This window comes from Psammomys obesus, unplaced genomic scaffold (assembly GCF_907164565.1).
Source record: "Psammomys obesus unplaced genomic scaffold, mPsaObe1.curated_primary_1811, whole genome shotgun sequence".
Classification (NCBI taxonomy): Eukaryota; Metazoa; Chordata; class Mammalia; order Rodentia; family Muridae; genus Psammomys; species Psammomys obesus.
This window is the reverse complement of record NW_026591711.1, coordinates 5981006-6125184: the sequence shown is the minus strand read 5'-3', so window position 1 is coordinate 6125184 and position 144179 is coordinate 5981006. Positions and strand designations below refer to the sequence as shown.

At 45.8% G+C, this 144179-nt stretch overlaps 2 protein-coding genes and 1 pseudogene across 3 annotated transcripts; 2 read left to right on the top strand and 1 right to left on the bottom strand.

Moving 5' to 3' along the window:
* The first annotated feature begins 15746 nt into the window (after window positions 1-15746).
* Window positions 15747-15845, top strand: LOC129680302 (small nucleolar RNA U13; annotated as a pseudogene).
* Window positions 15846-42331: 26486 nt separating this feature from the next.
* Window positions 42332-71526, top strand: Crhr2 (corticotropin releasing hormone receptor 2). Of its 2 annotated transcripts, XM_055611806.1 has the most exons (12): window positions 42332-42579; window positions 42707-42829; window positions 56285-56370; window positions 57870-57976; window positions 58263-58380; window positions 60457-60610; window positions 61095-61155; window positions 62191-62263; window positions 68141-68226; window positions 68429-68564; window positions 68954-68995; window positions 70089-71526. In XM_055611806.1, the coding sequence occupies exons 1-12, from the start codon at window positions 42354-42356 to the stop codon at window positions 70227-70229; spliced, it is 1353 nt and encodes a 450-aa protein (XP_055467781.1). In that variant the 5' UTR covers window positions 42332-42353; the 3' UTR covers window positions 70230-71526. The 2 variants fall into 2 exon arrangements, with proteins under 2 accessions (XP_055467781.1, XP_055467782.1); XM_055611807.1 differs by lacking the exons at window positions 42332-42579; window positions 42707-42829; window positions 57870-57976 and having other exon boundaries at window positions 56288-56370.
* A 6788-nt stretch (window positions 71527-78314) lies between these two features.
* Gars1 (glycyl-tRNA synthetase 1) lies at window positions 78315-120049 on the bottom strand. The gene is made up of 17 exons (XM_055611876.1): window positions 119803-120049; window positions 112082-112183; window positions 110229-110331; window positions 108258-108399; window positions 107046-107134; window positions 106591-106667; window positions 104027-104172; window positions 98038-98187; window positions 95354-95516; window positions 92851-93015; window positions 90155-90262; window positions 88798-88943; window positions 85142-85227; window positions 83042-83151; window positions 80629-80722; window positions 79830-80020; window positions 78315-78590 (listed from the first exon to the last, which is right to left on the bottom strand). Exons 1-17 carry the CDS (start codon window positions 119992-119994, stop codon window positions 78465-78467), a joined length of 2190 nt encoding a protein of 729 aa, XP_055467851.1. The 5' UTR covers window positions 119995-120049; the 3' UTR covers window positions 78315-78464.
* Window positions 120050-144179: the final 24130 nt, after the last annotated feature.

The window sequence follows — 144179 nt, the reverse complement described above, 5'->3', positions numbered from 1 at the left end:
CAGTCTCATGGGGACAGTTTTCAATCAAGGTTCCTTTTTTCTCAGGTGAGTCTGGTGTTTGTCAGGTTGACAAACACTAGGCAGCACACAGGCACTGAGCTCCAACTTGGTGAGGAAGCACAGGCTCAGATCATGTGTGCCACTGCAGAGTTTGAGCAAAGGGAAGGGGGTAAGAGGAAAGGTGCACCTAGAACCCTTCCCTAGGTGGCTGTAAAGGCCAGACCACCTGCCAGCAGCTTTCTCACCAGTAGCCACTCCCTGACCAAAGCCAGTATCAGGTTTCTGAGGAACATAGGGTCCCAGGCTCAAGGACCATTTCTGGACAGGGTGGTGAGGGCTGGGTGCAAGGAAGGACAGTACTAACTGAAACCTTCAATCGCAAGGATGCCTCTGGAGGCTGGGGAAGGTTGTGTCCTAAAGAGAACACCCCTTCCATTACCATGAAATATGCAATCAGAAGATGAGCCACTTCCTGCCTGGATGAAGATGATAGTTCCTGCAGTCCAGCCCTCAGTGGAAACTGGCCCAAAGATCACTCTGGGCCTCTCTGAGGTCTAAAGTTCAGGATCCCTATATCGGGAAGGTGGCTGTAATGGTGTGGTGGTGGGCTGCCCCTGGAAAAAAGGAAAAGGAACCCACCCACTGCAAGAATCTAGGAGAGTTCTACTGGCTGGTGGGAGATGGGATCAAATGCCACCAGCTAAGCAAGGTGTTGAAGGCTGGGAGAAGGCTTGTTAGCCCTGTCAGGGCCCTGAAGTCAAAGGTAGGAGGGGTGGGTAGAACTGCCATGCACTGACCCTCCAGCTTCAAGGGATGTCAGCTGAGACTGGGCACAGTGTGGAGGAAGTAGAGTTGGATGAAGTGGAAACTGGCCCACTGCCTGGGACCCTTATGCCCCTTAGAGGGTGGCTAGGACAGATCTAGACATCAAGGCAGGTAAGGCATCTTTCTGCAGGGTACCCTAATGGGAAGAAGAAATATTTTTAGGCATCAGGGATGCAAGCCTGGGTAGGCAGATAAGAGTGTAGTCCCTAAGACTTGTGGGGGGCCTCCTAGTGTGAACAGCACCTGGAAAAACTTGTGATGGCTCCCGCTGCCATTATTAGCCCACTGAGACTGCCTTTGCTGTGGCACTGCAGACAGAGCAAGCCCCTCCTGTTACGAAGTGAGAACTCTATTTTCCCCGCCGTGGTTAGACTGGGAACTGACTTCCCTGTGTGTTAGAAAGAAGGCTGTACCTTTTGGTTTGCAATAAGTTTGGGATTGGAGAGAGATGTGAGCAGCTGATTCTGCTGGCAGCCAAGCAATGAGCCTTTAGCCTCAACCCGAGAACTACTGTGTCTTTGTAGGTTACAGAAAACATGACAGATAAGTCAAGCAGCAAGGACAGAGAAAGCACTTTCTGAGGGATGTTAGAGAGCCCAGCCATTTTGGCTCCCAAGCAGCCAAATGAACCCACAACACAGATCCATGGAAAGGCGGGCAGGTGTTCAGGGAATCCAGATGTCTTGGGAGGAGTGGGTTAGGAACAGAGCCCACTCTACTCAGCTGTGCCTGGAGCATGCCGCAGAGTCCAATACAGGGGTGGTAAAGGGCTGATCGGCAGCCAAGGTTCTAGAACCTGACTCAGCAGCTGAGACATCCGAGGTGGTTCTACATGCCAGCCTTAGATGTGTGGTAAAGAGCAGGCATTAGGCTTTCTTTTTCCTATCCCAGGCTCTTGCCTCAAGCTGCTCTTCTGTATCCAAGGGTGTGTCTTGACTTTCATTTCAAGGTTCTGGGTGGTAAAGGACAGGCATCTGGGGCACGAACCACTGGGGACACAGAGCTTCAGCACAATGGTAAGTTGGGAAACCTCAGCTTCCGAAGCCCTATCAAGGAAAGAAAATAGCAGGCAGCTAGAAAAGTGCATCAGAAACAAACTGCAGGAAGAGGCAGGACGCCACCTCCGAGCTGTGCAGCTTCTTGCCGGTGTCACTTTGTGTCTTCTGGCAGCTGAGTCTCTGCTTCTTTACTTGACCCTAAACCTCTCTGTTTGCTTTCACAATATAGATTCACTGTACATTTTACTAAGTTATATAAAGCATTTTCACACAAGCATATTATACATTGAGCATATTCCCTATTCTTTCCCTTCCGTTCTCATTAGTTTCCTTTGTTCTCCTAAACAGTTTCATTTCTACCTTCATGCATAATTTTACATTCCAGTATAAAATCTAGACACCACCTATGTCTTAGTTAAGTTTCTGTAATCATGATAAACATTCTGACCAAAAGCAACTTGGTGAAGAAAGGCTTCGTTCGGCTTACACCTTCTGATCTCAAGCAGTCACAGAGGGAAGTCAGAACAGGGACTCTGGCAGGAGCAGAGGCAGGAACGTGGAGGAAAGCTGCTTCCTGGCTCATATTCAGCTACCTTCCTATTACAGCCTAGGTCAGCCTGCCTACGTATGGCATACTGCCTATGGCAAATGCCCACAACCTAATTCAGAGCCACAACAATGTTCCACAGGTGTTCACTGGCCAATCTAATGGAGGCTCTTCCTCAAGTGAGGTTTTCTTTTCTAGGTAACTCTAGTTTGTTTCAGGCTAACAGAAACTCATCAGCATTGCATATCAGCAGAAGGCATGATATTTTGTCTTTGTGAGACTGGGTATAATTTACTTAATATTATTATGTCTAGTTACACTATTTTCTACAAACAACCATACCACATTCTCTGTATCCATTCCTCTCTTGTTGATAGTTTCCCCACTATTCATGGGACAGGTTTGCAAAAGAGAAGCCATCGAGGTCCCCCTGAAGGCCATGCACTTCAGAAAACAGGCATAGGGCAGGGATTAGCTGCTTGGGAGGCTTGAGCAAGGCCTCCATGAGTGTAAGATTGTCACTGTATGAGGTTGTGCCCCTAAAGCCAAACACAGAGTCCGGCACATACTAGGTCTACAGTAAATAATTACAGAGTAATTAAAATAATCTCCTGTATTAATCAGGGTTCTCTAGAGGAAAAGAACTTACAGAATGATTATTATGTTTTAGTCACTGTTCTGTTGCTGTGAAGAGACACCATGACTAAGACAACACTTACAAAAGAAAGCATTTAATTAGGGGCTTGCTTATAGTTTCAGAGGGTAGTCCATAACCATCATAGCACGGAACACGGCAGCACACATGATACTGGAACATGTGAGAGCTTTACATCTTGATTCAAAGACAGCAGGCAAAAGAGGAACACTGGACCTGCTACGGGCTTTTGAAACCTCAAAGTCCATGCTCAGTGATACACTTCCTCCAACAAGGACACACCTCCTAATCCTTCTAAACCTTTCAAACCACTCCACTTCCTGACTAAATATATGAACTTATGTGGGTCATTCTCACTCAAACCACCATGCTTTCTCTCTAAAGAGAGAGAGAGAGAGAGAGAGAGAGAGAGAGACTATATAGACTATATATACACTATACTATATATACATACACACACATATATATATGTGTGAGGATTTATTTTTCGGTTTCTCTGTGTAACCCTGGCTGTTCTGGAGCTCCCTGTATAAATCAGGCTGTTCTTGAACTCAGAGATCTACCTGCTTCTGCCTCCCAAGTGCTGGGATTAAAAGCATGCCCCACCAAGCCACCAGAGGATTTTTTTTAGTGTCTCATAGACTGTGGTCTGGCTTGTCCAACAACAGTGGTCACCCAATGGAAAGGTGAAACATTCAGTAGTTGTTACTGTTCGTGAGGTTGGCTGTGTCAGCTAGTCTTCGGTCTACATTGAAATCCCAAAGATGTAGGTTCTAATACCAGTAAAGGAATTCCTTAGCAGCAGGCTAGATAACCTTTTCAGTAACTGAGAGCAAGCAGGCAAAAAGCAAAAGCTTCATTTTTTCGTGTCCTTTATGTGGGCCACCACCAGAAAGTGTGCCCAGATTCAGGATGGGTTTTCCCACCTCAAATAATCCAATAAAGAAAACACCTCACAGGCATGCCCAGTTGCTTGGATTTTAATCAATTTCAGATGTAGTAAACAAAATTAGCTACCAAAATTAGCTACCACACCCTCTATTTTGCAGATACATAGACTGAGGCTCAGAGAACTTAAAAGACCAGCCTTAAAAAGGTAAATAAGGGATAGCCTGGGTTTCCATCCCATCTGTGTCTGGCTGCCAAGTGAGAAAGATGATGAAATTAGGTTCCCCATGTGTTCTGTGCCCAGAGCAGAGAGGCCAGCAAGGTGGATCCCAGGATCTGCATAATCTTCATCAACAGAAGGACTCACTGACTGGAACCCTGGCTCTGCTTCATGGAAACCAGCATGGAGCCTCAAGTCCACATCTCTAGTGATGAGCAGAGGAGAGCTCCTGAGACTGGGATGTATTTAGCACAAGTTTCTTCTGTGAAGTGTGTGGCCTGGCACAGGGTCCTCAGTGTGGAAAGTGGCTTCTTTCCTGGGCCTATCGGAATCGGGTCTTCCCTCCCTTCTAGGAAAATGCCCTCCTGCTTTGGAAAACTTCTGCTGTTGTTGCCACCAGCAGCCTGGCAGCGACCATTTTGAAAATTGTCCTGTATGTTTGCAGCATGAAGAACTTGCCGTAGAATGGCTCTGACCACCCCAGGAAAGAAGCCACCTGCCCCACCAAGGGCTCTGTGCTAGGCCATACACTTCCTGGAAGAAGTCTGTTCCCAGGGAAGCTCTTCCTCTGTTCACCACAAGAGGTGCATACTCCAGGCCCCATACTGATATGCATGAGACAGAGCCAGGGTTCATGTCAGTCTGTCCTTCCATTGATGAAAATGTGCAGACCCTGGGATCCATCTTTCTGACCTCTCTGCCCTGGGAGCAAAAACTTGCTCCATAAATAGTTAATGATGAGTCACAAAACAAACGTTACCTGTAGAAGAACTACTGTTGCAGGCATTAAGCATCAGGAACAAACGAGGTGAAATTCCCGTGTTGGAAGAAACAAAATCGAAGGTATAGTTGAGAGGTCTTTCCAGAGGTGTTAAGTTGGAAACAGTAAGACAGAGGGTAGAGCGAGGGGTATGGAACAGGCTGGTGTTGTGGTTGCAAGTCCTGTGTGTTTGTCAGTTCCTGCAAGCAGAGCCTGAAGTGAGAATTTGAGAGAAGCCCCTAGAACAGGCAAAGGAGTGGGAGGAACCATCTTTATCCAGCCTGGTCTCAGGAGCTCGGGGCATTGAGTGCGTACACATTCTGCCCAGTTTCACTTTAAGGATGATTTTTCTCCAAGAACGCCTCTTCCCCTTTAATGGGATGAGAGCCAGGCCAGGCAAAGACTGTTTCTAAGTGAGCTGGCTTATTGCACTGAACACAAAACCAGAAAAAGGAAAAATAAAGCAGGAGGAAGAGCTGAAAATGCCAGTCAAAATAGGCAGTAAGAAATCACCTTAGAGCAGAGCACTAGTAAGGAAATGAACAGTTTGTGCCCACAGAGGAAACTGCCAAAATAGCCAGAGAGATCACCCTTCAAGGTGACACTCATGCGGTCAAGTGCTATTATCATGCCAAGGATGTAGAGGAAGGATTTCACAAGGGTAGGGCCTCAGGTCACAGTGGACACTCAGTTTGAAGGCGCTTATATTTATAGTCATAGAAAATATTATCTGAGCTCTTGGATGTCCATTTTGGAGGGAAGGCCCAGGTACCAACAATGTCATTTACATATTAATGCACAGTTGTCAATGTGGCTGTCAGCCAGCCATTTGGCTCAGTTAGAGCTTTTGTTAGAAGTTCAAGATAGAGTTGGTGCTGTCAAAGCACAATCTCATTAATCATAATTAGAATATTAAATACCAATTTACTCAGAGTCGCAAGAACCACTTCATGGCAAAGGACATATCTCAAGGCTTCTACAGCCCTGTGCCAGTCAGCTGCTGGCTATGGACTCTCAGATTTGGAACAAGAATAAAGAGGACTCTCCTAGCAAAGGAGCTGTCCTTCCACGAAAACTATGTGTAGGAGTAGACAGGAGCAGGTGTGGAGAGTCCCCAGTAGGGCTGGGGAGTGTCTCTATGAAGAGATCTTCGAATAAGAAAAGGAAAAAGTAAGCTGAGGAAGTATCTTTGGGAGAGAGGCCAGTGCAAAGGCCCTGAGGTGAACTGGCACCTGGCTGAGTAAGTCCTGGAAGTAGAATGGAGGTGAGAGGGAGGACAGTAGGCTGTGTCCATGCGCAGCCTGTGTATCCACGCAAGGTCCATCATCTTACTCTGGGAACGCTGGGAGCCACTGAAGGCACAGCTGAAGGATGACATGGTCGTCATATCCAGTCAATGGGATGACTAGAAAGCTCTTTCCCCCCCTGGGGGGTTGTTGCTCCTCCATGGGCAACTGGCTGTCCGGCCTTTCACCCTCAACTTTCATCCAACCTAAGCCTGCAGGCAGAGGGGCCCACCAGCTCTTTTATCTGAGGCAAGAAGAGCAGGTACAAATGGGAAGGGGAACAGTAAAAAGGAGCCACAGGGGCTCAGCCTGGCCCTTGGGTGGTTTATGGACACGTGATGGTGAAGGAATCCGGGCACTCACTGGAGAGGCAGAAACATCCTCTGGTCCCAGCCTCAGCTCAAAGGGCTTTAGAAATAATACCCTGAATAATTAAAAAGAGACTTGCTCTCCTACCTCCATCCTCGGGAGAGGGATATTCATCAGCAAATAAATTAAAACCAAATCTAACAATTTGCATGACTCAAGCTAAAGGCCAGGAGAGCTGCCAGAACCTGGCAGAGGAAACTGTGGAGGCTGTGGTTATGCTCAGGCGGCACAACCCTGCCCTGGCATCCTCCATGTACTGAGATTCCCTGCTCCTCTCCGAGCCCAGCTTCAGCTCAGCCATGTGGTAGAGGCAAAAGGCATTAGCCAGGAATTAGGCCCAGAGCAGGCATCCATGGTTGAGAGAGACAAGCTACAGGGAGCTTGTTTTTCAAGCCCTCCTGACCTGCTGATATACCTCTCAGAGTCTCAGCTTACCATTTGGGAAATTGGAAGATGACTTTGGTAGATTTGCATTGCAGCAAAATGTACTGGCATTGAACGGGTTGAAATGCCAGGCTTCAAAAAGAAAAAAAAAAAAAGGCTATGCAAATTCAAGGTAGAGCTACATTATACAACCTAAAAATATCCACAGATTCCAGCAAGCCCTGCTTCCGGGCAGCAGGGAAACTGTAATCCAAGACTCATTTATTGTCCTTTGCTAATATTTTCCTTAGGAGCTGTTTTGGTGAGATGCTTTTGGTAAGGGCTGTTAGAGGCCTTGGATGGCATGTCCGCTCTGCTCCTGGCCCACTCATCAACAGCATACTGCCACCACCACTTTATGTGTAAAAGGAGTCAGGGGGTATGTTGGGGCCTTGCAGGGCATGGGTGCAGCACCCTGGTCTCACCTGCCTGTGTGTTAACTAGTAGGGACAGAGTGCCTTATAATATTCTTTCTCTTGGGGGTGTTCTTGGGACAGGATTTCTCTGTGTAGGCCTGGCTGTCCTGAAACTCATTCTGTAGACCAGGCTATCCTTGAACTCACAGGATCCACCAGCCTCTGCCTCCTAAGTGCTGGGATAAAGGTGTGAGCCACTACTGCGTGGCTCAGCCTTATAATATTCCTGCTCAGTCCAGTCACAAGGAAGTACCAGACTTCTCCAAATGGTGGGAGTTTCTCCAGAATAATGCTGTTTTCTTTTTGTTTTTTGTTTTGCTGTGCAAAAACATTGGTCATGACAGATTAGAGAATGCCAAGTACTGACGGCCCTGATTAAAATGGCACGGCCACTAAATGCAAACACACAGCCTTGGATCTAATCACAGACAAGAAAAGAGCTGACCAAAAAAAGAAAAAAAAAAAAACAGCACTCTTGGGACAACTGGCAAAACTTGAATATGGCACATACAGATGAGACAAGGGTAAGATGGCATTGCAGTTGTATTACTGGCTTCAGTCACTGCCATGGATAGCCTTGCCAAGCCTGTTAGCATAAACCTTGCAATCGTAGCACTCCAAGACAGGCAGAGGCAGGAGTATGGAGAATTCAAGGCCAACTGGATTACATAGCAACACCTGTCTAAAAAGGGAAGGGGCACACACACACACACACACACACACACACACATCTCCATCTTCTAAGGGCTCTGTAAGCTCTGTAAGCAGCACTGCCCACTGGGATCCAAGTAGTCACATGCCTGAGTCTGTGGAGGACATTTTTTTTAACTCAAATCACCACAATTACTTTATAGTTAAGTAAACTTACAAAAGTTACCAAACTTCCCTGACTCTGAATTTCCTACTGAGGATAATGTACCAGCTCAAGAGGTGGCTATAGGATTACAAGTGCTTAACACAGTGCTTAGTAGTCAGAAAGAACTAAAATGACTAGAAATAACTTCATTTCACGGTTGCTTACCACACAGGATTTTTATTGTTGTTGTTGTTAATAATAGTATTATAAGAATAAGTAGCCACATCTCAATGTAAAAACCAGTGCTCTTACAATGACCTTCAGGGCCTCATTTCTTTATTGCCCCACCTTCAGCCTTCTCTTCTCTCTTCTCTCTCTCTCTTGTTCTCTCTCTCTCTATGTGTCTAAATATGCCATATATAGTTCTGAGCCAGGCCATTGGGGCCCACTTCCTGACAGGCTTCTCTCCAGAGAACCTCATTTGGGGAAGGGGTTCAAGGCAAGGCTCCTCCGTGTAGCCCTGGCTGTTCTGGAACTCCCTCTGTAGACCAGGCTGGCCTTGAACTCACAGAGATCCGCCTGCTTCTGCCTCCTGAGTGCTGCAATCAAAGGCGTGTGCCACCATATCCCAGCAAGAACCTAAGTTTCACACCTCACCTCCTATAAATCTTTGCTTGAATGTCTGCTTCAAGGAAAAGATCTTCTTCCCCTCTGGGATTGCACAATCCCATATGTAATAGTTAGCTTTAATTGCCAAATCAACACAGTCTGTAATTACCTGAGAAATTAGTCTTAATAAGGTCTACATTGAGTTTACATGTGGGGTATTGTCTTGATTAAGTTGATTGATATGAGAAGCCCCAGCCCACCAGGGGCAGCACCATTCCCTTGGCAAGGGCTCCTGAACTGTGTAAGAATAGAGAAATTTTGCTGAGCACAAACAAGCAAGCGAGTGAGCATGTATGAGCTCATTTCTCTCTGCTCTTGACTACGGAAGTGAGGTGATTAGCTGCTGAAAGCTCCTAACGCTAACTTCCCTGTAATGATGTCATGGAATTATAAAATAAAATAAATCATTTCTCCCTTAAGTTGCTTTTTGTCAGGATGTTTTATCACAACATCCTCATACGCTAATCTCCCTTCCTTGCATCCATTCACCCCACAGCACCTACCTTTACATGACTCATCATGTGCTCGACTTACTCATCTTGTTTATGGCCTGCCTCCCACAGCAAAGCCTCAGTCTAGGACAGCAGTGGGCTTCATAGCTTTTGTTCCCTGTGCTCTGCAGCATCTGAACAGAGAAGACCCTCCACAAAGAGTCTCTGGATGAATAAATAGTGCACCATATGATATGCTGGACCTTGCTACCTGGCTCTAAAACTCCAGTGATGAAAGCTGGAAGGAGACTAGGCATCCAACTGGAGGTAGAACCTGTTCTTTGGCCAGGCCTCTAAAATGGTGTCATGCAAACATGAGCCCTACAAAGTGAGGATATTCTAGTTATAAGTGAGTGAAGAGGAATCTCAAAACTATAGCTGACATTATGCAAGGCCCTTCTAGATGAGAAAAGGTGTTGGGCCTGTACAGTGGTCCCATGGGTAGGGAGCACAGAGTGTAAAGCATCCGGCCATGCAGCATAGTCCAGTCAAGAGTAGCTGGCCTCATTAGAGCCACAGCAAGACCGATATCTCATACCTTAAAGGCACAGAAGCAATTCTCCCAGGCTACTTGGTTCCACATTAGGCCTCAAAAACTCGTTTTCCACCCTATGTTGCAACTAGAGTTTAGCTCTAAGGCAGAAAGGCATCTGGTATCACTGAAGCCCTTGACTTTAGCCAAATTATCTTCCTAGGCAGGCCCACAACTCTGCAGGTAAGATGCTACTACTTCACCCAGCAGGGGTTAGAAGAAGCTATTTCTCAGGAGGCGATATCTACAGATCTTCACTGGATAACAGCTGAGGAAGAAAGACAGAGCCTGTCATTGCTCATTGCTCAAGAGAAGCCTAAAGAGAAAGTTGGCTCTGGAGTCTAATGGGCACCTGAGCTCAGGACTGAGTTCTCATCCTTAGCTGTATTGCACAACACCTTCAGCATCTCTGAGCTTCTGTTTCTTAACTAGGGCAACAACTGGTCCAGACATAGGCTCATCAGGAGTTTGAATTTATAGATTCAGAAAAAAACTTCCAATGGTTGAGAACTTGAGAGCTAAATGCTTCTCTGAAACTACCTCACTGAGTTCTTAGAAAAGCAAACCATGCCATTGGGATGCAGCAGAACCGCTAAGACAGATGGGGGAGCATTCTGGGTCTTTGGAGTGTTCTGTTTTGTTTTCCTAGGTGCTCCTGTTGTCAAGCATGGAGAAAAGAAGGAAGGCCAGGAGAGGCCAGTGATATTCAAACTGGATTACTGATGGATCTTCCTATTCCAGACCTTTGTAAGGTTTCATTGCCTGGCCTGACGTTCTCTAAGACACCTGTATTCTTATAACATATACTTCTCCTTTTGCTCTGTTGGTTGCAGAGGGATTTCCACTGTATGTAGACTGAGGTTCCATCTCTCACAGGCTTTTGTAAAGGTGCCTCCCAACCTCTTCCCCTGAGAAATGGAATCCACCCACCCCCACTGGTCCTAAGACTGACTTAACCAGTGAAATGAGGCATTGTGGGATTTCTGAGATATCCAAGCCTGGGCATTAAGAAGACCTAATACATTCCCACTTTATGTCCTGAGGCAGCTGAGCTGTCATGTGGAGAGGCTCCTAGAGCCATCCATCCAGGCCTCAGCTGGCCCAGCCACCCCAGACCAGGCTCCAAACATGTGCAATTGTACTCTTTCTTGAATATCTCAGCCCTGGAAGACAGCTCACAGAGTTGTCCTTTGGCAGTTAGACTGCCCCCACTGAGCCCTCCCTAAACTTCACACACACCAAGGAATGGGGAACTGTTGTTGTGCTTGCCACTATGTCTTGGATGAGTTTTTAGGCAGCAGTAGAAAACTGAAACAAATTGAACCAAAGGAGTAGCAACCCTCTCTATGTACAACCACTGGGTTCTACGATAGTGATGGAAATGAGCTAGGTGCAAGGCCCAACCCAGTCTCTCTTACTGGGTATTTGACTCTGCATCATTCCATACATTATAAACAACTCTCTTAACTGCACCCCTTGTACCCACAGGCTAGGTCAGTGCTGCAACTTCATGGAACAAGCTGCACAGAAACATGCTCCTCTTCTCCACTTATCAATACTTTACCAAGCAACTAATGTCCCATGAACATTTCTATGAATGGCTAATAGCCGTGAAAATACATTCCATTTGCAAAAATACAAATTAGAGCAAGGATCAAATTCACCTTCCTGCTTATCATTTCAGAAGGTGAAGATGGATAACAACTGAATAGACAAGAGTAGGATACACTGGGGTCTCAAGACAGAAACCAAGCAATTTGAAAGGAAGATTAGCCGTGTCTATGAAAATATGCAATGTGTGTATCCTTCTACTTCTGAGTTCATGCCCTCATGAACTCAGGAAATATTAGGACATGCTACTTACACAAAAAGATGTATGCAAAAACATTCTCTACAACAGTGAAGCTCACAGAGTCTTTCCCGGCTCCCCAGCAACAGTAATCAGGCCAGACATGGTGGCATATGACTTAATCCCCTTTCCTTGGGGGCTGACCTAGGAAATCCCAAATTTGAGATCAACGTGAACTACATAGACTGTTCAGGAGCGTCCTGGGCTACATAGCAAGAACCCGTCTTAATAAATCAATCACACATAAATACCTGAATGGGCAGTACATCCCTGCTCTGCTGTGCAAGACAGCTAATAGGATGACCAGCATCTTACACTTTACTAATTCAGGACATACATGTGTACACACATGACACACATAACAGAAGAGAAAGGTCTCTAAGATGTGCTGCTAAGTGGAAACGCACATTTTATGGTGGTTAAGAAAAAAACAAACCTCCGAACACTGATAAATAGTATACCGTTGGGCTTCGGGGAGTGTCCTCTGGTAGGCCAGCAGTGTTTGGAGGACTGAGGAAAACATTTATTACTTTTATTTTGACTTCATAGTAATAACAATGTATGTGTGTATTTCTTGTGCTGTTAAAAATAATTTTACAAAAAGCCTTGTGAGTGTCCAAGTTGGTGGGGACAGAGGAATAGAGTCCAGGCTGGGGGAACATGGGAACAATACAGGAGTGGGCTGCATGGTAAGGGCTCAAGTCTTCGGAGGAGGTAGCGTGGAAGAGGGGTCAGTCCTCTCTCCTAAGACCTGTGGGATACACACACACACACACACACACACACACACACACACACACACACACCCTTCCACTTTCTCTGCCACACAAAAAGACTTCATATCCATCTTAATGCCCCTTCATTGACTACTCTGTGCATTCAATGTCTTCAGGACAGCCACCCATTTCTCCCCTCCCATCCATCTATTATATTCATCCAATAACAATTTAAGCTCCCTAGGTGCCTCAGCCTTAGCCACCAGCCCTTCTTTGGAAGTCTATGTCACTATGGCTAGAAGGCTCAAAAAAAAAAAAAAAAAAAAAAACAAAAAAAACCCTCATCTAATTTAATCTTTGCCCATTGTGTAGAAAAGAACAGAGACATGACTTATTCTGGAGTCCCGGCAGGAGGCAGAGCCATGGGTGAAATGTGGCAGATGCTAATTAGCCACTCACATAAGCAGGACTATTTCTCCTTATCTGCACATTCTGTTCATCTATGTGCTTCTGGTTCAACTAATAACACAAAACTGAATGGATGAGCAATGAATGGGGGAAAACCTTCAGACTCTAAAGTTTAACGGTTTTTGTGGATTTCTCACCATAGGGAAAGAAGGGAGAAGCTGGGGATGGAAGGGGTGAGTCTCTGTAGTGCAAGCTCAGTTGCCTGGATTGGGGAGGGAGGACGCAAAGGGCAGAGAGTTTGAGCAATTGGACGGCTGTCTGTGCTCTACATGCTCACTGGATTGACCGATAGGGCCAGGCCACCAGTGCTGGGTGAGAAACAGGACTTATGGGACTTGACCTAGGGCAAGAGTTCCCAAACCTGAACACTTATCACACGACTTTAGGGACATTTAAAGTGTCACTCCATCCTAGAGTTTCTGACTAGAGACTCTGAAGTGGGCCAGAGTGTGTGCATGCTGCTAGTCCCCGGGCTCTTAGGACCTGACAGCCTGGAGGCCACTCAGTGTTGGAGGATGCCCATATCCAAATCTCAACAGATGGCACCTAGGAGCTGAGCATCTCAAAACTCATCCAGGGTGAGGCACCAGTTTTTGCTTATCTGATTTTCTTTCTGTTTGTCTGTGTGTTTGTTTTTACAGTGCTGGGGATGAAACTTGGAGCCTCATACAGGGTAGGCAAGTGCCTTGCCACTGAGCGATGACCCTGATCCTCTATTAATCTCCATTGCTAATCGACTGTCAGTGTTTCTGGGAGATACATAAAAAAAGATTTATAGAAGAAAAAGGAAAGAATTCATAGATCTACACAATATAAGTTCCTACTTGTTAGATTCCTTGGGTTTGCTTTCAACCTCTGTACTTTTTTTTTACAGAGTAGTAACCAAAAGTGTGTGCACTAGCAGCATCCTCAGACATCCTCCTCAAGTGGTCCCAGGCTAGAGCCTCTGCTCTACCCTCAGGCCTAGCACAAGGCCAACAAGGACACCCCTGTCCCCACAGCAGTGAGCCGTCTCCCTCCCTTCCCTATCCACAGCCCTCAGATCGAGATGAACCTTAGACCCTGTCCTACATCTGTGGCGTCTGTCTTGACAAGGGCCAGTGTTGGAGCATTTTCTGAAACGTTTTTGAAGTAGTGCTCTTCTCAGAGGGTTGATACCAGAGACACTGTTTCCTTGTGGTCACATTCCTGGCTGGAGAGTCAGCGATGCTGGGTCTCCTTTTAGATCTACATCTAACTAGCCAAGAGGCAAATACTTCTCTGGAAGCTGCTCTCTCTCTCTCTCTCTCTCTCTCTCTCTCTCTTTCTCTCTCTCTCTCCCTCTCCCTCTCTCAGAAGAGGGCAGAAAGGCACTCTCATTCCCACAGTGTTGTCATTGCTATTATAAAGATCTTAAAATGGCAAAAGACCTTGGAGCCAGGTACTAATGGATGGGTCAGGAGCCATAGTGAGAACTTGAGATTCCAGGGTAGGCAGGCATGACTCAGAGGCCTCCTTGGTATATTAATGGCTGCCATCTCTCCCTCACAAGGCACCCTGGGGCCACTGAGTCAAGCTTGCCTTTTCCCAGGAGCCGTTATGGAGTCCATGACCTTCAGACCCATGCCAGGGTCACAGCCTTGCAGAAAGAGATTAATCAGACGCAGCAGTGCATCTGCCCCGCCAAACAGAAGTAAACCGGGCTAGCAAGATGGTTCAGCAGGGGAAGGTTTTCACTACCAAGCCTGGTGGTCTGAGTTTGATCCCCAGGACCCTCATGTTGGAAGGAGAGAACTGACCCCCAGAAGTTGTCCTCTGATTTCCACGTGCACCTACCAGTACTTCGCCCCGTATCGCTAGGCTCTCATTACTTGTGTAAACATCAAAGAAAGACCAATGTCATTTCTAGCTCAGCCCATCAGGAGCAGCTTGCCAGTGTGACCTCCTTTCTCCCAGGCCTTCCCTCTCATTTTCCCACTAGCAGCAACAGACTTAGAGATTACACCTGGGCCAGGCAACAATCTGATCACTGAGCCTGAGTTGCCGCACAAAATCCTCAGTGCCAGTCAACAAAGAACATACAGCTGCTCCCCAACTGTGGATATCTCTGTTTGTCCTGAAGATTCTTAGTGGTACAAAAGCCCCACACATGTAATAGACATCAGGCTATGACTTTTGAGGGAGGCTCTTTGCCAGCCCAGCTATTTAACAGTATGATGCTGCCTTGGGACAATGGGCAGTAGCAGGAACTGCAGTTGCTGGCCATCCCCGAAGTCACAGGGGAAACTAGCCATTCCACAGGCAGTCCACATTGCTAAGCTAGGTCTACTAGGTCAGGCCTGGTCATGCATTTTGACTTGCACTGGGTATATCAAGACATTATCACATAGGGAACTGAAAGTGTCTGTTTTGTGATAGACAATATTACCAGCTCCAGTTTCCATGCTGGGGTTTGGAGGGATGTGACCCAGAGAACTGAAGTCATCCACTTGAGACTGAGGTAGAAAGCAGACAGAATGCTCATAGGCAACTTGGCTCCAATAAGTTTCTATTGAGACCTACTGCGTGTGACAAAAATCACCACACAGACTCAATATCTGGGAACATGTGTGATGGTATTTATGCTATGTTCAAAAACCAATTTCCCCATTTTTCTCTGAAGCTGTTGAGGGGTGGGGGATAACACAGAACTATTTGAATCTCCTTTGTCAATATTCTTTATACCTGCCAAAAAGAACATTCTGGGATCATACAAGGAGAAGCTGTTCTCGGCACAATACCTCCTATTATCGCTGAATCAACAGCTCCAGGCTTGGGGCAAGAGCATTGTGTCTTTTTTAAGGAAAGAAAAAAAGCTAGATCCTTTGAGGTTCCTAAGCATGCTGACTGGGTTTTCATTGTATTGTGAAGTGTGTTTTCTCCTGCCCAATTACAACCCTGCACATTACCCAGCTGATGTGGAAAAGAAAGACAAAGCAGTGCTGTTGGGTGGGGTTCTGATTCTCCTTTCACAAAGAACCTTCCACGGGAGCAGTGGGAGGGGCAGGTCAGCAGGAGAGCTGTGCAGGGAGGGCTGACACTCCTGTTTCACCCACATTTCATAACAAGCCCTGGGAAGGAAGACTGCAGTTTCTAAGGGCACCGAAGCACAGTGTTTTAGAGCACAGATTCCTGGCCAGAACTTGTAAGGTTCAACTCCTAAGGTCACCACACATGGACTCTGTGGCCTTAGGTTCATCGCCTAATCTCTCTGTGCTTTCTTCCCTGGGTTGTGTGAGCAATGTCAAAGTTCACACAGTCCAGTCAATCCTCCTGGGCCAAAGGATTCCAGCACCTGGATTCAATCTATCCAGGACCTCCATGAATACCAAATTCCAGAGGAGCTCAGATGCCTTATATAAAACGGCATAGTATTTACATATAATCCATGTACACCATGCTGCATGCTTCACATCGTCTTTGGGTTGTTTATAAAATTACTCTGCATGTTCTGTAAATAGCTGATATACTGTTCTGGGGGGGGATAATGACGAGAATAGAAGTCAGTGCACATTCAGGACAGACGCAGTTTTTATCACGTTGTTTCTGTGGTGCTAGGGCTCCCTTTGTGAATATTACTGACCTGAGGCTGGTTGAGCCCCTGGATGTCAGACCCACAGACACGGGTGCCTTCTTGGCTACAGGGACTGGCATCATGCCCAGCAAGAGCCAAGGCCTTGTATACAGCAGCCATCACTACTCCAACTTCAAAATAACTCATAGAGCCCACTGTTCAGAAAGGCAGAAGTCATGAAGCTGTGTGGGACTTCATTTCCCCACTAAACATAACCACTTTCTAAAAATAGCACTATGGTGGCCTTCTGGGACGCAAGGCAGCAAGCCAATGCTCCCTTCTCTCGTCCCAATCACATCCATCCTTCGGATCCCCTGGGATCCATGGCTGACATTTCCAGGATCATAACCTCCACCGCCCAGCCCAGCTGTTCTCTCATGACAGGGAAGCCAGCCTCTCCTTTTGCTTCTACCCCTATCCCAGCATATTTTTGTCTATGGCCCTTTCTTTTCCTGAGCTCAGCTGGGTCCAGGGGTCCACACACTTGGGTGCATATGGCTAAGGCTCACCCCCATAGCAGCTCCTAGGCTCTGCCTCCACCATCTCAGCTACCTGCCAGCCCTGGCAGCGTCCTGCAGAAGCATAGTTATGGTGTGACTGTGCTCTGACTCTGCCCTGCCAGCATCCCCTCTCCCACCAGGCAGGGGACCTGTGAGAAGCCAGGTACTCCTTACTCCAAGTTCAGAATTAACACACTAGCCTCACTTTCCCTGGAAACCCTCACCTTGCTTGTTTCCAGCTGGGATGAGGAACCCCTCAACGTATGGCTCAGGAGGCCTCTGGGCCTCTCCCTAATAGCTATCACCAAATGTCTTGCCAAGCCCCTCCCCCTGGGGCTGAGGAAAAACTGTAAGAGGATAAGCCCTAGCCAATCTCCCCCTCTAAATGTTTTTTTTTTCCTTTTGACAACTTTGAACAGAATAATCTATATTAAAATGTGTAATATGTGCCATTAAAATTTGAGGCAAAAAAAAAAAAACCCTCAAAAGCACAATAAAAAAAAGTCATTGATAGTATTAGCTGCTTCTTTCATCACTGTAACGAACCAACTAATGAACAAGAAATTTAATCATGGTCCAGGGGGTACAGCATGATGGGTGGGCGTGGCCCGGTGAGTGGTGGGGCAAACTTGCAGGGAAAGTTTATTCACATCGTGGAAAATCAGGAAACAAAATGCTTAGCCGAAAGCAGAGAGTTCAGGGTGGAAGCGGGGCTGGAAACTGGGCTAGGCTATCCCCCTCAAAGTCCAGCCCCACTGGCCCACCCCTGCCTGTCACACTCTATACCCAAGAGGGTCCACAACCTCTCAAAACAAAATCTTCAGCTATGGACCAAGTGTGCAAACCCTAGAACTTGTGAGGGCGCTTCAGAACATGACAGGAGTGTTCCACAGTCCAGAGGTAACCCATAGACACATGAGCTTCAGCTACACTCCCTGAAATTAGCTCTTCATTCCCATCTACAGCTGGGGAAAGTAAGTGCAGAGTCTTGACTTGTAATTCAGATACGTAGGTCTACATAGAGGACAGGCGTAGAACCCAGTCACGGGAAACATTATGGATCAACTGGGCAAGGCTGTGGTGCCCACTTGTTTGTCCAAATCCCCGATGAGATGCCGTAGTGAGGGTATTACCTGAACGTGACTTAGCATCTTAGTCTCTTGTAGTAAAGCCGATTACCCCCCTTAATGTGAACGGACCTCATGCAATCAGTTAAAAGGGTTTAAGAGCAAAGACTGAGGTTTTCCCAAAGAGGGAAGAACTAGGTCTCAAGACTTCCACATGGAGGTCCCGCCTGTTCACTGGCTCTTCTGCACATCATCCTACTTGGGTGCTAGCTCCCTTATGCTTGAGCTCTTCTGTCTATCAACCCATCGCTTCATCATCAGTGCCTGTATTACCAGCCCTGCACACACGTTAGACTTCTTGGCCTGTCTGGCCTGTTCTGAAAATTGCAGACTCGTGATTGCAACCACAACTCTTACTTGAATTCTGCCCTGTCCCAGAGTTTAGAATTGCCAAATTCTACAACAGCATGAGTTAATTCTTTGAAACATCCGCTCATCTACCTACCCACCTATCTACCTACCCACATAACTACCTACCTATCTCTATCTGCCTGTCTATCTATCTGTCTGTCTGCCTGTCATCCATCTCTCTGTCTATGTATCCATCTGTCTATATATTTATTTATTTATTTGCCTGTCTGTCTTTCTATCTATCTACCTACCTACATACCTACCTATCTCTATCAGATATCTGTCTATCTATATCTATCTCTCTACCTTCATGCCTACCTATCTCTATCAGCTATCCTATATTATCCATCTTTCTGTCTTTCTATCATCTATCTGTCAGTCTATTCATCTGTCTGCCTGCCTATGTACTATGTATTATCTATCTATCTATCTATCTATCTATCTATCTATCTATCTAGCCTCTATCTTGCTCATTCTATTTTTCTGGAAAACTCTAAATCTCTGAAAAACAAAACGGATCTGGGGACTGCTCTGAGATCCTTTGAGGAAATTACAGCAGGCCAGAGGTCAAAAGAAAAGAAAGAATGGCCACAGTGCCACAGTTGCTCTGATCATTTTGGGGAGGTCTTTTGTATTGCAATATCTGTCTCACCAAACACATCCTGTAACACTCTCCTAACAGGAAATCACATTGTAGAGCCCTCTGTGGCCTGCACAGTGGACCACATGCTGGCCCGAGATCATCTGTTTCCCAGCCAGAGCAAATGAACCCTGTGCCTGGCAGAGGCAAAGACATCGATAGCAGAGTCAGGAACAGCCTGTGAGGAGAAACGAGGCATGGAGCCAACAGGAAGAGGACAGTCTTGTGGCTAAGTTTTCTCACATCAGGAGTGGCTGCAGTCTGTTTGCAGCTGAGCAGTTGTGAGGAGTTGTAGGGGCTCCATGCATAGCCTTATGTAAGCCAGGGAGAAGAAGTACATATGGGACCAAGAAGCTAGAACTCTCCTCAGAAGTGGCCATAAGAACACGAGCTTCCTGGAATATACAATGGTCTAACCCTCCCTCAGGAGGCAAGATAGGCAAGATAGCATGCTCGCAGCAACTTGAGTTAAATCCCAAAGGACAGCTGCCACCATGCTCTAAGAGATACAAGTGGAAGAAGCTAAGAGAAAAGAAATTTCACAAAGCAAGAACACAACAGTCCCCTTGCATGAGCCATATCGTGGAAGGCTGGATGCAGTGTAGGCAGAGTACTCTGTCTGCTCAGACTTTTCTTTGAGCTCTGGCCACTTCCTGGTCCCTGGATTACTTCTAGCCTTTAGGATTGCTGGTGCCTTTGTCTGACTTGGGAAGGAAGGCAAGGTGAGTCAGGATACATTAGCTATACCCCTCATAGCCTCCCTGTCCTTTAAATGTACTTTTTAGGACTTCGTCTGATTTCAGGAATTCTAAGGGATATGGGAAGAGGGAAGCAGAGTTCAAGAAAGGATACTCCAGGGCTGGAGAGATGGCTCAGACATTAAGAACACTGCTTGCTCCTCCCGAGTTCCTGAGTTCAATTCTCAGCAACCATATGGTAGCTCACAACCATCTATAGAGATCTTGTGCCTTCTTCTGGGGTTCAGCTGTACTTGCAGACAGAACATTGTATACATAATAAATCTTTAAAAAAAAAAAAAAAAGAAAAAGAAAGGATACTCCACTTTTTTTCACTGGCAGGTGGCTCAGGTCAAGGGAATGAAGTACAGCTTCCACCGGTCAGTGGACCATGGAGATGCTCTGTGTATCTAAGAGGCCATCAGCCTCCAGCCAGAAAGAGCATAGCCAAGAGGAGAGCAGAGGGACACTGTGAAGGGAGAGCAGAGCCTCAAGAACCCCAAATTCTTCTGCCTTTTCCAGGACCCACAACACTACAAGATGGGCATTGACTAGATGAGAAACTTCAGGCCCTGAGTGTGGAGCTACTTTCCAAGGGCTCCCAGGAAATAAGCTTTTCCAAGAACTGGAATCCTCCGTTTCTGTCCATGCTCTAGGCCAAGTGGAATAGGGGACAAACCTTCCAGGCTGCTGGCCTTATGGTCACAACCCTACTTAGTCTTGCTGGCTAGCTACCAGTCCAGCACACTAATGTGGTATGATAGCTCGTATTGTTTCAACACCAGGCTGGGCAATTTATGATGATCACAGGCCAGACATTTCTTGGCTCTGGTAACTGGAAAGTCCAAGGTTGAGGGATTTTCTCTAGTGTTCATATGCAGAGGGCATTGCGTGGGAGAAAGTGAAGGAGCTTGTAAGCTTAGTTCTCCCTTCTTCTCATAAAGCCTCCAGTCCCAACATGGAGGCCCATCCTCATGATGTCATCTAACTCTAACGACCTCCCAAAGGCTGCCCTCCAAATACAATCAACACATAACTGGGTATTGACTTAGCTAGGATTTCTGTTGTTGTGATAGAATACTATGACCAAAAGCACCTTGGGGAGGAAAGGGTTTATTTCATCTTACAGCTAGTAAGCCCCTCATCCAGAGAAGTCAATGTAAGAACCTGTGGGCAGAAACTGATTCAAGAGGCCTTGAAGAATACTACTTCTATTCTATTGTAAAAAAAAAAAAAAAAAAAAAAAAAACAAAAACAAAAACAAAAACAAAAAAAACAAAAACAAAACAAAACAAAACAAACAAGCTACTTACTGGCTTGTTCCTCATGGCTTCCTCAGTCTGCTTTCATACAGTACCCAGACCCACTTGCGAAGGGCTGCTCAGTGAGCTGAGCCCTCACACATCAATCACCAATCAAGAAAATACCCTACAGACTTGCCTGTAGGACAACCCTATGAAGTCATTTTTCCCAGTTAAGATTTCTTCCTCCTAGCTTATGTCAGGCTGACATGAAAACTAGCCAGCATGATTAAGTTTCCAATACATGAACTTTGGGGTCACAGTCCAAGCACAACATGGTGCTTGACTTGATTTCTTCTGACTCTCTCCTTTGTCTTCCCACAGTCTAGGGAGAGTGTAGCTTTCTCACTACAGGCAACACCATTAGAAAGGGAAGCCCCTCCCTTGGCGGTCTAATCCCACCTTTAACCAACATCTTTCAGAAGTGTTTCCAAGCCACCGGGCCTTGCATTTGCCCAGTGAAGATCAAACTGAGGACCTGCCAGCCACATGGGACTCTCATTTCTGCTAACCTTATGTCTCAGGTTCCTGTCCCATAGAGATCCCAAGTCTTCTTCACATTTCTTAGCAGAAGTATCCACTCAGGTTCCATCCTGCTCCTCGCAGTACCCTCTTTACTTTATAGGTGGAGGAACTAAGGTAGAAAAGGTGGAAGAAACAAGCTGTGCATCACAGGGCAGAGGCCATCCCCACAGAGAGGATCCTGAAGGCCCTGAACAGGCCACCTCCTCCCAGGGGCCCAGAGTAACCCATCCTGCGCTGCACTTGGGATCCCTTCCACGAGCTTCTGAAGGTCCTGCCTTTGGGCCCTGCTCCGGAGAGGAGACTGCACTTGAGACAAGGAAACAGCTGTGAAACCACAAACACGACAACTGGAGTCAGTCATGAGTGTCACTCTGGGACCAGAGTGCAAACCAGTCCGGAACATACAAGCCCTGCAGCGGTTCCCACGTATGAGATCTTCTTCGTGAACCGGTGAAACCTCTGCTGAGGCTAACACTATTGCTGCTAACCAAAGACAGCGACTGTTTGTACCTTAAAGACAGATGTTGGCAGAATTACATCAGAACACATGTTTAGACCCAGTGTTCTTGAACCAGAGTTTGGGGAAAGGGAAGGGAATGTTTCATGGAAACCCTGGAAGGGGGGGGGGGAGAACAAAATTAAAAATGAGCAAAATCAGTGCCCATTCTCTCATCAATGCTATAGAATTACGTCTGCAATTTCACAGCAGCGCGCCTGCATCTGTGGTTAAATTCGTGTGACTCCACCCAGCATAACCACTCCACACGGCTGGCTGTGCGCGCCGCATGGCAGCAGGCAGGGTGAGGGGGCCTCCCGCACGGCCCTCTCATTATCTTCTCTACTCCCCTCTGTGTGGAGACTCATACTTAGCGACACCACCACTGATTCTATGTCAGAGGGGATAGGAAGTTCCAAGGCTGGTCCTCATCTGGCAATTTCAGATCAGCTGTCCATTCCCCTACTAACCAATTGTGTGTGGTAGAAAGGCCATTCTCATTGGCTCCAGCCAGTCAGTGCAGTGAGGGAACCACAGCAAGCCTCCTGCCGGTAAGATGACATGACTGGAGAAGAACATGCATTTCCAAGGAGGAGCACAGGTTCTTGGGAGGTGGGACACATATGTACAGGAGGCATAGATCCAGACCACACATGCTCCTCAGTTGATGCCTCAGTCTCTGTAAGCTCCCATGGGTCTGGGTTACCTGTCTCTGTTGGTCTTCTTGTGGGGGTTCTGTCCCCTCCCAGGATGGAATATAATTTAAAACCAAAACATGAGTATGTAACTTCAGCCATTTAATAGTTGACTGAGATGCCAAAAACATATGCTGGGGAAAAGAAACCATTTTTAACAAATAGTGCTGGAAAAACTGGATATCAACATACTAAATAATAAAATTAGACCTCTATTTATCACCTTGCACAGAAACTAACTCTAAATGGATCAAAGACAGAAACCTGAAACCTGAAACAATGCAACTGCTATAAGAAAACATAAGCAGCACCCTAATGATAGAGGTATAGGAAAGGATTTTCGGAATAGGACTCATTTCACAAAAATTAACAAGGACAAAAATTGAGAAGTGGGACTTTATAAAACTAAAAAGTTTCTGCAACACTAAAGAAACAATCAACCAGGTGAAGAGGAAGGCCACAGATTAGGAATCTTATCTTTGCCAGCTATATATCTGACAAAGAATTAATACTCAGAATATATAAAAACCCAAGAAACAAAGAGTGGACAAAACAAATGGCCTATTTAAAAAGTGGACCTGGAACCGGAATATACAGATAGTTCTCAGGAGAATAACAACAACAATAAAGAACAACAACAAGAAAAATGAGAAAAAATATCTCAAAAACACTCATCATCATGAGAAGTTAGAAAAATGAAAACCAAAGCACCTTTAATATTTCATCTCACCCTAGTCAGAATGACAAATATCAACAAAACAACTCATAACAGACACTGGAGAGGATGTGGAGAAAGGGGAAACCCCCATTTACTCCAGGTGGCATTGTAAACTGAAACAGCCACTATGGATATCAGTGTAGAGAATGCTCAAAAAGCTAAAAATAAATTTTCTGTATGATCAAGATGTACCAATCTTTGACATATGCTCAAAGGACTCAACATCCTACTCCACAGATACCTGCTCAGTCACGTTCATTGCTGCACTGTTCACAATGGTAGGAAATGGAAGCAACATAAATGCCCTTTAGCCAATGAATAGATAATGAAAATGTGGTACATACACATGACAGAATACTATTCAGCTAAAAAGAAAAAAATGAAATCATGAACCTTGCAAGTAAATGGATGGAATGAGAAAGGATTATATTGAGTGAAATAGCCCAGACCCATACATACAAATGTTGCACATTCTATTTCATCTGAGGATTCTAGCTTCAAATCTTCAGATGTGAGTACATATCCTGCAGTAATTGTGGAAACCAGAAAAATAAAAAGAGAGCATTTCTAGAATGGGGGTGGGGATCAATAGAAGAAAGGACTAACAGGGTACAAGTTATCTGATTGAGGGAAAAAAAATGAGTGAGCTCTTATTAGGGAGAGGGAAACAGATAAATACAGAAGGATAAAGGAGAGGAAAATAACTGTAAGAATATCTGAAAAAGTCAGAAGAAATCATACTATTAACTATCTACTTTAAAATACCTGTTAATACCCGTTAAGTCAGTATATAAACATACAAATATAGTTTGAATTAAAATTTCCCATCTGAGCTGACAATACTTCCTCTAAGAGCCAATGAACATCTAACAAAATCCTAATATCAAGCATGAGAAGTTTCTTTTGAACTGATGGTCAGGGTTGTATAAGAAACTCCCAAAACATCACATGTTATTACTGTTGCCTGTGGTTGCCTTTCAGGGGTGGAAGGTACACTACTATTGCTGAAGACATGATGGACTTGAGACACAGGGCCCAGAGGTCCCTGACCTAGAACTGACCTAAAAGCCTCCTCTTTGAGGACTATATTTTGTGGTACTTGAAGGTATCATGAAAGCTTCCATAAGCATCCAACAGCCCACTCAGTTGTGACCCTTGGGAACCACAGCGCCCACATCACCAGCAAGCATGGCATAATAGCCGTAACGATGCAATAGTGGCACATGTATTTGGTGGTAACCACATCTCTCTAATTAGATTTAAGCTCTGCCCAACAAGAGGGAAAACATGCCTTGTACTGGAAACCTGGCCAACCACCCGGCTAAAGAAGTAATGGGCCTTGAATGTGAACCTACAGCCACCACTTTATATCCACAGATAAAGGTAGTCTTCAACCCTCATCAAGGAAACTTCTCTTTGCAACAGACAAAGATCATAACAGAAAACCACAACCAATCCAAACACAGAATTTTGGAGCCTAGTCCCAACACATCTATTCAGGGAACATTGTGGGCTAGGGCACCAAAAGATTGTAAGATCCAGAAGATAAAAGAGTTTTCTGTGAGACTACGTCTCCTATTAGTGTCAAAAGTTATACTCATAAAATCCCACCAACATGACTGCCTAAACATGAGCTGAACAAGGATAACAACAAAAGACATGCTTAAGTGGATTAGGGAAAGACCCAGAGGCTTCAACTCTACACAAAGAACTACAGGCAACTAAGGAATACTGAGAGTAGAAAAAACTGTCTCCCCCAAGGAAAAGCACACCAATTGGTTATCCAATATCAAATGGTTATCCAATATCAAATGGTTAGGCCTGAAAATATACATAAAAAATAACATTCTACAGATTGTGCTTAAGTGGTTAAGAATATATATGTTCATACATATATGTATGTAACAACAACTAATGGAAAAGAGGCCATGATTTTGAAAGAGACCAAAATGGGGTATGTGGTAGGGTTTGGAGGGAGGAAAGGGAAAGAAGAAAGTATGCAATTGCTTTATAACCTTAAAAAAGAACAGAAAAAAAGAAGCAATTAAAAAAAGAGAGAAGGAATGAGCAAGAGAACCAACAGAAAGATCGTAGGCAGAGCTCCAGCCTGGTTCCTTAGGGAGATCCTGGAAAGCAATGATACCTCTAGGCCAAGGGGCTCTTGTTGGGGATGTTAGGGCTGCCGTTGAAAGAAGACTAGCTGCTAGATACTTGGGAATTCTAACTGTTTTTTTAAAAAATGCAAATTTAGTTTTCTGAAGGCAGTTCTTCAAACATGGCTTCAGGCTGGCTGTGGACATGTATTTGGAACTGCTAGAAAGCCAAGACAGAGACACTGCTAAAGGCTGAATGTGTATATCCCTCCCTCTGTATTCATGGACTGGCCCTACTCCAGATGTCTTTGAGAGGTTTTTGAGTCAGATGACATTGTAAGAATGTAGGTTCCAAGAGAGGACTCTTTCTCTTAGAAGATGAGAAGACCATGAGGAGACACAAGAAGGCAGCCATCTACAAATCAAGAAGACCCTCACTGGGACTTACAACAACGGCAGCTACATCTCAGACTCCCTAGCCCTCAGAACCACCCTGTATGTGGCATTGTATCATAGCAGCTAAGTGACCAAGGCAAACTTGTGTTGCGTATCACACCACCAGCCTGTCTCCCACTCTCTGGGACCACACCATCTCCACCTCAGCTAAACTCTGGCCATGCTCTAGCCATCCCTCCCTGGCCCAACTCCTCCCTACTGCTCACCTTGATTCCTCCAAGTGACTTGCAGTCTCCCCTTTTTCATTGTCTTAAGCCCTTCAAAGTGTGCCAAAAACACCTGTCCCAGGAAGTCCCAAATTCACCCCATGAACTGCCCAGAGTTCCTACAGTCCCTTCCCTTCATTTCCCTTACTTTTCTCCCTTGCCCCTTTTCTACACACCACTCCTCTCTTTTCCCTCCCCTTCCTTCCCCTTCTATTCCTTTCTTCTTCCCTGCCCTTACCCTGCAGGCTGTGGTGTTTGTCCTGAAGGCAGCCTCTTTGATCTTGGCACCTACTCTGAAATAGGCCCCATGCGTACCCCACCAAGTAGGCTCAAAAAAACTACATACTCTCCTGATGGCCTTGTCAACTAACTCAGAGCCTATCACCTTAAGTTCTGTTGAGTCCTTACTTCTGACAGGAACCCTCTCTGAACAGAGTCATTTGCCTGAGTCCTACAAAGCCACTTCCTATCTAGGCCTTGGGAAAGAAGTTCCTTCCTCCCTCATCCCCTGTCATTTCCAAAATGAACAAGAAATCTGGTCCATTTTTCCTCAGCTTTTCCCATGAAGATTCCCTTGCACCCACCATGGGGCCAAGTTTTGTACCAAAAAGAGAGAAGGGGGAAGAGGAGACAGGAGGGGAAGGCTACAGGCAGAGAAATCAAAGAAAATCCCAACTGGTGAGTGGTGGAAGTTCCCACTGAGGCCCTGAGATTGCAGAGAGGGAGCTGGGGTCCTGGGGGACCAGGGGAAAAAGCTGCTCAGAGAAATGGCGAAGAGGCCCTGGATGGATAGATGTATTATTCTGGACAGAAAGACCAAGTGAAACACAGAGCTTCTGAGTATCTTGAACTTGGGCTGAGTTCGCCACAGCCTCTACTGGACGGCTGCACCTCCAGGAAAAGCCTGTACATCTTAATCACATTCCTAGCATGCCTTCCCTCAAAGCCAGGGGACAACCACTGCTTAAGCTTTTAACCCCTGCACAAAAGGCCCACAGGTCGGAGCATTGCCTGTGCTCCCAAGATCTGCACCTGTCACCTCTGAGAGCAGGGATGGTCATCCCCACCTGGTTCTGGATTCTGGATCTGTATCCCAGCCTCTGGGGTACAAATCCCTGGGAGCTCCCCTCCCCGACATGTTCTTGCTTTTTTGGTTTTGGCATAATTTCGAAAGCACAGAAAAGTTGTGCTGTGACTGAATCACACCCATGAGCCCTTTGTCCAGACCTTTCCCGTGCTCCTCTAGGCTTGTGGGGCCAGTTTGAAGCTACCTGGGTTATCGGGACCTCTCAAACAAGTGGAGAGTGCTGATCCAGGTGTTGTCAGGCAGCCCCCCTAAATCCTCAGGTCCATAGTCTTTCTGTTGGAGGCTCCTGGCTCTGACGAGCTACAGCCCAGCAATGCTGGCTTGAAGACCCGGCACATTAAACCCTGCTCTGAGAAAGAGAGTAAGTCCCCAGACTGCCTGCAGTGGTTGCTGCCCAGAGCCAGCTATAAATAACCTGGAGGCGGCTGGCTGTGGGGTGGTGTTGCTGCTACCCTGGGGGAGGCGGATAAATGCCCTAGTGCCCAGGGCTTTACCTAGGCCTGTAGGTCGGACAGAGCAGGATAGGCCCGGGGGAGGGGCCCGGACAGACCTCCTTCCAAAGCAGCCTCTTCTGGTCCCCATCCCCTAGCGGCAGTGCCTGGTGTCCCATGGGGATCTCAGGCTCCTTTCCCAGTGCACAGCTCCTCCTCTGCCTGTTTTGCCTGCTCCCCCTGCTCCAGGTAAGTGATTGAGCTGGCCGGGAGGGTGTGCTGGGGGCTTTAGAATGGGCGTTCCCAGCTCTTTGACAGAGGTTACGAGGTGAGTCTCAGGACTTGGTGGCTGGGTATCACTGGGAATCTATGTCTCTGAAAATGAGATAGAGTCTCTTACCCCGAGTGGACAGGGAAAAAAAAAAAAAGAGAGAGAGAGAGAGACTAACACAAGTTAGGATAAGAGAGGAAGTCCAGTGCAGACGAGCGTGCAGTCTGAGGCGACATCAATGTGTACAGGACCTGTCCTTTATGGTCAGCAATTCTCTTATCTGCTACCCAGGCCTCTCCCCACCCCTCTTCAAATGATCCCCAGCTTTCTTCTCCACCCTTTGTCCTGCAGATCACTAGAGAGCTTCCCCCACCCACCACTGCCTATACCCACCTCTGCCCATGGATCAAATGAGCCAGGAGAAAGCTTGCCTCTCTCTGCTGGTCCTCACCCAGAGCCAATGTCTGTCTGAGGAGTTGGTGTGAAGAATGGTGGGCAGTTAAATAGAAAGAGCTGAGGAAGAGGGCTGGCTCCCAGAAGCAGGCGTGGAAGCAATCCACCTCCAACTGTCTTCTTATTTTGTATCTGGAGAAACCGGAAACTGAGGCTCAGATAGCAAGATTACCTTCCTGAGGCCACACTTCTCATTAAAAACAGAAACAAAACCCACCCTATATTCAAATCATACAGAGAGCCCTGGAGTAGCTTCAATGACAGTATCTTGGACCCCAATATCCCCAGATATGCCAGGACTAATTCTCCTCAAACTTACACAGCCTCAGTTTCCTCATCAGGAAAGTGATGACAGTCCCTCAATAGCCTCATCCTGAGGAACAACTGAGAAGATATAAGTTGAGCCTTGAGGTCCTGTGCATTCGTGAAGAAATTGGGTATCAGGTGGGAGGACATCAAGGCCCTGTGCTCCCTGAGGCATGGCCAGGGCTGGGAAGTGGGCGCCAGACTGAGCTATGGGCCGTGAGTTTTAACATCCCTCAGAAACCACCCAAGGCCCTTCTCTACCTTCTCTACCCAGACTGAGACAGAAATTAGTACCTTACCCAAGGTTACTCAGCATATTAGCAACTGGAGAGTACATACACCTTAGTCTTTCTGACCCTCAAACTTCCTCGCTCTGGACCTTCTTAGCAATAAGTAGATTTCTGGGTCCTTGGCCAACTGTTCTAAGATTTCAGCCCCAGGGAAATAAGACCTTGAGAGCCAGGCCATAGTGCAGAGGAAAAGCAGCAGGAAGAATGTAGCCGGAGGCACTCTCATCTATCCAATCTGTACTTAACAATACCCACAGAGTAAGGATACAGCTGTGGAAACCCACCCTCGGCTTCTGCCCTGGTGGATTCACAGCCAGAAAGGGCCTCAGTAGGAAAAATAGCAAAGAAATAGTGTGTATTTATAACCTTTGTAAATTGGGTCTGTAGAAAGAGAGAAAAAGGTGTGAGAGACCCTGGCAGGAAGAGGAGGAGTCTGGTGGGGAGAAGGCAGGTGAGCAGGCTGCAGTGCATATGAGAGGAGAGCTCTGGTGAGGCCATCAGGTGCTGGGCCTAGGGGCCTTGCCAGAAGAGATCTGTATCACAGGTGCATGGGAAAAACTCTAAACAGGTGCGGGGCTGAGGCTGGCTTACAGGTCAGGATAGAAGGGAGACTATCCCTTCTCCATCCCACTCTTCAGAGCCTGGAGAACACAGCCAATCTTTGAAATAGGGCTTCCATTGAGGGCCTCTGGGGACCTCAGAGAAACAGTGCATCCTGCATGCCAGGTTGTTCATGGCTTCCCAGACTGGGGGTTCAGACAGGATGAGCACACTAAATGACATGCCCCCAATCCCTAACTTTTTAAGCAAATTGTCCATTTCGAATTTCAAATTATGGCCTTACAGATGTTCACGTCACTTCAACCAGTGAAGTCCCATATAAATATTCCAAATTCTAGGGAAGCTCCCAAATCTGAAACACCTGTAGTCCTGAAAGCCAGGATATCAGGTGAAAACACTCGAGCTTGTCATTCATCTAGTCACCTGCAAAGGCTGCAACAGCTCAGTCCCTCCCAGCCAGTTCCAGCCCCTCACCTTGGAATAGGAACACTTTCTCCTGAGGCCTCATGACAACCTCCTACAGCCCCTTTCCCCTGGCCCTGATGTTTGTCCAGAAAAGGCCCAGCAAAGAAAGGAGATGTAGAGAAGTCTGGCTGTGTTTGGAAAGCCGTAGAAAACTGGACTTCACATTATTTACTCCATTCTCTCCTAAAACTGAGTCCCTGGCCTGTCATACCCACCCTTCTCCATCCTTCTACACATACATACACTACCCATTGCCAAGAATGCAGAAAACCCAAGGCCATTTCCCAGAAGCTCTGTCATCTAATGACTTTCCACCAAAAATTTAACTCCCTTCTGAGTGTCTTCTAACCTAATCAGCTAATTTAGCCTCTTTGGCTTTGCCCTTTTGCCAGCATTTAAGTATTTTTTTTTCCCAAACCAATTTGTCTGTGGGGCACTGCCTGATGAGTTCTGCAGAACTTGGAAGTCCTGAAATTGCCGCTCTAGAATTATGGCACAGCTCAGCATCCTCTTCATTTGCTTCATCTGAATGGATATCAGTATATCTAGTGTGACTATTCTGAATTCTAACTTCTGACAATGGCATCTTAAATCTATGGCGGGGGTCGGGGGTTGGCCTGCTCAGCATCCTGACTTTCCTTGTTTCTCTGTGTAGCTGGCCTGGGCAGAATATGTGGGGATCCAGCTAGCTGCCATTTGCTTCCCTGCTTCAAGCTTCAAGACAGCACAGGGAACCCAGACCTGAAACCCTCTTACCTCTATCTGTCAGGAGGAGAAGGGAGGTCAGGGCTCAAGGTCACATCTCTGGTGAAGGGCAAAGCCAGAACTTGAACTGAGCAGTTGACTCTGTTGCCTTAACAAAACCTTGATTTTAATGTCAGGTTAATTTTAGGACATTCAGACAGAAGCTGTCAGTCAGAAGGATGACTACCACAGTGATGTGTGGACACAGGAATGAGTTGATAAAAGAAGAATGCTTTTTAGACCAAGGGATCCGGGCCAGAGCCTCTTGCTGGCCAGCTCCTTCCTCCTGCTGGCCAGTCCCTCCTTCCTCCTGCTGGTGTGCTACCTCCAACTCCTCCCTCCCACCACCACTTCAGGTCCTGGGAAAGAAAGAGTGACAGGATGAAAGAAAAAAAAAAAACCTCACCAGCTGTCAGAGAGAAGGACAGAGTGAGGAGGCCAGAGTCCATCCTTGACCCACCCCCAGGGTCTGGGGAGCTGGATTTGGGACTTTAAGGGAGACATCAAGGCATCTTAGGAAGGCATGCCTACCAAGGGGCCACTGGAGCAGAACTTCAGGAGTGACAAGACTGCCAGAGGTCTCTGGTGTTTGGGGGTCCTCACTTGAGGTTCCACATTCTAGAAGTTATATTTAAGAGTTGAGAGTCTCACATTAAGATTTCTGGACCTGCTCTAGAAAGCAGTGGCCTCTCCATGATCGGTTCAGTTTCACAATCATCTTCATGAGCTATGGCTCCACACATTCCCAACCCTAGATTCAGCCTTCTCTTCTGGTCCCCTTCCCATTCTCTTCTCCCCACTTCTTCTCTTTATCTTCCTCTTTGTCCTCCTCCCCAGCCTCCTTCTCACTTATTCCCTACCCTGTCTTCACCCCTGCTTCCTATTATCCCCTTCCTTCCCCTTCCTCCCCATTCTGCCCTTCTATCCTCCCTATCCCCTCTCTTTCTCCTTCCTCCTTTTTCTTTCTTTTCTTCCCTGACCACCTCCCTGAGCATAGTTTAATGGACGCACTAATGGAGCAGATAGTGGGAGGAGTTCCCCCTTCCTGGTTTCTTCGCTGACCTTGGGCAGCAGAGAGAAGAGGCAGGGAGGGGCTGGTTCCCTGTCCAGCATGCACAAGGATTAAATCTGCCAGGCTTAGGCAGAGGCCTAAATTTAGAGGGAACTTGTCACCAGACCCAGGAGGAGGAATAGGTCCAGCCAGACCCCCTGGCTCCTGTGAGGTAGCACCTATCTGCTTGTGTGGCCCCTAGGGCACAGGCTCTGCTTGGATAGGAGAAGGAAGGACAGCTGGAGTCTTGGCTTGGGCCTCCTACCTCCTTTCCTGCCAGGACCTCCTCTACCATCTTTAATGAGGTCACATTCTAGGGGCTAGAGACAGGAAATGGGTCCCACACAGGCTAACCTTTGGCAGAACATGAAAACAAAGGCAATTTGAGGGACAGCAAAAGCTCAGAGCTGGAGTTCCCAGAAGTGTGGGTGGCATCCATCTATCCATCCATCCATCCAATCACTCAATCAGTAAACATTTGCTGAACACTTGCTCAGGAGCTTGGGACAGAGATATGGACCTTGTCCTACAGTGGGACTCCAGTATTAGGGGTGAGGGCAAAGACAGCTCTCTGGTCCCAGGCTATCCAAGTGTAGTGTAGGAGCCAAAGCTGGCCAGTCAGAAGAGAGGATGATGGCCAAAGAAAACAATGGCTGTTCTCTGCACACCATGCAGGTCTCTACCTGGGCTCTACTGGGCTTCTGCAATTCCATTCTTCCCTGACACTGCCTCTATGGGGGTAGCACAGACCCCTCACCAAGGGCTTAGCTTGGCCTCTCGGGTAACAGTTGCATAGACTCAGGCTCCCAGGCTTCAGCCTGTGGGTAACCTGCTCCTATGTCCCTTCTTTGAGTCTACTACTGGATTAGAAGAGCTCAAGGCCTCAAAGAAACGTCTGGTCCAGATACTAGTTGATGTGGAAGAAGGGAGAAGGCAGTTGCTGAGTTAGGCGAGGTGGGTTGTAGTAAGGATGCCAGCTTCACAGCCAAATTACTGTCCTGTCCCTCAGTGTGTCATGGAGACTTCATTCCACAGACAAGCCGAACCATTAGCACAGGAGTTACTAATGCAGTCTGTCTTAGTGTTCTGTAGCTGTGAAGAGACACCCATAAACCAAGGACACTCTTATAAAAGAAAGCATTTCTTTAGGGGCTTGCTTACAGTTTCACAGGGTTAGTCCATGATCATCATGGCAGGAAGCATGGCAGCACGCATGGCAACATGATGATCTGCAGGATGACAGCAAGAGAGCTGAGCCTGGCATGGGCTCCTGAAACCTCAGAGCCCACCCCCAGTGAGCTTACAAGGGCCACTCCCATTTACATCAGCACACCCACTTCTACATGGGAACATGGCTGCAAGTCCCAGGCACCTCATCATGACTCGGTCTCTGATGACCGCCATATCCAGGAACTCTCAGAACTGCCTCACAGAAAATCACAAGGACTTCAGGAGCTCAGTGTCACAGTGGATCAGGGACAAAAGCCAGATAGAGGCTTTTTTCTATATCCCAACATCACAAATGTAAAGTTCTCATCTTCCTGCTTGGAACTCTGACCTTCTGGCTGCATCCACTTCCTGTAACCCAGATCTCTGTGAAGTCTCCCCACCTTCCGCTCTGCTCTTACGTGGCCAATGAGGGGCCTCTTACTTATGGGACAACTGAGTGCTGCATTTGGGCTATTGGCCTCTGTAGATCTCACCCTTATATCCTTATCTAGGGCTACGCCTTAGATGCTTTGCAAGATCAGTCATACATAGCTCATCAGGTTGTCTGGGCTGGAATCTTGCCCCGGGCTCTTACCTGCTGTGTGGCCTTGGCTTCTGTGAAGTGGGGTTATTCACAGCTCCCTCAGAAGCCGTGGCAAGGAGCAAATGAGCTGTCTTCTGGTTTCAGTTTAGAGCTGTGTGCAGCACACAGAACGCACCGCACAGGGAAGTGTCTCCCTTCCACTGCCTCCCACCTTCTCAACAGCCCTCCAAACCAGGTTCTGCTGGCCTATGTCCTCCTCTCAGCAACACTCTCCCATCCTCCAACAGTGTCCCTAAACAAGGTTCTGCTGGCTGCCTGAGCCTTCATTCATTTGCTACATGGGGTTGTTCCTCTTCTTACTGTTCACCCTGATACTTCCCTTTGGATTCATCTTTCAGTCCAGGCTTTCCAGAACCTTGAAAGTCTTGGCAGGACAAGACAGCCATTTACTATGTACTGCTGAAGGCCAAGCCTGGTGATGGGGGTGGCCTTCATGTCTTCAGGAGCCCAGTGTCCACTGAAGAGATGAGAAGACTGCAGCTAAGAGAGGTTCAGTAGCTCTGCCACACCACACAGAAACAACATCCCCTAGAAGGATGAATGCGGGGATGTCTGAAGTTCCGCTCATATTACCCACAGCGCTGCCCTTTCCCTACCTACCCACTATCTCAACTGCCACCCGGGGTTCGGCTCAAAATAGACACTGACAAGGTGTGCTGTGGGCTTGAACTGAGTCAAATGTAACCTGGTAGACCCTGGGGGCAGGAGGTGGGTGTAGAGAAAAGAAAGATTCTTGGCTAGGCAAACTTTTAGAACCATGGAAAGAGAAGTTAGGAGAGACAGAGCCAGGCTGTGGGAAGATTCCAAAGCCTGCTCTGACCAGCTCTTCTAGCCCAAGGTAAAGCAATGTGCCTCTATACTGATTATAGTGCCTCTGTGCCCACCCACAGTAATGGGCTTAGTTCAGTGAGAGATGGTGCAGCATGGGGCCAGGCACCTGAGACAAGGTTAGCCCGCACTACCTGAGTCCTGAGAACATCGCCCTCAACCACTCTGTGAGCCCAGAGCAGGTGGCAGGCAAGTCACCAAGGCCAAGGAGGAGACACCACGAATATTGTGGTGAGGTCTCTGAGAAATGGGGCTGGTGCTTGAGATACACGGCCTGGCTAGCCATGGCACAAGCCTCTGGACTTCCACTGCCTCTGTAGTCTGGGGCTCTCTGGAAGCCTGCCCCTCCAGGAAGTCTCTGTCTGACTTTGTCTCTCTGTGTGTGTCTCTCTCTCTTCCCCCCCCACCCTCGCCCTTTCCCCTGCCACTGCCCCAAATTTCCCTGAACACCCAAGGCTGTAAGAGGTTCTGGTAAGCCATTTGGACACACGCTCGCTGCCTGAGTGATGGTGTTACTAATCAGCAACTTTAAGCCAACATGGTAAGACCAAGTGTTGGGCCTCCAGCTCAAGCCCAGGAAGTAGACTAATGTGATGTTCAAGGGCTTCAGCTTGTGGGGACCTCCTGGGGCAAACATGGGCCCAGCTGTCCAGGAAAAAACCCTGACAAGCAAGAGAAAGACAGCTGCCTGCTAAGGGAACAACGCCTTCTGCAGCCTCTGAATCAAAAGTGACAGGGCTGAGAGCAATCCAAAAGTGCACACACACACACACACACACAAACACACACAGGAGCATGAACATTCGTGCTAGTTGCAGAGTAAGAGAAGCATGGTCTTGGGAGCTGCTGGAGGCAACAGTTCGAATTTTAGAGGACTTCATTCCAACCCAGCCTTATGCCATTTTTTTTTCTACTTTTATGCCTTTGCATAAGTTGTGCTCTCCAGTTAGGCAGGGGTCCTTATCATCTAAGCAAACTCCTACTCACAGTTCAAAACCCACTTCATCATGATCTCTTCCATGCTACTGTGCTAGCTTCCTTCAGTAAAGCTGGTCACTAATTCATCATTCTCATCAGAAATGCCCCCATCCGGGGCAGACATGCTCACACCCATTTTATCCACTGTACCCAGCAATCACTCTGAAGACTTTCCTGGAAGATGGGGGTCCTAGATAGCTTTGTCCTTTGGGTTGCCTTTCTGCTCCCTCCTGAGTATCTGAGCTGGCACTGCGGTCCTTTCTTTCTACCTGCTTATCCCTCCATTATCATCCAGCTCCCCTTCTTGCAGGAAGCCTTCCAGGACCTGGTTAGTTGTCTCTCTCATGCATTAACCTAAAGTCCTTTACATCTCTTCCATCTATCTAGGGCAGGAAAGAAAAACTGCAGCCCGTCTTTCCTGCCTCTGCTCTCTCTATAAGCTTAGGATATGTCTGCCTTGCCTGGGACACTTAGTCACCACAGGGCCTAACATACAGTAGGCCATCTGGAAGTATTTGCTGGGGGTTTTGGTGATAGAGGACAGGATACTAGCATTGGTTTATTCTATCCAGTGAGGAAGAAACCAGCTTTGGGGCTGATGGAAGGAGTAGACTCCTGCCTCAAAGGCTTTCTTTCCTAGCACTTTCCACACCCTTTGTGGGGCTCCAGGTGAGGCCAGAGTGCTGCTTTCCAAGGAGGCTTGAACTCTTCCTGGTTACCTATCCCTCTCTCTACAGTAAAGGTAAATGACATGAAGAATGAGTGACATAACTGGATGAGAGCAGACACATATGTCAATGGCCAGCCAGGCCTGACCAGTAACCCTCATCTCTGCTCTCCTAGGTGGCCAGACCACGCCAGGTGCCCAAGGACCAGCCCCTGTGGACACTTTTGGAGCACTACTGCCACAGGACCACAACTCTCAACCTTTCAGGTATGCATGCTGGCCAACCCCCACCCCACCTGCACTGGTCCTGGCAACTGAAGGGAGCCCTGGATCTTGAGCATGGAAGCTCAGTAGGCTAGCACACAGAGCCCTGGCTCCAAGTCCTGGCTTGGTCTCTTCATTATATCTTTGCACAGTTCCTTTCCCATTTGAGTCTCAGGCTCATTATCATTGACAAGATTTTGGCCAGAAGGCCACACCTTGCTCACTGTTCCTATATGGACACCTGGAAAAAAAAAATTTGGCTAGACTGGTGTGTTCAGGAACCCAATGAGAGGATGTCCTTTCTGCTTTCAAACTCAGTCAACAGGGAAGACTAGCAGGAGGTGTAAAAACATGTCTGGTTGCCGTGGCTACAGGCATCACCCCTGTATGGCCCTGTGAAACAGCAGTCGGACTCTGGGGTCTGACCCTCTGAGGTTTCCAGAAGCTGATTCACACAATCAGGGAGAGCGGGGCAGAGGGCTGAGCTGAGGGCTCTCAGTAAACATCTCTAGGGCCCCACCCTCTCTCCTGGACTTCCAAGGGCTGATTCACAGAAAGCAGCGAAAGAGGGCTGGGTAGGGGGAGGGTGTCCTGTGGCTCAGAGCCCCTGTAAGGGCTCAATGGGGCAGAAGTGCTGGCCACCCCCAGACATCTAAACACAACCTGAGGAGTTAAATCCCACTGCCTGTACCCCTACTGTGGAGCTATCCAGAACTCAGCTCTCAGAGTCATGGACTAGTCTTGCCTCAGCTCCTCCATTGAGCAGCTGTGGGGCTTTGGGCAAGACACCTGTCTATATGAGTTTCCTGGACTACTGTGAGAAAACACTAGACTTCGCAGCTTGACGGATTCAAACTCACCTTCCCCCTGTTCTGGAGTCTGGAAGGGCATGGCCAACACCAGGCTTGGGTTGGTTATTCCGAGGCCTCTCTCTGGCTTGCAGACTTTTCCTGCCCTCAGGTCTTCCCTCTGACAGGGCCTGTTCCACTGCTCCTCTCAGAAGACCACTAGCCAAATTGCATTCATATTCTTTAAATCACCTCTATAAAGACCCCAGTCCTAATTAAAGCCACATTCTGAGGTACTGGGGGTTTGGATTTCAGGGTGTGAGTTTGCAGGTGTACCCCTCAGTCTAAATCTCTGTTTCTTCATTCGTTGTAATTAAGGTTTAAGTCTATCTAAGAGGCACACTTTGGCAGCGGGGACAGACAGCAGGGGCCATGCCTAGCAGACAGAGACAGGACCACAAGCCCCTGCTTCAGGAGTGCCATTCCTTCCTGCACTTTGTCATCTGAGGCAACCCAGCTGCTCAAAGACCCTGGCCTCTCCCTGCCCTCCCTGTCCAGCCCTGTTTGAAAAGGTGGCAAAGATGCCCCACCCCCCAATCTGAGTTGAGGCAGAAGGTCCCCCTCTTTGACACCAGCTTTCTGCCTAATTTTTAAAGGCTTCTGTCTGCTGACGAAAGGCACCGGTACTATTAATACAAAATTTGGTGGAAAATCTTTTCAAATCATAAGATAAGAACTCATTATCTCACAGCCCAACAATTTTGATGGTGTCTCATGTCCCTTAGGAGAGTTCGTTGTCCACAGAGCCTCATGTTGCTTTTGTGAAATTTTTGGGTTTTTTCATTTTGTTTTGTTTTGTTTTGTTTTCACCAGAAATGAGTTGTGACTGTGTGCATAGCTTTCTAACCTGTGTTGTTGGTTGTTGTTTGTTTTTTCCTCTAATAGCTGAGGATGAATGTTTCCTGTGTCCTGTTGCTGGTGACGCTGCCTAGCAGCCACGGTGGGGACACATCATCCCTCATTAGCCACGGCCCCAGGGTGTACATGTGAACCGTTCGGATGCCTGCTGGGCCACAGAAATTGCTTCTCTGATCCCCGAATTAGAGCAGTCTCTTCTCTTGTGTCCACTAGTTAGGAGAATGCAGAATGACTAAAGAGTGTGAAACGAAGCAAAACCACACTCACTCTTCATTGTTCAGAGGATCTTGCATGTGACAAACTGAAAAAAATAGGAGCGAGGGAGTGAAAAATGATCATTCAAGACTAAGGCTTCCTCTGGGAAGGCACTCCTGGATAAAAACAGGCATGACTGGTAATATCTGTTTCAGATCGAGTGGCTAGCTCATTGTAGTTACTGCTATACACAAACCTCCAGAAAATAAAGTTAGGCCATGTGTATGTGGGCTGATGGTGACAAGGGAGCACAAATCAAAGACTATGACCAATTGGACTTTATGCCCCCATGATCTAAATAAATGAAAAATACACACAGCCGGGAGAGCAATTATAACTTTCAGCAAGCTTTTAATGGAATATTTCTATTTTACTTATCACACATGCATTTGCATATATTTGGAGAGTGCTAGGGCATTATTGGGAGGGATATTATTTATTCTACTCACAGACAATTAAGGGTTCAAAGGGATCCAAGGAATCTTTTAAGTCACTTCCCAGTCCAAGGTGCACGGATGCTCACACACAAAGACACTCAAGTGTGTGCACACAGAAAGGCATTCTAGTGTCAGTTGGGACCGGGGAGCAGACAGTCTGGTCAGGGAGACAGAATTCTGGGTATTTCCAAGCCCTATGGCCAAGGAACTTGTTTTTTTTGCCTTTTCTTCCATGTGTTGTACCATTCCTGGAACATTCTGATGGGTGCTAGAACCTCTAGGGAAAGTTAGTGAAGAGGCCTGCCCACCCATGGAGCCGGCCAAGACAAGATTGGTAGAGCTCTGATGAGACCTAGACCAGATCTCACAAATAGAAGTGCCAGGGAAGCATCCTGAGCAGAAGGGGCAGAAGAGGTAAGACTACAGCTGCCCGCTTCCAGGAAGGGAAGAGAGTCTGAACTGCAGGCCTGAGGGGCCTTCAAAATGGTGGGCACGGCATGGCAGAGACACAGAGGTCTAATGAAGGTAGGGTCTTTCAATGGGTGTCTCAATGAGCAAGAGAGTGAGAATGGAGGATCACCAGGTGTCTTCCTTACAATGTCAAAGACACCGGCTCCACCCTGAAGGCCATGGAGCCAGCCATGGAAGCAAAACATGATCACAACTGTAAAAGTCCTTTGCATCTACCCTGTGAAGGCAGTGGGAGCCCAGCTGAGCTGCTGCAGAAAGGAGTACAGACTGGCAGAATGGGACAGGGCATTGGCTCTTCCTCCTCTGGGTACCCTACTGCCCATTTGTACATTGAAAGTGTGGGGTAGGATGCTCACTACAGGCCTTCCCTGGCCCCACAGCTTGGATCCATTATTGAACACCAGGATACCATGTCACCTCCTCTGCCCTCAGGCAGAGTTGGGGGCGGTATGGCCTGAAGCATTCCTCAGCGTCATATAGTTTAAAAGAAATGCACCACACCTCACTATAACTTCCAGAAGAAGATCTCATTAGCTATCCCTAAGTAGACTCCCCTGTCTGCACAGTCTTATGGAGGACAGGCCCTCACAGAAGCAATGGATATCCCTCTAGACTGTGCTGTCCTCCTGACATTTGCATGGTGAGGGTGTAAATGAGAGCATGGTGCAGTTTTGTCCGAGGGCAGGACTGTGGCGGTAGAGTGCCTCTGTGGTGCTCTGTAGGCCTATTCAATGGTATGTGTGGAGCTGTGCAGTGGATGTGTCTAAGCTGGCCTGGGTCAGCTCATCCCTACCATAGCCGACATCAGTGGGGCCCCAAGACTTGAGACAGTGAGCAGCAGAGGCACACCCCTCACCCCAAGCTGCTCATGACAACAGGGCACTTCCTGGCACCCGGCACACTTCCCTGAACCTACCTTCCAATGTCCCTGATCCCACTAGCCTAGGACACACAGACTTTCCAAATTCTTGTCCTCCCATGCCTAGCTTGGGTGTGTGATAGGACTGGCTGGAAGCCCCAGGATCCTATGTCCACCCACCTCTGCATCTTTAGTAAACAGAACAGCCCCCACCTCGCTTATATACAGCTGGATCTAATCTGAGGAAAGTGCTCTTGTCAATTCCTTCTTCATTTATCCATTTGCCGGCATTAAAGTGAGCTGTGGAGCCAGTTGGTTTCCCTATGTCACATCTTGAAAGGGGGTTGTGCCTGTAAATTACGAGATTATGAAGAAATGCTGCCCTAGCCTGGAATCCTAGAGATCTTAGGTAGTCACACATATATAGGGTGCACAGTAGCTTTTGACACTGACACTGGAAGGTCACTTTCCAGAGGAAACTCTGCTAAGCAGTGCAGGTCACCCAGACCAATGCCTATTCTGCAGAAATCTGCGTGTAAAGTGGACTGTCACTGGTGCTCACCGCCTCCTTAACATGCTGTGTGTCTCCTGAGCCAGAGCTCTGATCATGAGCAAAGTTCCTCTTTAAACTTAGCTTGGTTTCCTCCTTGCCTGTGCTGCGATGGTGTGTGAAGGGTCATCCTTTGCTAGTGAAGGAGACTGCATCCCGATGAGGACCTACCCAGCCAGTCATATGCTGGCCTAAGGCTCTGCCAAGAGTTGGACCAGGGCCCTAAGTGTCTATTCAGGAAGCAGATGACAGCTCTCTCTGGGAGCTCTGCACACCTTCCTGCCAGTTGGCTGGTCCAGGAGAGAGTCCAGTGCTCAGCCTGGTCTCATTGCTCACTCACTCTCTCACTTGCTCAGCTTGGGAGTGAAAGCAGCGTTATTGTGGCGGTTAGGAAGATTGTATAGTCGCTGGTCTGTTCTCTGCCTCTCTACCTGGAGCACTGGCCTCTTCAGGATGGTTTTGCCCTTCACAGGCAACCCGTCCCCAGTGGAGGGGGAAGGGACGGGACTGATTCTAGAGCCTCTAAAATCATGGACACTTGGACTATGAAGGAACCCAGAAAACATGCCACAGAGGGAGAAATCAAGGCTCTTGCCTTGAGCACGGTGGCAGAGACGAGAAACAAAGCAAAATCCAAACTGATAGCAAGACACACCCATGCAGGTTCCTGAACCTTCACAGGCATAGCTATAGGCCCACTCTGAGCACGCTGGGGCAATGGGGTCTAACTAATTCCCAGGCAAGCAGTGCTGGGCGCTCCTAGAATCTCTACAGGGGAGGTCACCCCTCCACACCTGCTGCTGGGAACACTGGCTTTTCCTCTCCTCCTCAGATGGCCCTGCAGAAACCAGGAGAAAGAGACATCTTTGCACCTCTCTATCCGGCGCTCAGGACATTAAAACCTTTAAGTCTTCCAGATAATTTCAATTAATTTCTTCCTAGATATCCCCATCTTGCTGCTGGTGGCCAATCTGCCAGTGTGAAACCTGGTGTTGTCACCGGTTCCTGGCTCCTGCTGAGAGCCGCCAACTACTCCATATGTTTTCTCCGTCTCTGCTGCACCCTCTCTGGCGACCTCTCTGCTACCTTCCGGGGCCCCTTCAACCCATTCCTTTCCCCAAGGCACAAACCTGCCCCTATCCAGATCTAGCGTCCTCCTTTATGAGAAGAAATTTCTGGGTCTAGAGCCGCCCAACTTTGGCTGGGGACGGGTGCAGGAGAGTGGCGTGGGTCTCCTGCAGCCCCTGGGAATGCGACCCTAGATCTTTAGACGGGATATTCGGCCACCCTAGATCTTAGGTCGCCAACCCCGCCGCCATTCTCGAGACTTGTGGGGTTGACAGAGCGCGGAGGGCTGCGGGCCCGACGGGGCTGGAGACAGAGCCCCGCCCCCGACGCCGCCATTGGTTGTGGTCGAGCGGTCGGCCCCTCAGCATCCTGAGCCCCGCGGCTCCTCTTGGCCGAGGTCCTAGCTCCGCAGCTGGGCGCGATCCGTTGAGACCCCCAGGAGCTGCCCACCTGATGCTGGGTGGACCGGCAGGAACCTGGACGCTGCGCTCTCTGGCCGCTCCCCGTCGCGCCCGCTCCCTCGCAGCCACGCGGGGCGCGCACTCCCACTCCCTCCGCGCGCGGCTCCGGGGCGCAATGGACGCAGCGCTGCTTCACAGCATGCTGGAGGCCAACTGCAGCCTGGCGCTGGCCGAAGAGCTGCTCCTGGACGGCTGGGGAGCGTCCCCGGACCCTGAGGGTAGGCAGGAGGAGAGCGAACTAGTCACACGTGGGCTTGCTCCCTGGCTCTCTCCTGCCTCCGATCTGAGCGGCACCCCGCGCCCCGGCCACCGCTCTGAGTCCCGTTGCGCTCCCTCTGTCTCCAGGTCCCTACTACTGCAACACGACCTTGGACCAGATCGGGACCTGCTGGCCCCAGAGCGCGCCCGGAGCCGTGGTCGAGAGACCGTGCCCCGAGTACTTCAATGGCATCAAGTACAACACGACCCGTGAGTGCCCCTCGCTTGTAGAGTGCTGGTCTCCCAGAAAGGCGTTCAGGAAGAGGGGAGGGCTCTGGACCACGAATCAGACACCTATCGAGGGCCTCTCTTGGCTAAAATAGCACTTACTCCGGGGACTCTCTAAATGGGGGGGCACGCCTTCTGTCCCTAACCCTAGGAGCTTCTAACCTTGGTTAGGCGATGGTTTGCCCAGAGTTTCTGTGCTACCGTTTGGATAGAGCTGAGCATCTTAGAGAGTAGGGAATCCTTCCTCTCCTCGGGGGCAAGCTTCCCTTACACTATTTGCGTGAAGTTTGCTCATTCGGGCTTCTTGTCTGTTTATATACTGCTTTCCCATCTCAGAGGCGATGCAGCGTGTGGGTATTAAGGCCCCAATCCTGTACCCGCATTGTGACTAAGGGAATCAGACCCTACTACTGGAGAGGAGAGATCAGGAGGGGGTAGGGAAACTAGGTGAGCTTGTGTATTGAGGAACATACTGCGTCTAGACTCTGGGAAGCCAGACGGGGACTCGCTCCCTGGACTTGTGAGTCTGGTGCCCTGGGCAGCATTACCTCTGTGTAACCTCAGGTACCTTTGTGGATTTAAATCACCACCACACCCCCACCTTCCAGGAAGAGCAGCGTGCAGCTTCCTTCCTCCTGGCAAGACCCATGATGGCTACAAACTATAGGAAGAGGGTAGCAGGGGCGGGGCAGAGGGGCATTCAGTCTCGGGGGTGTGTGTGCTTGTTTGTATGCACATGTCAGCACAAATGGAAGGTCTGATGGGAGCCGGGGCTGAGCTCTGTGAGGCTGAGGGTAGCAATGGCCGGCCCATCCGGACACCCTCCCTTGTCATGCTAACCTACATGGTTACATGGCACTGCTGAGACTCTTTGGCAAGCCGTTTGCCTAGAGCCCTTACATCCTAGCAATACTGCATCTCAATTAAGATCTACTTCCTTCATCAACACATACACATGCGTGTCCCAGCTCTCTGGGAGCAAGGAGGCCTTCACCTTATAAGTCCTTACAGCAAAGCCACAGTGCCTGCACTAAGGCCAGGCCGTGCTCCCTGGGCGCAAGGAGCAGCCTGCTCTGAAAAAGCTAGGACTGGATGCTCCTAATAAAAGAAAGGTCTGTGGAGGAAGGTTTCCTCCATCATCTAAGAAATGATGCTAAGCATGATTAGAACATCTCATTGGGAGGTAGTGAGGAGCCTGCCCAGGAGGTATGCAAGGAAAGGGATGACTTCAAGCTCTCTCCCAGGAATAACTAATTAAATTGTATTTTTAAGATGTGACCTCCATGGAGTTGGGCAATGGAGATCAGGTACTTAATTCGGAAGGTCTAAAGCTAAGGGGCCATGGATGGCCAACCGAGTGACTAAGCCTGGGGCTGCCTGCCGGATCTCCTACCCTGTTCCCCTCCAACCAGCCTGGAACCCCACCTACCCAGGGCAGGGCCTGACTCTCACTCCCAGAGCAGAGCTCAGCACAGAATCATATAACCAATTGCTGAACACCTACTATGTGCTAGCCACAGCAACTGTACTGTATTGAGGCTACCCTTGCAATTGCAGTAGACAAATAAAAGCAGAGTCCTGCTTCAGGAAAAGCAAGAGGATTATGGGAAGAAGGAGGCAGGGACATCACACACCAGACCCCTCCTATCAAATCAAACTAGAAAAAAAAAAAAAAAAAAAAAAGGTCAGGAAGCCACTGAGGTTGGTAAATGTGGTGGCAATTAGTCCTTGATGTCTAATCAACAATTTTCATTATTTGGTCCAAAGTGCTGTCTGCACCTTAGCTCCTGGAGAACACTGAGCTGCTGGTGGGGTGTTGGCTCAGGAAGGTACCTGAAGCTGGGAGGATGAAGTCCATCAGCCCTGGCTGGAAGAGGCCCCTGACAGGCGTGGAAATACCTGACTGATGATCCTCCTACCTCTGGCCAGCCCAGCACTACTGCTTCCTTCTGTTGGCCTTTCTGTGGGATCATTCTTTGGAAAGGAGAAAACCACTCAGTGAGAAGCATGGGGGGTGGGAAGTATCCTAATCTCATCATGTCACAGACACTCTTTCCCCACCCCAATTCAGGGCTTCTCTGAGGGCAGACATTGCTTGAGGACAGGAAATGCCCTGAGGAGGTGGCAGTGTCTGCAGAGGTGCTTGTGGTCTCTTAGCTCAGCTGAGTGCAGAGGACCTGCACAGATCCTCTAAGTGCTAACTACTGCCAGGTGCCAGACTCACCAGGGGAGCCTACTACCCACAGCCCCACTGCTGCCACTCCCCAAAGACCCACACTGTTTTCAGGCCCAGGTTACAGAGCCGAGGGGTGGGGCACAACTAGCTAGCTCCTGTGCACCAGGCCAGGCAGGAAGCCATGACCTTCATGCCAGCTCAAGGCAACCCCATCTCCAGGATGGTTCATTTCTCATGGAGAGAAGGCTCAAGCCTCCAGTCTGGAGGATTAGCGAGGACTCCGTTCTCTGAGCTGCACTTTTGAGGTAGGTTTGACTCGGCAGGTGGTTATACGGTAGGTAGATGGAGGTGTTCCAAGCCTGAAAGAGCCAGAGGAAGGCTTGTGGATGGGGTGTGCTTACTGCCTGGGAACTACGGAGTGTTGTAGAGCACAATAAGACAAAAACTAATAAGACCAGAGAGGGGCATGGAGAACTGAAGATGCACAGCACTGCAAAGATCTTTAATATAGTTACAGGAGAGAGTCTGAGCAATATTGTGAATAGAGAGGAGCTAAGCTGAGGTCCTCTGGGCTCCAGTGGGTAGAGAAGAGCTAAGCACACAACAACAGCCCTCTGGGGGAGAAGATGTTTTGGGAGCAGAGGAAGCTTCCCATGCAAGTGCCTTGGATACTGGAAGGAAGAGGAGCTGGCAAGGGATATGGAATTGCAGAAAAGAAATGGCTGAGCACAGTAGGGTCTCTGAAGCTCTGAGGGTTACCTCCGAGCAGAGGTATCCAAGAAACAGGTGGCTGGTAGCAACAGCCCCGGAGAGCACCAGGGTGGACATGAAGTCTGGGGCAGCTGTTGGAATGTGTGGGAGCCCATGTCAGAGAACACATCAGAGCTGTGATTGTTCTCATGCAGATTATCACCAGACACTACGGCCAACAACGGCCAAAGGAAAGGAAGGGACTGGGGCAGGGATCCACACCCAAGTCCATGGCAGAACCAGCTTAGTGCCTGTGTGTCCCATCTGCCACCCTGAGCTCTGGCATGCCTGTCTGCCCAATTTACTTACCATGCCTAGAGATGGAGACTTGGGCTTATCCTTATGTTACACGTTGGGTAACAAGAGGTTTGAAGACCTGAAGTAACTTACCCCCTAGTGGAGCAAGGATCCTAAACCTAGGCTTTCGGGAAATGACTCTGCCAGGTTAATCGGGGAAGGGTTTTGTTACAAGGGTCTTGGAGGACTAGGTGTGGTGATGGTGTCATTAATCCCAGCACTTGGGAGGCAGAGGCAGGTGAATCTCCCTGAGTTGGAGGCCAGCACGGTCTACATAGCGAGTTCCAGATCTGTCTCAAAAAAAAAAAAAAAAAATTGGAGAGGCTGGTGAGATGGCTCAGTGAGTAGAGGAGGTTAGCTCAGAAACCTGGGGATCTGAGTTTGATCTCAAGAACCTATGTAAAGGTGGAAGAAAAGGACTGACTGTACAGAGTTGTCCTCTGACCTCCATGTGTGTGCTGTGGCATGTGCCTTCCCCATCATGCACTGCACACACATACACACACAACTTATAAAATTAGGAAAAGGACACTAGATATAATAAAACCTATTATTTCTTATAATTATTATTCATCAATTAAAAACAACAACAAAGGGTATTGAAGGGCTCCTGGAGTCACTAAATTAAGGAGTTAGATTGGGTCCTGCCCAGGAACATAGGACAGAGATGACCCAGTGAGAAGACTGCCAGTTCCCTGTGTGGTGGATGCCATCTCCCTGACCACTGACAGTGGCAATGCCACTGCTCCTCAGTCTGAAGCTCCCTGCAGTAGTCTCTGAAGGGAGGGGCTTTCATCTCTATTTTGTGGGTAGGTGGTCTGTTGGAGAGGGGACATGATGATTCCTGCTCACTTGCTCAAGCTCTGACTGCCAGACTCCTGAAACTTCGGTGGGAGGTGGCCCCTAGCTTTCCCAAGCTTAAGTTCAAATCCTGGGCAGCTAAAACCAGTCCTAAGCTGTACATGCACAGCTTAAGCCAAGGTGAACCCTGTCCTTCCCGAGTCTCAAGCTCCCATCTACAGGGAGAAAGGAAGTGAGTTTTCAGCAGCAGCTTACTGGGGGAAACGGAGCCTAAATTCCACTTTATCCCATCTCCCCATTCATAGATTTCTCTGAGCCTGTGGATTTTGATTCACATCTCCAAGTATTCTTCCCCCTTTTCTTCCCTTTCCTCTCCTTCCATCTCTTTCCAACCCTCCCCACCTCTCACTATTCCTTCTCTACTCCTGATCTTTCTGTCCACAGATCACCTGCTTCGTCCTGTTCTCCCTTCCCTGACCCTTCCTTTCATCTCTGCCATGGTTCTTGGCTGCATATGGTGGCCTTCTGACTCCCCAAGATGTAGCCTATCATCTTCTTTCAGGAGCACCAGGCTTCACATTGCCCTCCTTGTCCATGTCAAGAGGAAACAATGGGGCCAGTACGTACTGAGGTATCCACAGGGCAGGGAGAGAGGGGATATATGCCTTAATTAACCAATGAAGGAGACTGAAGCCTCATTTCCCAGAACCCCATTCTAAAATAAAAACACAACCTAAGGGGCCAGTAGACAGAGAAACCTCCCACAAGATCTGTGTCCGTGGGCAGGAATCCCCTCTTTAGCACTGTGGAACAGAGGTGTCAAGAAAAGTTGTAAAACCCTTGGCCTCAAGTGCCCTAGACTGCTTCTAGACCAGACTTGCACAAATCAACAGTCAGACTGGGATAAGGGACAGAGCTGGCCCTGGACCATGCTGGGACTCTTCCTGAGGGCTGTAGCAGCAACATGTGACATTTGTTGATCCTGCTAACAGTCCAAGACAAACCAAAGCCTCTGGAGCAAAGAGTTAGAGGCTTCAGATCCAGAAACTTGGCTACTTCTGTCTCCAGGGAGACATAGTCACCCCCAGACTCTTTCATTTTCCACAAACAGGAAGTTCTCTGTGTGTGGAGACTGTTTTTCTACTACGAGAGAGGGAAGACAGAATAGGTACTCCCATCACAGAAGGTGGCTAATGGAGGAGGCGGGGAGAAAGCAGGCATGGAGACTCTCTGGTCCCCAGAACCTAGAACTGTCCACTTGCCTCCAGCCACATCCCCCTGTCACTTCAGGTAGGAAAAGACCAGCCATGCTCCTACGTCTGTTCACCGTGTGTGGGAGGATCCCAGGAGACAGAGAAGTCTGTCCTAAGCTCCCCTCCCTCCTGTACCCCTAGATGGAGCAGCCCTGACCCACATTATTGAGTCTGAGCTTCCTATCAGGCTGTGTTGCCCTTTTCCCCCAGAAGTCCCCAAGGAACTGAGAAGGCAGGTCCCCAAAGACATACAAGACCTCGGCCCACTTTCCTAGACTCCCGTTGTTCTAGAGAGCGGCAGACACTTCCACAGAACTTCTTAGCATAGGCTCCCTAGGTGAAATAGCTGTGACAGCTGCCAGAGAAAATGGGAGGATAGATGGAGAGTAAGTCAGGAAGGATTCCTAGAGGAAGTATTTCACTGGAGCTGGGAGAATTGAGCCAGTTTTGTGTCATGTGCAGAGAGGGTATGCGGGCAGGAAAGAGGAAGACCATGAAGGACTGAAGGCCTTCATCTCTCAAAACATAAAGATGCTGTCTGTCTGTAACCCCATAGTGCAGGACCAAGAATTCTAGAAGGATGCCTCTTGATTTTCACAATGTGCCATCTGAATCTTAGTCAGAGGCCACTGGGAACCTTGGTCTGTACTGCCCCTCTCTTCAGAACCATTCTCTGTCTTCCCTTTAACTGCCACCAGTAAGCACAGAAGTCTGGAGCCCTGGAGCCCTGGAGCCCGCCCTAAAGGAGGGCACCTACCCTCTACACCTTTATCATGTTCTTAGCCATGCTCAAGTTCAGTCATTTGGGCCCTGCTGACCACCTCCAGCTGTCTCCCACAGTCAGAAAGGTGGTGCCTCTGCAGTACCTGCGGAGGCAGGGGCATACAAGGAGTCAGTTGAGATGTGGGAGGCAGCCTCAGTGCAGAGCTAGGGTTCCCAGCTGACTTGCCACCTCCTGATTTTTTTTTTGTCTTAGTTCTCTTCCCCCCCTTTTTTTTTTTAGTAGAATGAATTTTATAATTTCCTTATTGTGTGTGCCAGTGTGTGCATAATGTGGGAGGTGGGAGCACATGCCACATGGGACAACCTGATGGAGTCCATTCTTTGCGTTCGGTCCAGAGACTGAATCAGTTTACTAGGCTGTCTGGGTGTGTGTCTTTACCCTCCGAGCTATCTTCCTGCCCTAGTATGTTTTCTTTAGTATATGTTATCAGTGGGTTTGTTTTGTTTTGCTTGAGAATGCAAATAATTAGGTTTTGTTGTTTCTCTTCCTACTTCTCCCTGTTACTCTCCTGCTCAGAGAAACTACTTTCCAGTTTCATGTCATCTCCATCCTTTCTTTGCCACCCCAGCTCATACACCTTCCTCAGCATCTCTCACTCCCCTCTCCTGATCTCCTAGATAATTTTATAGTCTATAGCCCCTCTCACAGTCTCTTATTTACATACATACAAACAATAGAATTAGGACCAAAATGATATTTTTGCCTTTCTGAGTCTGTGTCACCTCATTTCATGTATTTCCCAGACCCATCTTTCATAATGGACATTAAAGCAGGTTTCATTTCCTTGCTATTGTTGACACTGCATTCTTAGTTTTCTTATCTGTGTGAAGAAGGATATTGAATTCATGGAGCCATGTCAAAGTGGAAAGGGGACAGTGCTTGTGGCTCCCTGTGGACTGCAGGAACAGTCAATGAGGGGCAGGAGGAGAGGGGAGCAGGCAGCTATCCGGGGCCGGAAAGGAGGAGCATGCCTGTTCTTGATCATGAGGGGGACACCCCACGCTATGGAGGTTGTCATTCTGGCGTGGTGATGGTCTCTACATGTTCTCTTGGAAGGAAGTAGCCTGTCCATCCCACCTGAATGTCTGGTGTCCAGAGGCTGCTAGGAAGAGGCAGGCCTTCAAAAGGCTGCTCTGTTGTTGGGGGTGAGGCAGGGCTTTGCAGCCACAGGTCCACCCCACCCATTGCTCTGCAAGAGCCTTGTGCTGAGAGCTAGACCTAACTCTTCCTCTAATGGCTGCTCGTCTTACCTCTGGCAAACGCATCCCCTTCATTGAACCTCCATTTCTGTGCTTTAGGAGAGTCCTTTTCCCTTACATTCCTTCATTCCAGAACAGCCTGTGCTTCAAGGTCCTCAGCTCAACTCCCTTTTAGTCTCTTCACATGTTATCATCGTGGCACACCAACGTTGTGGAAACGGGACATTGAGCCTTGCTAGGGATGGCTGGAATGAGGATCAGAGGCCAGGGTTCGAGGTGGGGGCTCTCCCAAAGGTTCTTCTCCAAGGGAAGCAATGATGTCCACAGTGAAGTGCATCCCACTCCCCACTGCTCTCCTTCATGGGCCTAGTGTGACCGCCATTAAATTGCTCAGTGTCTCTGTAACTTAGTTTTTCCAGTGTCTCCTGTAAGTACGCACTGCTGGCCCCATTTTGCCCAGTCAGGGATGATAGTACATAATGAGTAAAAAGCCCTCTGGAACTAGGAAGTTTTAGGCTCAATGTAGACAGTAAAAACCCAGAGGGCAGTGTCTACACAGCATAATAGCAATGGGGTGGGCATTCTCTGTCCTTAGGTGTCATAGGCAGGTGGCTCCAGAGAGGAGCCAGGCTCCACTGTCAGGCTTGGGCGATGACAGATTCCCAGCCTGTCAGCCCAACAACCTTTTTAGGTCAAACTGGAACTGAACAGCGTGAACATCACAAGCTGCCCAATCTCTGGTCATCTGCTTCCTAAGTGCAATGATAAAACCAAGCAAGATGTGCAAAGCAGTCCTAAGTCCAGCTCGTCCTAACTGTGGCATAGCAGTGGGCTGTTCAGAACCACTCTCATGGGGAGGGGCACCACATTTGGGAGGCCAGGGAGCTTTCTGTTGGCATCACAACTATATCCCAACCATCCAGCTCTGGCTACGCCTCTGCAATGGTCTCTCCAACAGTTAGTCATGGTGTACATCGCTGTTGCCCAGGACAGGCATTGGAGGCCAAACTGGGAGAAGCTGTACAGCCTTTCTTCTCACCAAGCAAGAAAATGAGTCAGTCAAGACCCAATATTCAGTAAAGAAATAGTTTGACTTGGAGTAGCAGGTCTTTCTTCGGGCAATGGGGGATTGAAGTGGTCTATGTGGTCCCTAAGGCATTTTCTTCTAGAAATGTGGTCATAGGAGTCCCACACCCTGCAGAGGTGGCACAGCTGGTGACAGGGAGCTTAGGTGCAGTGGGGGAAAAGCCCTTCCTTCCAGAAAAGCAGGCTATATGGAATCTCAGGAGGATGTATTTTATATACCTCGAGATTTTATTCAATTAATAAATGCTGCTAAGGTAAAAAATATCCTACCCTTGTTTAAATGGTGAGGAAGGCTATTTTATTCAGACTATTGTAGAAGCAGAGAGAAACAGATTGTTTATAGATCTAGCAAAGAGAGCTGGATGAGGGGGCTGGGATCAAGTTGTAAAGTGATTGAATGAATGATGAATGAATGAATGAATGAATAAAGCATTTTTCCCTCTTAAATTCTTCAGTGCCCACTGATTTGGTTCTAATGCACTCCCCTCAGAGCAGCAAGCCTGTGTCTGGAAAGTAAAGGATGCTGCCCACAGGGCTTGCCATTTGAGACTGATGCCTCCCCCCAACCCGCAGGACAAGGGTTTGGACTTTGGTGACTGAAGTTCCGGCAGTGGGATTGACCTGTCATTTGGCTGTGTGAGAGATTCAGTGGCCTCCTACGTGTGTGTTGCTGTGCGGTGTGGTGGGGTTCAGGCATCCAAGGTTGTCAATCCTCCTCTTGACTTGCCCCGAGTGTCTCTCACTCTTTGAGTTCCCCAGTAACCTAGGCAACAACATCAACCTTGGTCCATCCCTGTGTGTTCATCTCTATTCATCACTTAAGAAGAAGCCAGATTAGAGGAGAAGGCAGGCCTTTCGTTAGGGGATCTCAGCCTGGAGATAAAGGTTCTCACTGCAGGCAGCCTGTAGGCTGGGGCAGGGGAAGCAACAAGGGGTCCTTTTAACAGGAATCGGCAAAAGAGCAACCCTAGCCCAGTGTGCCAGAGAGATGTGAAGAGCTGGACCCTTGGAGTGACAGCAGCTGTGGAGGCTGCTAGAGGAACTGGATTGACACTGGACCTATGAGGTCAGGAGCTCTCCAAGTTCATCAGGAGCTCTCCAAGATCACCCCATCTACAGATATGGCCATCAGCCTGGAGCTTTGGTTTTGCTGTCCGTGGTGCTGAAAGGTCCAAGCCTACACACTGGCTTCCGTGTTTGTCACTTCATTTCTATCTCTCAAACATCACCCGCCCTTATAACTCTTTCCAAATAGCCAATGACAACATCTTCCCCTCCCCAAAACCATCTCATCCATTTTTCTCTCTGCCCAGCCTGCTTCTTGAATTATTTCCCCACATGGTCCACTACAGTCTGCATTACATGGTCCCTGTCTTAGCAGTGAGGATATGAGACATAAAGATGGTAATACAGAGAGCATTTAGGAGTAGAAACTATCAGAATGGCTTCATAGTTGGCACGTAGCAAAATGAAAAGGTCCACTTAGTAGATAAATGACCTACCTAAGATGCCAGTGGTATAGTTGAGAACCAATAGGAATGACTCTTTCTGAGAGGGAAAACTAAGGCAAAAAAGAAAGGACCTGGCCATAGTCACCTAGCCACTCAGAGACAAACTTAGAGATAAATGATAGCCTCCCGTCTCCCAGTCAGGCTTCTAAACCACCTCAGGTGAGCCTCTGAACAAGGAACTATTAGCAAAGCCTTGGCACCTGAAATGGGGAAAGCCTGTTGCTCAACAGTCCAGTGTCATTCTGTGGATACTCACCTGTGGTATCCAAACCCTAATGCCCCTGGAAGGACACACTACACACCATCTACGACATCGGTCTTCAGCAGGGGGATCCATGTTGCTGTGGTAACAGGTATCCACAGCACTACATCCAGCCCCACAGTTCTGGCCTGGCCATCTGAACTAAGGCTGTATGTGCCCATCCTCCTGTGGTTTAAGGGGAGGAGGGAGCAGGGCTCCTCCATTCTCCTGTCCAAGGCTGTGCCTGAGGACTTGTTGCCCTCATTAGCTGTAGCAGACAGCTCCCTCAAAGAGCAGGCACATCTGTCTTCCAGCCTTCTGGTACCCAGTGTTGATAGCCAGAAACTCATCCCCAGACAGCACTGGGCCCCCAAAGGAAGCCCTTTTCACTCCCACATCCTACATCTCAGACAATGATTTTCGAGGCTTAGCAAATCTATGTCAGTTCAGTGCCGTTCACATGTCCTCGAAGTCATGTTCCTGAGGGGCACACCATGGCCCCAACATGAACTCTGCCTTCTTGTTTGTCACCAGGGAGTTTAAGTCCAGTAGAGAAGGAAAAAGGACTAGATTCAAAGTGACAGAGCCCACAATGAATCATGGCAAATGCTCCAAAATGGATTTTTGTTTTTCAAACTACAGATTGTGTGACAATAGGGGATGGTGAAATCTATTTTGTGGGTCATAACTAGCGTTTATGTATGACGTGAATAAATACATCAGAACGAAGTAGAATGGAAAAGATTATAGCTGTGGTCAAACTACATTTTGCTTTGTGAAACTAGACCCAAGCACTCATGTGCACACGTGCGTGTGTGTACAGAAATAGAAAAATGTATGTGTTAGTGAGTCCAAAGGCAATAAAAGGCTAAGTGCTACATCCCAAGAAGAGAGACTCTCTCCAAGAGGTACTTTGAAGAAAAAAAGAAAAAAAGAAAAAGATGGCTTCTATTCTAGTATTGAGCAGGCCTGGGGAGGAGATGGCATTAGGCTAGTTTGAGGATGAGCAAGAGGTTTTTGGAGAAAAAAAAAAAAAAGAACATATAGAGCACCTCAGGAGCTGGAGCAGCATTGATCTGATCATGTGCTAGGCCCATTAGAGCAATTGTCAGCTGTGTATGGGGTGCCAGGCAGACATGAGGTCCAGGGGTAGAGAAATCTTAATGCCGTGCTGAGGAAGTTGGACTTCGTTCTTGAGAGGAATAAAGAGACACTTATTGATGATTTTAAAGCAAGCATGGCATTTAATCATGGGCAGGACCACCCTCCTTACCGACAGGGAAGGAGGTGTTCTTTCAACATGCCACATAAGAAATGTCATTGGATAAAAGAGGGAGATCTTGTTTATCTGGGTCTCTCTGCAGAGTGCATCATTTTTCTTTTTAAAAGATTTTTTTTGCTTTATTTTATTTCTTTTTATGTGTATGAGTATTTTGCCTGCATGTATGTCTGTACACCATGTGTGTTCTTGGTGCCCAAAAATGTCATAATCAGGTATTGGATCCCATGGAACTGGACTTGGGGATGGTGTGAGCCTCCATATGGGTGGTAGGCACTGAACCCAGGTCCTCTGCAAGAGCAGCCTGTGCTCTTAACCACTGAACCATCATTCATCTCCTTTTGATGGGGACTGAACCCCGGAGAGGTGCTGGGGTCGCTCATTGAGTGCCACAGTAATTGTGAGGTGCCCCCGGCTGACCCAGGATCCTTACAGAGTTGGGTTTCATGCTGATGGCATTGGAAGCAAAGTTTTTTAAACCCTGAATTTGAAAACTTTATTTGCTCAAAGCTCCAAACTAAAGCATAATGGAGCTAATAGAATACCCCCCCCCCAATGTTTTCTGTTCTCCGCAAGTGCTCCTTAATAATTCCATCTCTCTGAGCTCACTGTCAGCTCAATGGAAGTGAGTTTCTAAGTAACTTAATTTTTTTTTCAGAATTTACTGCTTCCGAAAACAATCTAAAGTTTCCCCTCCAGCCCTATGACTCTGTGCTCCAAAAGCTATTTATTTTAATTAGCTTTATATTGTATAACTAACATGAGCCAAAAAAGAAAACCCATGAACAGCTGCCTATTAGCTAGTAAGTAGAGCCTTGGTACAAATCACCCCCAAACAATGGATCATTCAGAATTGTAATCAGAAGGGAGGTGAGCTCCTTGATAACAGTGATTCAAAGCAAAGACTGGAGAAATGCTTTGGGGATCTCAGGGAGGAGGCAGCTCTCCTGCCTGGAAGGTGTGGGGGTGGGTTATAGAGAGAGCAACTTTGAAGCTAAACCTCCCGGTCAGAGTTCAGGTTGAACACGAGGTCTGAATAGTTTTGGCCTTCATGCTTTGCCCTTGGTGAAACCTGAGCTTCTGTTCACTGGACACCTGCTGCTCCAAAATGTCCCATTGGACAGTGCATTCAGCTTTGGTGTAGATACTGGTTCTCCACACATATACCATAGAGTGGCCTGCCACATGGTCATAGTTCCTAGGCAGGAGCAAAAGCTCCTGTATCCCCAAACTTCTGTGTTACCACAGCCTGGTGGCCTAGAGGTCAGGAAGACAAAACCTGAGAGCCGGGCCTTGTCATCTTGATATTCTCACTTCTCCCTATGCCTCAGTTTCCTCCTCTGTAAAAAAAGAATCAGAACAAAAACTGAACGGCAGGGCTGGAGAGATGGTTCAGTGGTTAAGAGCACTGTCTGCTCTTCCAAAACGACCTGGGTTCGATTCCCAGCACCCACATGGTAGCTCACAAATGTCTGTAATGACACTCCCCAATTCCAAGGGATCTGACACCTTCATGCTAATGCACATAAAAATGAGATTAAATAAATTATTTTAAAAAACCCTGAATGGCAAGTGTATCTTGCCCATTAGACTCAGCAAGAAGAGCACCCAGACAGGCAAGCACATGCCGTGTAAATGGCAGCTATTGTTGAAATGCAAAAGCTGCTGTTGGAGAAGAGTATGAGTGCGCATGGGAAATGATTGAAACAGGGACAGAAATTGTTTGTTGTGCTAAAAGCAGCCAATCTTCAGCCACAACCCAGGACTCACAATTGGAGCCAGTTTTGTAGCAGAGGAATAAAATGAAAGAAGGTGCACAAAAAGGTAGTCAAAGAATGTGTCTGAAATGGGTTTTGGCGTGCCTTCCAGCTACCATGTAAGATAAAGCCTTTTGTGTAATGTTCGTATAAATGACTCATATTAGCTTTCAGGTATTTGTCGTGTTTTCAGGTCCAGGGGAACTAAGGAGTGTGGACCTTATCCTGCAGGTACCAAAGAGTAAGGGAGGGTTTTTGAGGAGGGAGAATGACCTGACTCTCAGTGGTTGGCATCTTTTCTAGGCAATGCCTACAGAGAATGCCTGGAGAATGGGACGTGGGCCTCAAGGATCAACTACTCACACTGTGAGCCCATTTTGGATGAGAAGGTGAGTGGCCCTGCCTCCCCATACCCAGAGGACCTCATGGGCACCAGAACCAGCCTTTGCATCACTTCTTTTATGCATTTGCTATCCTCCACTGAATCCCTCTCCGAGAGAGCTCGGGCTGGTGGCATGAAACATAGAAAGGGCACAATCATGTTGCCAGTGCTCCCCTCAGCTAATGGGCTCCCAGGGCACATTCCTTCCTCTTCCAGTGACCTTCACCTTCTCCACCTGGCATTTTTCTCCTTCCGTTCCATGCAGAAGCAAACACAGCCTCAACAGGACCATCCTGACAGGAAGCGGGGCCTGCTTAGGCCTTGCCACCCTGTACTGGCTCTTGCTCTGGAAATGGACTCAGTATTTCCAAAGATCCTGCCTCTCTTGCCATTAGGTTTAGTACTGTGACCCAACTCAAGGTCTCATACACGCTAGGCAACCCCCATGCCTCTGAGCTCCACCTCCAACAGGCTGTGCTTCAGACCCTAAATGATATGTCCCCGCTCCATGCTTCCCCTCATTCACCTAAGGAAGTCCTCAGTTGGTCTAGAGCCCTTCCTCAAACGAAGTCCAAGTGTAGAGGCTAGAACATTTGCATCTTCTGAGAAGTGATGCCCGCAGAATGCAAGTCCAGGTGTTCCAAAGAGAGGCCTCAGGGGAGCACAAGGAGAGCCATCCAGCCTGGATAGAAAGAAGCGCTCTCTCTCACAGTAATCCTCTACCCTCCCTCTGTGCTCCCAATGCCCCTCTGGTGGTGACACAAGGTACACTGACTTGCATGCCATATGAGTACTACTCGGAAGTGTTCTGCACTGTACATCCTCACTGCTATATGCTCAGTTATGCTATATTCTCAACCTACCCCTCTGGGCCTCCCATATGTCACTGCTTCCAAAGCAGGATGGAAAGTTGGTGCCATAGTACAGACGTCATAGCTAAGGACCGTCTCAGCCTCAGTTGCTCTGCCAGCTGAGGTCTGAGCAGAGACTAAACCCAGATGTGGTGTTGGGGGAAGAATCAAGTTTTCCATCTGCCTGTCCAGCCCTAGGGTATCTCAGAATCGCCAGTGTCCAAATGTGTCCCTAAGAGTGCATGCTGGGATTCCTGACCTCAGCCTCAGTTCCTGTGTGTGTGTGTGTGTGTGTGTGTGTGTGTGTGTGTGTGTGTGTGTTTTGAGGATTGAACCCAGGACCACACATGCTAAACAAGCTCTCTATGACTGATTCTTAACTCCGGCCCCCTATTTGATTTGCTTATTTATTGAGACGTTAAGTTATCCAGGTAGGGTCCTCCTAATTCATCCTCTAGAGTAGCTGGATTACACTCTGTGCCTCCAGGCTTCAGCCATTTATAATAATAGAGAAACCAGGCAAACAGGAAGAAGATCTAGAAGCCTAAGGATATGTAAAGTCACTTTTGTCCTAAGGTCAGGGCAAGAAACAGCTTCAGTACCAGCCTTACTCCTGCACAGCCACACTTCTGTCTTCCCTGTCTGTCTTTCACAGAGGAAGTACGACCTGCATTACCGAATCGCCCTCATTGTCAACTACCTGGGCCATTGTGTTTCCATGGTGGCCCTGATGGCCGCTTTCCTGCTTTTCCTCGTCCTCCGGTGAGTCCATCTCTGCCTTGCTTTCTCCTTATCTTTGTCTCTCCCAGACATTTACTCCTCCATTCTGTGGCCTGGGAACAGTGGCCAAAGGTGGGCTAAGCCAGGTGCTGGAGACATGACCTGCCTGAAGGGTGCAGAGCAGGCCCAGCTGTGACCACCAGGGGGGAACTTGGGGTGAAGCCCCACTCTCATCCCATGCCAGATTTTTCCCATCTGGTCCTTACCCTGCTGGCCCCCAGCCCAAGCCCTGGATAAACCCTGCTGACTCTGACCTGCGCCTCTACAGGAGTATCCGCTGCCTACGGAACGTGATCCACTGGAACCTCATCACCACCTTCATCCTGAGAAACATGATGTGGTTCCTGCTGCAGCTCATCGATCACGAAGCTCACATGGGAAATAAGGTTGTTTCTGGGAGCCTCAGACTCGGGGATGCCTGTCTTACTGCCCAATAGACAGTTTATAGTTTATCTCATGCAGTGATCTGCCCTGGGCCAGGATTTGGGGGTTGCTCCTAGCTAAAACTATCACCCCATCTCCTGCCTCTGCCGCCTGCCCATCTTACAAATCCAGGTACCTTAGAGGAAAAGGAGCTGGCGCTAACCTCTATCAAGGTTCGTTTGTTTGCTTGCTTAATCTGAATGTAGGACTGGAGAGATTAACTCCCTTCCACAGACATGGAAGCTGAAGCTCAGAGAAGTAAAGGCTATATTGCTGGTGGGGTGTCAGCACACCATGGCCCCACAGATTAGGTGTCCACCCTGGATTTGTGTCAACTGTTACTCCATAACATCAAAGTCACTGTAAAACTGTAGACTGAAAAGGGGCCAACCCCACTCTCTGGCATACCTCGTACAAGTCTCAGTATATTTTCTTTGGCTGGCCTGGCCCTGAACACACACATATACACATACACTCTAGCTTGATCCTTAACTCGGCCTGGCCTGAAGCCTGCCTCAGGGTCCTGGCTCAGAGCCAGTCCAGTGTAATGGAGTGTCAGGTATGCTCCAGCACCAATCGTGGCTGGCACTAATGAGACTGCACTTCACCTGGAAAAAAAGGCAGCTTTACTGTTTGGAGCTCATAGCCTCCCACCCACCAAGACTCTCTAGCACAAAGGATGGCAACCACATGGACCCAGGATCAGGGCTGGGCCTGTAGAGCAGAACCATGGGGCAGAGGGCAGCTCAGCCTAGGAGCAGTACCCACAGGCCAACACAGGGAGGAAGTAGGCTGCCTGGGGCTCACCCAACTGCTTGCTGTCTCTGCATTCTCAATATGCTAAGAGAACATTATATATAAGAGAGCCCTGGGAGAAAGCCACATGGATGGAAGGCCATGGCGTGGATCCTGGCTCGGAGGGGCACACTATGTGACCACTGCTCAGTGTCTGTCCTCCCTACATCCCATGCAGTATGCTTGGGAGTGTCTTCTCCCTCAGAGGAACAGGGACAGGCGCTGCAACAGTGATAGGTCACATAATAGCAGCCCTGCCCACAGCTCTACTCATGTCTTCATGCCTTCCTTTCCTCTTACCACCGGGCAAGGTGGCTGCTCAGAGGCTAGAAAAGTGCCCAGATTTGTAGAGGCCTCAAAACTAGCAAGACTCTCCTGCCATGAGCTAGCACAAGGCCCTCCAAAACTTCAGTGGCCCCATCCTAACAATCCCTCACTGTTTTCTTTCTTTCTTTCTTTCTTTCTTTCTTTCTTTCTTTCTTTCTTTCTTTCTTTCTTTCTTTCTTTCTCTCTTTGTTGGTTTAGTTTGGTTTTTTGGTTTTTTAAGACAGGGTTTCTTTATGTAGCCCTGGTTGCACTGAAACTCTCACTATAGACAAGGTTGGCCTCAAATTCAGAGATCTGCCAGCCTCTGCCTACTGAGTGCTGCGATTAAAGGTGTGTGCCACCACCACCCAGCTTGTTTTCTTTCTTTTTAAATGAAAGTTCAAAGTCTATCCCTAAAAGGAACCCAGTCTGATGAGCTCTGTAGCTGAAGGGACCTGAAGCAGGACATTGAAAACTGTGCTGTTCTGGCCCAGCCTGTGGTCAGAGAGCTGACCAGCCTCTCTTTCTAGACTGAGAGAAGACATCAGACATGATGATGCAGACCTGTAATCCCACCTGCTTGGGAAACTGAGCAAAAACTTTCTAGGTTCTAGGCCTATCTGGGCTACATAGTGAGACTGGGAGATTTAGTGAGACCCTATTACAAAATAAAAGTATTTTTACAGCTAGGGAAGTAGGCTGAGTGACAGTGTCGCCGAGCAGGTGGGAGGTCCTAGGTCCCATTCCCTATGCTGCATAAGCAAGAAGAGACTGAAGAGGTTGGGAAGGAGAGGAAGTGAGAGGCCCCTGGGGAAGGAGCTGCCGGGAAGTGAGAGTGGGAGTTGGGGGTGTTTGGAACCCTGTCTGTAGCTCCAAAGTGGAAGGTGCCAGGCCTCCCTGCGCTGCCCAGGCCCGTCTCACCACCACCCCACATGCAGGTCTGGTGTCGCTGCATTACCACCGTCTTCAACTACTTTATGGTCACTAACTTCTTCTGGATGTTCGTGGAGGGCTGCTACCTGCACACAGCCATCGTCATGACTTACTCCACGGAGCACCTGCGCAAGTGGCTCTTCCTCTTCATTGGATGGTGTGAGGGTCCCTGGGCAGCAGGTCCTTTTGGCAAAGGGGCGCTTCTGATAAAATCTCCCCCCTCCATCTCGAGGTCAAGGACTGGAACCCAGTCTGCCTTGCTACTCCCATGCAGCCCTGGCCACTGCCCCTGTGCAGTCTTGACTAATACCCCAGTCGAGCTCTGCCCACCACCCCTGGGCCATCCCATGATGCATCTGTTTCCACTATTCTGCCCCCAAACCCTCCAGAGCTCATCCCAGAAAGCCTTCCTCCTCCCCAAGGTGACCAGCCCAAAGATACTTACCCACCTCACCATCCTCTGCTTGGATATGATAGCGGAGAGTCGGGGCAGGAGCTGGGGCAGGCACCATAAGATCACAAATGGACTATAGTTGGAAGACCAAAAACACAATCCCAGGCCTCTTGTGACCACCTGCCTTGATACTACAAGAGGGCCTTTATGCCTCTGGCCATCCCTTGCAGCACATGTTTCTCCTTTCAGGCATCCCCTGCCCCATCATCATCGCCTGGGTAGTTGGCAAACTCTACTATGAGAATGAACAGTAAGTGAGGGACAGGCCAGCATGGGGGTTTTGAGTTGAGACAGGTCAACCTCGGCTCTGGCCCAGTGAGTGGAGTGGAGCCAGAAGCCTTACCTGAGCCGACCACTCTTTTGTGGTCCTCAGGCAGAAAGAAATAGGTCGACCACAGGAGTCCTCATGCGCAAGGCTCACACAGTGTGTCTGTGGGATTCAATTCAGCCTTCCTTGCACCTGAGATTGGCAGACTGGACCACAGCCCCAATGACAGCAGCTCCCTATGGAGTCACAGGGGCAAGAGGTGGCAAATGGAATTTGAATATAGTCACATTTAAGGACCTTAGCGTTTGAAAAGGCTCGTAAAGACAAAAGCTGCTCAGGATGTAGAGGGCTGACTTGATAGGTGATAAGCTTTCCCTCAGAGGGGGGGTCCAAACAGAGACCAGACATTTTGGGTGCACTGAGATAGCTGTTTGATACTGGCCTGTACTCTGAGGTTCACTACTTGCAGGCAGAGCCAGAAACTTAACCTAACCTTTCATCTGGGTCCCAAAGCATCTCCAACAATCAGTGAACCTGGTGAGCAGTTGGCTACTTTCCCTGAGTGTATGCACCTCAGCTCAAAAACTAAGGGCTGAGCCTAAGACTGGGGAAGGCCCCACCTCCACACCTGCAGCTTTGTGTCATGAGTATCTGGCACACAGCACAGGTTCTACAAACAACAGGTGGAACAGGACAGCTAGGCCCTAGCCCAGTGAAGGGGAGCTCAGCTCTTCCCTGACTCCTGTACCTGCTGCATGCCAAGTCCTGGACCATCTCACAGACTGCAACAAAGTAGGGGACTGCGAAGGAGGCCCCAGGCAAGCCCCGAGACTGGGCAGGGGAGGCCAGCCTCCACCAGATACAACAAAAGAGAGGGCCGGGCTGGGCCTTGCTAGGGCAGTGCATGGAGCTGTCTATGCGAACTGCCTTGGAGGGTGGGGCTCAGAAAGGGTCACACAAAGAAGCCTAGGACTGTGCTGAAAATCTGAGTCCACCTCAGCTGCCCTGTCTTTGCAGGTGCTGGTTTGGCAAGGAACCTGGTGACTTAATGGACTACATCTACCAGGGACCCATCATCCTTGTGCTCTTGGTATGTCCTTCGTGGGGTAAGGGGCTGGGGTACTAGGAGCATAGCAGGAGATACACCTGGGCAGAGACACTACAGAGACCTGGCCTGGGCAATACCCTGCGCCCACTTGCCTGAGGCAGCCTGCACATGGCTCTAGACTTTGATACTTTTTCTTGGTGGAGAACTGGTCTGACCAGATGGTTCTATCACCTTTCCAGGTTCTGTGCTCCTTGTCAGGACCAATGCTGAGGAAAGAAGGTAGGCAAGGTACAGGAGAAGATGTGCTGTCTTCTATTCAGCACAGAGCTCAGTCCCTCTGCCCCAGGAACACCCTCTAGGGCCCCGCCTACCACCCTCAGGCTGGCAGCAGATTCCAGAATGCAGTGTAATGAGCAATTGTTCCTAGGCCAGATCCCCGCCCTTTGCCAAGTGTATTCACATCTAAGATATAATTGCCACCAAGTCTTTAATCCACAACAAGCTTTAATTAAGATAGAGTTTAAGTAGGGGGTGCATTCTGAAAAAAAAAAAAAAAAAAGTCCATTATATAGGATACATTAAAAAACATACAAAAAAAGCCCTATAAGAAATTGGCATTTATATAAGATTTATTTTAGGCTTCTGTGAGTATCAGCTCTCTTAAAGGGCCATGGAGCCTTCCGGACAACTCAGAGTATGCCCTCCTCTTGCACACAGCAGGTGCCTAGCCGGTCTACCTTTGTCTACCATGGTGACAAGTTCTGTTTATCTCTTCCATTTCCCGACTCTGATTCCTGTGACTGTTGGAGTCACTGGAGCCCATCTCCAGAGTGTCCTTGATGGACATCAGCTGAGGATGACTAGAAAGGTTTTCCACCCACCTTCGGGGCTCCACTCAGGCAGAGGCTGGTCTTTGTCAGCAGCAAGGGAAGAACTGTCCTTGGACCGGCAGCTGCAGTGACTCACTCGCCCCTCGATGTGAATGAAAACCTCCCAGCCAGCTGCCAGGAGCCCATGTAAAGCGATGGCGCTTTTGAAAAACCTGGGACCCAGCCAAGGAAGGCTGGCCTGGATGGGAACCAAAGGCTTGGGAATGAGCTCCCACCTAAACATGTTGCCCAGGTAGTGAGGAAATCATAAAGAAGGGAGGAGGGGGCATTTGGCTTCCAGGTTCCTCCTGCCCAAGTGTGCTTCCTTCCCTGGCTGCACACCCCCTTCCTCTGGAGCCAGTTGCTTGTGCTAGTAGAGCAGAGCCCTCCTACAGGTTCTGTTCCCAGCACGTCCAATCCTCACATGTTTGCTACATAGGAGAGATGGCACTCCTCATTGCAGAGATGAAGTCAAGGTTACAGCCACAAGTGGTGGAGCTGAGACCCAGGGACTAGACTCCTGCTTAACCAACCTGCCTGCTTTGCCTCCCTGTCTCTCCTGTTGTCTGGATTCTGTGAAGGGAATCAGACAGTGGAGTCTGTGAGAAGCCTGCCCACCACCCAGTGGTTGTTGTGGGAAAAGGATGATCATTCATTACAATTGGCACATGGCTTTTTAACCATGATTGTTACCCTGTGCCAATCTTCACGGCAAGTCTGTTGCTATCTGTGTTTAACAGATGAGGAAGCAGACTCTGTGGTTAGTGATTTGCCTAAGGCCACAAAAATGCAGTTGATACCATGGGAATTTGAACCTGGAGACCCACACTTGGAGACAGGGGTTCATTAGAGGTGGTTGTGGGGTCCACAGCTGGGGGTATCAACAAAAGGCCAGAGGGCAAACCCAGTCAGGATCACCACCAGCACAAACAGCCTTGGTTTCAACCTGTGTACAAAGGTCTCAGACATGTCCTTTTGGAGGTGGGGATGCCATCCTGTTCATCTTCCCTGGACATTGCCTCAGAACTCTCCACATCTTCAGTCTACCCTGCTTTCATGCTGAAGCATCTCTGTGACACTAGAGAAAGCCTCAGGCTGAGCACTGCCCCCTTAAAGTGCTCTCAGGCCCAAAGAGCACAGGATAGACATCTATGTCATACAACACTCAGGTCTGGCTGATTGATGCTGGGCTTTGTGGCTCATGGATGGTGACTCCTTACTCCACATGCACCCCCCCACAAAAGTATCCGTAGCACCCCTAGAGAATCCCTTGGCCATACCTGTTCCTAATGCAGATGCCCAAGGCCCCCAGCCTGCTCCAGCAACATTCACATGTAATAATAATCTGCGGTCCTGACTATAATGTCAGGTGTCCATAGCTGCTGGGAGGGTAAGTGAACTTCTTCCCCTTGCTCTTCCTGTCCTCAGCTCCCTGGATGTATTGATGCATCTAGTGAGACCCAGTCTCCCTGGGGTGGTAGCAGCTGACCATCCCGACAATCCTGAGGGGTTCCCAGACTTTATAGACCCACACAGAGCAGGCAGGTGTGGTCCTGAAGTAGGCGTGGTGCAGACAGCTACAAGATGGGTGAGAGCCAAAAGGAGGAGACAAGTACAAAGCCTGGAGAAGCCTGCTCAGAACCAGGAGAGGACAGGGTAAACATGTCCCCAAGACACCTAATTGTTTTCTGATCTTCTTTCCTGCCTCCCTGTTCGTCCCCTGCCCCCTTCTCAGCCCGAGCCTACAGTGAGGATCTAGTAACAGAGGAACTTGTGAGCAAGCAGCATGACTTACTAAGTACCTTGCCCTCCAAGGTTCACTTATTGAGGGTGCAGAAGCAGTGAGCTGGTTTTGTACTTTCTCTGCCTTGGATTATGGTGGCAGGCAGGGTTGTGCTATGAGCCCTATGGGACACGTGACTGGAGCGTCTTGGTTTAGGGTGTGACTCTGAGGGAATTCTGCCCCTCTTGGGATACCACTCTCTCCCACTCTAATGCATAGCTGATTCTTGGGGTCAGCATGAGGACTAGGGGCCTCAGATATATGCTGATGCCCTAGACTCTTCCTCAGCAGGTCCTGGGGTACCCAAATCCTCCCTGGAACAGGCGACCTATTGGGGGGGTTGCTGAACATGAGAGGGTAGCCAGCTTCTGTCCACCCATGGATTTCCTTAATCCATGTAGGAGCAGCATGTGTAGGAGCTAGGAGAAGGAGGGCGCTGAAGCCAGCCCTGCTGTCTTTGGCATGACACATCAGCCTATTGCACCCGTGCCTCAGTAAAGCATGGCTGGTGGTGTGCACTGCCTGTGGAAGAGGCTGTGGCTTGAGGAATAGCTGTGGGGCGCTTGGGGCTGCACCTGAAATGGTATGAACACTAGCTCTTCATTGTTGAGCTCTAAGCAGGTGTAGGCCTTCCCGGGGCCATCCTGTCACAAGAGAGCACAGACCAAGACAAGATCTTGTCACATGGTGGCTGCCTTGATACATTCCAGGCCCAGGCCCTCTCTAGGCCTGGATCCCACTCCACTGAGCCTCCTGAGAAGCAGATGGAACACAAGTGTCCATAGCACTAAACCACCAATGTTGGGGGTATGGAAAGATTAAGACCTCTCAGGGAGAGCTTCTTCAAGGAGCTAGCCTCACCTGTGCCACTCTAGCTGACTCAAAATCCAGCCATGTAGGCCACCTCAAGAACATTCCAGAGTGGGAAGAGTACCCGGCAAGGGAGTTGTTGAAGGAGATGGATTTTCTTGTGTGGGTTTTCAGGTGCTTCCACCTCCCAGAACTTGTCTTGGCTCCCAAAAGCAGCATTACACGGGCCACCATCAGGGGCTGGCTCCTCCACCCAAGGCCCCTCTCTCTTGGTCTGCTCTCTGCCTGGAAGCTTTCCACACTCATAGCTAATATCATTGTCACCAGTCCTCAGCTTGTTTATTTCAGTGTCATTTACCCAGCCTTTTCTGAGTGAGCCCCTAAGAAAAATGCAGTCTTCTCCATCCACCACAAGGCCACAGAAATCTGTGAGCAGGTGCTGTGTCTGCCTGTCCCCATGCCTTTCACTGGTACTCCAGCACAGAGGCTGGAGTGCTAAGGTGATTGGATGAATGTGAGGATGGTGAGATACAACCCAGAGCCAGACTGGATGAGGTCTGGGTGAAACAGCTCACTGAGGAGCTGGCATGTTTTGCTATAATGGAGTAGTGAAGAATTCAGTGTGGTCTGACGTGGTCAAGGGGCTCCTGGTCAGAGAGGAAGGGGTCTCGGGGTGAGACTGGTGTAGACATCATAAAGAATGAGGCTGGGAAACTAGCTCAATAAGGAAAAGGTAGCTTCCGGGAGACACAAAACCAGGCAAGGGTAGCCTGTTAGTAAAAGGAAATGCTCCATATCAGCCACATTGCCTGTGCTGCTCACCTCACAGAGCAGGGCCATGTAGTCAAGTGGTGCTTGGTGACTGCTGAGGGCATGGGTGGGTGAATGGATGGATGGATGCATGCATGCACGCATGTATGGGCAAAAACAATGGTTGGAAAACTGAACGAAGTGTTTGGTGGGAGGGTGGATGGATGAATGAATGTTTGCCATGTGAATGGACAGATGAAATACTTGGGTAGATGAACTGAATGAACTAGTTAGAATACAATGATAGAATAGAATGATATTTAATACAAGAAATGTTACAGAAATTTGAATATCTTTTTATTCCAACAGTCTCTACTCTCAGAGAAGTCAGAAAGAACAGGAAAAAGACTAAGAATTTTGTTTTGCCTTAGCCTAGGTGAACCTTTAGAGAAAGCAGGCAGCAGGCATGTGCAGCCTTCTGGAAGGCTTCCTCTCCAGCTGTCTGTGGGCTCACTAGGCCATGTATTATACATGCGTGTGAGAGAGCAGTAAGGCCACAAAGAGGCAAGAGTCCGAGTACTCCAAACCCCCTACCTTCCAGCTTGAGAGATAGTCAGGGATTACACGGCTGATACATACTAATATCCTTACTCTCTGCCAGGGAGCTATGGTGTGGGAGGATTAGAAGCAGTGGATTTTCCTAGACAGAGACTGGGTGGGCACTTCTGTGTCTCCACACCTACAGGCCAGCAAACATCTTTAGGCTAATTATGTGTCTGCTGGCCTGTGAACACTTTCTGAGAAAAAGAGTCGCAATGGGCATATACACGTTCCCATTCCCATTTGTTTGCACTTAGCAGCACATGAAGAGAAATGCAGGCACACCGTGTTCCCAGATAAACACATATGCATGGTCGCACAAGGCTCACTCTGAGACAAGCACCTATGGTCAAGCATACAGGGCAGCATGCACAGGTGGACGGCACAGCCATGAGGACTAGCTGACAAATTTACTGACCCTTGGGAACCCCTCAGAGAGCAAGAGACTCTGGGAATCCACAGAGACCCATGCAGCAGGAAGCTGACTCTAGAGCCAGCAGACCCATGCAGTCAGAAGCGGGCGTGTCTTTAAGGTTAAGGGAAAGCAGCTAATGAAGATAAATTAGTCCTTTCCCAGTGCTGCCTATTTATCTTCCTCGACTGTGGGTGCCTGAAAACTTAGGAGCACCTAGGAGCAGGTGTGATAGAGATTAAACACACCATCTGGCCTGTGTCCCCCTACCCCGGGACAGAGCTGAAAGGACCTTTGAGCAACCCAGAGCTGGTGAGAGTGTGAGGGCCTCTGAGATCCTCCACCAACATATAGGGAGCCTGTGACCAAGAGAAGACAGGTGGATCAGAGATCTGGGGTGCGGTTCTATGAAGTCTTAGAGTAGGGCAGGGGTTGGGACTCTTGAAAGTGACCCTAGAGGAGTGAGTGGTCACTTTTCCCACCCATCTCCTTTATGAGCTGTCTGGGCCATGGATGGGTGCAGGCCCTGAAGCCAATGGGGTGCCTCCTGTCCTGGCTAGGGAAGAGCAGAAGTTGGGTGACCAAAGCAGTTGCTCCCTGCTGGGGCCTGTGTCTGGGAGCCAGGCACCAGGGATTCTGTTTCTCAGCCCACCCCCACTACAGACCTTCCCTTGTCCCTCTCTGCTTTATTCCAGATCAATTTTATATTTCTGTTCAACATCGTCAGGATCCTCATGACAAAATTACGAGCGTCCACCACAACCGAGACAATCCAGTACAGGTATGGCAACGCCCAGATGCCTTGACCTGGCAGGCAGGGAAAAAGCAAAAAGGTCCTCTCACCAGAGCCCTTGGAGTCCTCGCTCCTAGAGCTTGCTTGAACTCCCAGAAGCCAGGCGGGGTACCCCATCCACCCACCTGAAAGAGTCCTGCCTGAAGGTGAGCTCCAGTTTGTCACCCCACCCTCTTGCCTTCCCATCCAGGAAGGCAGTGAAGGCCACCCTGGTCCTCCTGCCCTTGCTGGGCATCACCTACATGCTCTTCTTTGTCAACCCTGGAAAGGACGACCTGTCCCAGATTGTGTTTATCTATTTCAACTCTTTCCTGCAGTCCTTCCAGGTAGGCACCGCAGCAGCAGTATACTTCCCAGGCCTGGGTGCTCAGACCGGGCCAGCACCCCAGGACCAGTCATCCAAGCACCAAAACACAAGGGCTTGCTCGCTTAGAACCCTGCTTGGCCACAGATGCTGCCCAGGCTCTTCTGGTTGTGTCACCTCCATCCCAGGGTTCAGCTGTCCTAGAGCTTTGGAGAGTACTTAGGACAAGCTCAGGATGTTGAGGTCGGAGCAGACCCTGGTGTAACTAATTGCATCCCTTGTCTGGGCCCAGGACCTCCGAGTCCTGGGCCCTGGGAGGTGTGTGTGCTCCTAGCCATCCTGTGTCCTCCCGTGCCTCCAGCTGGAAGGGCTCCAAGGCAGATGCCTGACTTCTCATTCTTTCCTTCCTAGGGTTTCTTTGTGTCTGTTTTCTACTGCTTCTTCAATGGAGAGGTAGGAGACAGGGCCTTTGGGGTGGTCTAGAAGCTCAGGCCTCCCAGACTGCACTCCCAGGTGGTACGGCCAAGCTGCGCAGCCTTTAAAAAGAATGTCATCACTGGCTCTGCTCGACTGCACCTGATGGGAGAGGGGCTGAGAAACCACTCAGCTTCAGGGGAACAGGACTTCTCCCACAGAGCCAGTTTAAGCCAGCTACACAAGCCACAAGTAATACGCTGCACTCAGGGCATGCCCTCAGAGTCAGGGTCCAAGGTGCCACAAAGCAGCGCCTGCCAGTCAGACAGAAGGGATGACAGAAGCAAGCTTCCAGAAAAATGTGAGGTGGCATATGTCATTCAAGCATTTCTTTACAAACTCAGCAGAAAAGAAAACGACAGGGGCTGGTGAAATGGCTCTGTGAATAAAGGCACTTGGCTGCTGACCTGAGTTCAGCACCTGAAATGCACATGGTAGACGAAGAGACTCAGCTCCTGAATCAGAGTTTACCTCCACACATGCTGTGGTGCTCACTGGTAACACACACACACACACACACACACACACACACACACACACGCATGCACGCGCACACACATGTGCATGTAGGGACACACATACAAAGTCACTCAGGAAGAAGTTGTTTCTTCCATTACAACACAAACAGAAGAGACTCAAGCAGGTGTAGCAATGAACAAGCCAGGAGCTGTCTCTTAGGCAATGGTAGAGAAGGCAGAGGCTGCAGATGGGGCAAGGAGAGGCTCTTTCTGATGAGGAGAAAGCTAGGCCTGATGCCTGCTACAGCGGGGGCTGAGCTGAGCTGAGGGGCTGACTTACAAAGCCAGAGATGCCTAATTCATGGTGGCAGGGGAACTGGAACCTTAAGTAGGCCCATGGCCTGTCCAGGAGAGGGAAAGGGAGGGTTCCCTGAAGGAAGTTGCCATGTAGGCAACAGTTTTCATAGGAGGACCTCAGTTTGGGACCCCATTACCCCTTGGGGTGAGGGTGGCAGGCAGAGGGCCATCCCAGACTCTGTTAACAGCTCTTGAGATGGGGCTGGGGATGCCAGAGGACTGGCTCAGCAGGTGACTGAACCTCTCCATCCCCGCAGGTGCGCTCAGCCCTGAGAAAGCGGTGGCACCGCTGGCAGGACCACCACTCTCTCCGAGTGCCTGTGGCCCGGGCCATGTCCATCCCCACGTCTCCCACCAGGATCAGCTTCCACAGCATCAAGCAGACAGCTGCTGTGTGACCCTCTGTCACCCATCTGCCCACCACTCCACCACTGAGGCAGCTCCTCATCCTCTACAGCCTTCTCCTGGGTCCTCCTTGCTACACTGGCCCTTGCAGTGCAGGAGAAGGAGGGGGAGAAATCAACTCTCCGGCCTGGAAGGAAAGGAAAGCAAAGCTATGGAAGGGGGCCACTGAAGGACAAGGGCCCAGTGCAGCCACACATCGCCAAGCAAGAGGGAGCAGGGGGCATCGCAGGACCCTCAGAAAGGGTAAAGCTCATGTCACCAAGCCTCTGTGCACCCAGCCGCTTTTGTGGATCCTCACTGCAGTACCATTTACATCTGAAGAAACTGAGGCCCAGAGCAGTCAAGGGCTTAGACAAGTCACACAGCTACTTGCCCTGCTCACAGCACCCACAGTTGGCTTTGCTCCTTGTTTGCCATCTCTACGCTTGGGGTAGAGAGGGAGGCAAGAATTAACTTATCTGGCTCCATCCCAGGGACGGACTAGCAGAGAAGCTTCCCTCCTCAGTATCAGTCCCTCACCAAGCTGCCCCTCCACTCCTTCCGCAGTCCTCCTGCCCCTGTGGCTCCAGGAGAATGCTGGCTTCCAGTATGCCATCCATCCTGGGAGACCCCCATTCAGCCTGGGCTCAGTCTGGGGACCAAGTGAGACTGATGGAAAGCCACACTCTTAGGCCAATCTGATACACAGTGCTGGACAGAAGGGGAATAGAAGCACTAGGGCCAGAGGGAATGGGGTGAGCACCCCTCAAATCAGAGTATGTCTGGTGAGTGATTGGAACAAGGACCCCAGGCTCTCCTCAGACTGCTTCAGCCTCTGTTGAAGCTCTCTGTGACATCAGTCAGGCATCTGTGGAGCTGGCGGCCTTTGACATCAAACAACTAGACATTGGAGAGATAATGTGGGCCAATGATGAAGGCAGAATGTCTGCAGGGCATAGCCACATCCCTCTCCTTAGAGATGATGATGGTCTGGGCCCTAGCAGGCTTTCCTGTGTGCTGTGGTAGGTTAGCAATCTTTGGGTTCAAAGGGCCTGAATCATCCTTGTCATCCCAGAGGGTGACATCTGCCCCATCCCCAGTGGAGAGCCTGCCCGTGCCAATGACTAATATTCTGGGACTGGGAGGGAGGGGAGGCAAGGCCCTCTGGCTCCACGAGCAGGAAGAAGCAGAGCTTGATTGCAGGCTGCGCCTCCATTCCTCTCTCCTTATAGCAGAAGGAGGAGGAGAGGCCAACAGACTATAGGCTTGGAAAGGGCCCCTTTTCTATGTACCCCACAAAAATAAACTTTGAAAAACTATGCGTTCTTATACATTTTTGGTTTGGCATTTAATACATTTTAAAGCATGAAAAGACGTGGTTTCTAACATTTGGTAAACATTTGAATTTTAGAGGAAAGCTGTCACAGCCCATTAAAACACACCAAATGACACCAGATACTGCCTGATTCCAGGACCACTGTCACCTGTCTTCACACACTATGTCAGCAGGTACTTTATGTTGGGCCCTTTTTTTCTAGCTCTCACCTTCATTCCACTCTCTCTAGAAAATTTTAGTTTTAGAGATCTTCTTTGGCTTCCATTATTGAATTTCTCTGCCTGGCTTTTGGGATTTGTTTATTTTTTATTTTTTTGTCTTCTAGGTTGGGCTATCACAACTGTTTTATTTTCCTGGATCTTTTGGACAGGGCCTTGCTCCTTAGCTCAGGCTGGACTCCTACTCACTGAGTAGCTCAGGCTCGCCTTGACCTTAAACCTGCCTGCCTCAGCCTCCTGAATGCTAGGATCATAGGCACATGCTTAAAACTATTTTCAAACATAAACAATTTATTAAAGCCTAATTGGATATTGAAAAGTTTTTTTACATTTACTGATTTCATTGGCAACAAGTGGGGTGGGAGTAGGAGGGAAAGTCCTTGTGTGCCCTTGTTTTCTTTGTGGAGCCAAAGGAAAATTTGGGGATGTCAGTTTTCTCTTTTCACCATGAGGGTCCTTGGGATCAAACTCAGTTCATCTTGCTTTGGGGAAAGCACCTTTACATGCTGAGCCATTTTGCCAGCCCTAGACATTTATAAATAATTAGATAGATAGATAGATAGATAGATAGATAGATAGATAGATAGATAGATAGATAGATAGACAGAGATTTAGATAAATAGATATGTAGTTGTTAAACCTAGAATGGAAATTGTGTGGAAACCACACCTCAGACAAATGAGTAGAAATTTAATTGTTCAGGAAATCATGGATTCATTTTACAGCAAGAATGGGTCAGAATTCAGGACCGATTTCTTTCTTTCATACCTTCTGTCTTTCCTTTTTTTTTTTTAACAGCTGTATGTGCTCAGGCTTTTCAAATAAACAAGAAGATGTAGGCATTCCACTCACTTCCTTATACTGCATCTGAGATGTATGTTCCAAATTGCATGACAATCTATCATCAAAAACGCTCTATCAGCTGCCGCTTAAGCCCTCTTTATATCAGACTGAAAAGAATGAACTGAAAATGATCCTGCAATAAGCTTCGAGTCCCCAGTCAGCGTGTGTTCAGCGTCTGCTGCCTGCTTCGTATATCAGATAGTGATGGGGGCTGGTGAAGTTTCCCACTTGGCAGTGCTCTAGAGAGTGATGTGGGCAAGGCTATGGCTCTGCTTCTTTCTTCATTGGGGAAGTGGGTGGCAGAAGTACCTAGGCTTAGCTTCCTCAAGGGGCAGAAATCATGCATGCGCTGCAGTCTCCCTGCCTTGCCAGAGGAGCGGTAATGGCTGAATTTATTAGCATCATGGATGCTCTTGTAGAGCAAAGAGGTGTAAATGGCTTGGACCAAGAGGCCATTTGAAGAGCTGTTGGACTAGAAGAGATGGGGGAGCTTGTCAAGAGCTGATGCCACTGAGTCTCGGTATCACCCATCAGTGTTCCTCAGATGCTCTCCTCATTATCACTCATTATTTCTCCTGTCCAAGTACCTCCTCATTATCACTCATTATTTCTCCTGTCCAAGTCGTACAGGGTTCAAGGTCTGTAATCTATGCTGGGTAGGACAGTGCTCCCCATGCCAGTACCATGAGGAGCCTCAAAGGTTACAGACCAGTTGGGTAGAGATTTCACCCCAGCATTGCCGCATTGCCCTGCTCCCTAAGCTCCTGGTCATAGCCCTGGCTGAGTGGTGCCGTTGAAATTCCACCAGAGACATCAGGCCATCTCTCTGTCCTCAGTCGTTAACCTCATTCAGCATCTGCTCCCTACAGCCCGGCCAGTCTTCATTAGTGTCTTGCAGTCTTCTGTGTTTTAAGTCACTCACTGAGCAGCCTTTCTGGAAAGAGGCCTCATTATCAGACTCTGTCAGAATAACTCCCAATACCCAGACCCTGTAGGCCCTTGGGCTTTTGTTTAACCCTTCCACTCACCTTACTCTATAAAGCTGGAGAAGATGAGCAAATAGCTAATTCCTCACCCTAATCCAATGGTCCTACCTGCAGTGAGACTGCAGACTCAGCCACAGCCACAGCCTGGTTCCCAGCCCAGGGAACTTCCTCGAGTGAGGCCAGAAAGAGTGTGCTGGGGTAAAGGCTGGTAAACTATAAGTGTGGCTTCAAGAATGGCAAGTGATGGAGCATCTATGGGGCAGAAGTCGGGGTGACGACATTTCCCAGGGTGCTTTGGGGAGAGTCCATGGAAGAAAAGCTAGTTGCCGAAGGCCTGGAGCCTCTAGAGCCCCAGGGTCCCATGAAAGGTGGCTGACAAAGCATGGAGAAATGGGATTCTGATAGAGCTAAAACTGTACAAACAAAAACAAAACATGCACATCTTCAGAGATGGAGACACAGGTCTCTCTAGAGTGGAGCGTTTCAAGGTTCAGTGGACCCAGAAACTGGAAGGTAGTAAGGCACCCTCTGCTAACTGTAAGCTCTGTGCATGAGCTAACAGGCATGGAAGTCATACCAAGTCCTCTTTCCACTGTGTGTGCCTGCACACACAGGAGGCCCTAAGTTTCCAGGTCATGGAGGGCTTACTCAGGGGCTACACTCACCGTGTACTGTAGCCATTTGTCCAACCTGGCAAGGGCCTGCAGTCAGGACCACATCTAGTCCAGCTCCGAGCAGCCAGTCCTGTTAAGAGATCATCTGCCTCTTCTGGGGTCCCCAGGCCTCAGAGTATCCCGCTGTCCATGAGGAACCTGTCTTGTCGGGGTACAGGTTTTAGACGTCCATACATTTACTGCTTTAATCTTGTTATAATTTTGTAAACTAGGGTACTGGTTACATCATTTACTTGATGCCAACTGAAAGATGGTTTGCAGTTCATAATAGGAGATGAAGTTTCTCCAGTTAGGGAGTTCTGAGGGATTGAGATTTTTATTTCCCTAAAAAGCAGTCCCCACTAAATCTGATCATTTGTCTAGTGGCTTCTGGCCTTCTGCTGGGTGGAGAACTGAGTTCTAGTCAAAGCTGAGGTATATGATATGCAACGGGTCATACAGTCATTTCAAAGTAAACCAACCTTAATAGACTCACTGTGTATTGCTTCTCCCTTTAATGCTTTGGCCTTTTGGGTGAGTTCAAGTGTAAAACCCAGCAGTGGTGATGACAGAAAAAGGGCATGAGGTGCTGGGTAGCAGGAAAGGACCAGTAGGAGAGTGGTCGTGGCTTAGAGAGGGGTAAAATAGAGTGTCCCTCCCAGAGGGACATGAAAAGCCACTGACTTTAAGGGCAGAATGGGACTATTTCAGCTACTGTGTATGATACAGACTGTATGTGACAAGAAGCTTAGACAAGTCTTTCCAGTAAAGTAGATGGTGACGACAGTGGCAAAACACGGTGGTGGCTGAGGTGGCAAAAAGACCTGCATCTATATCTGAGGGATAGGTAGGTTAATGGTCTTCTTGAGACAAGAAAATCATTACCAAAGATGGGTGGATCAATAGAAAACATGAATTTGCAAGCTTGCTTCACAATGGCAGTTCCCCAAATGCTAAGTTTAGGGGTTCTTTTGCTTTGTTTTGTCAGTGAGGTAGCCCCCCAACCCCCTACAATTTCATTCTACTTAATCTCACTGTCATTTAATGCACTTGGATGCAAATCAGTGTTTTGATGAGCCAAAAACGGTTTTAATTAGCCTAAATTGTTTCAGTTAGCATAACTGCTTTACAGCTAATTGTTGGTGATTTGAGTTGTAAGATCTAACAAATGCAGAGGAAGGTCTATCCTGGCTCCTTTCTGCCAACTGCAGAGTTGAGAGCTGGGCTCCTCTTCCCAGCCTGAGACTGAGGCATGAGAGTTAAGGGAGGCTGCACTGATGGATGCTGAGACCTGGGATGATGCAGCTGCTTTGGGCACAGATCTCCCTCCACCTGACTTCACCATCCCAACCCAGCAAACTCCAAAAGATCCCGCTGCTCATCCCACCTCCTCAGCTCACTAGATGCAAGGTCCTCATGAAGTTTAGCCTCAAAACCCTTCTCAGGAGCCCCGCCAAAACAAGCCCCCAAACAAGAGTTCCCTAGGGCCACGGCAGTAAGTAGCAGCTCTTTTAAGGGTTTAAGGGCTTCCCCAAGCACTGCTGCTCAATACCCACCGTAGAGAAAATTCCTACTGGGAAAATGTGGGGTTCAGAAGGGACTATTTTTCAAGTTGGAGGTTGAGAACCACAACTGGAGACAATGGAGTTAAAGCAATTCATTCTTCAACATGTCCACCTGGGGAAGGAGACTGTCGGCAGGGGGAGGGGCTGCAGGGCGCTTCTCTCAGGCAAACCCTGCTACAGCTCTGAAATCAGCATCCTGGTTTCCGGAGAAGACATTAGTTCCAGCTACATGGTCTTAACATGATTACTGCTTAGAGGCAGCCAGATAACCAAGACTTATTGGATAGGCAACAGGAGGTGAATTTTGAGGCAGAGCCTGATTATTCATTCATTTAGTTACTGAATCTTCAATTCAATTTCATGTCCATTTTGGCCAAATGTCCCAAACACCTGTTTGAAACATAGATTTTCAACGAAGAGGGTGCAAGCTGTGTAGTAAGCAATGCTCTCAAAAATCTCTCCACACTAGCCCCACCCATTATACCAGGGAAACCTGGTCACACTAGGTTTTTCCTGGGGCAGCTAAAAGGAACTGCAACTTTTTCTCCAGGGCATCTGATCCTCTCAGGCATACATTCCATAGAGCCTCACTCACTGAGATTACACTGGCCAATGCGACTGTAAATAAAGGTCTACAATGAATGCCTGAGGAGTGACCTTGTTCTCATCACCAAGAACTGGGACCATCTCATTACATTAGTAATCTTTTCCTCGCTGGGTGGTGGAGTCCCTTTCTGGAATGCCCACCTATACTCAGTGCTTTGCTACTACGGTTTTTAGATAACATATATGCCTGTGGAAGCCAGGCAAAGTAACTCCATGTCAAACTTGGCCAGTGTCCTGAAGTCCAACCTAAGCTGTACAGAACTCTACCACTGGTTTCTTTCAATTTCATGGAACTGATTAGTCTGAGCCCCTTCATCACTACTCAGGAAAAATGATTTCTGAACCTGGCTATGTTCAGCTTTCCACTTGATACAGACCTGAAACAAAAACATTTTTCTTTAAATCTAAATAGCATTGCAGAACATCAAGCCAGAAATAAGTAGGCTTTAACCACCACTGGTCATCAGCAAAAATGTGTGTACAACAGGCCTATTCATTTAGGATGCAGCTCTTTGCACACCTGTGCTTAAATCCAGTCGTGCCAGGTGCAAAAATCAATGGCCAGCGCTATTGCCCATGGTCCTCACTGGGGAAATCCTTCTTGGAGAAGACACTCATTCTCCAGGGAGAATCATACACCTACATGCTGAGGCGGAGCAGAGGAAGGCAGGCTTGCAGATCACACGCAGTGTGTAATTCATGAAGAGCGAGTCTAGCAGAGAACAGAGCTTTAGCTTTGGCTGGAATCCCTTTACAGTGCAAGGTAGGCAAATTCTACTGTGTGGTTAATAAATCTTCCCATATTAACGAGCTCATCAGTCTGCACTAATTGTTTTTGCTATGGTGAAACCTGCTGTAAAGGGAAGCACACGTGAAGAAGGCAGGGAGAATAAAGAATGTGAGGGATCCCTGGAGAATGAGTGGTTCGTTTAGAGTATAGTTCATTTTAATTTAACAACAAATGCTCAGAGTAGAAGCACTCAGACAGAAGACAAATCAGCCTTGGTATAAGGGTTTTTTTTTTTTCCCAACAAGGTCTGTTCATAAGTTCAATGCTGGGTGTTAGGGCTTGGGTATATAGCAGTGTTTCCGGAACATGCACAAGCATTCCAAGCTCCAGTCTCAACCTGGAAAACAAAACTAATCCCCACTTATCCAGGATCTTTGTTGAGTCCCTACCACCCACAGCACTGTGGTCAATATCATATCAAAGGTGACGAGAGAACACTGGAGACTCTGGAGGCCAACAGGCAAGAGCTGGGGAGCCAAGGCCTGAATTCTACAAATCTCCACTTCCTTAGATTTATTTGTTCCTTAGGTGTCTCAGTGTTCTACACAAAAATGTAACAGCAGCAAAGCACCTTTTTAAAAAGCCCAAACTATAAAATCACAACCAAGACACTGGAAAAGGCTGAGCCAGACAAGCAAGCTGGGTCTCCTCTGGCCTCAAGAAGCCAGTGACTTCTAGAACTCCCAAGAAAGCCAGATATTGAGGCCACAGAGTAGACAGAACCCCCACCCCAGTGCTGCCTTCCCCACCTGCTCAGCCTTTCCCAGAAGCCACTCACCTTCCTGGAGACAGCTGTCTCTTTGGCACAGAGCACTACTTGCTCATCTCCAGATAGTAGACTAGTGCCTGCTGGGAGCTGAGGTGGGAACGGAGGCTTACGACAAATGGCGTAGGAACTCTTTTGGATACAAATGTTCTAAAGTTGGACTGTGGTTGCAGAACTCTGTGAGTACACTAAGTTGTGCACTTAAAATAATTTGTAGTATACAAATTGTACTCCAACATAATTTTTAAAGATGTGTTAAACACAAGCACATCTAACCAAAGGTCTGAGAGAAATGTCTTTGCTAAGAAAATGGAAGCACAACAGATGGATTATAAATTTGTTCAGAATTCCTTCAACTTTAATTGTAGGGGTAAAATCAAGCAGCCACTGAGGAAAAATACAGTCCTGGAAGCAATCACAATTTTTTGTGTAGTGGACATGATGCGTTATTTATTAGCACAGGTGGTCACAAGTTGCCAACTGTTCTCATTCCTCTACTGTCTCTTTTTTGCCAGTCTCCTGCCCTTCAAAGAAAGGGTACCTGGCCTCCACATCAGCCCATGTGATGTTGCCGTTGGCCAGATCACGGACCACACTGGGCAGTTCAGAGACCTAGGAAGAGAAAAGAAGCCCCAGCATTAGCCAACTTCACATGTGTGAAGAGTGCCCTTCTCCTGAATTGAGGAACCCTTATACTTAGTACAGAGCAAAATGCCATGTACATAATGATGGCATACATTTACAAGCTGTTTCTCAATTATGCTCATCCCCTCCCAAGCTGGGGTCTTTGCTCTCAGGTCCCCTAAGCCACCAGCTCCCCACACAGCTCAGCACTGCCACAAAGCTTCTCCTTCCGTTCTGTATCTCAGGTTATTTCACACCTGTTCCATTTAACTCCTGTAGGTCATCAAGTATATGAAATGTTGCAGACCCAGCTGCTGCCCAGCGATATGCAAGTGGCAGTGGCCACCAGCAGAGGTTTACAAAGCTGGGCATGGAAATCCAGTATCTGCTTCCCTTCTGCTGCCCTTCCCTCTCCTACCACTGACTAATGGGTTGGGGATCTTGCAGCTCCAGCAAGTTCTCAGGAAATGCTGATGTTGAGGCTGCTCTGGGACACACACACACCGAGAACTGCAGCCACTGGGAATGTCAGTCCAGAGCAGCCAGGACTGGTGTATAAAGGCAAGTCAGAAACACATGATTTATGAAGTGGACTGTGAACCTTTTGGAATAAAAGCAGTTTTTATTTTTATTTTCCTTATTATAACTGCTTCAAACGGAGTACTAGTAAGTACTCTAAATAAATACCTGCTCAAAGTTAATAAAATAGCCAGGCTATCATTAATATCAGCAACCCCTTCAGCCCCTTCCTATACTATTCAGCCGCCATTCCTTGCTTGTCCCACCCCAGTAGTCCCTTTTCTTTACACAGAATTACAAAGATATTCCATCTCCAATGGACTAACACCAAGTTTATATACACATTTTTACATTTGTATAGAAATATAATGATAAAGATGTCTAAGTCCCCAAAGCTTGCCAATAAAACTATGGCAACAGCCTCATGGGATGACATTTCTATTGCCCAGTAATCAACCATAAAAACAAACTGCTGGAAAAGGAGCCCAGAGCAATCTGAATGTCTATACAATATTAGAGAAATGCTAATGGGTAGTTTCATAATTAAACCAAACAGTTCTGGGAATCTGGGCTTTGTCTGATTCAAACCCATAATTAATATTACAAAGAAAAAAAGACCAAGAAAAGAAATACATCAAAGTCCAAAGCAAGACAGGAGGAAGCTGTGAACATGTCCAAGACTAAATGTATCAAAGGAAAGCCAGGCACCTCTGCCCTTATCTGTCGCATGGAGTCTCGCTCCCTCAGAGTTGCAGTGTGGGGCGTCTTGTTCACTGTATCAAAGTCAATGGTGATGCCAAACGCCACGCCAATCTCATCAGTCCTTGCATAGCGCCTTCCAATGGACCCAGAGGAATCATCTACTTTGTGAGACACGCCATTCCTTGTCAGAGCTTCCGCTATTCAGAACAGAGTGAGATAAGAGTGAAATGCTGCAAAACTCTTGGTGTCATCTGAACGCAGACTCAGAAGCTCAGGAAACATAAATGACCCTGAGACTAGAGAGCAGAAAGTCCCAGTTGCACGGTGTTTACTGAGTCCCTTCCTAGAGCCCAGATAGCCACTGCTATCTACCCCCAACACAGCTGCATGGGAGGAGACCTGATGGCGTTGAGGTAGGAGCAGCCACCTCTGTCTGCACAGCCCTGAGCTGCTCATGCAAGCTTCCCTTTTCAGAACTCAGAGGGAAGGGGGCTAGCACTCCTGGGACCCCTTCCAGTATTGTAGACTCAGTGGTTGTAGGTCCTGTAGAATGCTGTATTCCACTAGGGTTTTGGGAAGAGAGTACCAAGGTCAGTAAAGATCAGTAGAACCAGCAAGGAATCTTTAAATCTGACTCCTGGCTCCTGACCTACCCAATGCTAAGACATCTGAGCAAGCATGCAGAAGCTAAAATCCCATTCATTCATATTCGATCTATGCTTTTACTGAAACAAATGATACATTCTGTAAAACTGAGTCTGTATGACAGTGTTCCCATGGAGATTACCCAATTGGATTTGCTTACATAATTCCTTGACAAATGGCATGAATTCTTGGTTTTGGCTCAGTGGAAGGACAGAACATTTGAATGGAGCAACCACAGCAGGAAAACTGAAGAACTAGATGATTAAAAAAAAAAAAAAAGAAATTCAAATATTAATTTATAGATAGCTGTTAATGTCTCAAAGCGCAAGTAGTTACTCTCAGTAGGTAACTAACACCACTTTACTGTCAAACTATCAGAACACTAGGTAAGATAATCAGTGCAACAGAAGAGTCACCAGGAGAGCTGGGACCAGAGCTTCAGTGTGAGTGTGGCCCCGCCTGATGAATTCTCTGAACCTGTTTCTGCTTCTAAGAGTGGGCCTTTACTTCCCACTCTGCTGAGCTCACAGATGATGTGAAAGCATTCTGAACACTGATGCTGTGTGTGTTCCCGGTGGTCATTTGGGTGACCTACATAAAGGAAAGCCTTACTTCTTTCTGAGGACCACCTGAAGCACCTCCCCGAGAATTAAATGGCAGTGCCAAAATTGCAACCCACAGGCCCTAGTGGAAAAGTAAAACCAAAAATTTTAATTAACTCAGACAGAGATAGTGTACAAAAGAAATTAAACAAACAAACCAAAAAAATGTAAGATTTTCTATCATCCTTTAAGGAGTAAACAGTCAAACCCTCCTACACTGTGCATGAACGATAACTCAAAAATCAAGCCAGCCAATGCTCTGTGGCAGGAAGCCAGCTGCCCATTTTGGGTTGGAAATGAGAGCTAAGGCAGTTCTTAAATAGTATTTGCACAAAAGGTTCATCTGAAGGCAAGAACATGCAGCTTGGGAGTGGACCCATTAAACTGCTGACTGACAAGAGTCGAGGCTAGCTCCTGCTCAAAACTTAATTAGCCCCTTGACAACAGGCAATGACAAATACCCTGCTATAAGGAAACTGTGTACTCCAGCACACAGAGGCTTACACCACAGGATGTTCAGAACCTAGTTCCTTCCTTTAGCTTGTGATCACTGTATTTCACATGAGAAGCAGGAACTTGCCTTTACAGAATTTTTTAATTTCACTAGAAATGTTTTTATACCAAATTTGTAGGCAAATGGACTAAGTAAGTGGGTGCTAGTAATTCAGAAACATTTTTGGCTTCCCGCAGCCTAATCAAATTTCTCTTCACGAAGGGACTCTATGCAATTCATAATAGTGTGACTAATTTATTCTTGTTTAGCCTTTATGAAATGTCTATTAAAGCTCTAGTTATATCAATATTGTTTAATTCAAAGAAACAGCCAAAAGATTTTTTTCTTAAAAACTAAAAACCTTTCTATTAGAAAACTAAGCAGAAAAAACAGAAATCGAAACTGACATCTAAAGAACACCTTCAGTTATGCACACCATCACTCCGTGAAATGAACCTGGTCTACACTCTACACGGGTGTACTGCTGTCTGGTCCAGGCTCTTACTATTTGCCAAATGAAGGACAGCTCATGCTGGGAATGAAGATGCAACCTCAGTGCAGAGATTAAAAGCTAATACAATTGTATTAGCTACTAGCACAACAGTGTATCAGACCTTCTAGAACACTGGCACCAAGAATTCAACAGTTCATTCTTCAAGGCTCAGTGCTTTGCAAAGATCCGCAGATTGATATCCAACACTACAAATATGCTCAGCTTTGGACTGCATGTAAATGAGACTGTTTCATTAGTCAATAAGATACAGACATAAATATCCTCTCTTTTTTCTAGCTAGTCTTTTGACTATTTTCCTGGAAATCTGCTGAAAGCTACAGGAATACACCTTCCATAGAGTGAGATGACAAAGACAAAGGCTCACAAGGTCGAGGAGACAGAGTGGAAGGTATGGAGCCAAGATGCAGGATCATTAGCTGAAAAGAAAACTTGAACGCTTTATAAACTCCTACTTCCTTAATGCTGGAATGCCAGGAAACTACCCCAAGTGCTGCCCATTCTAAGATCTGTCAGGTGAACACACTGGGATTCTGTTGTGTGTTGGGAGAGTTACTAAAGGAAAACTAAAAGCCCCAAGCCACACAGGTACCTGGGTCTCAGCTTGAACTTATCAGTTTGCTAGAACAGAACCTAGGAATTTACATCGTATCTTGTAAGTAAGACAGAAGATCCAGGCAGCTTGGCTAGTTATTAACAGCACATAATTTGGTAGTCTGGCCAAATGGCCATCCTTCCTAATTTTCTAAAAACAAAGGGCCAAACCAAAAAGTATGACGTCAGTCACCAATGCAACACAGTTCCCCAGACATGCTATCTCAGTGCACAAATCACCATACAGCCACGACAAAGGCTTCCAGAGTTACCTGCACATGCTAAAATTCAGGTAAGACTTCAAGAGTGCTCTGCTTGGGTGCACATGTCACCAGTAAGTAACAGCTAGGAGCTCGTTCCAGGAGCAGCTCACCTTTCTCTGTTCATCTCCGTCTCGGATATGGAATGTATGTTCCAATATGGTATACATGATCCTGCCCAGGCCGAAGGAGGGCTCAATTACACTTGGAACAACTTCTTCCACTGCAAAAGAGGTGACAACTTAGTAATATTCTTTCAAGAACTACATTATCCAAATCAGAGCCTTGAAATAATCCTTGGCACCAAAACTACCCTAGAGAGGTTTTGATCTCTGTACAGGAGGATGAATACACTCATAAGAACTATGTACTGATAAGAAATATGATCCCTTTAAGTCATACTGGCTACAATAACTACTCTACCACCTGCTTTGCCTTTCTAGAAAACTAAGAGACCTGGAGCTTTCATTAAGACTTTGTGAAATCAACCACTAGAACTAGAGAGATGGCTCAGCAGTTAAGAGCAACAGCTGCTCTTACAGAGGACCCAGGTTTGATTTCCAGCACCCACAGGATGGCTCAGAACTGTTTGTAATTCCAGTTCCAGGGAATCTGAAGCCCTCTTCTGGTCTTCGGGCACACGTGTGGTACCCAGACATATATGTAGGCAAAACACCTACATACATAAAAAACAAAACAAACAAACAAATAAACAAAATCAAATACCTTAAGGCAGGCCTGGTGATGCAAACTTATGGTCAGGAGGCTCGGGGAGGATTGCTAGCTCAAGAACTGCCTGGGCTAGAGCAGCTTTAGGGCCGCCCTGGACAACCAGGGAGGACCAAGTTAGTGCCATTGCATTCAACACTCTGCGGTCAGGAAACACTGAGCCCAGTATCTCATCAAACACCTTACAGGCCCCCACAGCGTTTCCTATAGGCCACATTCAGAAAATGTATTCGAGACTTACTACATGCAGAGGCTCTATTCCAGGCCTCGGGGAGTTCCTGCTCTGTGGGTAATGAGAGAACCAGAACCAACAATTCACTGTTCTAGAGAGGCTCTTTTTTTGTTTTGTTTGTTCATTGTTTTCTGAAACAGGGTTTCTCTGCATTACCCTGGCTATCCTGGAACTAGCTCTGTAGACCAGGTTGGCCTCGAACTCAGAAATCTGCCTGCTTCTGCCAGCCGCCTGAGTGGTAGGTCTGTGATAAAGGAGTCATTGTTCTGACACACTTTTAATGAAACTGCTTTCCCTCATGTAAAATGTGCTTTCATTATAGTTTTCCTTTCACAAGATACATCATGCTGGCTGAGTGCCCGCTTGCCAGAGTCCATCAGCACCACCAGTGTAATAAATTGTGGTAACAGATTCATATACCATTACAAAGGAAAAAAAAAAAAAAAAGAGGAGGAGGAGTAAAATGTGGCTTAGTACAACACTTGACTACCTAGCAAGGCCTAGGTTTGATCCTTAGTACCACAGGGGAAAATAATGTGTTTCAGAAAGATAATGAAGCACTCTTTCTGCCCACCTTTGTAGCACCTGAGTAATGGCACAGGCTCGGAACCAGCTGCTGGGGCACAAGGGCTGTCCTATTCTGCCCTGTGCTGGCTCTGGGGCCAGGTCTGACCTTTCCATTGCCTTCTGCTTTTCAAACATCTACAATTTCTAGGAGCCCTGCTTCAGACCCACATAACTTTCATGTGTGCTCCAACATGTACACTGTCTAATCCAGAATCTGCCTGACCAAATCAAACCAAACAAAAAATCCACTATCCTTCGCTTGACAAATAAATAAATAAATTAAATAAATAAATAAATAGATAAAGAAATAAATAAAGAAAGAAATAAAAATAAAATAAAAGCAAAAGAACTATCTTTACGTTATTTTACCAAAACAAAACAATGTAGGGCAGGGGAAAGAAAGTGCCTTTTACTCAACAAAAAGACTTTTTCCTAAAAAGTAGTAACTTTTTCAGAGATTTTACCCTATGAACCTCAGGCAAATGTAAAGGCACTGGCACTGTTCAGTGTGAGCACAAGCATCTTTAGAGAGAGAAATGGCAAGTAAATGCTTTTCCATATCCTTCAAGCAGCTTCTCTCTCCAAAATTTACATAAAATGACTGTCATGAAACTTTTATTTTGCTTTTTAAAGTTCAGGAATAATGGCTGTTTTTTTTGTTTGTTTACTTGTTCTCATAAATTACCATGTAGTGTTTTCTGGAATCTCTTCACATTGACCATGTCTTTCATTAATTGAAATGTTTTTCCATTGGTTTCAATAGCAAATTCCCTACAGAGGAAAAAAAAAAAAAGACAGAACACATTATATAATAGTTAAATATGTACCTCTTCTCCAGGATGTTGAACCATTCCTCATTTTAAGTGCTAACACACTTTGGTCTTGTCTACAGATAACTCACATCAAATCAAAGTCATTTCATAAGAAACACCAAATTATTACCCAAACAATAACACCAAACTGTGTCCTGTAAAGGATCTCCAAAGTGTGGCTTATTTTATACAATTTTACAAGTGACTTAGTGGCAAATTCCTCTGATCTTGAAGACTAAATATAACAACTTAGAAAAAAAACAAAATAAAAAAAACCAAAACAATTATTTTAAGGTAATCAGATTTGTCCAAAATAGCTCTGCAGGAAAAATGCCAATGTTTTACATACTATCCCAGCAAATAAAACCCCCAATAGAAGATCAACAAATAGGTTTTCTGACTGTGTACTATGCGATATAAAACACTGTCCCCATAATTGCCAGATGTTCATGTCCTGAGGTCAGTTACAGTACCAAGGGCATTCCATAGGGCCCACATTCCAGCTATTTTCTCCCATTATAAAGGCCAGTTTGCACTTCTCTGGCCTGATGGCAGCTCAGGACTAGGAAAGAGAGCCCTCATGTGGTTGTCTTAAAGCTGTACAAGGGGTATTTATTACCATTACATTTTGCAGGTTTCTTCCAGTCATAATCTTCTGCCTCATCTGGATGGTTTCCACTGATCTCCTGTAATAACTATAGGTTTGAAGTTTGTGTGTATCCATATAGCGTCATGTACTCTATGACTAGCCCAAATGTATAGAGTAGGAAACACCTACAGAACAGTTAGAACTAGCAAGAACATACCTACTGTTTGATATTAAACCCAGCAAATGTTCTTGCACAGTCATGACAGTTGTTGGAAATGGTATACACACACAACCTTTATGACCTCAAAGTTCCCAAGTTCCTGTCCTCTGTGCCCTCACTCTCAATGACAACTAATCTGCTTTCCATTACAATAAAGTGTCTTTTCCTAGGCCTCTATGTAAGGACTGTTTATGATAAGAAAGACTGGGACGCAACCTTTCAGTAAAAGAGCAGTCACAAAATATTTCAGGGTTTGCTGGCCCTATGTAGTCTCTCGTATGCTGTTTTTTGTTGTTTCACTTCAGTATTTCTGTTGTTGTTTATCCCTGAAAATGCAAACACCCCCCCCTTTTTTTTTTTTGCTGGAGAGTAATACAAGAAGGGAGTGAGGCAAGGAGGAACAAATTTTCTAGTACATTTTAGAAACTGTTCTACACATGGCAAGATTCAGTTATTAACAGGATGTGACTTGTCGTTTTTATTGGCTTGTCTGCTGCTCAGCCTACCAATTAATGACAGCAGAAATCTACAGTAAATCTACTGATCACCTAGTTTCTCTTCAGTTTTGTGGTTTGGGTATTTTAAGTTTTAGTTTTCAGTTGTATACTATTTAGGAATGACATAACCTCTTGGGTAATCATGTTCATCATTAGAAGTGCCCTTTTTTGATCTAATTTCCATTGTTCTGGAGTTTACTTTGATAAAAAAAATAGCTACTTGTTCCAACTTTTGGCTAATATACTAGTTTCCTTTTATTTTTAAACCTATTTCTATATTGCCATTCAAATAAGTTTGGTTCAAATCCCATTTAATCAAGCCTGGAAGTTCTGAAGTAGATTGACTGACAATCAGTAGCTGTTATTCCAACGCTTAGATCATTTTATTTCATGCTAATTCATTGGCATTTAGTACAAATCTGCCATCTCACAAGTTATTTTGTATCTGTTCCAACTATTCTTTGTTCATTTTCCTCTTTTCCAATCTTCTAGAGGTATTTTTTTTTCCTCTAAACTGCATTTTATCTCTAAGTTTGTATCCATTTTCATAGGCAACAGTTCTGCAATTTACTGTCTGAGCTTCAATGGATTCTATCACCCTGTCTATTTTATACTAGTGGATTCCCACACATTTACCCTTACTTTGGCATGCATTTTATTTCCATATGTAAATTCCGTAACATATTGTTGGATATGCTTCAGTTTGTTCTCTTTTGGCGCGTGCAAGATTGTCCATGTGGGCATATATTAAGGTCAGAGGTTGTGTGGAATGTCTTTTTTGATCCCTGAGATCTGCACGCAGTGCTGGTGTTACAGAGGCATTGCACCAAGCCTAGCTTTTATGTGGGGTTGGGGATGAAAACTCATATCCTCACGCTTGCACAGTAAGCACTTCATCCACTAAGCCATCTCCCTAGCACTCTGTGCACTGTCTTTCTAAAAAACTTACATAATGATTTATACTCACCACGCATTTCATATTTTTAAAGCTCTTCGACAGTTTGGAGAGATCTGCACCTCCATACTTCATGGAGGCTTTCTGTCAGACAGAATTGCTGAGTCTAGCATGTTTGTACTTCCAGGGACATACCTCAAGCCCCTAATCCACAGTGTCCTGGCTTCTATCATTTTGACAAGAATTCTCAATTACTCTTTTCTTTCTTACTTGTCATATAAGGACTCTTTTCCTCCCTGACTGGCTGCTTTAAAGATTTTCCTCTTTATTCCCAGCTTTTAGCAATTTGAGTCTTAAGTGCCATTACGTGATTTTTCTGACTTCAACCGGTCAAGCGTTTAAATCTAAAACTGCTTCAGGCTGCCACATCATCACGTTTGCTCCACACACCATGATTATCACATGCTTTTCTGTGTGGCACCGTCCCAGGGCATGGGCCAGCCTCTTTCTTCCGATGCTCCATGGTCGGCTTTTGAGGTTGCACCCTTGACTTTAATGACCCTCTGCCTGTTTAATCCACTGCTGCCCCACACAGGGAGATGGCAACCTGAGGGTCTGGCTGGTGTTCACGTTTGCATTCCCACTTCCCACGGCAGTTCATATTCTCCTTACATATGTGAATGTAAGCATATGTGAGATGGTGTCCGAGGAGGACAGAGGGACCTGAAGCTGGGTTCCACTGCTGAGCCATCTCTACAGCCTTTCTTGTATATTCGTGAGAATATAAAACACATTCATGACAGTCTTACTGTATTTATGTATTTACTAGTTATGTTTGTTGTTTTTGGATCTTTCTTTTAATTAACTTCCCTCACCAGGAGTCACGTGATACTGCTTTTACAGATGTACAATAACTTTCAAATACTATAGCTTCTACATTGTTTGGTGTTGTATTTTCTTGTATTCCTTTAAGGATTCCTCTCTGTTGCTTGTATATTTATGTATATTATTAGAGCATTCCAAACCTCTAAAAGAAGTTAATTAGCTTTTAATCTAACTCAGACAAATAGTATCCTCCATGAAATCACTAGAGAAGAACCTGTTACCGCGGTTCTTCTGAGATGCTGGGGTAAACCTGGCAGACTGTCCATAAAGATAATAAAAAGATCTTCATATTTGGTTTCAAATCTGTCTCTATCAAAATTCTATCAAAGAGTCATTTAAATAAAACTAAGACACAGATGGCACTTATGTAAAGACTGCTAGAAACAGCTCGCCTTGCCCTGGCTCAGACTGCAGTGGAGCCCCAGGAAGCAGCAGCACCTTACCCCTTCTCGTTCAGCAGCTGCTCCATCTCTGTAATGTAGCAGTCATCGCAGGCGCTGAGGTACTCCATCACCAGCTTTGCATCCTTCTTGAACGCCTTGCCCAGTGCTCCCTTATTGGGCTCAAATTGTACAACACTGACTGTTTTGTATGAAGCAGTCAAGGAATCCCAGCACAGCACAGCACAGCTTTAGGATTCTGGAAAATGATCTTAAAGCGCTCCACTACAAACTTAAAGCTACCATGCAGTCTTGTGAACAGCAGCTCCCAGGCTCTGTTTGTTCCTGTTTCAGGGACACAGTGAACTAAGTACAGACACACACAGTCATTCTGACCAACCTTAGTAAAGAAAGCTGGAGCTGGGGGACAGTTCAGATAGCACAGTGATTTCCACACAAGCCTGATAAGCTGAGCTCAAATGCCCAGCCTCACATGAAAACCAAGTGTGTTTTATACACCTACAATTCTAGCCCTGAGGAGACAGAGACAGGTGCACTTCTTGAGGCTGCTGCTCAGCCAGTCTTGCTGAAATCAGTGGGCTTCCTTTTCAGTGAGGGAGAGAGAGCAGGAGAGGAAAACATTCAACGTGGACATCTTATTCCCACATGCATTTCTGTATGTATCTACACAGATGAATATGTATATACACCAAAGAAGGAATAAATGAATACCATTAAGAGTTTTAAGATTACAGTGAAATAAAAAAGATCTTATCTAATCCGCAATACATCTCGATCCATAGTAATGTCTTTGGTCAATGAAGTGGCTCAATGGAAAAGGAGCTTGCTTCCAAGATGATAAACTGACCTAAGTCCCCAGGACCCACATGACGAAAGGAGGAGGGGACTCCTGAAAGTTGTCCTCTGACCTCCACACATGTGCTTCACCAAAAGCATAAACAAACAATAAAAGTAATTTTTAAATCTGGTTTTGTCACTAGTCAACTCTAAGAATCAGCTCTCAATCTCAGTGCCCAACAGAAAAGCCAACTCCTGTTCTAATTCATAGGGTCGATGAGCTAAATTATCTTAGAACAGCACTCAGGTTCTGGCAGAACAACATTCACCAGATACCGTATATCTAGGGGCACACAGGAGCAGGAGCTGACCCATACTGGGAACATCTGAGAAAGCAGCACCCTGAAAGGAATTCTGCACATACTTCTAAACGCATGTTTTTAAGGGTATTAATGCTGGGAGTGCTCAATAGGTCCTTAACAGAGACTAGGATAGGAGCAACGAGGGACACCAACCAACAAGTTTAAACAATTCCAAAGCTCTCAGTTCGTCCAAATAATAAGAGACAAACTGGGGATCACACACTTTTAGCCTTAAATTTGGAGTGGCCAAAAAAGGATATGGGTTCTTTCAGACGTTTCTCAGCTACTAGTGGGACTTTGGTGGCTCGAGCATGACAGGAGAGGTCGTAGCAGGAACGATCAGCACATCCAACAATCTCAATCCAGCCCTAGAAGACAGAATTAACAAATTTATTTCCTGCGCATGCTGGCTTTGTTCATGAAAAGCATTTGGACAGTAACTAATCCTTCTAAATATTCAGGGACAATTCAGTTAGAGACTCTCCAATTGGATTTTGCAAAGTATCAAAAGGGGAATAGTTTCATACACTGTATACAAAGTGGCCTTACCTCCCAGGCTGACTTACAATGTCTTATTGCTATGCAGTAAATAAGTCATCTACAAGTTGATTTGCTTAGGTGAGTGAAAGAGAAGATGGCGATTATCAATCTTGTGAAGAACTTTGACAAACTAAACGATGCTGGGGCCCTCTCTGCTCTTGGACTCCCACCCTCCAGAAATGTGTCATATTTTGTTAAGAGCATAAACTAAGACAACTTTACAGACATACTATACAAGTAATAACAATAAAGTGCGTGAGGTCTACCTTTAGCTGCTGGTGTGGGTTGTTCTCAAAAGTATATATATTTGCCTTTTAACTAAAAAGTATTGGGAATTTGAGCCATTAATGGGTGCTTAGAATAAAGAAGACAATAGCAACTCATATAAGCACATAAATTTAAAAGCAAAACAAAAAAAGCGATGAAAGCATGTAATTTGCTAATTTTTCACTACTTAACATGTTCCTAAATGTTATTTGCATTTTTAAACATACAAACTGATGGCTATTGATAATGACCATACTTATAAACTAAAGAGTAGAACGACCAAAACACACCTGGGAATGCAGCTTTGAGAAATAGCCTAACCCTCTCCACAAAAAAAGGAAAAGAATAATCGTGACTATTGTTATCTTTTTTATTTTAAATCTGTCTGTTTATCAGAAGAATACATGAAAATAAAGCATCAGCCAGGTGCTGAGGCATGCTTATAATCCCAGCACTCAGGGAGGCAGAGGCAGGTGGATCTCTTTGAGTTCAAGACCACCCTGGTCTACAAATTGAGTCCAGGACAGCCAAGGCTGCACAAAGAAACCCTGTCTTGAAAAAAACAAAACCAAATCAAAAACAAACAAACAAACAACAACAACAACAACAACAAAAAAGCATCAAAGTTTTTAAAGAGGAGAGCCATGCAGCAAGAGTCCCAGTACTCAGGAGGCCAAGTCAAGAAGAGCCAAGTCCCAGGCAAGGCTGAAGTACACAGTCAAGTTCCAGGATAGCGTAGGGTATACCACAGTGAGACTCTGGCACAGAATGTCTTTGAAGAGTACGGCCTTATCTATGTTAACTTAAAGCTTTTGCTTTTATATAGTTCTGACTTCTACCAGCCATAACAGAAACCAGTCTCCATGCTAGGACCACATGTTTAGAACTCTGTCCCTACAACACTGCAAATTCAGCAGCTGCAAGGCATGATTATAAAGCAGCACAGCATGAACGTCAAGAACAGGCTTGGAGTCAGGCACTTTGGACTCTAATTCAGCTCCATTACCTCCTAAGCTCAGGACCTGGAGTCTTGACCTCTTAGCACTTGAGCATCCTCAGAAAGAGAAGATATTTCAGAGGAATGCATAGGATACACGTAAAGCACTCAGAAATGCACATGCCTTTTAACAGCAGCAAATGTGAATAAACAAGCAAATAAAGCAAATGAAAGGCAGGGTGGGCCAGAATCAGATCTCAACTGACATTTGGTGTGTTCTAATGCTACTTTCAAATTAAACCAAGAGAACTGGGTGAAATAGAGAAAAGCAATAAATATTCATCACCCAGAAGCCAGAAATATTTTATTGGTTTAATATGAAAATAAGAAAATTACAAAAATAATAAGGAGAGTAGCTGCTGTGTAGCTGCTTCCTCCTCCAGGTCAAGTACTCCCCCATGGAGGGAGCAAGGAGATCCAAAGGCTCATGAAACTCAGCAGTACTTAAAGAACCAGGACGCTCAAATCACTCCTAAGGCTCAGGAGCCCCCGCTCCAGGTCGGTTAAGCCATAAACCACCATTAGGGAACAGGAGCCTGGTGTCACTGCCACAGGGTGCACAGCGTTTGTCAGCTGTTCCTCATGTCATGGTGGGGTTTCTGGTATAAAGCTGTCTGAAAGTCACCCATGTTCTGGCAGGTAACCCTAACAAACATAGTGCTTCAACAAGCTGCATCTGAAAGGAACTGTCTTTGGTTTGTCTCTGTCCTCTGTGATAAGTAAGCATGACTTCCCAGGAAAAGCAACACTGCAGTGTATGTACCAAACAAGCTTACAAAGAACAGATTTTAGTAATTCTTATGTAATTTCACAAAGGCAAAAAGAAAACATTAAAAGCAGCATCAGCTAAGAGTACTGTAATTAAGAGTACTGTTTTAACACTACCATCACTGCCGGCATTTGCTGGATGCCTGTAAGGATCTCAGGTCCACTGAAGGATGTTATGGTGCCATTCACCCAGGAAGAGGCACACCTGTGCCATCCTACCTTGCCCCTTCCTTCGTACCTAAAGCATCTATCTCTATATCCTAAGGGTTTTCAAACACAGGCCAGCCCCTCTTTACAAGGAAGCGTAAATCAACCGTTGTCTGGTTAGTTCTTTTGGCCCAGTCTGGCATGAGGAACAGTAAACAACAGTAAAGTCCTACTTACATAGGACGTTTTGGACTCAGCATCCCAGCAGTCGCAGGCATAATGGGCCATCTCATTCTCCATATGCTGTCGGAAGCGGAGTTTATCAGGAGATATTCCAACCTTCGTGAGGTAGAGGTAGATGCGGCCAATAAAATAGCCTAATACTGAGTTGTTAATCACACCCTAAACAAAGAGTGTGGCAAGGGAAAAAAGTACACATTAATACTTTTGAAGGCCAAGGTACTGTCTGTTTGTCTGCTTAGCTACCTACAGAGTCTACCGAAAAAAGTACACATAAAGTAAACTTCCTTCCTGCTTTCATAACAATCTAAAATACCCACAATATGATCTTGGTTAAGAGTTAATGTCAAGTTAACAAGTTAATAATGACGTTGTTCAAAATATATCTAACACATTGGGCATAGTGGCACACACCTTTAGTCCCAACATTTGGGAGGCAAAGGCAGACAGATCTGTGTGTTCCAGGATAGACTGGTCACAGAGCGAGTTCCAGGATAGCCAGAGCTAAACAGTGAGACTCTGCCTTGAAAAACAACAAAAACAAAAAATATCTAACATATCTGTCCAGTGAACTCAACTGCAGCACATCAGCCCTAGATCATATACTTCCTAAATCTGGTCATAAACCACAGAGCTACCTTGAGAGGGTTTGTTTAAAAATGTCGTCTCACCCACTGAAGTTCAGCTGCTCCATATAATACATATTTTTTATAACTTTAGTACTGGACCTCAGATGTCATCTAGCCTATCTCCATCACTACAAGGATGTCTGCTGGTTAGTTTTATCAACTTGACACAAACATAGATAACCCTAAAAAGGAATCTCCACTGAGGAACTGCTTCCACAATACTGGCCAGTGGACATTTTCTTGATTGCTGTAGAAGGCATGTAAGTCTCTGTGCTCACAGATAAGCACTAAGGAATCTAGGAACTTAAATCCATCTGGTTGTCTCTTCAAAGGGAGAAATGTACAACCTGTCTTCCTCCCAAAAGGCTGGTAGAAGGCTGGGACTAGACTTGGTTAACACTTGGTGAGCTCTGAGCTGTAAGGCTAGGCCACACCTGACCCTTCCCCAGACCCTTACCTTAAGCATCCTTGTCTCAGTCAATCTATAGCATTATCCTGTCTCAGATTAGTATCTTGCACCTGTTTTCTCAGTTACCCTTAATGGAAGATGTCACTTGTACTTTACAAAGATTCTCCTGTAGTCATGTCTTAAGCTTTGCTGTGCACATGGGACTGAGTTAATTATCATGAGGACTTTGTTTTCCAAACTGTGCTGTGCTTAGATATGTCTCAAATAAACCACTAGCTTCAGACTCTCAAAGTTTGAACCAACACTGGCTACTGAGTCATGGTGAACCGAACTGCCTTTCTGTCTTCCTAGGACAGTTACTCTGCTAGCCGTGGTGAACAGAGAGATCCTTGCAGATTGCTAATTTATATAGACTGGTACGGTCACTATGGGAGATACCACCCCTAGGGAGGTAGGTCTGAGCTATTTAAGAATGGCAGCTTAGCAAACCAAGAGAAGCAAACCAGTAAGCAGCATTTCTCTATTGGCTTATGCTTCAAGCTCCTAACTTGGCTTCTCTCAATGATGGACTATAGCATGTAATCTAAAGTAAACTCTTTCCTCCCAAGTTGCTTTTGGTTATAATATTTAGCACAGCAGATTATATCCACAAAGTGGGTGATACCTCTTCTTGTATACTTCTGGGGCCAGAAGGCTAAGTTCTTCTCCAAGCAAGTCACTGGGAAGCAGCTAATGAGGGTAAGTGTTCACTTACTCATTTCTCCAGGCAGATATTTAAAGAAACCCAGTCATTTGCAAGGCCTATAACCCAAAGTTAAAGACAACATATAGGGGCTTGGATCCGGAGTGTTTGCTTCTCCTGAGTAAGCTTCTGTCTCTTCCAAAGTTGTGCAACTTGTTAAAGTAGGACCAGTTAGATAACAGTACAGTTCAAAACAAGGCCTAGTTTCTAAATGCTCTGCTCACCAAGGACAACTTGCAGGAGCTGCTTCTCTCCTTCCACCATGTGGGGCCCAGGAACCAAACTCAAGTCATGTGACTTGGCAGCAGGTACCTTTACTTGCTGAGCCACCTCCTAGGCCCAGCTGCTAAATGTTTACTTAATGTTAGCCTCCTGGCCCAGGATTGGTTCAGGTAATTTTCTCTCTTGACACTAATAATAAATTCTATATAAAACAAATACACAAATACTACATGGGGACTGGAGCTGTAGCTTAGAGCTAAGTCACTTCTACAGCACACAAGGACCTAGGTTTGATCACCAATACCACAAAAGACAAAACCTGTCAGGGCTCAGGATGCAGTCGTGCATTTGCCAAGCCACTGGGCTTGGCCCACAATGCTGCAAAATAGATTAAATACTGCTAACACCAATTTCTTCTTCACTCGGTACACAACCAAGTTGCTAAGTCCTGCATCCCCGACTGAGCATAATCTAAATCAGTTCACTCCAGAATCTTACCTGCTCAACAGCATCTCCCAGACGCACCTTCTGAGCAGACTGTCCGCTGACCTGGGCTTTCGCAGAGTACAAATAAAGGTAGAGGTCAGCTACACTTTGGAACTTGGGATGATCTTTCTCAGCGGGATCTACAAAGTACTCGATCTCTGCCATTGTGAATTCCCTGGAAGGAAAAAACAAGATAGAAATCTTCACTATAAAAATGCTTAACTATAAACCTCAGTCAACAAAGCTCCTATGTCCAGCTGCTCACTCCTCAAGATAAGGGCCCAAACCAAAGGAGTTTCTTATGACTTAACTAGAACCCACAGAATTTTGGATTAGGTTTGTGTAGATGGTTGCTTTTTTAAAAAGCAACAAAAACTGGCCCAGGATAGAACTCTATGGTAAAGAGCATACTTAGCATGTTCAAAGCTTTGGATCCAAGCCTAGTACCAAATTAACAACACTAAAAAGAATAACTTCAACAACCTCTTCTCAAATACAAATTCCTTCTATATAGCTATATGCAACAGTATCAGTTATAAATAAAAATAATTTTTAAAAGCAGATTAATACAGCCTTTAAAATAGGAAATAAGTAAAAGCCACATACTTGAAAAATGAGATGCTGAACAGTCACATCCACATAAAATGATTCTGCTCAAAGCATTGGGTCTTTGCATAAATTTATACTAAGGAAGCCACAGACATTTACTTTTCAAAGAATGGGAAATTAGAAGTGAACTGAAACGGTTCTCCAGGTTTTAAAGCACTTTGATTGACTGTGTTTTATGGCTCCAAACAAGTAAATGACTGATAATGGCACCAAACAGATGGTCTCGTTAGAATAAGAGCTTCTAAATAAAGCATTATTCCAGGCAAAGGACACTGGGCATGAACTGAACAAGCCACTATCAACCTCAGCACATAATGACGAAATAAATATGCATACAGCAATGGTTTTCCAAAGACATTTCTCTGAATTGCAATTTAGTAGCTATTACAGGGAAAGGGAGAGTGTTTTAAGTTAATTTTATGAGTCAAAAATCTTTTTGAAAATGGACACAATCTCACTGGTGTACTCTCATGATTATCTCAGATGTTTTAGAAGCAACACAAAATTGTACAGATTGGCCCTAAATATATAAAATGTTCTGCCAAGAGCTGAGTTTTTAATTTTACTCGTTAATGGCATTTTTTTTTCAATCCCACAGCACTGGTTTAATTATCTTTCAACAACTATGAAATGTGTCTGTGCACATGGAAATGCGGGGTGAGCTTTCTGCTATGTCCTCACATAACTTACACCCGGTTTGACAGGAATCAATCAACATCTATGGTGCAGGGAAACTAGATTAAGGGTCCCACCCAGAATCTCCCAAACGGTGGTTGCCAATGTCTTTCCATGTGTTCTGTAGGAAACTGCATGTCAACTGTAGTTAACAATGCAATAATAATATTATCGTCTCAGTACCTGCTGAAAGGGTTACAGTTGTGACCACCAGAATAACAACTGAAAGGCTATGATGTAAAAGAACAGATTGGTTACAAGCTTGCCTGTAGTAATCAGTCCATGAAGTAGCTATCAAGACATTCTGACAACTATAGTATTTTGCTACAGTAAACACAAAAAGAAGAAAAGGTGAGAAGCTGGTTTTGGAGCCTAAGAAAGCAAAGTATGGTTACACAGCCAATTTTTGTAAGGAATATATTACTCAAAAGGGGATGATGTCAAAAGGAAATGTGGAAATCACAAACTTAAATCACAGTAAGCAGAGACCAACAGAGACAAAAAACCTGGGCCCAGGGCAGCCTGTAGAGACCAATATTCCAACCAAGGACCATGCATGGAGACCACCTAGACTCCATGCTCAGAGGAAGCCCAAAGGTTACTTAGTTTCCAAGTGGGTTCCCTGGTAAGGGGGCAGGGGCTGTCTCTGACATGAACTCAGTGGCTGGCATTTTGATCACCTCCCCCTGGGGGTGCAGCTTTGCCAGGCCACAAAGGAAGGTGATGCAGCCAGTCCTGATGAGACCTGATAGGCTAGGGTTAGACAGAAGGGGAGGATGTCCTCCCCTATCAGTAGACTAAGGAAGGGGCATAGGGGGGAGAAGAGGGAAGATGTGTGGGACTGGGAGGAGAAGAGGGAGGGGGTTACAACCAGGATACAAAGTGAATAAATTGCAATAAACAAACAAACAAAATAAATAAACCACAGTAAGCTTCTAGAGAAAAAGAGACTAGCCAGTGCCAAATGTCAGACAGGCAGGTGTCTGAGCTCAGCAGTGTCGGCTTGCCAACTGCACTGTGTCATAAGCCCCTACCAATCCACAGACTGCACCCAGGGCACCCTCCAGCAATGCCACCCGCCCTCAACACTTCCCATCCTTTGCATCTAAGGATACAGACAGAAAGACAAACACACAAACACACACTGACCCTGTAACTCCACACCAGTGACAGATGCGCTGGTTTTAATATCAACCTCTCTACTTCCTAAAAACAGGGGGTGACAAAGGAAGAGATAACCTCAGAACAAGCAGGAACCATAAGCTATTGTCCACACTCTCTCCTTTCCCTTTAATTCACTCCTCAATCAAAACTGCCAACCTCCCCAGGCATTACATTTGGAAAGAAGAGAACTAAAGATTGAAATGCAAGTGTGTCAGTTTGTATCTCACACCCAACGCCGATAGTAATACCTGACTCGGATCAGTCCAGACCTAGGCGAGATCTCATTTCTAAAGGAGTTTCCAATCTGGGCAGCAGCAAAAGGCAATTTGTCTTGGTTGAATTCTAAAAGTCGCTTGAAATTCAGGAAAATTCCCTGTGCAGTTTCTGGTCTCAGATATCTATAAAATTAAATAAGTCAGTCTGTTACAAATAAATAGTGTTTTCCAATAAAACAAAGTCTGTTACAAATAAAGTACCACATATATCTTTTTCACAGCAAATCCATACTTAAGGCCTAAAATAGAAGTTTTAAAAGGAAGAGATCCTGTCCTAAGCAGCAAACTTCAACAGAAAGAACCATGGGGATGGACTAAGATCTTAGGATGCTCAGAATGCCATCAAACTGGGTTTATTTCTTTACTCCAGTAGTCAACTTCTGAGTGTCATTATAGTGGTTCAAATGAGAATGGCCCCCATCGCTCCTAAGTTTGAATACTTGGTCCCCAGTTGATGAAACTGCTTGGGAAGGATTAGGAGGTGTGGCCTTGTTGGAGGAGGTGTGTCACTAGGAGTGGACTTTGAGGTCTGAAAAGACCCATGCCATTCCCTGAATGCTCTCTGCCTCCTGCTTGTGGTTGGAGACATGAGCTTGCAACCTGTCACCATGCCTTCATTTCACCATCAGATTCTAATGTCTGAAATCGTAACTCAATTGTATACTCTTCTATACACTGTGTCTTTCAGTTGTCTTACATCTTCCCTACTTTGCCCTGCTTTCTCTCCCATCTCCCACCCACTTAATCTTTCTACTCTACTTCCCCTTTTATCTCTCCATAACAGTACATTCTATCTCCCTCCTTCCCTTCTGTGATTACCTGGATTGAAGTAGCACAATTATCTAAACCTTAAATACTACCATCCACATATAAGAGGAAAAATGTAATACTTGTCTTTTTGGGTCTGGGTTACTTCACTCAGAATGATTTTTTTTTTTTTTCTAATTCCATTCATTATCTATTAACCTACAATTTTTTTTTCTTTCTTTTTTGGGGGATGGCAAAGCGTAAGGGTTAAGAAAGGGTCTCTACATAGTCCTGACTGTCATGGAACTCAGAGATCCATCTGCCTCTGCTCCCAAGGGCTGGGATTAAAGGCTTGTACCTTAATGCCTACAAGTTCATCATAAGAGCTGGTGAACATTCACTATGTAAATGTATCAGGTCCAAGTTCTATTTTGAGTGAAGTCTTATGCAGGGTGATAAATATGAGTCTATTTGCATTCTTCTACATGTAGCCATCCAGTTTGACCAGCACCACTTATTGAAGACGCTGTCATTTGTCCAGGGTCTATTTTGGCTTCCTTGTCAAAAATCAGGTATCCATAGATACCTGGGTCTTCAACTGGATTCCATTGATCAATGTGTCTGTTTTTAATGCCAACACTATATAGTTTTTATTAGTATAGCTTTCTAATACAACTTGAAATTGGGATGTTGATATTTACTGCAATTCTTTTATTTTTTCAGGACTGTTTTAGCTATTTTGGATTTTTTGTGTTTCCGTATGAAGTTGAACATCATTTTTTTTTAATTGTATGAATTATGTTGGATTCATGAATTGAATTTTATGAGGATTGCTTAAGTTTGTACAGTGTTTTTGGTAGGATGGCCATTTTCACAATATTAATCTTGCTGATACATGAGCATGGAAGATCTTTTTTCATCTTCTAGTGTCTTATTTTTCCTTCAGTGTCTAAAGTTTTCATTATACAAGTCTTTCAATTACTTAGTTAGTTATCTCAAGATTTTGGTTTTCTGAGGTGACTGTAAAAAGTACTGTTTCCTTGATGATTTCTCAGTATGTTTATTTATATATAAAAAGGCTGTTGCTTTGTGTTAACTTTGCGTCCTATTTTCTTGAACGTGTAGGAATTTCCTGGTGAAGTCATTAGCATTATGTAGAAACCCTAACCCAAAAGGCCTTTTTAAAAACCTACTACTGCAGAAGCTGTCTATAAAAAGAGGTCAATATATAACAGGAGAGACAATGCCCCAGCTAGACATCTTAGGCTACCAGTTGTATCTGCTTGCGTCACTGGCCTGAAGGGCCCTGGACTTCCCCAAATACCACAAGTTGTTGGTTGCTCTCCACACCTGACAGCAAGGTCCTATGCTGAAAACACAACTTACTTATAGCATCAAAGATGGAAAAATTAGGCTGGTACCCAACTTGAAGCTTCACTTCTACTAACTAGGATTCGTGGTACTGGAAGGTAGGCTGCTTGGCAGTTGGGTGATCAGTACCACTCAACTACAAACATTGCAACTACGACAGCAATCTACTGCAAAATATACTAGTGCAACAGTAGCGCAAATGTTATGGGTAACCAAACACCATTTCATAAAAAGCAGGTTTATGGTCCACTTCATGAGATGCAACAATGGCTGATACTACAAAAGCGGCCAAGAACCTGAGACTACAGAGGTAAGAGGAGTAGGGAAAACTTAATACTGTCATGACAAATTAAATTACTCCTAATGACATATTGCTATACACAAACATCAGGGCATCCAACCCTCACTAGAGAAGCTTCTTCCAGAGGGTGATAATTAGCAAACAGACCCACAAATGGACAGTGTGCAGAGGGACAGGCTTTGGAGTACTCAGTCCTAACTGGGTTGGTTTTATCATAGCCCTCCCCCTCCAAGCTCAGGGCTCTGTGTGAAAGAGGCCATAGAAAAATTAAAAATAAAATAAAATAAAATAAAATAAAATAAAATAAAATTAAATTAAATTAAAAATTAAAAAAAAAAAAAAAGCCAGAGGTGGTGGCTGAGTCCCAGGAAACAGTGTCTTCCAGAGACAACAGGGCTGACATGCATATGAACTCATAGAGACTGTGGTGCACAAGGCTTGTACAGGTTCAAGCTAGACAGGGTTCCAGCACTGAGAAGGGGAAGTAGACCCAGAGTCCTACCCCTAACCAAGGAGCTATTTGCAATGGATACCCATCGGGAAAGGAAGACTTCGGTTTCTGCAATGAAGTTACTGGGTATACGTATCAACCGCTCCCCACGGAGGGCCTCACGCCCAGGAGCAGTTGGCCTACACAAAACCACCTCCATGTGGCTGCTGTGCGAGTGAGCGTGTGTTGAGGGTGCTTTTCGCTGTCTTATTTTTTTTGTCTTTTCTTGTTTGTTTTTGATTTTCGGATTATGTTTTGAAAGAGTAAGTTAGGTGTTAGGGAGGTGAGGATGGTATGGGAGGAGTTAGAGGGAAGAGAAAAACATGATCCAAATATATTGTATGTAAATAATTGTTTAGTTGAAAACTGTTGCCTTGCTCATGGTGTCTTACTACAGCAATAAAAAACTAATATAGCCAGTAAGGCTTCTGAAATAATCACTTACATAGAGGCAGATGACAAATTTAGTTCTGTTTGAAAATAAGACTTACGCCTTTTTTGAAACACTGGCATACAAAACAACCTGTTTCATTACAGCATTTTCATACACACATTATTTCACTCTGTCTCTATTTATCCCCTATTGCTCTTCCCTAGCCACTCTTGATAGTCCCCTCCCAGGACCACTCAGTCCTGCCTCTGCTTTTTTTTTTTAATCACATGTATATACCATTACTTTTCTTTATTTTCTCTGCCTATTTCCTTAAGATATTTTCCTCCCCTCATGGCTAAGTACACCTTTTTTTTTTTTTAAACTAAGATTTATTTATTTTATGTATTTGAATGTTTTACCTGCATGTATGTGCACCACATATATGTAGTGCCTTCAGAGACAGAAGAGGGCACCCAGGTCCCTGGAACTGGAGTCACAGATAGTTGCGAGCTGCCATGTTAGTACTGGAAACCAAACCCAGGTCCTCTGCAAGAGCAGCCAGTGCTCAGTCATTAACCAGGTCAGATCAGTTTCTCTTATCTTCATATTTTGTTCACTGTATTTTCAAACAAATGTTTTTGTATTTCTCTATCTTAAAGATAAAGTCAACCGAACATAGTTGCTCTAGTTACTGTTCTAGTGCTGTAAGGAGAAACTATGACCAAGACAATTTATAATAGAAAAGCATTTAACTGGGGACTTGCTTCCAGTTTCAGAGCAAGTCCCTGACCACCATGGTAGGTGGTGTCACAGAGGCATGGTGCTGGAACACTAGCTAAGAGCTCTACATCCTGTTACACAGGCAGTAGGCAGAGATACAGTGGGCCTGGCACGGGCTTCTAAAACCTCAAATCCTATCCAAGTAACCTGCCACCTCCAACAAGACACCTACACCAACAAAGATCCTCTCAAACAGCTCCCTGACTGGGGGCTAAGAACACAAATACGCAAGAACACTCTAAGGGAGCATTTTCATTCAAGCCACAACAGTATTAGAGCCAGTGCCTTCTAATTTTAAGTGAATGTGCAAATCATTCACTTAAAAAGTGCTCCTAGAAGCCTACTTCAAAATACTACACTAACGTAAGTTTAACCAAGATAAAGAAACCCTAAACTTTACTGTCTTTCTTTCTTAACAAATCGACTATTCATTTTTATAGCATTTTCCAGATTTACTGAAATTTACTAACATTTCTAAGTAGTGTATAGAAGTATGCCACGTCCTGTATGATTTTTTACTTTCCCATATCTAAATAACTAAATGCTCTCAGGATAGCTGCACCAGAAAGACAGAAACGACCTACTTCACTACTTGAGGGAGGTGAACTACCTCCCTTAGGGAGGTAGTTCACCTCCCTCAAGTCGATGGACAAATAGGTTATTCCTACTTGTAACTAACAGACTTAAGCATGTTTCGTTTCCTTTTAAATTATTTCCTTAAATGCCCTGCAACCTAACTAGGGTTTTCTATTGCTATGATGAGACACAAAGACCAAAGCAATGTAGGGAAAAGAGGGTTTATTTGGCTTGCTTTTCCATAGCACTGTTCATCATGGAAGGAAGTCTGGACAGGAACTCAATTAGCAGAAACAGGGAGGCAGGAGCTAATGCAGAGACCACAGAGGAGTGCTGCTTACTGGCCTGTTCCTCTCGCTTTCTTATACAACCCAGGACCACCAGTCCACAGACAGCACCTTGCACAATGGGCTGGGCCCTCCCCATCAATCATTGATTTTAAAAATTCCTGACAGCCAGATCTTATGGAGGCATTTTCTCAACTGAGAAAGAGCTCCCCTCTTTTCAGCCCTCTAGTTTGTGTCAAGTTGACATAAAATTAGCCAGCACAGCTCATTGAGAAGTATGCTTATGGTCACAATATAAAACTGAGTTCAGTCACTGAAACCCACAGAGTAGAGAAAATTAACCTAAAAAAGAACCGTGTCACAGAAAATCCTAGCATGATCCTCATTACTTTGTATGTGAGCTTGAAATATTAAGAAAACAAGAACAAAAATGGGGTGTGGGGGGGATCAAGACCTAACTACATCCCATCTATTGAGACCAACACTACACTAAAATGAGAAAAGCTCTGCACGGGGAAGTGTCAAGACAAGTGACAGCCCCAGGCACGCAGAGCAGTGTGAACTGCTCACTTTGTTTTACGCATAAAAGCCACCCTCAAGAGTGTAGGCTAGACCACATTCTCCGGCACAGTGGGCCACTAGACATGTCTACTTAAGTGTAGTGAAAGTGAAATGAATGTTGAGATTCAATCAACGAGAAACACTGGCCTCAGTCTCCATGCTAAAAAGCCACATGACTAGTAGCTGTAAGGGACATCAGAGCACAGGATGCAGACTGCACTGGATGAACTCAATCATTCCAAAGTATACACTTACATACAAAGACATTAAAAAATCATCTCTCTCTGCCCCAGCCAGCCTATGCAGCTTACTGGAAAGTATGACGGTCATGGTTATTTAACAGCAAACACAAAAAGCCCACTATGCTTAAGCTTACGAAAGCACAGCCTTTTTCCTTGGCAGTGACTTTTCCCTTTTGTCACAGGTAACTGTAATGAGTGTGTTAGATAAACAGATAAATGAAAAGCAATACATACCCAGGCATATTTCCTCCAGGCCCAATAAAGGTCTGGAACATTAAGTTAAAAGGTACTGGAGGGGACAGGTCATTGCCAGTAGTGGGAGACTTTACATTATAGTTCACAAAAAGATCCCCAAGTTCTTGTTGTCCGTAGTTATCAAGCTAAAGGACACATAAAGAAAATAATTAGTGCCAAAACTACAGAACAAGGTGCAAGATGAAGCACTATATGCAGCTGCGTCCAATCACTGGTCCAGCCACACTAAGTGCAGGTCACCAGCCCAAACAGATGAGCAATAAAACTGTCCACTAATAACGACAAGGTCTGCTTGGGAAAGATGGCAGATTCCAGGTCTGAGACATGAAATGAACAAAATCAACCTGCAATTACCTTGTCATACCAAAGACTGGGAACTTATCAAAGAGTACTAAGGTATACTGAGAGGCTCAGCAGACATTCCTGACAGCTTAAACTAAACAATCCAACCAACAATAAGCCTAACACCCACCACTAACTGAAAAGAATCAGTATTTAACTTCTATATCAGAACAGAGAAAGGCACAAAACCAACGAAAACAGGTGGGAACTCAGTGTATTCATCTTGACTTTATGGAAATGATGGTTTGTACACTTTTGAATGGATAGCAAGGATCCAACAAATAGGTTAAAACAGAATACAGGCATGGATCAAACACGAATTCTCAATTTTCTTTATAACTCACAAGAGAAGTTTCCTTATTTTCTTTAGTCAAAAGAAACAGCAGAGGACAAAATCATTTTGAAATCCTCACTATTCAATAGACCTAGGACATTGTCACCAGTGACTGCCGCATGGAGAGGACCAGAGCTTCGGAAAAGCACTTACTAAATGTCCAAATGTTAATGATAACATAGAGAGAGGAACAAAGTTAGAGCAATGTGAGTAGTGACTAAATTTTTATATTACATTTATTCATATATTACAGAGTATGAAAATTAATTTCAAGGAATTTTAAAGGACTTTTTACCTTTCAAGCTATTTTACAATTTTATAGGTATTGTAATAAAAACTTTTAAAACTGATTTTACAAATTGCTATATGCAGATAGGCCAACAGAGACTGCGGGTAATGGAAAGCAAGGGAAGCAAGTTTCAACTGCTGAGTCCATGCAAAGGAAAAAGCTCTTCCTACTTTAGGGTGAATCTGTGCATTTCAGAAGAACTCTCAGGATTCCCAGCGAGGCAGTGGAATCACCGGCACAAACTGGTATGACGTCACCATGATGTGGCTCCACACCAGGTGGGCTTTGAGCCGATGAGGCTGAACAGCTGTTTTTGAGAACTACATTAGCTCGCTCACTCTTCATTCACGACTTTATACATAACAACAGCAAGAGAGAGAGAGAGAAACAGAGAGAGAGAAACAGAGAGAGCAACAGAGAGAGAGAGAAGGAGAGAGAGAGAGAAAGAAAGAAAGAAAGAAAGAAAGAAAGAAAGAAAGAAAGAAAGAAAGAAAAAGAAAGAAAGAAAGAAAGACCTGGAACAATTAGAAGCTTCTTTCATTTCCCTTTAATAAATGCTAAACCTTTGGAAAAGGAAGGAAATAAAATGAACATGTGAGGACTGAAGACACAGGCTATAGTTCTGTCTTCACCACTGGAACACGAAACTGTAGTAGTATTGTAATAAATTAAAAAAAAAAAAACTTTCTAAATTTAAGGACATTAGAGCAACGAGCTTCAGGCAAGGAACAAATTATAAATAAATCACCAGAACTGAAATCAAGTGGCAGATGGGTCAACAACCAGATTAATAAAATTTTTCATTTAAATGAAAATTTCACATCTGATATTGGAAGGCAAAGCTAATTATCAGAGAAAAATCTGCATGCTTAAAAGAAACATAGGGTAAGGGCATGAAAGAAAAGCACAATGTTAAACTGGGCACAGTGGCTTGCACCTGTAATCCCAGCACTTGAAAAGCTAATGAGGAATCACAAATTAAAAAAGATAAAAAACAAAAACACCCAAGAGAGAGTGAACAGGATGGCTAAGTGGGTAAGGACACTGCCTCCAAGCCTGCAGACCTGAGTTCAAACCTGGGGATGTATGCTGTGGAAGGAAGGAACCCACTTGACTCCTTAAAACAGTTATCTGGCCTCCACACTTGCACCATGGCGTGGGCTACCCCTTCCCTCACAAGATGAATAAATAAATGTGACAAGAACAAAACCAGCAAGTGCTACAAAGTTCTCTACTCAGTTTTAGCCAGATCAATGGAAAGAAATGGGTTTTAGAGATAAGCATGACAACTCAATGCTTGGACTCCCAACAACTGAGACACTGAGGCAGGAGGATCACTTCAGGTTGGAGGCTGCCACAGTCTACACTGTCTAGACTACTCTGCACTAGACTGAGGCTGTAAAAAACAAAGCAAGTAAAAACACAGTTGTTTGTCTTTAGCCACAGAAGAAAACGTAAGGTGTGCTCCATGGGTCTTCACGACTGAACATGTGTATGAAAAACTTTCAATGTATCTGCTTAGGCAGAACTGCTGGAAAACACACACGGGTTGCTGGAATGTGTCTCCAAACTTCTCACCTGAGCCAAGACACTTTCCATCTCTGATTTCTTCTCAGCAGAACACTTCTTATCAGACATCAGTTTCTGTAAATGAGCTAGAAGAACAATGCTGGTAAGTGTCAGTTTTAAGTAATAAAAAAGGAGAGCACATTCTGAGTTCCAATGCTGAGCAACTAAAAACCAGGTTTTCTTCTGCACTGATGATGGAAGCCAGGGCCTTAAACTTGCTAAGCAGTCTACTACTGAGCTACAGTCCCAGCCCATAATAATGTCTTGTTCACTTGCTAATTAAAAAAGAAATTACTATCTGAAGGTAACAAATCTATAGATGACTCTGTAAAATAAAGATTTTGATCTGTATGTTTAATCTCAGTATATTATACATAAAACCAAACTTTGAAAAAACAATGGAAAAACGTGAGAAAAAGTCAGCCTTTGTTTTGAGCAACTGCAAGGGAGATGCAGGCCCATACCTTTCAACAGGTGGTCAGCACGGAAACACTCTCCATTCTTCACGTCCTTCACCATCAAGTCAGCAAACTTCTCTACATGGCCAGAGGTCCTAAGTGAACAAGGGAAATGCTAATCTGCCGTAAATGAGTACAGGATATCGTCTTAGAAGTGATCCCCAAAGATGGAAACTGGGGATCTAGAGTAACAATCCATCCATGGCAGAGACATGCACCGTGAGAAAACTCCTCTCTTGTCCCCTCTCAAGTATTTCTCTCCCATGGAAAAAGAGATTAGCTAGATGATACACGTTTACAAATGGTGTTAAGGCTGTATGACATTTCAGGATAATTCATTTCAGGATAATTACTACATTACTAGTGATATAAGCAAAAGCCAAAGTCTCCAGGGACTTGATGAGCCAAGAATTCATCATAGCTCAGTACAGATCCTGACCTATACTGACATTGGTAATATCTTTACAGTTACTATTAGTGGGGCAAATAGCTCAATGAATTTATCCACATCTTATAACACAGATGCCTCTCTTTATTGGCTGTGATTATTAAGAGTACCTCACAGAGGCTAATCAAAACAAACAAACAAAAAAAAAAAAAAAACCAGCCATCTTACCAAACAACATTAAATGGTAATAAGGATGAGACACAAAGAGGTAAGAATACCTTTTGCATGGATATAGAAACCTGCTTTCAATAATTGTGAATGTACAGCTTTGCATTATTATGTTACATTCATAAAATAGAACACTATGCTATCATAAGAAAATGATTTTTAGAATTGAAATTATTCATTCACTGTGTGTTTGGGTGTGTCTATGCATGTGGGCGTAAGTGACAAGGCCAGAGGACAAGTTGTAAGAGTCGGTTCACCCTCTCTACCATGTGGTGCTAAGGAACTGAACTAAGGGTCTCAGCCATGGCAGCAAACACTGTTACCTGCTGAACCATCTCAAAAAGCTCAAACGCTTATGGAAGATTTAACCCCATAAATGCTCACCTACATTACATGAAGAAATGCAATGTGCTGGTCATGTTCAAATACACAGGGCCATGCAGAAGAAAGGACAAATGACAATTTCAACGTGGCTGTGAGCAGAGTGTATGTTTCTTTTGTGTGTTGTTCACTAATTTTCTAAATGAGCACAGATAGTTTTTGTAAGCAAGATGTTAAATATTAACTTTTAAAGGACTTTTCCCATCAAAGCAGAACCTCACTTTAAAACTGGCTCAGGGGTGAGCATGGTGCAATCAATTTCCAGGATCTGCTCCTCTTGGATAAAGTGCTGCCTCCAGATCTGGATGATATTGTTCTTCAGAGCACATCCTACTGGCCCAAAGTCGTACAAACCACTGACACCTGTGAGGGAGAGAAGCAAGCATGGGCTTTTCCTGGTACTCTGCCACCCATATGCTGCCCACAGCACAAGCCCCTCTATGCCAAAGAGCACTGGCTCCAGCTGACTGGCCAAGGGAAGTGTAAAATCTCCCTCCACTCACTGTCTCTGTATAGTAATTTCACAGAAGGTTTGCCCAAGGTACACTGATTGAAACCACAGATTCAGGGACAGGACGAAAGGCAGACTGCAGCATGTGGAAAACCAGCCCTGCTAGTAGAAAGCAATGATCTAAGGGTCGGCACTGCATTCTCTAATTTACTTTTGGGTACTTAGGCTGTTATTTAAACTGCAGGAGGTAAAACATCCAAAGATGTGCTTAGCCAAACCCAGGTAAGTTTCAGTAACAAAGTACTACAGGCCGATTACTGCAAGGATCTGTTTAACCAGTTGGACCTCCTACAGCACTCAGAAAAATGTGTGTCATCTTCCTGCCTGAAGAACACCTTCCCTGACCGCTACCCACAAACAGTAAGCCAAGGCCCATGATGACCGAGGTCTTGTGAAGAAGGGTAGCCAGGTCATCACACATGAGACACTAGAGGTCTTAGGAAGAATGCACCAACATTATAGCACACAGCCACAGCAAATGCCTAACAGGGGCCAGCGAACCCTAAACACTAAGCAAAAAAAGGCTCCAAGAATTCACTGGGGGGAGTGAGAGACCTTGGAACACTAAGCCTTTTCAGGATGTCTCCATCAAATCCCTCCCCTCAGGAGGGCACAGAAGAGGAGGCAGAAAGTGTAAGAGCCACGCTGACACACATATGAACTCACAGAGACAGGCTGCATGCACAAGGCCTGCATGGTCTGCCCCAGATGAGGTCCTAGAGCTGAAAGGAGAAGTGGAAGCATGTCCTCATCCCTAACGCAGAAGCTACTTCCAATTGGCTACCACTTGCAAATGAAAATTTAGCCTTCTCCAAGGGAGTCTCACTGTGGAAACAAGCTAAGCGCAGGATGAATACCCAGTATTAGATGGCCAACAGAAAAGGAACTCAAAGGTATCTTTGGAAGGTCCATTTATTTTTTTACCCTACAGGTCCTTTGGGCATATATTATGCCTCCCAGTTTTGTGTTTTATGGGATTCCTCAGTGTGTGAAGGAGTAGGTCCCTGCAACTCTGTCTCTTGCCTTTTCTTTGGGCTCTTTTCTTCTGTTTGTTGCATTCTATTCCAGTTTGTTTTTGTTTTATATTATTACACTTTATTTTATTATTAACTCTTAGATGCCCATTTGTTTTCCAAGGGAAGAAAGAGAGAGAGAGAGAGAAAGAGAGAGAGAGAATGGGGGTGGATTTGGATGGGAAGGAAAGTGGGGAAGAACAAGGAGGAGTAGAGGAAGGAGAAAACATAATCAGGATATATTGTATGAAACAAATCTATTTTCAAAAAAAAAATTAAGGCTGAGCAATGGTGGCACTCCAGAGGCAGAAGCAGGTAGATCTCTGAGTTTGAGGCCAATCTGGTCTACAGAGTTCCAGGACAGGCAGGGCTACAGAGACAAACTGTTTTGTTTTGTTTTGTTTTGTTTTTTTAAAAAAAAAAAAAGAGAGAAAAACAAAACAAACAGAAAATAAGTATATAAATAAATAAAGAATTAACAGGGTGGGGGATTACTAAGAAAAGGCATTATGACAAATGTCAACTCTTAAACAAAAAAGCAAATTAGACTGTCTTCTCTTCTTTACAGAATCTTTATAATACAATTAGATATCAATTAGCAAGCCAAGCTCTTAACTAAGCATTGAAAAGCCACTAACAACATCATTATGCTTTCATTCGCCACCTACCTCCATAAATAGCAAAAGCTTGATCATAGAAAAACCTCCTCTTCAAAGTATCCTCCAGTTTTGCTCTATCTACAATGTCATCTTTGGGCTCCAATGACAGCTCCTGTAAAAGGAAGCAAGAAGATGGTGACTAAACAGGTAAGTGGAAATCTGAATTTACACATCTGAATTTAGTTTATTCCTTAGCAGAAGCCAATATATATGCCAGAGAGATGAGAATTTGAAAAGCTGAAGTGGAGTCCTCAGTCTCCACAAACACTTTGAGCTACAGAAAAGAAGCAGTTACAGTTTAATGTCCCTAGTAGCTACTGTTGAAGGCTTGCTGACAGTATGGCTGGAAGCGATAGAAATGTCAGAAGATGAGCTCTAGGAAAAAGAAGCTAGGTGATAGAGGCAGGCCCTTGAAGGAGACCACTTCTCTCTTTGTCATGAGGTGACAGTGTTTCTCTTCATGCCATCTGCATCACAGGCCTAAGGAAACAGGCTGAATACAGACCCCAATCCCTGACCCCCTGAGCCAAACAAGCCTTTCTTCCTTTGAATCCTCTCAAAAATGTCACTCACAACAATGGGAAGCTGAACAATACAGACACTTCCACTTATGTAGCAAAGAATATGATTACTTTAAAGATTAGAGAGACTAAGCTACAAGTGAGGCATAGCGACCCATTCCTATCATCCTGGTATTGACTACTAAGGCAGAAGGAGTTTAAGGTCACTTTGGCTACAGTAAGACTTGGTCTCAAGAAAACAAACAAACAAACAAAAAACAACAGACAGACAGACAGACCTACTACACTTCCTCAGATGCAGATGCTGAGAAGCAACTTAAGCAGTATCTCAGTTTTTTAAAGACTTCACCATGTGGTTCCTGGGAATTGAACTCAGGACCTTTGGAAAAACAGCCAGTGTTCTTAACCTCTGAGCCATCTCTAGAGGCCCCAATATCTCAGTTTTTAATGTATTACTATTTTTAATGTATCACTTTAAAACCCCAGACTCAAAAAGCTCAGGAGACGGCTCAGCTGTTAAGTGCCTGCTAACTAACACAGGGGCCTGAAATGAATTCAGACCCCAGCACCCACGTAAAAGCAATGCAGTGGCATGGTTCTGTAATCCCAGCATTAGGGAAATGGAGACAAAGGATCCCAGGAGCTCACTGGCTAGCCAGTCTTGCCAAACTGATGGACTCCAGGTGCAGTAGAGACGATTATCTCAAAAAATAAAAGAAACAGCAACAGAGGAAGAGACCTGATATAGACCTCTGGCCTCTCCATGCAGATATAGACAGACACACAGACAGACACACAACCTTCCTCTACTCCAAAACAAACAAACAAACAAAAAAACAACCTCCCAGACTATTTAAGTTTATGAAAAGAGGTTTACAATTTGAAAAGGTCTTTAAGATATAAGATGAATTACAATAAAACCATTAACTCTAAGCCTAGAAGAATTCTTAAAGAGGGGCACAATGTCTTCTGGAAAATTCATGTAGTTATATTATGTCTAGGATTTGGGGGACAGTGAGGGTATGGGTTCAGGTAGTGGGGAAGCTTTAGAGAAAATGTGACACTGTAAGCTGCACTTCATTCTTGAAGTAATGGGGATGGAGCCCAGGGCCTCCCGTATTAGGCAAGGGCTCTAGCATTGAGCTACATAACCATGAGCTGCTCTCTGAAAGGACAAGAAGTCAGTTAGGTAAAGAGGAAATGGCATGTTGAACAACACGACGGATGATCAAATGGCACTTGTTCAGAAAGCTCCCGAGATCTTTCCTACCTGAAAAGATTAAACAAAGAGGACTGAGCCTGCACCTACTGGCGTTTCTATCTTAGCATCCTAAGACTTACCTTTGCTTCCAGAATCCTTTTCCGGGCCTTGAGTTCAGCTACCGCTCTGTCTACATCCACTTGTGGGGCTTTGTCTTCTTTTAACTTCCGCACGAGGTCTCCCTAGCCAACAAACGAGCCACATGCAGGATTGGTTTCAAAAATCAGAGAACACTAGTAATCTACTTTTAAACATGCATTTAAAAGTATTTGAACAAATAACAATTTCACGTTTGCTCCACAAGAGGTCTGTGTACTCAGCCTGCACAGTAAAGAATACAAACAACTGCACTCACATGGTGAGATTGTGGGAAGAGAGAGTCCATACTGAAATGAACTAATGATACTAAATGTTCAGTTACCAGCAGATCAGAACCAGCTAGAGAGAGAATTAGTGACCTAAGAGACAGACTGAAGATACTTCCTGAAATAGTTCAAAAAGATGGAGTTTTAAACCCCGAGGCTGGTAAAGAAAGAATCTACCACATTCAACTAGAATGTACAAGAAAGGGGGGAAAACTTTAATAAGAGACAAAATTTGGGAAACAGTGACTATGAAATGTCTGTAACTGCTCAAAGACATCAACAATCAGATCAGGAAGCACAAAAAAATCCAAATACATACATAAAACTCCACACCCAAGCAAGCCACAGTAAAACAGGCTGCAGTAAACAGACTCAGCTTTCACTTCCCATCAGCTAACTGTGAAGCCTGGAGTGAAAATCTCTCTGGGCTCCTGAATATAATAAATTCACTGCATATTTACCCCTGCCTCCCAGGCTGTTTTTCAACAGCATCCAACGGTGTGCGTGCAAAATGACTGACACCTCTTGTTCCGCTGTCAGGTAACTCAACATGACTGTAGCCACAGATGCTTTAAGCCAAGTCTGGTTTACACTAATTTTTTTTCTCTGTCTGCCATTCCTTAAGAAACATCAAGCTGTGCTTCTTTAACTCCAACACCTGTCAATTCAAGTCTCCCTGTTTTACTTCCCCCTGCTTAGACTAGATGGTCAACTTGCCCCATCCCAAATCATCTGGCACTAACATGAAAGTAGTTCCCAAATAAGTGGTCCCATGCATTCATGTTAGTCTCATCTTTAATCTTTACTTTATAAACACAAGCCATCCTTAGCTTGGTAACTGTCTCTTCCTTGTGCTCAGTGTCTATTACCCTACCTACTGTTTCCCTGAGCTTAACACATTTCCAAATAATCCAACCTGGCTGTCCCCAAAGCCACACCAGGCAGAAACCGCTGCTTCTCCAGTATCTCTAACAGCTGAGATGGCAGCCATGTTTTCTTTACTTTCTTCCCCTCTGAGATCCTCAGCCATGGAGGGCTCCTGAGCACATTCTCCTCTGGCTACCTAAGCCCCCATTCCTCCCTTCATTCTGGACGGTTTCTTCTAGAACCAATGTTCTCTCCAATATCCCAGTCAGAGAGTGAAAACAAAACAAAGCAACAGCACTGGAACCTAAAGCCTGCTGTTTCGGTCCCTTCGGAAGCATTTCCCTATACCTCCCAGTTCATTTTCCAGGAACGAGCAACAGTAAAATGTGATATAAAAACTATACCTTATTTGGTGGATAACTTTTATAAAGAGGTATTTGTTACTTGAGAAAATTTGTTCAATATTTGAAAAAAACAAAACAAAACAAAACAAAAAAAACAAAACCAAAGCATTAACAATGGCAATGGTGCTGGTATCTAAAGAACCAACACATTATGCCTTTTCCTATGCACACGTACAGCAACTGCAGCACGGTAAATCTGAAGTGTCTTAAGCATCTGCTTACTTCTTACAGTGCCCAGAAGACAGACCCAGAATTTGCACACTGAAATACACAGTACTTTACACTCCTGTATTAAATTCCTTTTCTATTTCTTCATATGGTAGCTACTATTTGTACACATACTTCTTGTTTAGTTGAGCTGGGTATGGTGGTGCTCACCAGCACTTCAAGTTCTAAGATCTATTCAGAGAGACCCTACTGTAAGCGGATTAACTAATTTTATTAGACATTCTGTATGAGTTTCACTACAATAAGGAATTCTAACAGTTCATGTAAAAAGGAGACAGCATCTGCCAAGCTCAAGAGCCATCCTATCAGCCTCTGCCTCCCCTCTCAAAGGAGGCTGAACTCTTTACTATCTGTTTCTATTCTGTCTCTAGTTAAAATCAATATTCCAGTTATCCTCTAACTTCATCTCGTCTTCTTCACAATACCTGTGATCTAAAAATGGATGTACTGGCTTGTTTAAAGCCCGTATGTGCAGCTCCAGAAAGGTATTCAAACATGTCATTATCACACTCTTACATCTGTTGATTGATACCATTCAGTACTAGCTACTGGCCACTCTACACTCCTTTAGTGGCTCTTTCCCTCTTGGTAGAATCCCCATCTCATGTGCTTTTTGAGGATGAAGAGAAGCCTGTATGAGCCTCTGTTCTGAAGAGGTGGCAAGAGTTCCTTTTTCCATGTTAGAAGCAATTAGGTAAGTCCTCTATAAAATCTCCCCAGTGTGCCAAGTATGGGCTCCCCCACATCTATTTTTCTCTGGAATTTCTCACCGGGCACTGTCAGGCAATTGGTAAATGAGCAGGCAGAGTTTAAAATGCATCACCCCAAGTCACTTTTGGTCTTCTAAGGCACAGGTATTCAGTGGCCGGCCTTCACACAAAAGTTCTGCGAGAGTGAGGTTTCCTACCATTGAGTTCACCATCTTTCCAGGCCAGCAAGGAAGGGGAAATCACACTTACTCTGAGTAACGGAATAATTAAAATCTCAACCTACAGAGATCTGGTTCTAAACTAAAAGACTCATAGAGATGCCTTAGACTCAAGAATTCCTACTTGCTAATTATTTTTCTTCAGCATCCAACAACACTTGGGGGCTTCTGTGTGTGTAGTGAACGAAACTGACCTACAATGCATTGAGGGCTAAACTAGAAGCCCTGATCCTTTACAATAAACACATACATTAATGCTCAGTGTAACAAGGAGAGTGATTAACAGAGAACATGATCCCAAGGGATCATATCCTCAGTGAGTCTTCTGGGATACCCCCAAGTCATACTCAGCTGCCCAAGAAAAACACGGAGCCATTTCCTCACTCTTGGAAAGTGCCTGGCTTCACACACGTGGCTAGAAGGATCTTGCTAGGGTCAATAAGTCCATCTTAGATTTCCAAACATTTTATAACTACTGAAAAAAAAAAAAAAAAAAAACTTCTCAATTGCTCTTTGTAGGTTAAGCAAGAAGTTTAAATCACTCTCGGCTCAGAAAAAACAAAACCAAGAAAGACTCAAGGCTACTCACGCTAAACCTCCACACAACAGAGAACCAGATTTCAGGATCCTCAACCCATTAGAGGGACAGACCCGAGAAGGAATTCTGAAAAGCTTTTCTGTCACCTTCTAAAACTTAGAAGACATTAAATTTCATACACAGATTCAAAATGCTATGAGACTAACAATCTAAGAAAACAAGTCAGCTCTGGGCCAACAGTGGCTTGGGAACCAGCGTTCCTTTCCAATGGTGAGCAGTCCAGAATGATGCACTTACTAAGAGTGTCCTACATGCTAGGGGCAGGAGGTGCAGCACTTTACAGGAACTCACTGCCATGTTTAAAACTTTTCTGTACACTCGATGCAAATGTTTGGCTACGCTAAGGTTAAATCACCACTTGCCTCAAGTCGCCAGCTATGACAGCAAAGTCACAATCTCAACTTTGGAAATGTAGCTTCAGAGCCTGCATTCTGAATGACAAGGTTATATTTGCCACCACTGTTTAGTCCTTAAACACACACACACACACACACACACACACACACACACACACACAGTAGACAAGGGTATTAAAAAAAAAAAAGTCCACCCAGCAACTCTTGAAAGCTTTTTCTATATTGACAACTATAGACTTAAAAACAAAACAAAACAAAAAACCCACTATAGTTACTCTGTTGGAGCTTCCAAGACACACCCACCCCTTCAAGTCCAGAGAGAAACCAAAATCTCATTAAACTGCTCCACCAGTGCCTATATAACCTCTAGAACAGGTCAGTCACCTCCAAAGATCCTGCTTGTACCAACAAGTATGAAGATCCACAGGGCTCTAACTATATAACCCTGAAACATTGTTTAGACAGGGCCAAGAAGGGAGAAAAGCAATCCTTTCTTTCTTTTTTGTTTGGTTGCTTTTCATTTTTTTGAGAGGGAGGGCTGTTTTGTTTTTCCCCTAAGACAGGGTTTCTCTGTGTAGCTGTGGCTGTCATGGAACTTGCTTGGTGGACCAGGCTGGCCTTGAATTCAAAGATCCACCTGCCCCTGACTCCCCAGTGCTGAGTTAAGGTGTGGACCACCATGCCTGGCTTTTTGTTTCTGTTTGTTGTTTGTTCAGGTAAACTATGATGTCCAAAGCTGTCTCTGCCTCTGGGTCACTAAGCAAAGTTAGTGGTGAAGGATAAGGAAGAGTTCAGGGGACAGAGAGAACGGAAAAAGAGTATGTGATGACACCAACAAGCCTGCCGGCTAGTGGTTTTCCAGGACTGCTGGAGTTCAAACCTAAGACAGAACTTTTAAAAGCCTGTGGACTCAGGGTACCCTTTAGGGCACCCTTAGGAGTGGGGCTTCTGGCACCACTTGTTCCTACCTTTCTAGCACTGGAGTTATAAGCACGTACCATTACACCTAGCTTTTTTCATGGATGCTGAAGATGGAATCCAGATGCTCAGAACTGCATGGCAAGCATTATTGACCAAGCCATCTCTCCATCCTTAGGGCCCCTCTTTAACCATCAAAAGTCACCAAAAATAAGAGCTTTTCTGTGAGCTATTTCTGAACAGCCAGTTCCTGACTTAGGATGATTTAACTTACAAATTCTCAACTTGCTGGAAACTGTGCTTTAAACTTTCAGTGTCTACTGTTTCCCAGGCCAGAGGACATATAGGATTCTCTTGTGATAATTGGAGGCAGCAGCAAGCCATAGCTCCCAGTCAACCAAACGATCAGAAGGGTAAACAAGACAGTCCACAGTGGCCTAGTTACTAAGCTAGATGTTTTTGGGTAAGTTAGCTGTTATCAGGCAGTTTCAGCTTACACTAGTCTCAGTACACAAAGAGTTTATCAGGACACAACCCCATTGTGAGTAGAGGAACACCTGTCTAACAAAATCAATTAAAACTTTAAAAATTATTTAAAATGAAAAAACTTGATAACATGTAAACATTATTCTGAAAATAGCCAGTGTCCAAAGTAAAAAAACAAGATTTATGATGATTTTGCTAATCTTTTAACTTCTATTTTATCAAAGACAAATTACCATAAATGTTATGTATTATGATGTATGATACATATATCATAAGTATTTCAAAATACTTTTGGAGTAAAATCCATTAAGGAAATCATATGTAGTTGGCTAAGGGGGCAAAATTCTAAGTCTTTTCAGATAACTGTGGAAATTCTTCTTTGATCAAAGCTCTGACAAGCAGTACTTACAAGTGATTTCAGAAGGCTCAGTGAGATGGCCCAGACAGTAAGCACGCATGCTGACCAGCCTGACAGCCCAAGTTTTTGGATCCCTGGTGTCATGATGGAAGGAGAGTTTATCCCTGCAGTACTTCCATAAATAATACAGGGAAGAATGATATCCAGATCTCTCATCTCCAAATGAGCGTGTGGCATGCATGTGCAAACACATACAGAAAATAAATACAAATGTATGAAAACATTTTTCAAGCGATTTCCAAGAGCTAGTGAAACACTTGGTGTACACTTGCCCAGCATGCAGAAATCTTTGAGTTCAATCCCAGCACTCAGGAGATTGGAAGCTGGAAGTTCAAGGTCAACCTCCATCACATGCTGAGTTTGAGGCCAGCTTGGGATCCCTAAAACCTTGTCTCTGAGAAAAGGATCTCAAGTTTGAGGCCACAAAGTAAGACCTTATCTCAAAAGAAAACAAAGTTATTTCTAACTCAGAAACCACAGCACTGAACTTTTTATACTTACATAAACCCAGGAACGTATTTTAAGACTCTGAAGAAATCTTTACCAATGTCTGTTTTCATCATACTGTGTCCTGGTCATTTGAACCCTCATTTAGCTTATAATATTAAAAACTCTGCTTGCTAATATCACCATTTATCCCATCAAAAATAAAAAATTCTTGAAGCACTGTGAAGCTATCAAGCTCAGAGTTAACAGAAACCACTTTTTCAAAATTTTAGTTTTGAATTTTATTTGGGGGTACAATTACTATAGTAAACCCCCCCCACACACACACACACACTGTCAAGAACAATCCCTTAATTCCCTCCACACGCCACTTTGGTAAGTCGATTGCACAAGCTTCACAGTGCAAATCTGTGAAACGAACAGACTGTAGTCCACATTTCCATTCATGCCCAAGAAGAAAAAAGTTTAACATGATCTTTAAACTCTTTCCAATGACACTGGATTCACTATGACTCAAATTTCCAGGCAATTGGTCACTGTATATGTACTTCTGGAAAATTAGAAAAAATTCAAATTAAAAAAAAAAAAAACTAACTATCGAATCAAACAAACAAAAAAGCCAACATAAACAACTTAACAAAGGACACAAATGTCACACAAGTAGTTCGGGAAAGCTCTCCCTGATCAAAGAAAGCGTCCTGAAGTTAAACTAGACCCAGTCTTACTACAGATGGATACTATGTACTGCAGTTCCAGGCTAACGTGGCAGAGGGAGGGGTTTGGGGTGTGTGCTTTCTTTCCCCAAAATTAGATGTATTCTCCAAACGGAGGAGATTTTAAGTAACAACCAAAACAAAGGAACCACACCTAATTTTATGTGTGGGGAGTGGAAGGTGGATGGAAGGAGACTGAACGTACAGAAATTTTTTTTAAATGAAGCCCACGGTGAAATTCAAAATGAAAGCCTATTAACTGAGTCGGGCTCAAACTAGAGCAAAGTGGCAGAATTTCCTGAAGCAGTAGCAGCTCTGCTCCAATGAATTATTTCCGAAATAGGATTCCACCGAACGATTGCATCAGGCGCCAGAGCGGGAGCAACCGGACTGGTGTTTACGGCTAGTAGGTCACGGATGCCAGGGCCCTACTGAAAGCTCTGGCTCTCACCTGAAATTCTTTTCTCTTTCCCTCTCTCAAGTCTGATCTCCACTCAGTACCACTGAAAGAAGGTTTGCGTTAAATCCCCAGATCCTCCAGCTAAGAAACCTCCCTTCCCTTCCGCAAAATCACATTTCCAGGTGTTCCACCCTAAGAACAGATGACTTCACCGAGTGGCTCAGTCAGTCCATCTACAGTTTTCAGCTTGATCCGAAAGCTCGCTGGTCCCAGACACCCGTTTCAGAAGGCAGAAGAGATGACAGGAGAGGGATCATGAATTCGCATCGGTATTGGGGAGTGCGAGGTTCGGTAACAGCCACGTTTCGACCGCATCTTTTGAGCCGGTCTTGAGACTAAGCGCCGAAGGAAGGAAGGAAGGTGAAACCGAAGGAACGCTTCCCAAAGCATCCCCAAGACCAGAGAAAAGCGCAGCATCGGCTCGCCGCTGAACCGGGAAGATCAAGAACCCGGCCATCAGGGTGCCCAAAGAGGACAGCGGAGCCTGCGGCTGGATTCGGGGCACGCAGCGAGGGCACGAGGCCCAGGGACCACGGGTGCGGATGCCGCGCGTGGACAGGGAAAGGACCGTCCGGAGGGGGCGCCGCGCGCGGACGCGGGCGAGGGTCGGTACCTGCTGGCGCACTGCTAGCCGCAGCGGGGCCAGCAGCTCCTCGGCGCTGTCCATGCTGCTCCGGGAGACTGCGGGCTGCGCGGGGACACTGAGGAGCCGCTGCGACGCGGGCGCTGCGACGAGTCGGGGCGGCGACGGCAGCACGGCGCGGGTGGCTCTGAACAGCGTAAGGAGCGGACAGGCAAAGAGCATGCCGCCCAGGCGGTGCGCAGGGCGGCTACGGAAGCGGCGCGCGTCCCGCCCCGTGCATGATGAAATAGCGCAGCCAGGCCGCAGGCGCGCGCAGCCGCACTTCCCGCAGGCGCGCGCAGCCGCCGCGTCTGCAACCGTAGATTCGGCACAGAACCCGGAAGGGCGCCTATTTGCTCGGGAACGTGTGAGGAGGACACACGTGAGGTGCCCCCAAAAGCACCGAAGGTCGTGGCTCTTGAGAGTGCAGACCTAGATGCCCGAGCACCTTCCGATCATAGGCTTCTCCATTGTCCCAGGCGATCGAATCGCGCCACTGGAACACACATACTTCGTCAGCCCACTGCTTAGAAGACTATAAAGTCACTTCAAACAGTGACCTAGAGTTAATATAAAGCAGGGCATGCTGATGCACATCTGTAATCCCAGAATTTAGAAAGCCGAAACGGGACGATCGTGAGTTTAAGAACGCCCTAACATACACAATGAGCTCCCGTCTTTAAGAAAGACAGAAAGAAAAAAATATGCTCAAGCTCCGGTGTTCCTTAGACTATTAATAGGAATTGGAGTTGCTGTTCTCAAGGCGACTGGAAAGACAAGTATGGAGACAAGGAACGGCTACTTTACTTGGGAAGCCAGCTCATGAAGAAGCCAGGGGAACTCTCGCCTCAAAGTTCTTGAAGAAAAGCTGACTTGGGTTATTGTAGAGATAGGTGATGCATGCTCCAAAACTTGTGCACCAGCAAGCCAGATGATGTGCCAAATGAAGTACATCTTCCTGTCGCCCAATCAGGGGATAGTACCTCCGGTCCACAAAAATCAAGAAAAACCATCATTGTCCTTGAGCTATGCTTGTCATTGGTTAGTTATATTTTACACAATGGACACCGAAGCTAGAGGGTACCGAAACTGGCCCAAGGACCTCTTTCAGATAGCCAAGAAGCCACAAGTTCTCAACCCCCCAAAATGTTTGATGCTGGTTTTTAGGATGAGGGACCATCCTAATGATGTAGTTAGTAGTTTGCCCAGTATCGCCAAGACAAAAGCTGAGCAAGAGGAGGAAGCTTGTGAGACTTGGGGTAGCACTTCATTTGCTTTCAAGTTGCTTTTAACCACCAATTTTAGGGATCACATATATTTTTTTATTAGCTTTACTAGGAAGAACGCCTGGGGCACCATGGCAATCCTTGTAATTTTTCAGGAACTTAAAGGTTTAAATCATTTTAAACGACTGGTCTTTCCCCGGGGCCAGTACAGGTGTCCAAGGGTGACATTTTGAGGTCTGATGGCTTAAAATTTCACCCTCAGAACATGCCAGTGCCACCATTTTTTTAAAAATATATATCCTGTGAAGGAGCTGTGATAAAGATCACTGATTGCTTCCTTAGCCCTCACCTACAATCACCTTCCCTATACCTCAGACTAGTCTGCTGTTCTGGCCTATTAGTAGCCCCAAACCCTAGTTTTCAAGAATCAGGTCCAAAATTCATTCTTCACACACTTGGCAGCCTCATGCATACCTTTTTTGTCTTGTTTTTCCTTTTGCAGAAATGGGACTTTTCCATGATAGGGGCCTGCTTTGAGCAAGACAGGAGCAAGTCCAGACAGACTTTTATTCATGGCTCAACAGCTCCCATTGTAGGCAACCCATGAACTAGCCCAAGCGTTGACTAGACCCCTTGTCCCAGGGACTTGGCCCATTTCTGCTGACCTGCAAATATCACTTAGCAATTGAGAATGCTTTCTGGGCTTGGAAGACATTGCGTTCCGTGAGTAAATGTGGTATAAATAGCCAGATTCCCCACTTCTTCTCTGTTTTGGCATTTGATATGATGGTCTTAGTTCCAGATATTCCATATTAGGTTGGCCTCCACCACTTCCAAGGATCTTGGTTCCCAATACTGTTGGTAGAAAGTTTGATTTTTTTTTTTTTTTTGGCCAATCCTAGCTAAAATGTAAACATCTGGGATTAACACGTAAACTCATCTGAGAATGAGACCGTTTCCATTCATATGATAGGAGTGTGCTGTATAATGCAAATCAAGCATCCTTGAAGTGCCTACTTCCATCCAATTGTGTACATCTATTCTTGGAGCCCTCCTCCCCCACACTTCCCAAAGGGAATATAAACTTTGTTCTCCGGAATTAACGTTGAATTAGCACCAGCTGTTTCTTGGGGTGTGTGATCCCTGCACAGTGCTCACTGTCATTCCAGGCACACTTCTCATCTAGTGCCCTTTCTGACTTCATGGACTGCTGGGAGACGGCCCCCAGGCAAGAGGAGAACCCACATCTAACCTAAAAATTAATTTTAAAAAAGTATCCAAACCTGTCAGTGAGGTTGTCACAGTAAAGACTCAGTGATGTCCAAGTAGGAGGGACCATTGGAGGTCACCTTGTTCCAGCCTCCTGAAATGTCTCTTAGGCCAGGTCTGTGATAGGCAACCTCCAACCTGATGTTAACTTGGGCGCAATCCATTTGCCTCTAAAGGTGACATTGCAACACACACACACACACACACACACACACACACACAATCTCTTTTAGCAAAGACTTGCACTTAAAACTGCCTTTGTCACACAAGAATGAAGATTTGGGTTGGTGTTCAGAGAAGGACAATGGAAGGAGAAGAGAAAGCTCTGAGTTCTACTCAGAAAGCACAGGGCTCAGCAGTGAAGATCAATCTGCAAGCAGTGTCATGGAGTGGGGGTATTTATGTGGGATCTAGTTGGAGGGTGGCTGCTCCTACCATTTTCTGGCCGTGTCTTCAGGTGTATCATGTTTCTTTCCACCCCTGGATTCAGGCTGCTTGTAAAACAGGAGTTCCTTCAATGGCAGAAGGTCTCCAACATTGTCTTGGCCTGAGAAACATTTGTTGTCTACAAGAACTATTACCAGCTATTGACAAAATCACTTGTAAAGGGGACCAGTGATCATCAGCCATCCTATACATCTCCAAGGCAGCTGGCACATTGATAATCATGTCTGAAATGGTGCCTGGCAAGTAGATGGCAACAGTGAGTGGTGATCATCTCCAGTCTTACTGAATACTCACCCTATGTCACACCATAGCACTAGAAGCCCCAGTGTTCCAGTCTCATTTGTATATGCTCATTTGAATGTCTGTCAATGTAGTAAACATCCAAGAGAAATGGTTTGAAGGAAGGAAGATTGCTTTTGGCTCACTGTTTCTGAGGTGCCAGTCCATGGTCTCCTGAGTCTGAGGTAAGGTTGAGCATCCAGGCATCAGGAGTGTGTGAAATAGAAGGCTAATCACCCTTCTATGGCAGCCAGGAAGCAAAGAGAATGGCTTAGAAAAGGAGAGAAGGGAATAGATGCACCCTTCAAAGGCATTCCCTGGTTAGCTACTTCCCCCAGCCAATGCCTACCCAACGATATCAAATGTAGACTCTATCAATGAGTTAACTCATTGGTTAAGTCAGAACGCTCCTGTCCCAGTAACAAACACATCTGTCAACACTGCTTTTATCAAAGACTAGGCCTTCAATACATGGGCCTCTGGCAGGGCACATTTCATGTCCAAAACACAGGATGTCTTTCCCTTTCTTCATTGGCATTTCCTGTGTGGGCCCTAGTTTTCTAGAATCCTGGTGCTGCCTTAAAAATGGGCTCCACCTCACAGGAAGTACTTTCCAGTCCTTACCACATACCTCTCCCAGGTACCCTAGCTCTCAGATTCTTATGTATGATGGCCACACACCTGTAATCCCAACACTTGTGAGACTGAGTCAGGAGGATAAAAAGTTCAAGGCCAACCAGTGCCATAGTACTAAAGCAATGTAATAGGGAGAGGAAGGAAGGAAGGAAGGAAGAAAGGGAAAGGAAAGGAAAGGAAAGGAAAGGAAAGGAAAGGAAAGGAAAGGAAAGGAAAGGAAAGGAAAGGAAAGGAAAGGAAAATGAAAGAAGATAGAGAAGGAAGCAAGGAATCAGGGCTGGGGATATAGCTCAGCTGGTAGATTGCTTGCCTAGTGGACTGGTTAGTCTTTTGTTAATTTGAGACAAACTATAGACAACGAGGAAGAAGGAACATCAATTAAGAAGTTGCCTTTTTCCTATTGGCCTGGGTATGTATCTTAGTTAACTTTCTATGATGTGATGAGACACCATGACCAAAGCAACTTATAAAAGACGGTGTTTAATTTGGCTATATAATTTCATAGGGTTAGAGTCCATGATGGTAGAGCACAGGCATGGTGGCAGAAATAGCTGAGAGTTTAACATCTCCCCCATGGGAATGGCAGGAGTCTTGAAACTTCAAAGCCTGCCCCCAGTGACACACCTCCTGCAACAAGGACACACCTCCTAATCCTTCCCAAACAGTTGCCCCAACTGGGGGTGACATAATCACATGTATGAGCCTGTGGAAGCCATTCTCATTCAAACCGCTACAGTATGTCCAGAGGGTGTTTTCTTGACTAATGATTAACGTCAGAGAGCCCAGCCCACTGCGCATGCTGCCACCCTGAATTATATAAGATAGCAGGCTAATCCAGCCATGGGGAGCAAGCCAGAAATCAGAGTTCCGCCATGGTCTCTGTTTGCATTCCTGCCTCTAGCTTCCTGTCTTGTGCTTCTGCTTCGGCTTCTCTTTGTGATGGACAGTAACCTGTAAGCCAAATACACCCTTTCCTCCCCTTCTCAAGGTGGTTTGTTGTCAGTGGTTTTTAAAATAGCAACAGATACCTAACTAGGACACTTAGTATGCACAAACCCCTGGCGCCGGTCCCAGTGCTGAATAAGACAAGTGTGTGGTGCACCCCTGTAACACCAGCACTCGGAAGACTGAAAAAGGATGATCGGAAGCCAGCCTGGCCCACCTGAGACTCAGTCTCAAATTTAATTAAATGATCGATTAATCAAAATCTCTAGCTTATACAGTCTCTTAAGGAAGACTTCTTCAGGCACTCCTTTGTTGCCAGTAGAGAAGCCCTCAGTTGACCCTAGAACCAAAACGTCTCTCTCATTGCCGAAGCATCACTTGGGGCTGAAGGGTCTTATGTCTACACCTCCCTTGCTGCTTGAAGAGCTGTCTTTTCTCAGAACCTGTGACGCAGGAAGCCTTGGATATCCCTATGCTTCTTCTCCCCTATGTTTCCTTCATCTGGGGCTGGTTCTCTGGGTGATTGCTCCCCCTGCTCTTCACTTTCTCCTTTTCAGGAATCAATGTCAGTACAACCATTGCTCAACTTGGCCATTTTTCTGCTCCAACTCATAGATGCTGACTCTGAGTTGCACCTTTCATGTTGGTTTTTCTCATTCCTTTTGTTCTGAGCATTAATCTTTCTTACACCATCCTCTAGTGTGTTTTATTAGAGTTTCTTATGGGTAAAAATAGTAAAGTATGGATTTCTGTGCTTTCCCAGAGCATCTTGCCCAAATAAATCTTGTGTGCAACTTTACCACTGTCCTAGAAAACCCCAACTAGGGTCAGGGATCCAGAACAGCGGGCTGTGTCTCTTGTATGAGACTGGCTTCTCCAGATGCAGGTGTTAAGACAGAAGTTTGTTTTGAGAGGCTCCTATGTGAAATGAAATAGAGACGGAAACAGATTGGGTAAGAGAGCCTCCAGATCACAATGCAACCTGGTGAAGGAGAGAGAGACAACAGTGGGGTGAGAGTGTTATTATATATGGTGATGATGCAGTGGCTGCAGGGCAGCACGATGGTGGGCCTGTGCCAAGGTATACCCCTCTGAGGAATTACCCACCACTGCAACAGATCTGGTATAAAGGAGGTTTATTTGGGGGAGGGGTTATGGCCTGGAGGAGAGTTAGAGGAGGAGGATTGGACATGTAGACAGGCAGACAGACAGACAGACAGACAGGGCCAGAGTCATGAGGGAAGAGAAGGACAGATGGAGATAGGGAACAGAGAGAGAGAATGTGGGGACAGAGAGAGCTGGGGGTGGCAGGGTTGGTCCCTTTATCCTGTAGCCGCAGCTGGCACACCTGGCTGTGGCAAGTGATGATGTAAGATGTTGCTAGGTCCCCAGACGTAGGCTAATAAGATTGTCTGTAATCTTAACATTCCTCCCTTTTTTTAAATTAAAAGTGAGGGACTAGGTAGGTCCTGGGTGGGGGCATTGGGTTCTTTATAGGCTACTTCCTGCTGAATTGGGCAGCAGCATTGTTGGAGACCCTAGGAAAATTGGGATGCTGGTCAAGTCCTGAGAGAACTGGATGTTTAACTGCTGTCCGGGATATGTGAGAATATCTGCAGCCTGGCTGAAGCTGTCTGTGAGGCTGAACTAGAGGACCTGTGGGTAACTGCTTTGGAGCTGTCCTAGATGCAGGAAACACCTGGGCTTGGCAGGATGCTGGGACAGATTGATATATATTAGGGGCAGAAGATATGAAGGTTAGGGTAATTTTTTTTTCTTAGGTGTACATTTGAAACTTTTAGGCCCATGGACTTTTAGGCCCATGGTAGTTGGGAGAGGAGAGTCCCCAAACCAGGGAATTGGGGAGGAATTCCATCCTCTGAAATAGCCAATAGGTGGGAAAGTTAGGCTGTTGATTGACAGGGGTACTTACCTAGAGTTCATTTGACTCATGAGAGGAGTATCCAAGTGGATTTTCTGAGGCTTACAATAATTTTTTTCAGTTTAGAAAAGGAGACAAATTTCAGACATGTTAGCATTACCACTGTTTGTAATCTGTACTGAAATCCACACTGCAGAAAAAGGCAATAGACACACATCTTTGTGTCATAGCATAGCAGAGGCTTTGTGAGACATGTAGGCATAAGATTATTATATAATTCAAATGCTGATTTTGTACCCCCCCCCCATATCTGGTTGCAATCCTTGTCCTGAGACTTTTCTGTTTCAATGTTGTGATAACACTGCTCCTCAATTGTCCTGTGAAACGCCAACAAAGCAGTGTACAGCCAATTGACGAGTAGGGGAGAGAATAGGGCTGGACTTCCTGTCAGCAAGGGGAGGGGGAGTTAGAGGAGGAAGTAGGGGATTGAGCCATGGGGGGGCTGGAGCTGAAAAGTTACAAAGTGCAAGTATCTCTGAGATGCACCCAGGGAGGAGACCAGATTATGTTAAAGGGTTAAAATTTAGAGTAATAACGGCTCAGTTATTGTGTTGTGGAGCTTATTATTAAACAAATATGAAAGAATCTCAATTGTTTGTGATAGCTTTTTAAGAAAAAAACTAAGAAACAAGCACAGTTTTATAAAAATAATTTTAACAGAGATGATCTTAAAAGCATGAACACTCTTTAAGGTAATTTTAGGAAGAACAGAAATCACATGAATCTTCTGACACACGTCAAACAGCAATGCAGATGTCCTAAAAAGAGCCCTGGGAGGACAGAATCTGTAGGCACACTTTTTTTTTTTAACTATTTTATTTTATTGATGCCTCTTCCTCCCTTCTCCACCTCAGTTCCTTCCAACACCCTAATACCAGGTAGGAGAGAAAGGAGTTAGTGGGATTAATGGGCATAGTTCTCTTATGCTACTTTCTTCTGGTTAGGGTCCCTGGGGTTCCTTGGAGCAAGTCCCATCTTTGTTTCAGGATGTCTCCAACTTCTTCTCATCAAACCGCTTCAACAGCAACCAGGAACACCAGAGGTGAACACCAGAAACCTTCTTCTTTCTCGGAGTTCCCTCAACACTCTCTGGGCTCTGTCCTTTATTCCCTCTCAGAGGCCCTCTCAGAGCCTACAAGAGGCAAATAGTTTGCTGCTGTGGACAATCTGAACCAGCCCCAAATCCCACACCTGGGATTAAAACAAAAACATGTTTACATATCATAAACCAAAACCTTCTCCTGTGAAGCAGAAGGGCAAAAGCTCACTAGATTTTGATTTTTAGTATGACTGCAGACCATGAAAGAGGGTCTTCTTTCCTCTACCCATAAGCCTGGGTGTATATAGTTTTAGCACAGTGAGAAACACTTTTAAGTCAATACTTAAAAGACAACCAAGATAATTTAAAATCTTGAACTTGGAACTATGATAGTGGATCACATAGTTGAATGTTTGGCCAGAGATAGATTAATAAATCAGAGCTCCACTGATCAATGTTAAAATTCTGAACAGTCTTAATAAAACATAACATATAACAACAGGAAGAAAGCTAAGCATTTTCCATTCCTTTTATTTACCTTAAATCACTTTCTTATAACCACTTAGGCTTTCCCTTGCACTTGTTGATCTTAGAACACCTTCTTAGACCCTAAAATACGCTGTTAGATCCTCATAACTTAAGCTTCTGTGTTCTCAGACCTTACATCTTTTTTCATCCAGTTATTTACCATGAAACATTAGTGAAATTGCTGGGATCCGTCACTGTAAAGCAAGTTCCTTCAGCTAAAGGAATAGTAAAGAGTTACTTTGAAACTTGTTGTCCAAGTATGGTAACAAGGTAGACTGTGCCTAGACCAAGTGGTTGCAACTCTAGAGAGGGAAGCTTAAGGCTTGATTTTTACACATGAAGAGGATTGAGAATGCATCTGAAACCTGTTTATCTTTTAACATGACGTCTGTGAGCAAGGCACACTTGTTTGCCTTTTCAAATAAGAGCTCTAGTAGTTACTGGTTTTAACTAGCTAATGAACTGACCAATGAACTAAGATGGTGGTAGATTACTTTGGAATAAAGAGCCAATTGCCTGTTGTTTCTAGCTGTCAAGCTACAGTACGATTAGCCATCAATGTGATCAGAGACCTGAGAAGGATAAATTGTAATCTAAACAGCCTACGTATTAATCAAAATGACAGAGACTAGTCCACAGTCCACTACCTACGCAACTGTTCCAGGTTCCTGGTGTCTCCATGGCAACAGGGGCAGAGGCAGCCTGGCCATCAGGCACAGAAGATGAGAGGCTTTTTCTGTGGAGGAAAAAAAATGGAAAAGACTGACCTCACCTTGTTTTCAGCAACTGGAGACAATAACTCTCTAGGTGTCCAGTTTGTCCACAGTTCAGGCTGGGCCCTAGCAGCGGGTGAGGTACTGGGGCAGTCTGCCCAATGGTTAGTGTAGGATAATCCAAGTGAAGTCCTTGGATTGTGCCCTTATGTTCTTGGAGACCTTGGGAAGTTACTCTTAGGATTTGGGAGTCTCTGCTTGTCATAATAAGTGTGAACATCTTAACTGCCATAATTCAGCAGGTCTCTGACAGACTTGAAGGCTAGCATATCTCAGTTAAACAGTCTTTGCCTGGCTTTAGTTGCTGCTCTAAATAATACCTTGTAAACATAAAACAGGAGTCTTAGATGACTACAAATATATTTCTGAATACATTAAAGGCTTTGACCATTCATAAAATGACTATTAACTTTTATTTCTTAATTATCGTTAAAGACTAGGGCTTAAGGTTCCATCCTGTTGGATTTAGAGCCCTAAAAATAATGATTCTGGTATTCTAGTATCAAAACAAAAGTTTTTAATCTCTAAACATAATCCGTTGAAAGACTGGAAAGTTTTTCGACCTTTATACACACAAGAAAAAGCACCTTGTACAGAACCCCAATTTCTAATTTTTGGATGTGAAATACCCAGGATGCTATAAAATCACCACGGTCCTTAGCCATGCACAAACAGTAGTCTTGTGTGGTTGGCTGCTTCACTGTCCTCTGTCAGCCTACACATGGAAAAGCAAGCCTGACAAGAGGATGCTCCTTCAGGAGGAAGCAGTACAGAAAGTACCTGATTCAAGATGAGTGGAACCATCCCAATAATGTATAAGTCTATAATCTATAACTAAGACATACAGAATATAAACATGTAATGGCCAAGTATTAGCAAAGACATAAATTAGCTTTTGTTAAACTGAATAGACCTTTATAAACCTGAAATGTCATCATCATATAAAGAATAGTTTGAACCACAGTTGAATCACATATACATTATGTTGTAAAACTATAACTTTGAATTTCTATAACATAAAAATCATACTCATTTAAGATGAGTCTTGTTGCCTTTTTAGTCTGAAAGGACATGAAATAATAAACAGGGAGTTCATTAGGACTGCGAAGTCTTATAAATGTTGCTTTATACAACATGGTCATCTTAAGATAGTGAAATCACCAGTCAGCTTTCAAGCCATGTGGTTAACATGGTTGCTACTTAAAAATATTTGTGTTTCTATAGATATACACCTTTAAATGAGACTTGCATTTAAGTTACATGCACATTAACACATATGGAGTTGAATTAGAGTTACATACACATATGCATGCATACATATGTCCTAAACAAAGGTTGAATCATATATATATTATGTGTATATATACTTATATATAGATTTTAATTATCAGCCTTTTGTTATAAATTTAAAGTCAAATATTGCTGTAGATTATACAGATTTTTAAACCATATCCAAAGAGCAAATTATAAATCCTTAGGTAAGCGTTCACGGTATAACCTTCAAAAGTATAATACTTTTGAAAGCAGAGTTCAGAGAAATCAGATATAGAAGATTTTTTTTCAAAGAGAGGAAGTAGATCCTTAGCGTTAAGAGCCTTTGGAGCAAAAAGCAGACAGAGCATAGATATTTGGGAATCATTTGTCTGTGGTGGTGAGAATTTGGAAATCAGATGGGCCAATTTCTAGTCCATGAAGGGAGGTGAGAGGGAGCACTTGGCTTCCTGCAGGAGGCTGCTGAATGGTGGAGGGGTGGGCGGGTCCATGTGGGAAGTCTTAAAGTGAGAGCCATATGGAGGGGTTGGACTCTAGTTAGTATTTGGAATCAAATTCACAAATGATCGCCGTATACCTCAGGAGTGGTCTTGAGAACAGCAGCTTGCAGCAGAGAAGGCACGTGTGTGCATTGCAGTCTCTGGTCTCACCCACCCTGATCTGTTGCAACTTATAGATAATACATTTAAGCAGCATGGGGAGAGAGACCAGAAGGAAAGAAAAAGGGCTTGGGAAAAAAAAAAAAGAGAAATAGGGAATTTGAATCACTTTCCATTTCCTTCATCACACTGAGTGTTCCTGAATAATATTAGATATTTGATTGGAAAGCAAATAAATTTAAAGTCCTTCAGGTCAGATTTTAGGTGTAGAGGCTGGAGGTTTCCCAAAGGGGAATGAGAAAATATGAAGACACCGTTCCTGTGGATGAGGGACAGTAAACTGTCCCTGCAGCCTGTAGTCGTGCTCAGGCCTCTGGAAGGACCATCCGGAAGACCAAGCCATTAAGCAAGTCATCATAACATTTATGGGGATGAGGAAGGAGGCGTCAAGCTGGTAGAAGATTCTGAGCTTATGTAAAACCCAGAAGGCAAGGAAGACAACCGAGTTCTTGCAGAGGGATCTCATCCACAGGAAAAGATTGAGGAACAGAGTCAGAAAAGCCCTGAGCACCTAGCAGAGCTGTGGGATTACAGGCTGCTCCAGAGTGGAGGTGATAGAAGAGCAGGAAGGGACACATGGGTGCAGTAGCCCAGTAGGACCTAACAGGAACGGAAGGGTTGCAGCTCAGGGACAGTGGGATGGAAATAGGTGAAATTTACCTAACTGTCGGTGGTGGTGGGGCACTGAGCAATAGGTGAGTCGGAAAGCAGTTTTGTTGCAGGTGGTGGCGGGTTGGAAATAGAGTCCCGGTGCATGGCTTAGACCCATAAAACTGAGCCCACCCAGTTTCATGGCACCGATGCCATGTATATAATGATGAGGTATCAGAGGCAGTGGCAAGAGGCTGGGGGGCATCGTGGTGGGCCCATGCCAAGGTGTAACCCCCTGAGGCATTATGCCATGCAATAGATCTGGTATAAAGGAGGTTTATGTATGGGAGAGGAGAGAAGGTTATGGCCTGAAGGAAAGGTAGAAGAAGATGATTGGACATGCAGACAGGCAGACAAACAGACAGATAGGGACAGAGCCATGAGAGCAAAGAAAGACTGATGGAGAGAGGGAACAGAGAGAAAATGTACGGACAGAGAGAGCTAGGGTGGTGGGGGCAGTCCTTTTATTCGGCCGCTGTGGGCACACCTGGCTGTACCAGATGATGATGTAAGATGTTGCTAGGTCCCCAAGAGTGGGCTAGTGGGATCGGCTGTAAACTAACAGGGAGCTTACCATATAGTCTAAGGAAGGTTTAGCAAAACCGTGGGGACAGGGATTCTTTAGCTAAAGTTGGTAAAAAACAAGGCTGCCCTGGCTCCTGGTGTCTCTTCCATTCAGAAATCAGCAGGGAGCTCAAGTTGGCACACTCAGGGCAAAGTTCCATCTTGGACCCCATGGCACAGCAGGGTGGTCCTTTCCTTGAATTAGGAGATCTGTGAGGTACATTATTGTGGTGCTATACCATCCATCAGATCAATATTTAGCCCAGGTGGGTCCTTCTGGACCTGAGTTCTAGACAACAAACATGACTGGGTTTGATACCACTTCCCAGCCCAGCTCACAAAACCCGCCATGTGCCACCCTCCACGTTTCTTCTGCACTCCTGTCTCTACTCTCATACCTCCAACACCCATGGACACTACGTGTTACAGGTCACAGAGCCTGGATTCCTGCGTGACCATGTGGAGTAAAGCGTGTCTCATCTTTCCAATGAGCTCTGTGTACTGCTGACATGAGTGGAAAGAAAACCTTGACTGTGTCAGGGGATATCCTAGGAGCCACCAGGACCCTGGTGTGGAAGGGCTGGTGTTCAATTCCTAGTCCCAGGCTCTCCTCCAACTTTCATGAGACCTTAAGTAACTTCCTTCTCCTCTCTAGCGTCAACCTCAGAGTGAAAAACGACGGGGCCAGGACCTCCTTGCCTTCTGAACTCTTACTAGCTCTAACTGAGGATTTGTTAACTTGTGGAAAGTAGATTTCACTTTGTCCAGTAGAGGGGAGCAGTTCCCTGGGAACCAGCACCTAGGCAGTGCCAGGGATTGCTGGGCCCAGGTCTCACAGAGGCAGGAGTGCAGAACACTTGCAGAGAAGCCTTCTCTAGCGAGGAGGTCCGAAATTCCCCAAGTCCCTTCTCCACTCTTAGGGCAACCTAGACAAGCCCCTCCTCTTCTTCAGGAACATTGTGGACCAGTCACCAGAGTCTCGATGCCCTCTCTGGCCTTGCCAGTTCGGTGGGGAAGAGGTAAGTCACTTAAGCCAGAAGAGCAAACTAGGTAAAAACAAAACCAAGCAGGTATGTAAGAAGCCAGCTGAGGAGAGATGGGCACGCGGGTGACTGGCTTATTTCCAACCCTCCCCCATTCTATTCCCTTTAAACTGACCAGTCCCCACTCCCTTAGAATGTCCTCCAAGGTATGTTTGCCTAATGGTCACCCCACACAAACAAGCTCCAGGTCATGGTTGTGAACCACAACTGTCACAGGATACCTGATAGGTGAGATAAGAAGGCAGAGGCATGGCTCCCTGATAAAGCTCTCAGCTAGAGCTCACAGACACAGCCTCAGGAAAGGGTTACCCAGTGAGGAATGTCCTCAGAGGACAGTGCAGGAGAGGGACACGGGAACAGATTGTTTAGCCACCATAAACACAGACAGGGTGGCTATACGGAGAGATGGCAAGTGCCTGCTTGGAAACCAGTAGTCTCCACTTACAACAGTCCATGTTTAAATTTGATTGTGTGGTGTCCTCACAGCCACAAAGCCAACCTCTGACTTCCCATCTCCAGGTCCAAGTCCATCTGTTGCAGCAAATCAAAAATACTATTGGGCTACATAATGCTTATTATTGGCCCTAAGATCATCACGGCGGTATTATTTAACCCACTATCACAAATAACAAGACACAGACACATGTTAGAGTTATACTTGCTTTATTTACCTTGGTCCAGGCAGATATTTCACTTACACTGTCTCCGTATCCTCACCATCCATTTCCCAGCCTCCATCCAATGTCATCCACCTTAATTCCCCTCAATTGGACTACCTTTCAACCATTCCCATTGTACTTGCTTTTATTCTTCGTCTTTTATCCATTATTGGAGTCCTTTCTCTCATGAATCAGATCTCCTACATCCACCCGTGCAGGGCCCATTGTCAACCTCATGTCTAGCCAGTGTCTCCCCTCACACTCAGTAAGGCAACCCCTGGCCACATCCTCTACACCTGGCCTCTACTGGTGCTGATGAGGCTTCTAGGGAAACAAATGACATTTGGGGCAATTCAGAAGACCGAGCATGGAATGGAAGTAAACTGGGGAGTAGGGAGATCAGAGTTGGTAGAATTCTGGCAGAAAGGCTCTAGAAGGCTTGGACCAAAACAACAGAGCAGTGTACTGCTAGGTTTCAAGAAATTTCTTTTTTTCAAGTCTGCCACTGAGACAAAGCCAGCATTCCCTGAGGAACGTAAGAAGATAGTTCCTGCTTGCTAAGAGTCATTCTCCTTATCTCTGGCAAAAGGGACATATGGCTTTACCATAAATATGTGCCTGTGGAACCTATTAGCCTCACTAGCCTTTCAAGATCTATGCTAGCCTCTAGGCTCTCTCAGTTCCACTCATCAGTACCTGTTACAGACTCATTCTGGTGGACACACCCTGACACCTACCCTGTATCTCTCCAGTCCCTGGGTTTCACTTCCCTTCCCCCAGCTTCCCTTTTCTCCTATATAACCCTGCCATTTTGGCTTTGCACTCTCTTGGTCTCTTGGCTCCCATGCTCTTTCTTGGTCCTCTTGGTGTACTCTCTTTTCTTTTTCTCTGTAGCTCTTCCTCACCCCCTCTCCTCTCATGGCCGGGTTCAGTCTGAGCCTTTCCAGGTGGCTCTGGCTGTACTCTCCCTTATGTCTCCAATAATCGCTTCTCCTTGACCATACCTTGGAGCAGTCATGTTCTTGTTTTCATGCATGTACTACCTAGGAACTGTGGCCACAAGTCAGAGATGTGAGGAACAGAGGGAGAGCAGACAGTGCTGTTTCACTTAAAGAGGAGGATAGCAGTGTGAAGGTTGGATGGCTGCAGGGCCTGAGGAGGCAGGGCTGAGTTCTTTGAGCTTCTCTGGGTTTTTCCACCTAACTTAACAAGTCTCAGTCTCCACGTTCACCCTTTTGGGTCAGGAGATAAAGGTGAGACTGCAGGACATACCACATCGGGCCCATCTCCTCAGGAGCTCTCCTCAAGGACTATTACTCACTTGTCTCAGCACCAGGCTGGGTCATGTTGTGTGACCATTACGCTTTGTCAGTTTGACTGGGCTGCTGTGCTAGTCAGTTTTCACTGCTGGAACAAAGTACCTGAGAGAAACAATTGAGAAATTTGTTTTGATTTAGTGTCAGAGGCTGTCGTCGATAGCTGGCTCTATTATTTCTGGGTCTGTTTGGCATTGGAATTTTATAACTGTCGCTTACCCTGTGCAGCCAGGAAGCAGAGAGAAAAGGAACAGTAGAAAGTATAGTGGGGTTCCATCCTGCCTGACCACTGTACAGATGCTGGACTCTCTCTCACCGTCATATACATAGAGACATGTATCCATTTGTATACACACACACACAAACATTCACACATCCTGTTACTCCTGTTTCGTGAGAAACCCTGAATAACATGGAGAAACGATTTGGCTGTGTTGGGCATGTAGAGCAGGGATAAAGGCTATTTGGTAAGTGCTATGGTCTGACTGTGAAATGTTATGGTCTCACTGTCCCCAGCTGGTGGAGCTGTTATTTGGGAAGGGGCAGGACTTTTAGGAGGTGGGGGATAGCTAGAGGGAATTGCTCACTGGGAGGCAGATTTTATGGGGGTTAGAGTCCATTCTACCCTTCTCTCTTTTCCCCATGCCATATCTCATTCTCCCTCCCTCTCTCCTTCTGATGATTCATGTTACTTAACCAGCTGCCTGCTGATCTCAAATACGCTGGAGCACCAAGCCATTCTGGGCCGTGTCTTTCCCATCACCGTGGACTGTATCCCAAACTGTGAGCCAAAATACATTCTTCCTCCTTGAGTTACTTCTTGTCAAGCAGTTAGAGCAAGCAGAAAAGTAAATACAGTAGGGCCTCCCACAGTTTTATTTCACACAACCAACACCTGCGATAGCACAGCTCCACCGTGCCCTGCTGCCCTGTAAGGAATAACTGTTCCATCCCTGCTTTGCAGGGCCAAACCCTCAGCATCTGGGGACACTGGCCCCTTGTGTCCATTGTCTGTTTTGTAAAAATGTGCATCCCTGGCTGTACTGGATGGAGAGAAGAAGGTTCTGGGTTACTGTCTGGTCATTCTTTTGTGCTTTTTGCCTCATGACCTTAGGGTGATAATATATTGAAAAGTGTAAAATATGGGAACCATCCTTCTAAGTCGCTTTCCAAGAAGAAAGTAATATTATGATTGTATCTAACATTGCTATTTTGAAATGACACATTTAAGTCTTGCATGGTGTATCATGAGAACAATTCAATTATTTTGTGATTCCTGTAATGACGTTTAGAGGCTGTGCTCTGTACATTCTAGAGGTTTCTGTTCCAGCTAGTCCAAATAAGCCAGGCCAGAAATGTTCAACATTGATACCAGTTGCTTTAATGTGGGTGTCCTTTATATTTTAATGAACTTGTCCTCATTGTTGTCATCATTGTAGTCTCAAAGGATGAGGGTGGAGTAAATAGCAAAATAGATACAGCTGAGGGTGGAGTATATGCAGATAAGGGCAGAGTAGATGCAGATGCAGTACTAGTTGCTGGATAAACAGAAGGCCTCACCCCAGTTGGCCTTAGCTTCCTCAGAAGAGCCTTCCTTCCTTCCTTCCTTCCTTCCTTCCTTCCTTCCTTCCTTCCTTCCTTCCTTCCTTCCTTCCCTCCTTTCCTTCTTTCCTTCTTTTCTCTCTTTCTATTTGAGATAGTGTTTTACTATGTATCCCACTGAGGGGACAAGGACTTAGATAATCCCTATAAGGAAAGAGCCAGGATAGATAAGAAAAATGGCAAACTTCTGGCTTCTTTATCATATTCCTTTTTCTCTGAGTCCTGCCTGACCAGTTTGACAAGTTCAAGGATATATCAGGACATGTTTACCCCAAAGTAGTGGACCGATCCATCTCATTGTCCTTGTTTAAACTGACCAACCCGAAGCAAGAGTAGAAGGATCCTTAAAAATCTCAGCTGAGACCTGCTTCTGCTCTGTGGAGGGTCTTTCTCTCCGTGAACCTCACTGTGTGTGTTTCCTCAGCCCTCATCAAAACCTTTCTTCTCTGGTTGTTCCTGTCTGCTGTGTCCAGGATTCTCAGGGTACTACCTGTCATGCTGAGATTCCCCTTCCTTTTCATTCTTTTAGTGACAGAGGAAACAAACCTGATCAAGACTCACAGATGATAACACCAGGTTGACTTTGAACTCGCCCTATAAGTTAGGTTGACCTTTAGCTTCTGTCTCCTAAGTGTGCGTACCCCACCACCACCTGATTTGAGAAATGGATCATCGACTAATAAAACAGTTAGTAAGCTTCTCTTTATCTGGGACTGGGGAGATACTGTCATTAAAGCTGCTCACTTGTAAGCAGGACTTGAGAAATGGAACAGTCAAGGAGCAGTCAGGGCCTTGCAGTCTTGTCATCCCCTGCATCCAGAAGTAGAGGACAGAGACAGACTGCCTCTCACAGAAACCTACCACAAGGCTGGGCAGAGGCTTGGCCAAATTTAACTTTGGTCTGAAGGTCTGCTCTGATTCTTTTGGCTAGTAGATGCTGGGACCAAATCTGCTCACTTTGATTTAGTAACAACTGAGGCGTGGCATGAACCAAGCATGCACAAAGGTTAGGTGTGAGTCTGGCCAGCCTTAGCTCCTTAGCTGAAGTGCTCTGTGGGTGACTAGTGCCTCATAGGTACTGAGGGCTTAGCCACCTGTTCGCTGCTATAACAAACCTGAGAGTGGGGAATTGATAAGAATATAGAGAGATACTTCTTACTGTTCTGAACACTGCAGTGTCTGAGGTTGATGGCCACTTCTGGGAGAGACGGCCTCTGACTCCATTACTCCCGATGACATCACATGGAAAGGAGTGTGCATATGCGTGAGACAGTTCACTTCTTTAGAAAATCCACCCCCCCCAAATAATTAAACCAAATCCACAACAATGGCATCTATTTGTCTATTCATCCGCAAGCATGCACCCAATGACACCACAATGAAGGTGGCCATGCCACTGGTTTTACTACTCTATTTTGCCTGACTCTGGCTTTATTATTAGTGTTTCTTCCTGGTAGTTCCATTCTGCAGTAGATCTTGGATTTCAGGAATGATAGGCTTGGGTGACAAACACCTTTATGACAAAGGACTGAAGGACCTCCAGGTGCCAGCCAGTCTCACACGTTACCACACCTGTAAAGAAGGGCTCTTGCCCATCATGATGAGGCTTCGAGTGCAACAAGGAGTCTCCCCAATGGGACCCAGATTACTTCCCTCAAGTGATGACAGGATAGTGAATTCTCAGAGACCCTTGCAGAACAGAACTGAGATCTATTGGCCAGCCTCCTGGCCTGGTAGATACCAGCCATGCATGCCTGCCTTAGCTAGGGTTTCTATTGCTTTAATAAAACACCACAGCCAATAGCAATGTAGGGATGGAAGGGTTTATTTTGTTTACAGTTCCATTTCACTGTCAGTCATCCAGGGAAGTCAGAGCAAGACTTCCCAGCAAGCTCCTGGAAGCTGAGCTAATGCAGAGGCCATGGAGGATTGCTGTTTACTGGCTTGCTCTGCATGGCTTGCTCAGCCTGCTTTCTTATAGAACCCAGGACCACTAGCCCAGAGGTAGCACCACCGGCAATGGGCCAGCCCCCCCCAATAAATCACTAATTAAGAACTTTCTACCACAGGACTGCCCACAGCTAGATCTTATGCAGACATTTTCTCAACTGAAATTTCCTCCTCTCAGATGACTCTAGCTTGTGTCAACATGATATAAATCTAGCCAGGATAAGGCACAAGCAACCTCTTTCTTCACACACACTCATCCTCATGGTCTTTTTAAATTAATTAATTAATACAATTTATTCACTTTGTACCTGGCTATAGGCCCCTCCCTCATCTCCTCACAGTCCTACCCACCCTTCCTCTTTCCTCCCCTACTCCACTGATAGGGGAGGACCTCCTCTCTTACTATCTGACCCTAGCCTATCCAGGTCTCATCAGGACTGGCTGCATCTTCTTCCTCTGTGGCCTAGCAAGGCTGCACTCCCAGGGGGAAGTGATCAAAGAGCCAGCCACTGAGTCCATGTCAGAGATAGCTCCTGCTCCCCTTACTTGGGAACCCACTTGGAAACTGAGCAGCCATGGGCTTCATCTGAGCAGGGAGTGTAGGTCCTCTCCATGCATGATCCTTGGTTGGCACATCAGTCTCTGCAGGGCCCCCTGAGCCCAAATTTTTTGGCTCTGTTGGTCTCCTTGTGGAGCTCCTGTCCCCTCCAGGTCTTTCTATCTCCCCCTTCTTCATAAGATTCCTTGTATTCTGCCCAAAGTTTGGCTATGAGTCTCAGCATCTGCTTCAATACCCTGCTGGGTAGAGTCTTTCAGAGGCCTTCTGTGGCCCTACTTCCGATGTCTATCCTGTTTGCATTTCTGGATGAGGATTAAGCATGGTCCCTAGGGTCCTCCTCGTTGTTTAGCTTTTAATTTACTTTTTTCATCGCTTTGTGCCATGTAGCGATGGCACATTCCTGGACATTTCCTTTTCACTTAGCTTCTGAAGAGATTTGACCTCAACTCAAGAACCCACCCACCTATACTCTTCCTGTCCCGAGTTCTGGCCACTCTGGTGAAGGGCTTCCTGAAACCTACCCAAAACCAGACAGGAGAAATTCAGCAGGGAGAGGGTTAACTTGTTAACAAGATCACTACTTAGAGGGAGGTGAGGAAAGAGAAAAAACACCAGGACCCAAAGTAGAAGCAGCCACATTTGTGAGTCTCTTTAGAAAACAACTACCAACTACCTACTACATGACAAGTGGCATGTTTAATGGTAAAGGCCCCCAAACTGACTTCCCATTCTGCAGTGCTTCAGATGATGACGAAATGTCATTTGGTTGTTCTGAGGACTTACAGGACAGCATCTAAAACTTAACTCATCTGCAGTGATGGAAGACAGTACGGTGGTTTCAGAGGAGGGGAGCAGAGGAGAATGAGCTTGGTGGGGTTTTCGAAATTTCCTTAACTTCTTTGGCATGGTGGCGCAGGTGTGCGCCTACGTAGTAATGTTCTCGCTACGAACTTAAGTTTTGTACACTTTATATATTATTATTCACGGCAGAAACAAAAGTAACACATGGAGCCTGCTGGGCTAAAGTGGAGCACTGCCTCACATTCTGCAAACATCAAGCATCAGTGTGTAGTGTTTTGTTTCAGCTGATGCTGCTCTGCCCCAAGTCCTCTGTCCAGCAAAGCCATACAGGACTCTCGGGAGTGGACAGGAGTGTTATCTGCTGTCTCAAGCCTCCTGGGACCTGAGATGGGGCTGGCCCCTTGCCCTTTGCTGAAATGTAGGCTGCTGGTTTGGGACCGAGGAGAAAAGCAAAGTACTGACTAGGGACTTTGGAAGGTTCCCTCCTAGAATGCCAGGGGAGGAGCATGGGTGGGAGTGGTTTGCAGCCTACACAGCTTGCTGGTTGGATCCTGTCCACTGTACCATTGCAACCTGAGGTTGTGCCTTATATAGCTCCCTACTTTATGGAGCACTAGTTACAAGAGCCAGCAGGTGGCAGCAACTCAGGTACGTCTTCACAGCTGAAGAAAGGCCTATGCACCAGATGGATTATTATTCAGCCCTTTAAAAAAGGGGGGTGTAATTACACAATACACAGAAAGAGGCTTGGGGACATATGCCAAGTGAGATAAATCACATACAAAAAGACAACTATCACATAATTTCATTTATATGACATGCTGGCTAGTTTTATGTCAATTTGACACAAGCTAAAGTCATCTCAAAGAAGGGAATGTCAATTGAGAAATGTGCCTCCGTAAGATCAGGCTGTGGGCAAGCCTGTGGGACAATTTCTTAACGATTGAGGTGAGAGGGCCAGATCACGGTTGGTGCCCATCCTTGGGCTGGTGGTCCAAGTTCTATAAGAAAGCAGTCTGAACAAGCCGTGGGAGCAAGCCAGTAAGCAGCGCCCCTCGGTGGCCTCTTCATCAGCACCTGCCTTCAGGTTCCTGCACTATTTGAATTTCTGCCTTGACTTTCCTCTGTGATGAAGTGTGATTTGGAAGTATGAGCAAAAGAAACTCTTTCCTCCCCAAGTTGCTTTCAGTCATGGTGTTTCATCACAGCAATAGAAACCCTGACTAAGACAGATGAGGTATTTAAAGTGGTCAAGTTCATAGAAGCAGAAAGCGAAATGTAGACACCCAAGAGCTAGGGAAGGTTGTAACACCTTGGCTGCATGGCCCTGCTGCCTCTGTAGCTCCTGGTGTGACAGCTGGATGTAGAAGAAACTCAATGTAATAGAATTGATGCTACAAAGAATTTGTAATATATTTGCTAAGGAGACATTAAATCACATAAAGTAGAATTTAGCTGAGAATTTTGTCCCCCCATACACAGTAAAGATAACTAGTATGCTAACCACGGCTGTTTGAGATAAGCAAATTTGCTGTGTTAGGAGGTAAATATTCACAATGCTTGACCAGCCCTGAGGTCCACCCCAAAGACCTGCTTCTAGCAGGTGTCTGAAGGAGGCAGCGGAGGCTCACAACCATCATTAAGTCGAAGCCTGCCATTAAGTCCACTGTGCTTCCATCAGGAACGACAGAATTCTGCCAGGTCATCTAACAGATGACCCCAGATAACAGCTATTCAAAAAAAAAAACAAACAAAAAAAAATCACATTTAAAACAATTCTGGCAATATACAATATTTGTGCAAAATATCTTATCTGCCTAAGTAGCCAGACTTGCAGACTCCTGGCTCTGTTTAAATTGTTCAAATGCAACCTGGAGCCAGGACCCAAAAGATATTTAAGGATGGCAGTGTTTCTGAAATATATAAGCTTAAGGTGTGTATGTTAATAAAATCTGTTAAACACTGGCTCTCATTTGGGCCTTAGCCCCAGCTGGCTGTCACTTTAGTAAAGAGCCCTCTTTCAGCTCTTCCTGAAGACTGACTTCTTGCTGAGGTGGCATATTTTTATCACAGGCTGTTGGTCAGGTTGGGGTTGATATTTCTGCTACAGGCTGTTGGTCAAGTTGGGGTTTTCCTGTCTGTTGTGCCTCACTTTCCAGACCGTCCCAACATTTTCAGAATAAAAGTTCAGCAAAAAGAATGACTTCTGAATATTTTTCTTTGTTATTTTTTTGGGAGAGACTGGATACATATCTGGTCATCTCAGGCAGATATCAAGAAATCAGAGAAGTGATTCTAGCCAAACATGGTAAACAATGTTTATTGGGGTTGTTTACAGGGTTATGTATAAGAGTGTGGGTGACTTTGCATCAGGATTTCATGATGCAAAGTTTCTAAGGAATCTACAGCCTGGGCATCCAGTCCCACTAAAGACTTAGTTTAGTAAAAAGTTGTTAGATGCGCTTTGCTCTGGAAACAGAAAGCTATTCGAGTTTATGAATGCAGATGGCATGAGGTATAAGTGGTTTCTAGTCAGGACTTTCACATTAAGAAATCTGCTTTGAGTTTACATTTTATTATTTGCCACCCTTCTCCATCCCTTCTAAACTCTCTTTTAAAATGGATCAAAGCATTAGATTATGAACTGGCTGCCATGGTCCTTTTTGCCCATTATCTTTCCTAAAAACTCTATGCACTCCACAATTCGCCTGTCTTAAGCAATTGAAATGGCTGCAGTTTTTCCAGCTAATGGATTTGACTACTCTGATATGGCCTTCTAAATGTTTGTTTTGTTTGTTTGCAGGCAGTCTCCTACTATATAGCTCTGGCTGGCCTGGAACTTTCTATGTGCACCAAGCTTCCCTTGAACTCACAGATGCCTAGCTGACTGCCTCCAGACTTCTGTTATTAAAGACATTCTATACCACAGTTGGTCTGTGTTTGTCTGTCTTAACTGAGCTGTGGCCACAAACATACCAGTCCTAAAAGTTACAAAACCCTCAAAAGAATTATGGGAATGCCAGACAGAAAAAGACACATTGGGCTCTGCCTCCAGCTAGGTCTAGGCTAATTATGATGTGGAATATAAAGTGGGTCCAAGTGTCTTTTAAAATTGTATTTATGACATCTCACACTGTGAAAACCTCGCTGCAGTCCACTGTCCTTCGGCTTAAATGTTGCTAAGGGCTTTATCTCAAGCCAGTATCCAGCGGATGACAACCACATCAAAACCACCAAGCCAGGAATCCCAGCTATGCTTGGGACAAGGAGATCTGAGCTCAGGTCCTTATGTGTATGTGGCAAACCCTTTACCAACTGAACTATCTCCCCTGGCACCAAACACACCTCTTATTGCTCATGACTGGGTTTTTCCTCTAGTAAATGCTTTGCTTATTGGGTGACTGATGTGGCTTGAATGATAATGGTCCACATAGACTCTTATATTTGAACACTTGGTCTTCAGTTGATGGAACTATTTTTGGAAGGATTAGAAGGTTTGGCCTTGTTGGAGGAGGTGTGTCACTGGGGGATGAGCTTTAAAGTTTCAAAAGCCCATGCCAGGCCCAGTCTCGCTGTCTCTCGTCATCCAAATTGCCAATGAGATATAAGCTCTCAGCAGCTGCTCTAGAGATATTTGCCTGCCTGCTGCCATTTTCCCTGCAATGATGATCATGGACCCACCCTCTGAAACTGTAAGCAAGCCCGCAATTAAATGCTTCCTTTTACAAGTTGCTTTGGTCATGGTGTCTCTTCACAGGAATAGAACAGTAACTAAGCCAGTGGCAATCTATATATGACAGATGTCCTTCCTATGTGCATGTCAATTGTGATTTGCACTAAACTGTCTCTGAAACAATCTTTGCAAAGTTGATGCCCACATGAAAGATAGGAGAAGTGAGGAGACTAATTTAGAAGGGTGTTAAGATGCAGAACACACATAATTTTGGTACCTGCAGGGCACACAGGAGTGTGACTAAGAGAACCGATGAAGGCTGAAAAGACTGTGGAAAGTGCATCACTAAGGGGCACACAAGATGAAAAAGTGAGTCGTAGCAATATTGTACATACTGCCATCTGAGGACAGCTGAGAAGAAGGAAGGCCAAAGGAAAAGATTCAGCAGAGCTTTTGGGACCTTCCATAGGGATTGTCTTCATTAGGGTTACTGTTACTGTGATGAACACCATGGCAAAAACAAGCTGGGAAGAAA

Coding starts and splice junctions, on each gene's coding strand:
- Crhr2 (XM_055611806.1), top strand. CDS start 42,354: ATGCTGGGTGGACCGGCAGGAACCTGGACGCTGCGCTCTCTGGCCGCT. Junction 42,580..42,706: donor AGCGTCCCCGGACCCTGAGG/GTAGGCAGGAGG, acceptor CTCTGTCTCCAG/GTCCCTACTACTGCAACACG. Junction 58,381..60,456: donor AAGCTCACATGGGAAATAAG/GTTGTTTCTGGG, acceptor CCCCACATGCAG/GTCTGGTGTCGCTGCATTAC.
- Gars1 (XM_055611876.1), bottom strand. CDS start 119,994: ATGCTCTTTGCCTGTCCGCTCCTTACGCTGTTCAGAGCCACCCGCGCC. Junction 85,228..88,797: donor CAGCTGCTGAACGAGAAGGG/GTAAGGTGCTGC, acceptor TTTCCTCTGTAG/GGAATTTGCTATTGAAACCA. Junction 83,152..85,141: donor ATTCCAGAAAACACTACATG/GTAATTTATGAG, acceptor CCTCTTTTGCAG/TGGAAGAAGTTGTTCCAAGT.